Consider the following 120,506-nt stretch of genomic DNA (forward strand, 5'->3'; position numbering starts at 1 on the left):
TTTTCTCTCTGTCCACACTGAGTTTTGAATTACTGGCCATCAAACTGGGACCTGCTGGACTTTTATGCATGTGATCTCTTTCCCTCTCCTTCCCAATCAGCTGTGGACTGATAGCTGGTTGTTTTTTTTTTTTTTCTCAGTTTTACTATACCCATCCTTCCTATACCCATCCAATGTGAATTCTTCCACTGTGATAAGATGAGCTACTAAAAATGAAGCTCAAACAGACTGAAATGGCTGGTAATTTCTCACTTGTGGGAATCGACTTCCAAATAAGCCCTACGCTTGTACTCCATTCAATGGTGGAAAAGCGAACCTGAAGAATTAATAGTAATTTTTTTTAAAAAAAGCAATTAAAAACCCCCAAAAAACCACCCCAAAACAAAACAAACAACAAACAAACACACAAAAAAACCCAAAAACCAACCAAACAAAAAACCAACAAAACAACCCCACCCCAAAAAACCTAATCAAAAAAGCAAACAAAACCCCATAAAAACTACACATTCACACACAACAAAGCCCAGCTATTTATTGTACAGTGTATTCTAAAGGCAGGAAAAAAATATACAAATGTCTTATTAAAAGGTATTCTGTATTTCAGAGGCAACACAAACAGCTATAAGATGTAGTAGTTTCTATAGTGACTACTTGCTTTCCTTTGAAAGTTTGCTAAGCAATCAGACAAAACCAGAGCAACTGGCTGGGCTGCTGTGTAATTATTTCCCCTCACCACCCCCCCAAAAAATACTGAATAACACAGCTTTTCAAACCTTGAATTGGAAATGCCCCTCCCTTATAAAATACCCTTTGTTGCATGGGAGAAAAGGAGGGGGAGGCGTCAGAAGCAGCTCAGTGGTGCTGAGGAGAGTAGGGAAAATTATTCATGTTGCTGGTGGTGTGGCATCTGTCTGGGACCCTGGGTAGGAGTGCTGCCTGTCAGGGATGCCCGCCAGGAATGCCATCCCTTCCCAGCCAGCCATCCCAGCCGTCCGAGGAGCATTACCGAGCTGATTAATGTAAAAATCACCATCAGAAGCGCTGTGTTACACTCGGGCTTCCTAAAAAAACCTGCAGGCTGTGCAGAGCATCACGCTTACAGACCTTGAGAAAGATGTACGTTATGGTAGTTTCAAGGGGGAAATGAAGAATGATGGGGGTTTCGTTATGGTTTTTTTGTTGTTGTTTGTTTGTTTTGTTTGTTTTTGATTTTTTGTGTGTGTGTGTATTTTTTTCCCCTGTTTGTTTTTTTTTTTTTTTCCTTGGGTTTTTTTTTCCCCTTGTTTTTGTGTGGGTTTTTTTTGTCTTTTTTTTCCTCCTTTTTTTTTTTTTTTTTTTTGGGGGGGGGGGGATGTTGTTCGTTGGGGGGTTTTTTGGGTTGTTTTTTTTTTGTTTTGTTTTGTTTTTTTCTTTGTTTCCCTAAGCCCTTTGTTCTCCTCCAGCGTGTTTGCCCTACTTTAATTTGAGAGGCGTGTAACAGCAACACTTCTCTGCTTTGAGATACGAGCACTCCTAGGGCAGAGCACTGAGTGAAATCACATTCCTGACTCCTGTTAAGTTTTCAGCTGACTTTTATGAATGCCTGGTTGTGCACTAATTCCTAGAGAACGGAGAGTCAGAGCCAGGCAGAAGTTTAATTCTTTTTCCCCCCCAGTGGCTGCTCCTTTATTAGTAGAGCTCCCCTTGACGTTGTCACTCTTACACTTCAAGACCCACCAGACAATTCCCTGTGGCTGGCTGACAAGAAGAGAATATAAGCACTTTAGTCATCAGGAAAAAAAAAACCCAAACTGCTTGGTCTCCAAAGAAAAATGACTCACCTGACAGGCTGCAGTAGCATTGAGTTTAAGCTCCCTTCTAAAGCAATACTGTTCCAAATATGTCCTGTGTAGTAGAGTAAATAATTCAGCAGTGCATGATTTATTTTTTTCAGTGCTCCTGCTTCTTCCAGAGTGGTAGTGAGACAATCCTTATTTCCTATCCTTGAGCTTCTCAGTAAAATTTCCCCCTTCCTCCTGAATTCTGGATTTATGGCAAACATTTTGAGAATTCAGTGCTTAAGACTGAGACCTGTTGACTAAACCATCAATTGTATGACCCTGTTTTCTTGTGTTTAGGGCTTCATGGATTTTCTGGATGAATATAATTTGTAATTAAAAGCTTGGGAGATGGATTTCATTTGGAGAAGGGTGCTTTGGGTATTAATCTGTGAATTTGACACTTGTTCTCTTCAAGTACCATAAAAAAAAGTGAAATTGCACCAAAAATCACAGAAAATTAACACAAAGGTGAAGAGTGTACTCCAAAGAACAGTCAGAGAAAAACATCTGTATACCTTTGCTAGTGGTACTTTAAAAAAATAAGTTGGCACACTGACTGTGAACTGTTCTTGTGATAATTAGTTTTGGTTTTGCTGAATAATGTTCTGGTACTGAAATGGAGTACAGTTATGCTGTGACTTTGGAAGGACAATCACGGTTCTGATGTATTAAAATTCTAGTACTGAGTAAAATAAAAGCTTTGCAAAGGAAAAAGAGTTATTGCAGGATGAGTTTTGGCAAGAGAAATATAATCCAAATTGTTGTTCTTAACATACACTGAACTTAGCCAATGTTTTAATTAAAAGAAAAAACGTGTGTTAGCAAAGGAGACCTTAACTGCCTTTAAGGTGAGGAGATTGAGTTTGTGAATGAGATCATGTAATCAGGGAATCAGAAATTCATCTTCAGTCTGATGTGATATTTTGCTTCTGCACCTGTGACAAATCCAGTTGTTCTAGACACACCTCATAAAGAAACACCATAAATTAACACCATTATTTATGGTGTCCACACACAAATACTGAAGAATCAGTGACAGGCTGATAGGAATAGTGGTTGCAGCAGTGCTCCAGAAATTAGGAAAACCAACTTTAATATCTCTCTCTGCTATGGACTGTCTCTGAGACCTTGAACAGATCCTTTAAGCAGGGTCAATATGAAATGATCTGTGGTACATGGTCTGAGCTGCAACACTCTCACTGATGTAGCCATCCACAAGGCAAGGTCCAGAGTTAGTCTGGCATAAAGTAATTTATATTTGTATTGCTTATTGCCTTCTCAGTGAGGACGGTACCTTGTGGGTAAGAACAATAGTGTTCATGGCTGAGATTCTCAGTATTTGTCAAAGATGACCTCATTTCCTTCTGTGGGATCAGAGTCAAGGTAATGCAAGCTGGCTTTGAAAGTCTAGCTTTAAAATGTCCTTTGAACATTACTGCTAGCATCAACTGGTTTGTTGGCAACAGCAACAGTAAATGCCATCCACATTATTTCTGTGATTTCTATATTGTTGTTGTAAGAATGTTGGGAGAATAGAGATAAATAATTTCATAGATATGTTTATTGATTTACTACCTGGCAGGATTTGTTTACAGATTGTAAGTGGATATGCTGAAGAAGAAGTCAGCCATGTGACTTATTGAAAAGTTTATTACCTCAGCTGACTCCACCTGAGCACAGATGTGTTTCTGAGATTTACATGCAGGGTGGAGAGGAGCTTGGAGAAATCTTGGGGTGTTGGGGTTTTTTTTGCTTGGTTGGTTTTTCTGGTTGGTTGTTTAGTTGTTTGTTTGTTTTGTTTTTTGTTTGTGTTTTTGTTTGGTTGGTTGGTTGGTTGGTTGTGAGTTTTTTTTGGTGCACAGGCAGGGTTTTATGTGAAACAGCATGTTTGTTTCAGAGATTCCCTTCCTGATACATATCCAGTCTTCTCAGGAGACAAGAGCAGTGACAGACCTTGCTGCTGTGACTCATGTGACAGCTCTGTTACTCCATGCTCTCCACAACCTGGGGGTGAGCTGTCACTGCAGCATTTTCTGGGCTTTCCAGGAGTTGGGTTTCCTGGCTTCTTTCCTCCCAAGTCACAGCCTGAGTCCCTCTCATGTAGTGCAGTGCTGTCACCTACTAGTCCCAGGCAAATGGTGGGTGGAATTAGTTTTTTCTCTTGCTATCTCATCCTGCCTGTGCTGATTATAAATGCATCTAGTTACTTCTAACACACATCAGGGTGAAGTGTCTCCCAGGGTCAAGGGTCTGCTTACTTCCACCCCAGGGTAATGACTCTCCCATTGCATTTTCAAGTCTTTCATGCTTCATTTTGCACATACAAGTGCTCACTTTCAGATGACACCTATATTATTTATATTTTTGACCCATTTCTTCCCTGCTGTAGAATCGAATTTTAAATTGCCTGCAAGATCCTTTCATCATCCGAAATCAGAAGAAAGAAAAACTATAACAGTGTTTTCAACCTATTAAATACACCTCTGCATGTCACCCAGTGCAAATATGGCCTTTCACCAGGGGCAATAAGTTTGCAGTGACCTTACCAGAAGATCAGATGGGATGCAAAACAGGCAGTGCTTGTTTCAGGCAGGGCAGATGAAGGTTATATACACTCTCTTGACTGATTTATATCTGGCAGTGGGAAGGAGGATTCATTATAGAAGTGCTTTCCTGAGATGAAGGTGAGCTGTTGGGACCCCTCTGAGGTAATTGCTGTACCATGTTGGATGTCAGTAGAAGAAACCTGAGGGCTGAGAGTCATCAAATGATAATCTGATAAGAGATAGGAGGTACTGTCACTGCTATGAATGTGTAGGTTGTAGGATATGGGGCCAGTACCCAAAGGTATCTTGTCCCAAAGCTCTCCTTTCTGAAGTATCACAAGAAAATCTGATATTGAAAGAAGACATATAAGAAAATATAAGAAAACCTGTTATTAAAGAGACTCCCAAGATTATAAGATATTCTGGTTGCAATGACATTTTCCTCATGCAAGTGGTTAAAATGCCCCATCCAGAAAACAAATTAATTCTTAGCATCAGAAAACAGGAAAGCAGTAGTAATTTTCTTAGATTAGATGGAAAGATACAACTGAAAATATTCTGGTAAAAGAAGAAGAAGTTCCCAGTAAGAAGTTCTCTTAATGAGACATTATTTGTCTCAGATAATAACACTGGCAAAAATTGTTAACATACTGAATTAGCAAGAGTATTTTATAGCTAACTGTTGCTCACTGTTGATACTTAGGATTTTCTTAACAGTGATGCCATATTGTTAGGTGTTGTTGGAAATATTAAAAGTTCACCTAGACATGGTCCAGGAAAACCTACTGCCTTGACCCTGCTGGGATCAGGACTAGAGGACCTCCAGAGGTGCCAGCCAGTCCATAGAATTTTGTGATTCCTTTTGCCTAGTGCTAAAGCTGCTATTAACTACTCCTGTTCCCCTCCTTTTCTTGTCCCTCCCTTCCCAAAATAAACAGATTTGATAGTCACATCTATCTCCTGGGTTTAGTGAGCAATTATAAATTAAATAGAAATTTTGAAGAGGGATAAATAACATTTTAAACTTTAAAATACAGGGTGTGGAGAGAAAACCAAGGCTGAAAACAGTAGGTTAAAGCAAAAAAAGACTCAAAATGAGATTACTTATTCATTGAAAAATGCATCAGAACATTTGAACGCTAAGTCAGGGGAAAATGAGACAGCCCAAGATGGGCCCACTTGGTAAAGCTGAGGCCAGAGGTTTGGGCTTTTTAAAGGAAGGCAATGTTCCCAGGTAGACAGGGGGCATCCCACTCAGCCCCAGCCATCTGTTTTGTTTGTTTGAGATACTGACCTAACGCTTTGTTCTTATGATACCTCAGGAAGGCTGACCTGAAACAGATACAGGACAGAACTAGAGAATAAAGTAGGTATTTATTCAAAGGCCTCCAGGAGACACCTTGGGCAGGACAAGAGCCTGACCAGGGCTACATCCAAGGTGGACTAAAATTGGTCACAAAATGCCTGACCAGTCATGAGGTCTGACACTTTTATAAATTTTGGCCCATTTGTATATTGGGGTTTAATTGTCCAATTACAGCTTCTGGTTGTGAGGTCTCATCCTTCTTGTTCCTCCCTTCAGCCACCCTTGTTTGTGCTTTTGGGCCTGAAAGTTGTCCTTGGTCTTCAGCAGGAAAAGGATTTGTTTTGTCTCCCTGCTCTGTGAAGAGCTGACCAGCACTTAATGTGAGGCTCAGAACTGCACCCCTGGGCAGCACAGAATCTGAAAAACATGAAGGCTAAAACTTAAGGCATCACTTTCTCATCAACTTGTCAGACTGGTCACATCCAGGGATGGGGAAAAACCCTGATGGCATCAGGGATCTGGGGCAGGTTGACCTGATTGGTCCTTGAATCCACTGAATCCCCTGGTCTTCCGTCCAGTAAAGGCATCACTGGCATGGCTGGAGAAGGAAAGGATGAGTCCCACCACACCATCCATTAATGTGAATTAATTGCATTGCTGCCAATGCTCAGTTAGGGTTTGTTGCAATTGTATTGTGCCAGATCTTAAGCCAGGTGATGAAAGCAACCAAAAGTAAGATCAAACATTGCCTTTAATTCAGCATTTTCAGCTGTAAAAAAAAAAGAAAAAAAAGAAAAAAAAAAGGCATGTTTCCTCATGGGTGGGTGCTGGTTGTAGAACTTGCAAAGGAACAGATTGCAAAGGATTTCTAAGGAATTTCCTGATTGCTAGAGAGGCAAATTCTCATGGAACCACTTCTGAAGTTACTGGAACAAGGGAGCTGGGGTTAAATATTTAACTTCTTGCTGATGTACTGGTAGTATGTGAGATTTGCTGTCTTCCTTGTGCTAAGAATAAAATACAAGTGGCTTTAACAGTCTTAATTAAAATACCACCCTGAAGCAAGTTCAAACACTTGAATTTGTGATTTCTCCCTGTCCAATCTCTCTGAAAGGCCACTTGTTATTTTATCATTTCTCAGTTTTCCGGGATATTTTGGCTGTGTTGGCCAAATGAGAAATGACTTTGCATGAATCTTCTGTATACTGAAAAGAGGAAGAACTGAAGTAGCTGTAGTAACTGTAGGAAAACTTCATCTCCACTCATTGGAAATAGGTCCATGACTTGGAATAAATGATGCACAGAACAAAATTTGTGTGATAAGCTGTCAACAGCAAAACAGCCTAATGTGGGAGCATTCCTTGCAATGAGATTTTGTTGTGACCGGATGTCCATGACAGTGATTTTACAATGAAGAATATGCAGGAAGAGGACAAAAATCAAAATGGCATTCTGTTGTTCTTTATATTTACAAGACATTTGCAAGGAAAAATTATTTGTGGGAATTGAAATAGGAAACACTGAAATGCATCATTAAAATTTAAAAATCAACGCTAATAAATAGAGGAATGCTAAAAGGGATCATGCAAGTGATTGATGCAGGCCTGGCTGGCACACCTCAATTCTATTAATACACCAAGATGACTGGTAGACCTGAAACACTCTGCCAACACTTTAATTAACTTGCCAAATCCAGCCCTTCTCTTGCTCTGGCATCTGGGCTTAGTCCAGTAGCCAGAGAGTGGCTTCCCATGCTGCTGCCATGGGAAGAACAATGCTGGAGGGAACTGTGAGGACTTGGTTTGTGAACATTTCTCCTGCACAGCAAAATGTCCTGCTTCCCTCTGAAGAGCTGGCTGGAAAGTGAAGGGGGTGCAGTGGAAACCCTCCTCTGTTCTGATAGCAAGATTTATTGATTCTTGAGAATATTGCATTGTACAGTGATCTGCCTTTTCCAGTTAATGCAACTTGAACCTGGAAACCTTTTTTAGATCGATACAAGCCTGCCCAGAAGTACATCATTTACATAATAACCAAAAAATGGAGAAAATACAACTTAGGTATTTCAGCTTCAGAGCAAGGAATGATAAATATGCTTTGGAGATGAAGCCTGATTTTGCTGTGGAGTGATCCAGCTGTTTGAGACATCAAGAAGAGATCACAAAATATACTATGCTACACTACAAGCAATTGTGTGTGACTGCAGACAAAAATTTTGAATGAGAACAACACTGAAAAAACGCTCTTAAAAAAAAAACAACTACATTGTTCCTAAGACAAGCATTGTTCCTAATAGCACAGCTGACTTCTGAGAAAGAAATTTCCACATAAACATAAAATTTTACACATAAAACATATCAGAAATCCTGTCCTCTACTTACACCTTAATCATTCTTTGCCAGTGAGCCCACATTGGTCACTTGCCTGGTCTCTATCATTCCTCCCTTCATATTCAAGGTTGTAGCTCAGGATATGAGAGGTAAGGATACTGTGAGGTTTTTATCTTCTTTTCTTCATGTTAGAGCCAGACTTAATACATGGGAGTCACAGTTTTGTGCTCAGACTCAGTGTTTAATAATTCTTATCTATATTACAGCCTCACAAGTCATGAGCTCTAACCAGCAAGGTAGAAAATGGAGGTGCCTCTAACTCTTTTCAAGGTTATTTAAGCATAAACTATCCAATAGCAAGATGACACCTTATTATTTATATTTTAACCCAATAATTGACCCCACAAAGTCCACAATGTGGGCCTTTTTCACCCAATTAGAAAAAAACACCCGGAACCAAGAAGAAGAAGAAGGTGGAGAAGGACTTAGACATCACCTTAAATCTTCCATCTTGCCTCATATATATTACTATATACTAAACCCTTAAATCCTAAGTTTTTCACCCTGTGAGATCACACAATGCTATTCAAACTACACATCCACAATCCTAGTTCTATCACTCAATTTTGGAAGCCTGTTCCACAGCCTCAGGTCAAATGCAGTGCTTGCCTGAGGGTCAATGCCTGTCAGCACAGAAAGCCTGAAATCCTCAGTTTCCAGAATTCCAACAGACACCTGTCCCTTCAAGGCAAGTTATATCATAATTGTCTGTTATGTTTTGTGGTGTTTTCTTTTTTTTAGGGAGCAGGGTTTAGAGGAGAGCATTGCCTGAGATGTCCTGCAGGTTGTGTGCAGTGTTAGACACCACAATAGAAGAAAGACATTAAGCTGTTAGAGCATCCAAAGGAGTGTCATGATAATCGTGAAGGACCTTGAGGTGAACTTGTATCAGGAGCAGCTGAGGTAATTTGGCTTTTTCAGCCTGGAGGACACTGAGGGGAGAGCTCAGTGCAGTTACAGCTCCCTTGTGAGGGGAGGAGCAGGGGCAGGCACTGATCTCTGCTCTGTGGTGACAGAGACAGCACCTGAGGGAAGGGACTGAGGCTGTGTCAGGACAGGTTTAGGTTGGGTATCAGGAAAAGGTTCTTCACTCATAGGGTGGCTGAGCACTGGAACAGGGTCCCCAGGGAAGTGGTCACAGCACCAAACTTGACAGAATTCAAGAAGAATTTGGACAACACTCCCAGGCACATGGTGTGATTCTTAGGGATGGTGCTGTGCAGAACCAGGGCTTGACAATCCTTGTCAGTTCCTTCCAATTCAGCATAATATGTGATTCTCTGAAGAATTGTGTAGATTCAACCCTTCAGGACCTAAAATGGTTTTATAAAAAAGATGGAGAGACTTTTTAACATGGGAGATAGTGATAAGACAAAGAGGAATTATTTTAAACTAAAATAATGGAGATTTTGGATTAGATGTTAGCAGGAAATTCTTTACTGAATTGAATATGGTGAAGCTATGGTAATAGGTTGCCCAGAGACATTATCAATGCTGTATCCCTGGCAGTGTTGAAGGCCAGGCTGGATGGAGCTCTGAGCACTCTGATCTACTGCAAGGTGACTCTGCCTGTTGCAGGGATATTGAAACTTGATGATCTTTGAGGTCCATTCTAACCCAAACCATTCTAAAAATCTCAAGGGCTCCATACTTTCCTTTGAGTTCAATTCTTTTGTTTCAGCAGGGTTTCGTCTGTTTCCCCACCCCTGCTTAACCTTGATCAGCTGGGTTGCTCAGGGCCTCTAGTAAACTCTGGTAATTGTTAGGATTTATATATACATATATATTATGTATCGTATACGATTTATGTTTTCTTATGGTGCCAGCTTAACTCTGAGCTATATGGATGACACATAAATGCCACTGTCACTTCCTTCCCTGTGGTTCTTGATATTTTTTTTCTCCAGAAATGTGTTCCAAATATACTGTCAAGCTCTCAAAGCCCTCTAACTTCATGTTATCAACAAAGATGCTGCTGTTCTGACCAGTGCCAAGATCATTAGAACTTGTATGAGTTGCCAGTAATTGGCAGCTAGCAGGACAACCTAAGTACCAGTTCAGTATATTCAGAATACTCAGCCAGGTATGTAAAATAACACCTGTGCCACTGACTTTTGGCCCATTTTTTGTGTTTCAGCCCTTTGCCAGTCCTGAAAGGTGTATCCATGTAGGGGAAGGCACCACAAGGTTCCCATTCTGCTGCACTCAGAGGAGTGAAGATATCCATCTGTGATAGGGAAACTGCACATGACCTTGTCACTGCACACTTGCAGAGCATTACCAGTGGGGTAGTGGGTAGAAGATCTGCTTAACTGTGGTTGCCTTCCACAAATCACTTAATCCAGTTCCAGGTTCCACCTAAGACCCTGAAAAGCTGTGAAGTCCCCTGAGTGGTGCTCTCAGGTAGAACTTCCTTAGATCCAAGCCTGGGTGAAAAGAAGCCCTCTTAGAAATATCTGCATCAATATCTGCAGCAACAGCATACAAGCAGTCTCATTTTCACCCCATCCTCCCCCTGATAAATCTTTCCCTTTGTCAGAGGCACTGGTGCAAAGCTCATCCTGCTCCTTTCTGCACACAAGACACATGCATTTTTCAGACTAGTATTCTTCAGGCTGCTGGTAAACAATGCAGATGTAAGATCCTGCTTGGCTGGCATTTAATGAATTTTGAAATGAAAGCAAAATGGGGTTTTGCCTCTGTTTTGTAACATGCCATGTCCCAGCACTGCAGTGTGGACCTTGCTGCCAAACACTGCTGAGTTCTGGAACTCACCCAGTCCCCATCTGGCTTCTGAAGCACTTCATGCAAGTAGCTAGAGCCCACTGAAGAGAACTGTGAGATACTGAGAGCAGTAAAGATGTGACAAAAATTACAGAAATGCTTAAAAAGAGACAACCAAAAAAAAAAAAAAAAAAGGTATTAGGGAAAGCATTACAAGAGTCATTCCTAACAGGCCTTTTTAAAAAAAAATTTGGTGAGTGAAATGTGCTTGCCAATCTAAAGGCAAGTTAGAGTCCTCCAGAATAAACTTCTAATCTCAGGCATTTTATAGTTTTCCATCACTACTTTCCCAATACAGCTGCAATGGATTGCAAAGCATTTCACAGATGCCAAGCTCCTGTGATTCAATCCTTTCTCCTGACATTCTGCAAACAAATGGTTCATTTTCAATAAAGGTCATAAGTTAAAGAGAAGCAGGAGAGCTATAAAATGAAAATGTATGCTGTCTGAAACACTGTGACAGAAGCAATACAGAGCAGATATTGGTAATGCAATGTAAACATTGCATACAGGTCCAGTAACAAAGCTGGAAAAACACCATTTCAGCCAGAAAAATCCTGAAAGAAGAACTGGAAGTCTGAAAAAAAAAAAGGGGTTTAAGCTTGTCAGCCTCTGTTTTGCCCCAATGGTCTGAAATTGCAGCAGCAGGGGTTCTTGTTTACAAAGGACATCTTTCATCTCCATGCTGCCAGAGATAGTGAAAGGCACCACACACTCATTTTCTGTCATGAACACTCTGAACAGTGAGGCAAATCAGAAAGGAAGGTGTAGCAAGGCCTTTGTGAAAGTAAGGGTGAAATGCTATGGGATAATACGTAGTGAGCTGAAAATGAGCTTGCAGGCCACTCTCTACAGAGCCAGACCTGCTGCATTTGTTGCTGCTTTGTGATGGAGTGGCATTTCCCCAGGGAATATCACATGTATGTGTGTGTGTGTGCACTTGCTTTTCTTATCCAGTTTTCTCAGGAGCAGCCCACAAATGACAGCTGCAAGGCCCTGGTGAAGATCCTGATTAGTGTCCCAATTTTAATAAGACATGCTCACTTGCCAAGGCTAGAGTTTATTTAAAATTTGATTGGGAGGTTACTTGCTGTTTATTAGAAGTTATTTGCTGTTTTTTAAAGGTTAGACACTATGAAGTGTGTGTTTAGACTAGGCTGAAAAAGTTTAGTGTAGAATTATTAGTTGTCCTTGGTTTGTGAAAGAATGTTGGCAAATCTTCAGTGTAACTTCTCCAAATGAATGGTAATTGTGTTTGCTGCATTTCAGCTGGGATTAGCAACACTTTGTGTTTTCATCCCAAATCAATCTGAATTAGCTTCATTCTCTCAGTGATTAAACAATTGCCCCATTTCAATAGTGTCACTTATTGCTTACATATTGGATGAAAACACAGACTCCCTCCCATCTTATTTTTGCACATTTCTGCCTCTGAGTCTGAGCTGATGAGTGGAAAATGTCAAAATGCCAGCGAGATTCAAACTGGTGTTTGAGTTCACACGTGCATTTGCTGCACCTTCCTTTATATTTGCTTTCAGAATTAGCAATTTCTGTACATATGCAAAGGCCAACTAGGAAGTTTCTGACGATGAATGCATGAATTTGAATGAATGAAAGAATACCCACTTAAATGCAAAAACCACGTCTGTATGTTGTTTCACATAGTTTTAGAGGCAGGAGTTTAAAAAATGGTAGTGAAAATAAAATCTTAAAGTAGGCAGAAGTAGCAAGAGGATGGAGACAACCTAATGTGATGATTAAAAAGAACTGCAGAGCTGTCATGAAACAATATCCATGGTACCAAAGCTGACTTGCATCAGGGTGAGTGATAGCAAAATTACCATGGGTGGTTCAGTGCGTAATGAATTTCAGCTTTTTAATGCTGCATCAGTGATGGAGTATATTATTACATGGCCAAAGGGGGTTGATATGAACACTTATTAAGTCTTATGACCCTTCAAGAAAATTCAGTATTAGAGCTGCAACCTGCCAAACCTGTCACTGAGTGTTCTGCTAATCTCCCACTGATTTTTGTGGCAGTTTCCCTTTCAAAGTGATGGCAAAAGGCCAAGGGCTCTGAGGAAGGTGGCAATGCCCCCAAAAAACAATGTAAATGGAAAAATAGGAAAATTTTGTTATCAATGAACTTTAGGCATGTTGGGATTCAAACTGTTCTGCTTTTAATGTGTCTTTGTGAGGCAAACCCTTGGAAATACTCCAGTTGTTAGACCATCCCTCCAACAATGGAAAGTGAGCAAATCAAAGATTCTGGGAGATGACACAAAATATATTGATGGGCAAAAAAAATAGGACACCAAAAATTGAGTACAGTGCTTCTGAAATGAGGGAGAGGAGCATCTGACAAAACTTTAGAGGAATAGGGCAGGAAATAGGAATCATTCTCTTGTTGCTGCACGAATGAAAGGCACTGAATGAAAACTGCCTGGGCAGTCTCTGCTCTGAACTTTTACAGCAAAAATCCCTTGCCTTGGAAAATGCTGCAGCGTGAGGCTTAAGATCCTCCCTTTTCAATATTTTGGTTTTGAAGCTTGTCCTGAGGTAGAAATTATCTATTGGTTTTGTTTTATGCAAGTGGGACCTCCCTTGCCTTGATGAGTTGATTCAGGAGAGCTCAGGTGCTCCTCTCACGCTGTTCCATCACAGATCCACCAGGACTTGCAGTCAGTTTCCTATTTTCTTCCATTGCTTCTGAGGGTGTAGATGATTATTTAAGTGCCCTCTTATTAGCAAACGTTCTCTTGTGTTAAGCAAACAGACATTGGCTTTATTAAATATAAATTGCTCTATAAATTTTGGTAATTAGAAAGCCATTAGAAAGCATAGACAGAAGAAAAGCATGTTAAAAAGCTCATTTAGCAAAATGGGAATATTATAAGAGTCATTACAAAATGAAGAGAAGAGGTTTGATCAATTCTGAAAGTCTCTGATTGACTGAAAACTGATGTTTTTGTGCTCACATTCTCCCTAGAGTAAACATGCAAAGAAATAAGGCAGTGGCTGGAAATTATGGTGAAGACACTTAAAAGCATCTAGTTAGGAAAGAGAACAGAGGGAATAGAGGAAAATGCTGCTGAGAGGATATGAAAGATGCATTGAACAAAATTTAAAAATCAAACACCAACCAGAAGAAAATCAACCCAGTCAGAAGAAAACAGCAGAGATGAGGAAGGTGGCACTTATAAAACCTATAAAACTTGTAAAATCAGAGGCTTTCCTGCAGGCAGAGACCTTCTAGGAGGCTGCTGGGGCAGAGGGGGTGGTCCCTGCAATACATCACAGAGATCACTTAGTTATTTACATGCAAGTGGTGAATTCTGCTCCTCTCTGTTGTTAAGTGATGAACAAGGTGACAAGATTACTCACCTGAAATCTACATAGGCCTGTGCCTATGTAGATATTGTGTCTCCTGTAGTCTTTCAGATATTAATATTTTTCCCACCCATGATTTTAAATTAGATTTTTTTTAACATTTGGAGGAATACCTTAGGGAGTGAATAAGTGAATAGTGTCAAGGGTAGAACACCTTTGATTGCTTCTAACAGAAAAACTGAAAGCACTATCTTTGTGACCTTATATTTTGTAGGACCTTTGTGTAGCCAAAAGGGTTCTTGTGGAATATAAATTAGCAGTGAAACATATAGATGGGGCAATTTCTGAAATGTAATAAAAATAGGAGGCCTGAATTATTCAGCTCGGTGTTTTGCTTTTGAAGCTCATTGCAAAGCATCACGTTTGCTTACAAAAACCCTAAAGGTATGAAAATGCAAATGGGGAGCTGGGATACCACATGCTCTTGAGGGCAATTCACTTCCACTGCTGATCAGCCCATGCAGCTGGAAACAAATCTGGGCTACCAAGTGTGGTTATCTGCAGGACTGAGAGACCATAACAAGCTTGTGCTCCTTCCAGCTCATTAATGTTTTAAAGTTTAGAGGATGCTTCTCTCTATAGCCTTTATAAAAGCTTGTTGGGAGATGTGGGTTGGCAGAGGGCAAAATGTTGAGAGTAGGACAAGTCCTTTCCTCTGGAAGCCAGATGTCCAAGAAGCCAAGAGGGCCTAGATCCTCCTGGGAGAGCAGTGTGAGTCCAGTTCTGAAGTCTGAAAACAGGAGCTGTAGCAATAAGAGGAAAAAATGGCATAATCTGTTACATTTTTAGTCACCATTTTATTTTAAGCAGCTGCTGGCAAATATAATTTGAGGGGTTAGTCAATGTATTTGTTTTGTTCTAGTACAAAGCCAAATGGGTAACTCATACATTAAATACATTAAGACTTAAATTTTCCATTAATCCTGTGAAAAATTCTATTTTCCCTACGGACAAGCTGTTTATTATAATAAACAACAAACGTGCTGAAACCTGACCTTGGATTTCTATTACTCCCTTTCTCATGAATATCCAGATATACGCTTTTAATACACCTCTCAAATACTGTTATTCCTATGAAGCTTTTACATGCAGATGGACACATTTAGAAAAATGTGATGTGTGTTTGTATACTTCCTGTGCACACACATAGAGATAGCACATGCATACAGACATTTTAGTTTCTCTACATAGCAGATTATTTTTAAAAGTACACAAAGAACCCCAGTGCAAGTGTACAGTGTTTATTTTTAGCATGGCTAAAACAAAGGCACCCTGATGGGACAGAAAGAGAACCATGAACAAGCTACTGTACAGGAAGCAGCAATTTCATCCACATGCATCAGGCAAATTCTCACTCATTTGTGAAACACATTTGCTGGCTTGAACAAGCAGGTTAGGAGGAGGCAGATGGTGAGTTAAAGTGAGATTAAACACAGCTAATCTACATGAACACCCTCTCAGGTTACCCTTGCTTTCTTCTCTTCCTCCTGAATCTATTTGTTTGGGGAAATTGTTTGATTCTATTATTAGTGGAAATATGTTGGCCTTGAATATACTGCACAGCTCATGCTTCTGTAGGAAGAGCCGAGACTGAGCCAGAGAAGGACGTTTTCATCTGTGTGAAGTAGTCACTGATGTCTTTCAGATTTCTGCCACATCCACCACCAGATTGTTCACCCTGGAAGTGAGCTAGTGAGTAATGAAACAATACAAATGAATAATGATAGTAATCATAAAGTACACCTGAGTGTAAATGAAGCAAAACGGAATAATTCAAAAAAGAACATATTTTTTTCCCAGGGAAGCTACATGCTTCTAGCCAGGTGGAAAGTATACAAAGGCTTGTGAGTGCTGCATGAGAGTTTCCCTGCTCTATATAGCACAATGTGCTTGTTTCTTACATTACTAAACCACATTTTCTTTATCCTGGCAGACTTTCTTGAAGACTGGGAAATTAAGAGGTTTATGATTTTTGTGTGGCTATGAACATAGGCTGAATTTCACAAGAATTTTTTATTCCCTGTTCTTTTGCAATAGATATAGTCTCTGAACTCTCCCAGATCATGGGCTGGGCAGCATCCCCACAAACACACACATTTGACTGGGAACTGGCCTCATTCCCTCAAAAAAAAAAACAAAAAAAAACCCCAGAAAATGCTGCCTGGAAGTGTTTGACTTCCAAATTCCCACTGACCCCTGGGAGTCTGCAATATATGATGCATCAGGCATCACCCCATGTCATGCCTGGCCCTCTGTTTTCCACACTGTTGGAGCTTTAGCATGGGTCATGGTAGGGGGGGGGAAAGGCTGTTGTCCATCCTGGCTGCAGCTGCAGGATGATAAAAGGGGAGTGGACAGGGGGCTGCACAGCCACTGGGGTCTCCTGTGCTCCCATCTGTGTATGGATCTGTAGTAATAACACAGACCAGGTTTCCACACCTTCCCCTCCTCAGTCTGTACAACAAAGGACAAGCCTCACTTCAGACACAGAGCAGCTCAGAGGGTGGGGGAAAAGGGATAATCTTGAAAGGCTGCAGAGTAAAAAGTGTCTAATGCAGAAGATGCAGTGGGGAAAAAAGTTAATATATGATTGCTATTTTTCTTACCTTTAGAATCACACTGGAACTATTAGAATTATGCATACTGTGTGTAAGATTCAGGCAAATTATCTCAGTTCTGAAGAAGGTTTTTGTTTGTTTGGGTTGGGTTTGTTTTTTTGCAAATGACATGGCTTCTGTGCTATAGAAGCCCCTTTGAAGTTAATCAAACTGTATATGAAAGGCTGGCACACATGTCATTTTAATATGTTATGCTGTTCTACATTTACAGCACTTCCCATAAAGCAGGCAGGATGCTGATCCCTTCTCTATCTGCACACCCCCAGAATAACTCCACCAGCTTTGATGCCAACACATGGCAATGGCTATCTGACAGTGTGCTCATTTATTTACCATTAGCAGCCATCACCTACTAATCACTGGATGCTTCTAAAATACTGTTTAGCCTTAAGAGCAGCCAGCCTAGCCAATTCTGTGTCCTTGAGCCCAGGCTTTGCATGTGTACAATGCTGTACACAGGCTGCACACCCCTGATGGGAGGAGCTCTGTGCCTACACAGAGCTGCTCTGCACCTCCTCAGCAAGGGCTGCTCCTGGGTACCACCTCAGCCTGAGCTGCTCTGCCCACACCAGACTCACTGCTCCTGCCTCCTCTGGGAGATGCAACCACCATCAAAGCAAAAACTAAGCACCTGCTGTAGTTGCAACTTCCAGACTGTTGGGTGGGTTTTTTTTTTTTTTTTTGGAAGGGTGTGTATGCATGGAAATAAGATGGCACTGAGTAGAAGAGGCTCTTTACCAAAGAAGAAGAGATTTTAACATAGGAGACACTTAAAGGTATGTTATCTTGTTCAAAAGGCCATTATTGTCTGAAGCCCCTAAATTCTGAAAAGCAGGGATCGGTCAGCTCTTCAGAAAAATCAGAATCAGTTATGAGCCTGCAAGACCCTCTTTTCAAAAATTCTGGCAGATGGATTTTCTCTGCCCTATATCCTAGATTTTTCTGAACCTCTTCTGGCAGCTCGGTGTAGTCTCAGAATAGCATCACAAAGTGGAAACTCAGCACTGTTTCTTCTTTCATGAATAAAGATTTGACAAGTGATGTAGATATTAAGATCAAATCCACTCTCATCATGATTCTTTCATGAATTTTCTGACCCGACTGCTACTAAACTTTGTCTGAGTATGCAATTAAATAATGCCTGCTCAAGGGATGGGATTAGTAAATAAGTATATGTCAGTGCAAAGTCTTTTGAAAGCAGTGCCCAGTCTCACACTGATGTGATTGGCTGTGGACAATAAGACAGTGGCAGTGGGGTTTTTTCTGACAGAAGAAAGACTTCTCTGTAAATTGGTTTCATTCTAGTGCATCCAAAAGCTCCCTGCCTCCTCTTGCATCCACTGAAAAGCAAGTTCTTTTACATAACTGAATAAATAAAAGATCTGGCCAGTATTTTGGAATCCAAACATTTCATTTATTTTCTATTACTTTAATCCAAACACATGTCACAGAAGCTGTAGTTGCTGTGAATCAGTGTGTTACTACTGAGATATGAAGCATATGCGCCTATGCTTTGAAAGAAAGCACCACTCCTTTGTAGATGTTTTCTTTCCATGAGCTGAAGCGTTTTAAAAAAAATAATACATTAAATCTAACAGGTAAACACCATTTATTAGTAAAATATGAACATCCATTTTGACAGCCAAGTGATATCTTGCATTTATAGGAAGATCACTGTGTGCATCCAACTTAGTTTTTTATTATTACATTTCCAGAATTGCCAGCTGAGGCAGGAATGTGAAACCCAGGGAAATGAAGACCTCTGGGTTTTGGCAAACTACATAAAAGACTTTACTACATTGGTACTGAATACCGAGTCATACCACTGAAGAGTCTATTAATGGGCTCCTTTTCAGTGAAAGAGAACAAGTCCATAAGATAGTGATTAAAGAAATAAGAAAAAAGGACAAACACTATGGTACCATCATAGTTCAAATTTATAATGAAAAATGAACAAATAGCCTGTTTTCTTTCTTAAAAGGAAAGGAAAAAAGGTACCCATAAAAGCAGGAGTATGAAAATGTTCCTTTCCAGGACCTCAGCTTGCAAGAGAATGACTGCTGGGTATAAAAATCAAAATTGCAAAGAGTGTTATGCCACAAACAAGAAATTCCATCATCAGCCTCTTGGGATATCATTACACTGATGGAGGACAAAATCAAAATGGTCTGGATAGTTTTTTGAGTTGTACTCATGGCATCCATCCAAGAACTCCAGCATTACCCAGGAAGCAAATTAAAGGGGAGCTGTCAAATATCTTATGGAATCTTAAATCATTGTTTTGTGTTAAAAGTCTATAACTATACAAAGTAAATTGTATGTCACTTTACTCTTTTGAAATGTTGAATACTGTTGTACACATATATGAAGCATGCAGAGAACCTTAAATCACATTTTAGCTAACTCATTCATCAATAGGTTGTGGGTTTTTTGCGGGGAGGAGGGTTGGTTCTGTTGAAAAGAAGGAATAATAATTATGAAAGGCTTACGTGAAAGCAAAATTATCTCCCTGGCATATGCCCATTGTTTGTAACAAAAGAAGGAACAGAATATTTCTGCTATATTTATATTGCTGCTGTAACACAAATTCTATATTCTGCTCTGTAAATGCATCAACAACAGAAAGAGGGCTAAGGAGAATTTCCACCCTTTTTTGGGCATGGGGGGAAAGAGTTACAGCTTGAATCCTGTGTTCAGTTTTGGGCCACTGACTGGAAGAAAAGAGGTTCTGGAACATGTCCAGAGAAGGGCAATGAAACTGGGAAAAGGTCTGGAGCACAAGTTCTGTGAGGAGCAGCTGAGGGAGCTGGGGGTGTTTATTGAGGAAGAGGAGGGTCAGGGTTGGGGTGTGAAATGTGATTTACCACGCTCTGGCCCAAAAGGAGGTTGCAGGGACATGAGGCTCAGTCTCTTCTCCTAAGTAACAAGGGATAGGACAAGAAGAAATGGTGCCAAATTTCACCAGGGGAGGTTTAGATTTTATACCAGGAAAAATTTCTGGACTGAAAGGGCCATGAAGCTTTGGAACAGGCTACCCAGGGCAGTGGATGAGTCACCATCCCTGGAGGCATTTAAGGTGTGTAAATGTGGCCCTTAGAAAGGGATTTTGGTTTAGCTGAGAACTTCCCAGCATTGGATTTAATAATCCTAAAGGTCTTTCTCAACCTAACTTTCTATGATCATTCTATGTATTTTCCAGCTTCAGGTGTATTTTTCAGCAATCAGATGTAGACTACTAAATTGCAATCCTGTACACCATGTGTGTGTCCTGATTACCAAATACTCTGCTTGGACATATGCTTGGAATATAAATTTACTGGATTACAGATTACACTGGAAAATACAAGTGAGCAAACATGCATTTAAAACAATATAGGAACCATCTTCACCATTTATCTAATAAAAAAAACCCAAAACATTTCAGTTAATGTCCCCTTGCAATGTCCCTGCCAAACCATTTCCATCTGAAGCAAAATAATTGCATTGATCACCATGGCATCACTCTTTTTCTCTAATGGACCTGGAAATAGCTCTGGTCCTCATCTACAGATGTGCTTACCCAAGCCTGCAGGAACTGTTTCAGAAACTCAGATCTGTTACTTCACCAAAGCTGATTCTTTGTTGAAAGTTAATTTATGAAAGAAATTGCTGTGCTTTGATCAGGAAAAAATAATACCCAGTAACTGAAATAATCCAGGATAAGAGATCAGAGTTAGAGATATTATTCCTTCTCCTCTGGGGATGAAAGAGTCCATGACAATACAAAACAAAGGAGGTGTATGGCTCTTACTTTCTTTATGTGTTGTGTCTTTTTCCTGATCATTTTGGGGGAATTTGGAATGTAGTTATCTTATAAATTCAAGATACTGTAAGAACATTACCAAAAAGAGATATATTATAAGAGATATATATTTTATATATATATAATATATATAAAAGATTATATATTATTATATTATTATATTATTATAATTATTTAATATTTATTTATTATTTATATAGTATATTATTTAATATTTATACTTATTAATTTATATATTATCTTATGTAAATATTATAATATTTATTTAATATTTATAATTATTATAATATTTAATATTTATATATTGTTTATAATATATAATTATTATGTATTATTATATTATTGTATTATATATTATTTTATATATTTATATAATATATATAATATATATATAAGAGATATATATAATACAAACAGAGTATTTCCAAGTGAAGGTCTGAGGCTTTGTGCACTTATTTTTTGGATGGGAGTGCACAGATTTGACATTTTTCTAGCATGTTGGGGGGATGTGAGGGACACATCCTGTTGTGGGGCTGTTCCATTCCAAGAACAATTATATTGATGTGTGCATTGTACAGGCTGTGTGCTCCATCTTCAAGGAGATGTTGTAATGGTTCTTTTTGTTCCAGCTGCAGTAATCCAAATAAAAGCATTCAGTCTAAAAGTGTGTGTGAGGTGTGAAGATGCATGATATTGGGTTTCAGGGAGTAATATAACAGTGTTGGGCTAAAATTTCTAATGTAACTGGGGAGTGTTGAAAATTAGAGAGTAAACTATTGTCAGTGTTCAGTAAATTACCAGAACTGTTCTAGCTACAGAGAAAACAAGGAACAAACTCTACTATCAAGTTCTGTGAATGTTCTTTGTCTCTGTGAATGTTCTTTGTCTCTGTGAATGTTCTTTGTCAAAACTCATGGTTTTAATTACCAGCCATGCCTCTTTTTATGGTGACCTTGATGTCAGGATTGCTTTGATTTTTCTCAGGTGTTGACATAAAAAGATAATATTCCTTTCTGTTAGTAACTACAAGGAAGCTCTTAGTTCCTTGTATCAGGCTTCTCAAAAATCCCTTTGTCCAAGTTCTGCCACAGAAAGATGACACTGAATTAAAAACAAAACAAAACAAAACAAAACAAAACAACCCACATTATTCCAATTTGGTAATCTTTACTCTTTCTTGAAAAATTATGCTAATTATTTTCCTTTTGTTGTTTCTGCATCACTCTGAATAGAGTATTTCTGTTCTCAGGTTATTGGTGACCTTACCCTTAGTCTGACTTCTATTTTGCCAGCTTGACCCTGCAGTGTTCAAAAGTAACTGGGGGCTACTGTCCAATTTCAGATCAATACTCTGGTCGAGGCAATAAAATTTACCACTGTTGTAGCACTTCTAGGAGGTTTTTTAAACCAATGCTGAATTCAACTAATAGCAGAGAAAAGTTATGACATTTGAAAAATCCAAGGGAAATTGCTAAAGAAATTTGCTCTTGCAGGAGAAAATCTGTAACTCGTGGCAAAGTCTTTTTGTCATCCAAAGTATAGGATAATAGGATTTAATATATCACCTAGGGTACACCTAGCAGTTCATTTCACAGGGGTGGATATATGATCTTTGTATGGACACCAATTTTAAGTTGGTTTCTGTGTGAAAAATACAGTGCAGCAAAAGGAGCTGGGAGACAATGACAATTTGTAGTTCATCAAACATTTATATTTTTCAAAAACTGCAAAACCACTGATTCACCCTATGGTGCATCAGGGAAGAGCTGGGGCTTGGCTTGTCACACCTTCCAGGCAGCAAGTGGATGCAGACAGTAATCGGCAGTCGGGGGGGAGCTGCTGAGCATGGCTGGTGCAGAGGCTTTTTGTTTTCAAAGCCCAGTTTCTATCTTGAGAGAAGGAGGGGAGCTGAGTTGTGCTGCATCACTCTCCTTTGCAATCTGTTCTGGCACAGCTCCCTGTGCCGTGTGAGGGAGTTCAGCCATCCCCCAGCATTGCCTTCAGAGAAGAGACAGGACTAATGGAGCCTGAGGACTCAAAGCAGGAAAAAAAAGTGAAAATATTGATGAGTTTTCGGAAAGTGATGAAATGGAATTTTGTAATAGATAGTGTTCTGGTTTTTGTACAAGACTGATGCTGGAATGCAATACTAACCTATTTTCATAACAAGGTATGCATTAGAAGTCTCAAGGCCCCCCATTTCTCTGGTCCAGATAAAATGCAAGAAAAACAAACAATGCAAAGGAAATCTTGAATGCTGCTGTTTGAGAAAAGCAATTTTCCTGACACACATCAAAGAGACTACTCTCTCAGTCTAACTGAGCTGATTGTTAGCTTTGCCTTATCATCACTGCTGAGCCTTCAATTGGATGGGGTCCTAGTGCTAAAAGCCTGAAACTTCCAGAGAAGGAGCACATTTGGCAGCAGTTACTGATGGTATAGCACCTTTCAAGACAACTTGCTTATAAGCAATCAAAGTGGAAATTTCTTCAGAGCCAGGTGGTACAGACTGTGCTTGTCTTCTGCAGTCACCTGCAGAGCTCTGACTTTAAACCAGCTTTTAAGCCCACCACATCACCAAGGAGAGTATCACAGCAGGAACATCTTCATTTCTCTTTTTTTTTTTTTTTTGTTTGTGGGTGGTTTTTTTGTTTTGTTTTGGTTTTGGTTTTGTTTTGGGGGGTTTTTTTGTTTGTTTTGTTTTGTTTTTGTTTTTGTTTTTGTTTCCCAACCCATTCTCATAATATGTTTCATGGAAAACTTCATGGATAGCATTTTCCCTTAGGGTTACTACAGCAAATTAAAATTTAAAGCAGGGGGTTTTGTCTGTGCTCTCCAGTGTTACACATTGTGGCAAACATTTTGATAACAAAGAGAAGTCAGGTTGGGCTGGCAACAGTGGAGTCACAGGCTGCATTTCTTTTAAGCTGTCAGGGAAGCAAGAAGCAGCATAGCTATTCATGACAGGTCTAAAGCTAAGAAAAGGAGAGTTATGATAGCTCCACTTATCTTGTCCAGCTCTGCTCTTGGAAACACAGTTCATAAGCCTCTGGTGATGGTGTTTCTATAGAGGTGATGCCCTTTGCCATTTGCCCTTTCACTTTGCTGTCAGCAACTTCCATAAATGAAGTTTGCCCAAAGCTTTCTGGTAAGTGTTTTCTCTAAGATGGAGAGTTTATACAGTCTTTAAATATACATTCAGACATTCTCCTTACTAATCATTGAATGGAGTTTTCTAGGCTTATGATTTCCCAAACATCTTCTGTAAGTTTTTCTCTCACACAACTGATTTAAATGACAGGTAAATACTGTACACCTCCAACCTGTATACTGGCTCACAACCCCTATGCCTGCAGCACGTACCTATTATTTTTCTTGCAGCTCAGATATTGATTGGTTATCCCATTTTATTATTATTATTATTATTATTATTATTTATTTTATGACAGATCCTATGGTCACAGGTGAGAAATCAAATGGCATCTTCTGTCACCACGTGGTCCCTCTGCTGTAATCCACCAGACCAAGGCTTGTGCAAGAGCAACCCATTGTCAGACAGCACCTAAACTGGCCTACAGTGAGCCAGGCAAATGAAATTACCACTGCACGTTACAAATTCCCTTTTGTGTTACAGAAAATGGCAGAGACTTGTGGAATGTGAGCTCTCTTTCCAGATGGGTTTCAAAGAATGTGGGACTGTCATGATCACACTGTCTGAATTTTGTGTTAATACATTTTCTGAATTTGCATTCTGAAATGTTGATTATGTGCTACAGAATGATATTCCAGAGGCCACACTCGAGGCAAAACTGCTTAAAGGCCCTTCACTTACTAAACACAGAAAATCAATTTTCCTTCAAACGCCTCATTGGACAGTTAAGTTCAGATGAAACTCAGCAATAAAACCACTGAACAAGTGACAAAGTGTTCATGCTCCTCAGTTCAGTTACTGTCTTAGTTCCAGCCAGGACAGGGTTAATTTTTGTAGTAGCCAGGAGGTGCTTCAGGAGGGCTGACCTGAAACAGAGACAGGAGAGAGCTAGAGAATAAAGTAGGTATTTATTGAAAGGCCTCTAGGAGACACCTTGGGCAGGACAAGAGCCTGACCAGGGCTACACCCAAGGTGGACTAAAAATGGTCACAAAATGCCTGACTAGTCATGAGGTCTGACACTTTTCTAAGTTTTAGTCCATTTGTATATTGGGGTTTAATTGTCCAATTACAGCTTCTGGTTGTGAGGTCTCATCCTTCTTGTTCCTCCCTTCAGCCCACCCTTGTTTGTGCTTTTGGGCCTGAAAGTTGTCCTTGACCTTCAGCAGGAAAAGGATTTGTTTTGTCTCCCTGCTCTGTGAAGAGCTGACCAGCACTTAATGTGAGGCTCAGAACTGCATCCCTGGGCAGCACAGAATCTGAAAAACAAGGAAGCTAAAATTTAAGGCATCGCTAAGACTTGGGGATTATTCTAGATCACATCATTGCTGGGGGTGGGGGAAAGGGACTCTCTCCTGAGGAGAAGGGGCTCTTTCCTGTGGAGGAAGCAGGACGGAGGAACAGTGGGGTAATGCTGGCTCTGAGCCACAGGGAGAGGCTGAGGGGCATCGGTGGAGTTGGATGGAACAGCCAAGGTGGTGTGGCTGGGGCAGGTCAAGCTCTGCAGTGAGCATTTTGCAAGTGAATCACTCTTCTCTTTTCTACACTTTTATTAATGATATTGTTGCTGTCAATGTTTGCTTTCTTATCTCATTGCTGTTTCCAGTAAATTGTTTTCATTTCAACCCTTTACCTTTTGTTGTCTCCAATTCTCCTCTCCATCCAGTGCAGGAGAGGGGGAGGAGGAAGGGGAGCAAGCAAGAAGCAACATGGTTTGGAGAGTCTTAGTGAAAGCACGAAACTGGGGAGTACCATTCTTAACTCATGACATGCACCAGCGATACTCAGCATCTTCTAAGAAACAATGAGTTGTCATCAGCTGAGCAACCAAAACTACTTCAGCCTTCATGCAAAACTAGTAACTCTAAACTTTCCATATACAACACAAAATTTAATATGATAAGTTTAAATTATTTTTTTCAAGTAACTTTTTTTTTTCTGATCTCTAATTTAATGTCCTGAATAGTTCAACATCCTCTCTTCCCTCTATAACAAGCAGAGGAAAAAAGATGCTGCTGTACTGTGCTTCTCACATAATAATTCCTAATTAGGAAGGAATTATTAGGGTATATAAAATTTTTTCCTTCCTAATTAGAAACCCAGATTTACTACCTTTCTTAGAGAACACAACTACTCTCAATACTCATGGTGCACTTTCAAAGTTAACTTGTTTTGGCTGTTGTTGGGAAATTCTGATGTGTTTGTTATCTAATGTACATGTATGTGATGTTAAGTAGCAATAAAAAAGGACTGATCATTGTGTTCTCAAGGTTGCAATGAAGACAAGAAATTAAGTTATTGTGGTCTAGACTAGAGAAATACTACAAATTTTAACCCGGCAGCACCCAGTAAAACAATTGTGATTTTTCACTATGACTTCATCATGCCCTGGGTCAGTCCCAGTGTGAGCAAGGACTTGGAAAGGTACACAAATAAAATATGAAAATCAAGACAATAATTTATTAAACTGGACATCAGAGGATGAAGCATCCAGACTGAGGATATATTTTCTGGAAATGTAACCTTTTAATATAGTTTAAGTCATTTGACTGAAATTTTTTTTTAAAAAAAAAAGACTAAAAGCTACTCAGATAAATTTACACGTATTCACAGCCATGAAATGTTAAGGACATTTACAACATGTGGCTCATGCACACCTTATTCCTTAGGCATATCCTATGCCTATACAAAGATGCTGCTTTTTTCTTCCCCTTCCTCCTGAAACCTGAAACACCTGCAGGCAGTCTGAGCTTGATAACAACACCCACAGCTGCATTTGGGGCTCTGCCTGCTGACTAAGGGCCTGTTGTGAAGCCTTGGGCCATGTGTTTAGCTCCATCAGTCATTAAGGCAGAAGCAATATTCACCCCTGGTCATTATCACTTAACTCAATATCAGTCTAGTTACTCAGGAGATGAAATCCTACCAGGGTGATTAGTGTGTGATAACCGCAGACCTGCGAGCCCATAGCATCATTCCCGAACACTATCCATGATAGGTGTAAAAATAATTCTTCCAGGTGGTTCAAAGCAGTTGGCTGTGTGCCTAACAACTCACTGAGGCATTGTGGGATCGCATAATAAACTACTACTTGTCACGTAGTATTTTAATTATTGTTATCAGCTTCCAGGATTTCAGTAAACTGGGCGTGCTGCATAATGACTTTGTTCTAAGCCAGAGGCATTGTATCACAAGTAAAAAGAGAGCTGTGCTGCTATATTTTACTGGATATACTATTACACCAGCAGAGTAAACTTTTTACTCTCTCAGGAAAACATAAAAAAACTCTTGAGTTTAAGGCAGGCTTTTCTTCAGCATGGCTGGATCTTAAATACTTTGCAAATGATAAACTATAAATATGATAAACTCATTCTCTGAACATTATCACAGCCTGCTTAGAATTTATCTGGATAGAAAATAAGGTGACCCCTGAGGTTAGGAGACTGCAAAAGAGATCATCCTCTCATGTTACATAATTTCACCTTCACTCCTTTGCATATGGACATCTCCCTGCTTTTTCAATCAATGACAGCAAGAGCATAAATGCTTAAGGTAAAATCTCTCAAACAACTGAGTAACACTAGCAAAAAATTTTTTAAAATTAAAATATACGTGTAAGAAATTGAGGAGAAGAAAATTAATGTAAACAAAAACCCAGAGAAGAAACACTTCTTACTTTGCTGTTCTTGAAGAATTTATATCCAGCTTTTCGAACAGCTTTCCAAAGCCAAGAAAATTTGTGATTTATAAATGAGAATACAGAAGAACAATGAAGGCCAAATATATGATTTAATATAAATAAATCTTCGTGACAGAGGTAAAATACATAGTTTCCCTTGGCAGGTGGGCTCCTTTCACTCTTTGAGAATTATTCAAGCTTACACTGCACACTAAAATAATATTTTATTAATTTTTACTGCCAATAACAGCAGAGGACAAATTCATTTCTTGGAAGATCAGCAGGTTTTATTCTGGTTTATTTATCATAAAGGCAACTGTTAACTAAATAGTCAGTGCAAAATATCACTATAGACGCATCAACCCAAAATAGCCTAGGTTGGGTTTCAGTATTTATTAGATTCCGATGTATGTTTTCCTGCTCATAAAAAAAAAAAAAAAAAAAAAAAAAAAAAAGGCAACAAGCCAACCAAAACAAACAAATCCCCAAAATCACCAAAACACAACCAATGAACCAACCAACAACAAAAAACCCAAGCAAAACAGAACAAAAGCCCTAGGAGAAACCTGTAAGTGAGAATTTATGCTGAAGACACTGAAAGACAATGCTCATGGAATGAAAGTGGTCAGACATCAAGGCAGCAGCAATTTGGAGATCTGTTAGACAACTGTCATTAGTCCTTCTGCACTTGCTGCTGCAATAGTGGATGTACAGGCTAAGCCACCAACAGCACAAGGCAGACATGAAGGGAGGCAGGGGCCTGCAAGCAATTTTGAGAAATTTCTTCCCAAAGATGTGCAATTCATGAAGATCACAGTGCACTCAGTCCAGAAGTGCTTACTCACAAGAGCAGTCCCATTAGTTTTTGGCCCTGGACCCAGAGCATGCTGGCACTGCTCGAGGAGAAGCTGATGGGCAGCAGGCTGTACAGCAATCCATGATGCTGTGCCCTTGTTTTGGACAACCAGTTCTTTGGTTACAGCAGGGACTTCTGTGTCCTTTGCAGGTGCATGGGAATCTTTGGGTGCTCTCTCAGTGCTGGTTCCATGTGCCTTGCTCCATGGGGAACACAGGCAACCTTGGCTGCAAGAAATCATTATGCTTGTGTTGTGGTTTGAAAGCAAAACCAGTGAGAGGCTCCAAGTCAGAAATACAATTTAATAAGAAGAAAGGTAAAAAAGGTAAAATAAAATAAAATAAATGCAATAATACAAAAGACCACTGACAGAGTCAGAATACAACCTGAGCAGGATGGTGGAAGCAGTCCAGGTGAAGTGCTCTTCCTGAAGCAGTGATCCTGTAGAAAGGTCTGGGAGCTCTGCTCCTCTGGGAATCCAGTGGGTAAGGGCTGTTTGTACTGTCCCAAATCCCAGCTTATATCCAGGTTAGAATGCTTGGCTCCTCCCCCTGGGTGGAGCATCTCACAATGGGATGATGAGTTGTGAAGTGGGTCCTTGATGGCCCATTAAACAGAGATAACCCCTGAAGGGAGTTACCTGTGACTCATGGGCCAGGCATTGATGGGCCATGAGCAGAAGAGCCCAAAGGAAGGGGCTTGGAAAAACACTGCTCCACCTGGTTCCAACAGTTCATGAAGATAGTGATAGATAAATGCTTTGTGTACATCCTACACTACAACCCAGGACATAATTATTGGAGGGGATGCCAGTGCACAGCCTGACTTACCCTTTGTGCCACACCCTGGGTCTTGCAGGACTGAAGGGGAATTGTGCCAGAACCAACATTCTTCCTTTTCTTCCCCAAATGATCAATTCTTACGCTGGTACTTGCAATAAGAATGCACAGGAAGAGAGGTGATGATATATAATGTTTGTTCCAATACCTACTGTATCTGTCCAAGTCTCTTCCTACATCGTCTCGTTCTTTATTTTTTCCAATTTAATTTGACAATATCATGGCCCTCTTGCTAGTCACCTCTTTGCTCTTACTGTACTTTTCCTCCAGTGCTGACAGCCTGAATGGAGGTACTAATATGTGTTTTAACGTTAGGTTGCACAGCATCTGGGGCATCTTTTTCAGCCAAAATAAATGTGACTTTTTCTTAATTTCATGTTGTTCTTATTCTGAATTTTTTTTTCCTAAAAATATTTTGCAGCCTTGATCTTTACCTCTTTTATGTGCTAGATGCAAGCAGAACATGGGCTTTGCCTGCCAGCAATTCCATTTGGAGCCAGACTCCCAGGCTACCCTCCAAACTAGCAAAGCCAATGCAAAAAAATCTTACCATCAACCTTGATCATACTTTAAAAATCTCATCAAAAATCCATGGGCATAAAACCAAAACCTGGACTTCAGAAAATATTAGGAGGAAGAAAATAACTCCCTGTCCATTTTATTGTAACTTCATCAGTGTTCTTTGCACTCCATCTCTGCCAAGTTTCACCTAAGCTGGCAACAAAGCCCCACACAACTGCTCAATCACTCTCTCACCAGCCTGATGGGGGAGAGAACTGGAAAGGTAAAGGCAAGAAAACTTGTGCATTGATGTCCTGGGTTGCAGTGTAGGATGTACACAAAGTATTTATTCTATCACCATCTTCATGAACTGTTGAAACCAGGTGGGCTAGTGTTTTCCCAAGGGTGTCTTCTGCTAATGGCCTTTGGGGTGTCTTCTTCTAATGGCCCATCAACGCCTGGCCCATGAGTCACAGGTAACTCCCTTCAGGGGTTATCTCTGTTTAATGGGCCATCAAGGACCCACTTCACAACTCATCATCCTATTGTGAGATGCTCCACCCAGGGGGAGGAGCCAAGCATTCTCACCTGGATATAAGCTGGGATTTGGGACAGTGCAAGTGACACTTACCCACTGGATTCCCAGAGGACCAGAGCTCCCAGACCTTTCTACAGGATCACTGCTTCAGGAAGAGCACCTCACCTGGACTGCTTCCACCATCCTGCTCAGGTTGTATTCTGACTCTGTCAGTGATCCTTTGTGTTATTGCATTTATTTTATTTTGTTTTTTACCTTTTTACCTTTCTTCTTATTAAATTATATCTCTGACTTGGAGCCTCTCACTCGTTTTGCTTTCAAACCACAACAATTGAGATAAAGATATTTAATAGGTAAAGCAAAAGCCTCATGAAGAAGCACAGCAAACCAAGACATTAATTCACTGTTTCCCATGGTCATGCTGTCTTCAAGAAAAGCAGGGCTTCATCATGCATAACAGTGACTTGGGAAGACAAATGTCATGATTTTGAATGTACTCCCATTTCTTAGTCTTCCCTCAGCTTAATATCCTGAGCATGATGCCATATGGCCTGGGATATCCCTGTGGTCAGCTGGGGTCAGCTATTCCAGCTGTGTCCCTTCCCAACCCCTTGAACACCCCAGACCCCTCAAACACCCCAGACCCCTCACCGGTGGAGCCATGTGAGGAGCAGAAAAGGCTTTGGCAGGAAGCACTGCTCAACAATAATGAAAATATCTCTACACTTTCAACACCTTTTGCAGCACAAATCCAAAACACAGCCCCATGGCACCCACTGTGAAAAAAAATTTACTCTATCCCTGCCAAAACCAGCACAGTCTCCCAGTCTTTTCTTCCATTAACTCCTCCTCTCAGTACTTTGCACCATAAGGTGGCTTTAGCAGTTTTCTTCTAGATGGGAGATTTACTGGTCCTTCTACCACAGCTTTAATTTAGTTTTCTATAAAAGTGGCTATGGACAGCTGCTTCATGCTCTCTACTGAGTATGTTACTATCAAATCAGATTGAGGCATTAACTGAAGCCAAGGAAAATGATGTGATGGAGTTGGAAGACTGAGCCTATAGCTTGAGATGTCAAAAAGCAAGAGATAATCAGAGACAGCTCTGGAGACAAGCAAATATTTTCATTGAATGAATCATCTATAATGACTTAAATGCTGTTAAAAATACAATGTATAAATGCAGGAATATAGCAATGAACAATTTTATGACCCATAGGTTATAGGGATTTGTTTGAGTGCTTTCTCTCAGTGATGACAAAACCTACTGTGACTGAACCTACTCAACACAAATCCTCCAAAGAAAACATACAGTGCTTGTGGTAAGGACATCCAGATAAATAAAACTGTTCCCTCAATTTATTAGTAAATGTATTTCCTATTACAGAGTTGACACACTGTGGTTTGTGGAACTGGGATTTTCTCAGGGAAATACGAAAAAACAGTTCTGACCATTTATTGCCAAAATATAGTGCCTTTGTTTTCCTCAAATATGGAGATTACATTCTATCTAAGTAATTTATACCCATGACTTTGCTTGGAAAGGATATATTCATTCATGCCTTTTCACAAAACTGAGTGCAATGGCATTTTGTGTTATCCCAGAAAGAGCAACACAGCAACTGTGCTGCTGTGGAAGAAGACATTCCTGCATGTAAAAAGTAGTATTTCCAGTATTACTGGGAGGAGAAAGAGTGTACACAAGTGTATACCATTGTTCCACATAATGACAATATAATAGCTGCTATCTCAAAAGTATGCCTGCAGGGTGACTGCAGTAAAATAAGTCAAACCTTGCCTTCCTTGAGCTTTGAAGAATACTGAATATCCTTTCAAATTTGGAATTCAAAATAGTTTTGGAACCAGCATAAGGAAAAGTTGGGGGGAAAAACCCCCACAATTAAAGAAATTCAAGCTATCTTAGGGAAAAATTAATGGAATATTTAATAAAATCATAGGATAACATAACTTGGAAAGGATCTACAAGAATCACTGAATCCAACTCCTGACCTGCACAGGACAACCCCAAAACCCAGATTACGAATATTTGGAAAAGACCATTTGAAAAAATGCTTCTTCTCTGTATTTTGTAATGTACTTGGTCATGGATTTATTGGATTGGAAATCATACTTTTTAGCAATGGCTCTAACACTGTTGCTTGACTTCCTTTGCAAATAATGAGAAAGAACAAAAATTCTCTGCATTTCAGATATACAACACCACTCTAGAATCACCCAAAGAGGTTGTAATGCAACTGCTGGCAAGAAAGTTGCATTATAACCTGACAAAAAATCAGGACAATTTTTAGGAGGAAACCATGGCAGACCCTGTCTATCCCATAGCAAGGTTCCAGCTCCACAAGGACACTTGGGGCACTGCCACGGCAGGACTAAAAGGCACAACAAACACTGATGGTGGACCCTTATATCAGAATGACCCTTAAATACCCCCTGACCAGAAAAAGGGGCCCTTTAGCAAAATGCTCAGCTTACTGAGCTCTCTGGGCACCCCTGCTGCACATCCTCCACTCAGACTTTTCAGTAAATTCTGCAGTGCAACTCTTAGTCAGCACATCCCAACCTACTGCAAAATACCAATGGCTAGGAATGACTTTTTAATTTGAAGAGCTCCCCTAAATCATCTTTACTTTGTGTCAGCCTATTAGAGTGCCTTGGGCAGAAAAAGGAATAAAAATAGAAAAAAAAGGGAATCAAACAAACAAACAAACAAAAAAAAAAACCAAACAAAAGGACCAAAAATGATGCTGCAAAATTGTACAAATAGTAATGTTGCTGTTAAGCCAAAATAATAAAGGGCACAAAAGGGGAAAGGAACCAGATGGTCAATCATGTAGGTGGTCTGAGTGAACAACACTGGAATTTGTTTTGAGACACATATAAAATTAAGTTAACCATTTCTACCATTTATGCTGTTCAAGTATCAAGTTCCATTGAAAAAAAAAAGTCAGGCTTTGTGGTAGCTGAAACACTTAAAGGATGGGATGATTGCAACAGTAAGACCAAAGGCTACATCAGTAGAATTGCTAAGCACTCTTTAGGCAGTAACAGAGTCACAAACTATTCTTTGAAGAATAGGACTCATTGTAACTTTCGACATAGAGAGCTAGAATGAAAGGTTGCATCAAGATCTTTGTGTGCATAAAAACTCCGAGGCAAGGGTGCAAAATGATGCACTACTCTGGCTGCAGCTATGCAATACATGAAATTGCTACAGCCTTGAAGAGCTGTGATGCCTCCAGTGTAGGACCAGGGTCTGTGGGACCTTTCCAGTAGGAAGGTGGAGTAGTTCCCCAGATTATGTATTTAGAAGTCTGTCAGTGCACTGTGTGAAATGATGCTTGCTCAGGTTTTTTGCTTCCTATTCTCTATGCAGCAGCAATTTGTCATTTCTATTGTAGTGTGCTTGAGAGAACAGGACTCTAGCAAAAAAAATAATAATAAGCAATTCTAAATCCTACAGAGCAAGCAGAGCTAGCAGGCAACCTCTGAAAAGCATTGTAAGGCATGTCTTAAGACTACATGAAAATATTAAGTAAAGCATCTGCTTGCTGTTTGGCTCCCAGAGGCAGCCTTAGACAATTCAGCCTGGAGAGAAAACAACCCAGAAAACAGCAACAGCAACAACAACAAAACCCAACCAAAAAAAACCAAACCAAACAAAAAACCCCACAAAGAACCCCAACAAAAACATACAAACAAACCCAAACAAACAAAAAAACCCACAAAAAACCAAACCAAACCAAATCAAAAACCAAAAAAAAACCCACCAAAAAACCCCCTAAAAACCCCCCAAAAACCCAAAACAAACAAAAAAAAAACAACCCAAAACCAAAAAAAAAACCCAAAACCCCTGAAAAACCCAAAAAAACCCACAAAAAAACCCAAAAACCCCACAACCCCCCCCCAAAAAAAACCCCAAAAAACCAACCAAACAAACAAAAAAAACCCAAAACCAAACCAAAACAAAAAAATCACACCAAAAAAGCCCCCCCAAAACCAACCCACACTTTTCTTCAGAGCATCTTCACATGCTTTTGCCACCTGACTATCTAGGATGGAGCAGCACATGGCCAGTGGCCCATTGACATTTTTCTCCTTTGTGCCTGTAGCGAGTCAAGGGACTCCTTGGCCACCTTGGCTGATGGTCCTCCAGCATGGACAAGCTGTGCTGCCAGGGCAGGCAGGTTTTGGGCAGCCTGTGGCCAGGCTGAACATGGATTTTTGGCAGCCAACAACCCAGTGCAGGAGCTCTCAGATTCCAGCTTCCCCCACACCAGGCAGATGATAGTGCACATACAGGCATCCTAAACCCATGGCTCGATTTGTGTCCCTTCCTAAGTCGAGACTGAGCTCTAAAACTGCCTTGAAAGGAAGCACATGTGGACTATAGGGTTCTTCAGGTTGGTGTGATTGGAGATAAACTGTATTTCACCCCTAGCAATGGGTGAAATTTCCCAATAAAATTCTGTAACTTGCAGTCCTTCAATAAGAATTAAAACCCTGACAAACTCATCTCCTGAAACCCTAACTATATCCCACATCAACAGACCGTTCTCTTTCGTGTTCAGAAGGGTTGACTACTGAGCCCTGAGCGCAAAGGGTGCTCCAAACTACTTCCTGATGTCAATTACTTTGTCTTACCATTGTTTTTGCAGCTGATGATGTTTTAATTATCCATCCAGCTCTGTGGTACAATGGGTACCATTGACTTCAATATTTTTATTATCATTTATTGCTGAATTTTAAGTATTGTGCTAATTAGTATACATGATCTAATTACTTTAAACTGCTGTATTTTCCCTCCAACAGTGGAGAAGCAATCATTTTATTTTCAAGAAAAGCTACATGTTCTTTTCATAGCAAATGTCAGGATAAAATTATGCAAAATAATTATTTTTGAATTTGTCTTTTTAATAGTCCAGTGGAAAATCCTTTTCTTTTCATTTAATTCTCATTGCAGTTAAATAAAATACTTTTTACTTTTAATTTTTTCCATAAAGAAAAAGAGGGAAATTACTCTGATAAAAAATATTTTTTTTTCCACTGGGAACTAAGGCAAAATGTTGCTTGGTGTTATTTTTCTCTCACTTCAAGACAGAAAGCTAAAAGTGAGAGAAAATGTTATTTTTAAAAGCAATAGTGTTGCTTTCTTGCTTTCTTCACTTTTTTTTTTTTTTTTTTTAATATCTAACTTCTCCTTTTCTGTGGAGAAAGTGGAAGGAGTGGAAAACAGATGAAATACCACTCACCATAAGCAAATAAAAGCTTTTCTCTCCTTTGTAGTTTAAAAAGTAATCATTGAAAATGAAGTAATACATTTAAAATACCTGAAATGAATGGTGGTCAAGTAATTTTTATTTTCCATGCAGTTAAATATAAATCCTAAAACATGTAGCATGTCCTGAGAGTCCAAGTCTGTCTGCTCATGCAGTACAGCTCTCTCTGGTGACCCTGGGTATTGCCACATCACTGCTGCAGGAAGAGCTCCTCTGGCAGCTTGAGGATGCCAGAAATGAAGACGCCTCCCTGCCTAAAAAGTGGGGGAAGGCAGGAGGAGTTGTCTTCATGAACCACACACCCAGGTGTTGGCAGGGAAGAGCTCATGCCTAATTACACCATGGCCAGCAGCTGCAGGGGGACATTACTGCTCTGCTGGGGTCAGAGTGACATGGTGGCTGTCCCTCTGCACCTGTGCTGCTGCTGCTGCATGCTCTGCTGAGCTGCCCTAAAGAAAGAATGCAGTGAGGAGACTCTGGGAGGTGAAGGCTGGACCACATGGGGATGGATGGCAGAGCTTCTGCTTGCAGGAAATGAGGGGTGAGATGAACTAGGGGTATTGAGAATGATGGTCACACTGAGGAGGCATCAAGTGAGGTACGAAATCATACAAATATTATCTACTATAATTGCATATTAATAATTATACCATTAATACAATAGTATATTGTAAATCTAGTATTGGTTGCATATTCTTGACTTCACCATGCATCAGCAGTAGCCCACAATGGTGGTGGTTTACATCCACAAAGATTTTCAAACCCCACTGAACACAGTTCTCAGAAACCCACTCTAGGTGGCTCTGCTTGAGCAGGGGAATTAAACAAAATTACCTTTAGAGGCCCCTTCCAAACAGCCATTCTGTGAATCTGTCACCTCATGGCTAGGCTGAGCAGACCAAGTGACCTCAGCTGCTCCTCAAACAGCTTCTCCTCAAGGCCCTTCCCCATCCTTGTGGCTCCTTTGGACACTCTGTGTCCTCCCCTTGGGCTGTTGTGGACCCCAGAGCTGCCCCCAGCCCTGGAGGTGAGGCTGCCCCAGAGCAGAGCAGGGCAGGACAATCCCCTGCCTTGCCCAGCTGATGCTGTCCCTGGACAAGGGTGCCCCTCCAGGGCACTGCTGGCTCAAATGCAACCCCAGGTCCCTCCCTAGTGCTGTTCTCTTGCTCTCCAGCCTGTATGTCAATTGGTTTGAATACATGGATATGTATTTCTTTATGCTAGGGACAACACTTGACCTGAGACAATGAGCCAGCCTAAAGCCTCGCATATCACTGAAACTCAATTTAAAATTTGAAGTTTGGACTTGAATGAAACTTGAATATTAGTGGATAACAAATGGCATTTAAAAAATACAGCATCTAAAACTTACAGTTCTACATATAACATTTGACCATATCCAACTGTGGGACCCCAACTGGGTATTGAACATAATAAAACAATAAAATCGAATCAAAACAATCAAAAGCCAGATAGGTGCAGGTCTCAATCCCTGTCTCTTTGAAACAGCAAGATATATTCCATAGTCCATGAATGTTCCTGTTTCTTCTACCGAAGGGGCATATCTACGTGATTTAGCTGAAGGTAGGCAGGTAGTACCACTCTCAAATAGTATGGGTCACAGAATACTAACTCAGCTTTATGCAGCAGATCTCCACATTTTACTCAGCAGTGGACCTGGTGCTCCATATTGTAGAATATAAATTAATTTCCAGATAGGGGAAGATGATGACAAACAAATCTACCTGACTGAAATACTGGCAGGGCAAGTGACAGTGCGAACAGTGTCTATGGAGCTGGGACCCTGCAGCTTCCTCAGAGATATGTTCAGGACGATAAAGCACCTTTCTTGTCTACCTTCCATCTCAGATGATGCAACATATGCTTGTGAATGAACAAGGCCAGAGGTTGGCATCCTTTAAAGAGCTTAATTCAAGACTGTTTATTTCCAAAGACAACCTCTTGTCCTTAGGGTTTTAATGTGTGACACATCTCCCATCACAGGTCAGTCTGACTGCAACAGTTCATCTTTTACCATACCATGTTCTAATTGCATGTCAATTTACAGTATAAAATGGAGGACTACCTGAGCAGGCTATTTCAAATGTAACTCTATTACCTACCTGCATGCAAGCATTTTATTCTTTGATAAAATGCATTCTTTTCAGCTCTTACTTTTCAAATTCACAGGCATCTTTCCAGCTATGGATGTTTCCACTTCTCCTTAAAACAAGAAAATGCTTAACAGCACAAACAGTGACTTTTGAGTACTGGTGTGCATTTCTCTGACTATCACATTTAACCTAATGTGGTTGTCAGGCAAGTAATTGTTTCACCTTTACGTCCAGGAACCTGTATTTGTCTGTTCTGCAACCAGTTGGAAAGTCCTTGGAAAGCCTCTTCCATGCTTGAGAATCTAGCTGCTCTTGTTGGTGATCAAAATAAAGGCACATCTCAAAACTACAGATTGCAGTGATGGAAGCCTGAAGCTGGCTTTGTCCAGTGGGCACCACTTGGCAAGTCTTGAAAGTATCTATAATTATAATAAATTAGTAGGAAGGGGGTCATGGAGGAAGAAGCCACAGGTGATGGAGATTACTGCTAAGTAGGCATCCCATGGAAACTGACAGGATTAGCAAGGAAGCAGCAAAGTCACAGTGGGGCCCAGATGAACAGGGGTATCCAAAGGGCAACACACTGCACCTTTGAGTATCTTGCAAACCTCAAAACTGCTGCTAGTTCTTCTGAGTCTGTGGGATTGTATTTGTTCTATCAGCAGTGTCAGTTCCAGTGAAGACTGAGCACTGCTGCTCTTTTACCACTCAGCCACCTTACACGGCTGTGAAACCACGTGTCAGCACTCTACAACCTCCAGAAAGTTCAGAGAAAAGTCTACTTTGAGTGCACCACCCAGACACACCACAAACAAGACTCTGAGCACTGTATGCAGAGGAACTACTCATATCAAAACCACTAGGTGATATAGACAGATGCCACTTGAAATGACCCTGTTCTAAACTTTGTGGGCTGAAAATTCAGCTTTTTTTTGTAGAAAAAAACCCAAAAACCTAGCAGTGACAATCTGAAATGCATGTAAATTAGTCCACTGTGCCCTGGAACAAAATACAAAGTACATCCAGGGTTCATCCAGGCAAGCACTCTGTTCCTGAGCATTATCCCAGCACTGTAAGAAGCTGCAAACAGAGGAAAGTGTCTTCTCAGTCAAGGACAAGAAGTTATCTTAAAAAACAAGCTGTAAAAGTTTGTATCTTTTCCTATGTCACAGTGAAATTTATCCCACATCACTTGAGCCATACAAACAAGAGGCTTAGTACAAAGGAGTGGCTTGCTTATGTCAGTAAGGTGAGAGGAACATCTCAGATTTGACTTCTCTATCCCACATTAGGAGAGAGTGGTTATCACTTTTCAGAGGTGGGTGATCTAAGAATTGGTAGATACCAATATCTATGTAGTAGTATTAGTATTAGTAGATAATATCTATGAGAAATGAAACCTTTTGTTCTGTCACTGTGTAAGTTTCCTGCTTTCATTGCTATCTGGAGTTGCTTGAGCCTGGTTAACACCACTTTCCAAAGCCCTTTTGAACTTCTAGAACTTTGAATAAGCTAAGGTTTCACCACGCTGTCCAAAACCACTGCTCTGCTGCCCTACATCCACAGACACTTAATATGTGCAGAAAAGGCCTTGTGTGAACTATCTTACCAAACGAAATGCTTTCAAATTAAAAATCTTAGCAAGAACATTCAGATTGCTGGGTGCGGGTGTGTGTGTTTTAATCATGACTCAAATTTTGCTGCAGTGCTACAGCAAGGAGGAGAGGAGAGGAGAGGAGAGGAGAGGAGAGGAGAGGAGAGGAGAGGAGAGGAGAGGAGAGGAGAGGAGAGGAGAGGAGAGGAGAGGAGAGGAGAGGAGAGGAGAGGAGAGGAGAGGAGAGGAGAGGAGAGGAGAGGAGAGGAGAGGAGAGGAGAGGAGAGGAGAGGAGAGGAGAGGAGAGGAGAGGAGAGGAGAGGAGAGGAGAGGAGAGGAGAGGAGAGGAGAGGAGAGGAGAGGAGAGGAGAGGAGAGGAGAGGAGAACGGGCTTTGGGCAGCGGCACCGCTTTTTCAGGCGCGTCTGGAGCGCTGCCGGAGTCCCGCTGCCGGCTCTCCCATCACCTGCGGCTCCTCACCGCCCTTGTTTCTGGGCTGGCACCCGGGATGGGCCTGGGGGTGACGGTCCCCGGCCGGGGTGACGCCCCGAGGGGGGTCGGGAGGGCGGCGGGAGGGCGGGGGTCGCACGGCCGGGCCGGGAACCGAGAGCCGGGCACGGGGCGACCCCCTGGGCGTCCCCTCGGGGCGTTGTTCGCCCCCCGCGTCCTTCCTGCTTCCGGGGGCCGCCGCGGGGAGGATTTGCCGCAGATGACATCAGCCGTGGATGCTGGAAAGGCGGCGGCAGCGGCGGCGGCGGCGGCGCGGAGGATGCGCCGGCTCCCCCCCTTCCTCCTCCTCCTCCTCGCCAGGTCCCTGCCCTGCACCGTCTCCGTATAAAAGCGCCGCCGCCTCCCCACCCGCCCTCACTCCCTCCTTTGCTGCCTGCGGAGCCGCCGCCGAGCGCTCAGAGCTCCCCCCGGAGCCCGCGGGGCGGAGGCGATGGCCACCGTGGTGGTGGAAGTGGACTCGGAGCCCTCCTGCAGCATCATCCCCAACCCCGCCGCCTCCACCTCGCCCAGCCTCTCGCACCGCTTCCTCGACAGCAAGTTCTACCTGCTGGTGGTCGTCGGCGAGCTGGTGACCGAGGAGCACCTGCGGAGGGCCATCGCCAACATCGAGCGAGGTGAGGGGCGGCGGGAGCCGGGGCGCCCATCAAGGCAGCGCCCGCGACATCTCCCCGCCGGCATCCTGCCCCTCCCTGGAGCCGCGATCGCACCCCCGAACACCCACCCACCCATCCACCCATCCCGCCGGCTCTTTATTCCCGTGGGGTGGTGGTGGTGGGGGGGAGAACACCGCCGCAATGCCCCGCGCATCCCTTTTCCCGGGCGGTGCGGGGATGCGGGAGGAGCGGCGAGCCCCCTGCCCGCCACGGCGGGGCGGAGGGGCCGGGCCGGGCTGGGAGCGCCACCGAGCCCGTTCTGCCCGGAGACACCGGCGGGTGGGCGTGGCACGGTCCGCAGTGCGGTCCCCACGGCAGCCCCGGGGCGGACAAAGGGCGGCCGGGGATGCGGTGGATGGGTTGGGTTGGGTTGGGTTGGGGATGCGGGGCGGGTGCTGTCCGCAGTGTGTCTATTCCCCCGAGCCTGGAGGGGGGATCGGGGCGTTTTCCCCTCTCGGGAGCGCAGCCGCGCCTTTGTGTCTTTAACTTTGGGCGCTGGGACTTTTCTGGAGGGTTTTTTTTGTGGCTTTTTTTTTATTATTTTTTTTTCCTCTATATACGCCTATAGGTATTGCAATAAAGAAAAGCCGTATGAGTAAACGAGGATGTTAACCCCAGGGCTCAGCCTCGTTATTGTCCGACTGCAGGCTGCCCTGACTCGGCGTTTATTTGTCCTTTTCTTAAAGACGGGTGGTGTTGCAAGTGAAATGACAGTTTTATAAGTTTTCGTTGTGGTTTTTGATACAATAGATTGCAGTATATATGCGGAAAGGGGAAAAAAAAGCCCCCAACAAGCTGTTGCGGTATTAGTGGAATAAAGCACAAAGAAAATTATTGCCGGACCTTACAGTTAGTTAAACTCAGTTGATACCTGATTTTATAAGGTGTATTTTTTTTGTTGTTGTTGTTGTTCTGGGCTGGTGAAAACAAAGATTTCAGGAACTGCCATTGTTAAGAGTGGAGAAGAGATCCCGGAACGGGGAATTGGTAGCAGCCTTGTCATGTAGGTGTGGTTCAGCAGTCCAGCTAGGACTTCTTCTGTCTCTATTGTTGCTCTCTCAACCATTGTTGCTTCAGTTGGTTATTTCTCTGAATTCTTTTCCATTGCTGTTTGAGGTTAAAGGCATCCTCATCTCAGCTAACCAGTTCCATCATAACCTGTTCATCTTTATTGCTACCATTGTCTCTTGGGGAGAGCTACTGAGGCAGGTGCTTTGTCATTCAGACCTTCTTCAGCATCGCACTTCCTCAACTCTATCTAATTTTCAGTTGTGTTAGAAGAGATACTGGCTGCATTTTAATTAAATTGTCAAAGATGATAAAGCAAATTGGTGAAATTTCTTCCCTCAAGACAGCTAATACCATTCCTCTGAAGAAATGCTCTTCAGTCTCTTCTTGAGTCTCCTATTGTACAGTTGCTGCTGCATAGCTCAGTTGCTGCTATCTCCTGCCACTAAGCACAACACCCACTTACAGGTTTAGGTGTTCAGAGGGAATGTTTTGGCCTTTTAATTCATCATTTTGGATTAGAAGCCACCTTGCTGCTGCTAGTATCAGACCGTCTGGTTGACATTTTTGCCTGCTAAGAAAACTCCTCAGTGAAATTTTAAGGTACATTGTTCTGGATGAAAACAGTGGGAGTCTGACTGTTCTATCTATGTGAGGAAATTGTGGGTTCAGGTAATATTTTTCCCTTGGGAAAGTCTGCTGTAGTCTGGAAAAAAACCCACTTCTCGCTGCCTTTATTCTCAATAGAGCTTTAGATGCCTTTTGGCTCTTGATAACTCTGCCTCAGTGTCTTCTCTGGTACATCTCCTGAGTCCCATCACTGAAAAAAAAACTGTGGATTCATGCGCCAAGCTGCAGAGCAACGTGTCAAAGAAAACATCTGCTGATAGCACATCAGTGGCGTGATGCTACGCAACCTGGTGGAATGCAGAGTCATTTCTTAATGTATCGTGGGGAGGGAATGGTGTGGCCAGACGCATTTCCAGTAATTATATTTTTGGATGTGACTTTGCTAAAGGGGGCAATCCTCCCAACCCACCGTCCACCAAAAGAGAAGAGGGGAAGCGAAGAGGAAGCGTCAAGATTTCCCCACTGATTTAGCAGATGCTTCTGGGTGTGCCCTGCCTGCTGTCTGATTAGTCCTGTGTCTAATGGCATTGCACTCCTAAGACTGCAGGAAGAAAGAAATAGCTCCAGTTCAGCCATGTTTACAGCAGTTATGTCCACACTGCTGATCCATCATTGGATTGACCTTGGATTTTCATCTCCATGTTCACCTTTGTTCCGCCCAAAGTCTGATTTAGTGGTATCATTCATTTAATACATTTTGCTGCTCTATAATACACATGCATAATTTTTGCATCCAGATTGCTGAATCATGCAGTTGTAAATTTTGGATAGTCCACCCAAATTCCACCTTCAGCTTCTAGGACTGCTGTGTGGATAGGGCATGCAGGCTTTTTAGCCTTTTTTTTTTTTTTTCCTATTTATTTCGTGTTGAGTTCCGTATTTTTGAGCATTGCCTGGCTCAATCAGGCAATGATGGAGCAATCTTGACTACATCTAATGAGAATTTTATCTCTATAGCAAATTAGGATTTCATCTAAAGCATCTAGGGGTGGTGGACAAGTCCTACATTAGTCCTACATTGATGAATCATAGTCCATGTTGTTTAACTCACCTCCAGAAAGCACTGTAGTTTCTCTGCCCAAGCTTGGTGTCATAGGCCAGGGAGCTGTTTATCTTCAAGCTTCTTGAAGTTCAGCACTCATTCATTCAGTGTCCTTCAGCCTTCTGATGAATGTCAATTTAACAGTTATTGTTTTCATATGTGCTCTATGTGTATGGTATTATATCATCTTGGTGTTCCATCTCTCAAATATTCCAACACCTGGAAGATATTAAAGCCTGTTTAGATGTATTTGCCTGCCAAAACTTGTCCCAAAAATGTACCATATGGCCAAGAGCTTTCTGAGAAGACAAAGTAAGGAGACTTGCAGAAGAGTCTTGCTGCTCATCCCCCTGAACAATGATGCGTCAGTTGGGAAGTGGAGGTGGCTGGTTGGAGCTCAGTTATTTTTCCTCAAGTGGTTATGGAACACACAGGCAATCCTGTATTTTCAATTTTTTCTAGAGATTCAAATGGCAGCTGCCTAACTGTTGGTAGCTGGTTACAGTAAGCTTGCTACTACTACCTTTGGATGCTGACAAGGAAAAGCCCTGGATGCATTCTTCTTGCAGAGGCTTCAGGCTTTTGAAATGCAGATGTTCATATTTGCATGGAGAACCTCCTCAGAGCTGCAATGGGAGACAGGCACTGCAGATCTGGTTTCTCTGCTATTCACTCTTTTCTCCTCTTGCTTCATCCCTGCAACATGGCTTCTGCCAGTCTTAAGTTCTGACGTTTCTGCTGCCTTGAAACAGAACATACATATAGTATGGGAAGTGGCATTGACAGTAACATCCACAGCCTGAGACCCTGAAAGAGTAACCAGCAGTGTTAATTCTAGATTCATTCTAAGGGGTTGGACACACCTCTTGAGCCATCTTGTTGTCAAACCCCAATAATTCCATGCAAAGGCATGGTCGTGTGGGTGGGGCTACCAGACACTTCCTCTCCAGCAATTCATTTTTTATGTTTGCCAGTTCATTTGTGTAGATGAACATCTACAGGACAAAAAAATGGGTGCAGTTTTGCTTTTCAAAATTGCAGCAGTGCCTGGATTTACTTGTAGTGTTACTGCCTGCTCATTATTTCAAAACTAGAAGATTTTTCAGAACAATTTCAAAACAAAATTATAGAAAAATCTGAAGTATGTTCTATTTTCCCCCCTCCAAATTATTAATCTAAATCTTACAGAAGAAAACCAGAAACTTGACTTTTGGCTGCAATGACCTTTCTTTTTCTTTTTTTCCTGGTCAAATTTCAGTCCTTAAAAATCTAATTTGGAATAATGCATTTTTTGGTCCTATAAGTGTCAAGTGTCTCACTCCTTAAGTAGCTGGGGGAAAAACAGTAGGGAACAGAGATGTGTGGTTTGGTTTAAAAAAAAAAAGATCAAGCACAGCATTTTCAAGTCTCAAAACTAGAGTTCTGACACTTCATAAATAAAAGATTACTTAAATTTTAATTTAAAATATGGTATGCTTCAAAGATACTGAATGAAGAAGTCAGCAATTTAATACTTTGTATTTAAATATTAATTAGCAACATGCTAGGTAATGCTGTCTTTTTTTCTTCTCAAAAGGGCAACATGACTGAAGTGTCTCTGGGTGGTTCACTCTTCCATTTTTTTACACCTGTATATTGTGATTTTAAAGTTATATCGGGAACATTGGTAACTTAGTGTGAAGTGGCTACTACTGCAGTTCTAAAGCTGGGGCCTTGAAGAATGGTCACCCTTTGGAAAAGCAAATTATCTTTTTCTGATTCCTGTCAGAATCCTTCCTTCAGAATGCATTTTAAAAAATAGCTGTGTGCCCTGGAAGAAAGGAGGCTGGGCTTGGAATTCGGAAATATGCAAGGAGCTTGAATGCAAATAGAAAAATACTCAGTTAAAACTCCTTCCAGTGCTCATGTGTCAAGCTGGATGTGTCTTGTGTTTTGAATTTTAGGAATCCGGTCATGGGACACCAACTTGGTCGAATGCAACTTGGATCAAGAACTGAAACTTTTTGTGTCTCGCCATTCAGCTCGATTCTCTCCTGAAGTTAGAGGTGAGTTTAAGAGCAGAACTGCTAAATTACACTCTGAAGTTGCCTGGCCCATTACTTTTAGGGCCTTTTTAAAGTTAAGAAAACTCACTTTTTGATTGAACAGTTTCTTCATGTAGCAGCAGTCTGGTAGTCCAGTGATGGAAGCCTGTTGTGGTAGGTAGAGTCCATACAAAACAATAACTGGAAAGGTTTGCTCTGTAGTGTGACAGAGCCAGAACTGATGTCACAGCTGTTGTACAACTGCAGATCAAGCCCTGTGTTTCTTCCCAAAGGACTTGCACTGAGTTGTCTTTCTTGGTATGAGAAGATGGGTTGTGGTGAGTCTGCCTTCACTCTCTTTGGCTTGTATGAGGAAATCAGAAATGTACAGGGCTAATAAGACTAAATCTCTTTGCTGCCTTTTTTTCCAAGCCTGTTCTTCCTTAAGAGGATTCATTCAATAAAGTGAAACATTTATTTACCAGTTTTGTGAAGTGTAAAATTTGGTTTTTTTCTGGTTTCTAGAGAATCAAGTGTTTGGTAAGTCTTCCAAGATCTTATTACCCTTGATACTATTGCTGAATAAGTATGGATGAATTTAATCAGGTGAATATATATGACTTTTTCAAAGTAGCAGAGGTTTCTGCCATTGGTAAAATCATTGCGGCCTTGTGCATGTTGAGTGCTGTTGTACAGTTACAGCCTGGTACTGACAAGTGTTAAAAATTCCAGCTTCTGGAACATCTCTCAAGTGTGGTGAAAAAGGGCTATGAAATTTCATGTATCATGCTACTAAATCACCTTCCTGAGGTCAGTTGCTATACTTTGTTGACAAAGAGACCCTGATGCCTTGCTAGCATGACAGCACTGACCTGATGGTTTTGAATAATGTACAAAAATATCTTGTGTAACTAATTTTTTTCTTCTTGCAGCATATGTTAAAGCAGTTTTAGCTGTATCTCACCATATCTAGAGAGAGTAAAGCAATGCCAGAGTTAAGAAAAAATTATGTATTTCTATGATTCTTCCTCTAGTTTCAAAACCAACATAACTAACAAAACAATACACAGCATGAGGATTTTTGAGTAAAGACATGCATCCCCTTATTTATGTGGGTGTAAACTGTGGCCTAGAATACTTGTTTTTCATTTTATTTTAAATGTCATTAAGCCTATTCAACTTCTCAGTGACATTTGTTGCTTTGCTTTACAGAGAAGGAGTTTATCTTCAAGAAATGCAAAATGCAGTTTTTATCCCGTTTTTGACATATGTGTTTTAGTTTAAAACTTAAAGATCCTATGTTGTTCCTGTAGCAAAAATGACTAGTATTTAACTGCCTCTTTTAGATGATTCTAATACCACTGTGTGAATTAAAATAAAACAAATACTCTACTTTCATGTAATAAGACTGTGCACCCCTTTTGCAGCAGAAAGAATGTAGAATTGTTTAGGATTTTTTTTCTGTGGGAATTGTATTTTTGATTGATTTTTTCCCCCTTGTTTGTCTAGACTTCACTGTTTAATCTGTCATTGTGTTGAATTCCAGCTTAATTGCATGTGACTGGAATTCATCAACATCTCTGACAAGCAGAAATGAATGTGTTTTTCACTACTGCTCAATCTTTAAACAATAAACTGCCAACATCTGTGTTTAAGGAGCATTAAGGGAGCCTTAAAACTTGAATAAAGGCAATATCAGGAGATAAAGCTATCTGTTTGGACCAACTTAGTGTCTAAAATTCTGTGGAGGAGCACATGTGCACCTCCAGAATCCCACTGTACAGATCAGAGAATTATTTTAGTCTCTTTCTGCTGTTCTCTGATGCTGAATTCTGCATGAGGCTCCTTTGTATGGTCTCTGCTGTTTGGCAGAGAGAAGGCTTTTTTGTTGCCTCATTCTAATAAGATTTCAGAATGTCTAATTTCTGTTACAGCACCCAAATATTAAATTTCAGGTGTTCAACCATTGAAACGGTCGACTTTGATACTAAAGAGATGATTGTAAGGATGCATTTATTCCTTTATGGTCCCAAGTTCAGAAAGGGAATTTAGGTAACTAGGTGACATTTTGTCCAAGGGAAGTATTTATCCAAGGTGATGGGGTTGCCTGTGGAATGTAATTAAACAACCCTTTTTTTTTTTTTCAGCCCTTTGAGTCTGAAGTCTCTGTGCAGCTCACACACAGAGACAATTTGCACTTGAGGAAGGCTCCTGTTTTTGTCAGGTCTGACTGCTGGCTGACTGAAGCCTGTTTGATTATCCTGTTTAATTATGGTAATTGCAATGGTGGCTCAGTCTATGCTTGTGTGCTTCTCAGAGCAGCTTGAGGATGTGGACAGCAGCAATGTGAAAGGGTGGGAATCTTTCTGCAAAAGGAAGCTTGGAGGAAATGGGGACAATCCTGTCCCTGTGCCATTACATCTGTGATGTCAAAGGAAAGATGTGCAAGAGATTGACAGACAAAGTATTTGTGTGTTTTCACTGAAAGAATTTAAGGTCTGATCCTCCTCCCTGTGCAGTGAATAGCAGTGTACATACATGCTGGTACTGCAGGGAGCATGATTAGATCCCAAGGCTTCCTTTGTGTTCTTTTCAAGGGGATGGCTTGTCACAGTGGTATTTGAGCACGTTGCATTCAGCTGTTGGGCAATTTGTGAGTGTTTTATGATTCCTGAAAAATAGAATGGAAATGCCAGCAAATCTTTTCTGCTACCTTGTAAAGCAGCTGAGTTAGCAGACTGCTCCATAATAACAGATCTTGGAGAGGTGATGTTGCCAGGTGCTGGTGAAAAATGAGTAACACAACTAATTAAGTGGTTGCCATGACAACGGGCTGCATGACTTTAAAGGGGTACTCCAGTGGTGCCTCTGTTTCCTTTGTCATGCACTGATAACTTCCATCTTATGGTAATATGAAAAGGACAAAAAGATGCAAACAAGTGTACAGGCTGGAAAAGGAAATGTGCATCTGGTAGTGAGGCAGAACAAGTGGAGAGTCTTGGAAAGAGCTCATTTGAAATTGCAGCTGTACCTACCAATCTTTGCTTAATTAACAAGAAAGTTTCAGCTGCATAAAGCAGCATCACAAAAGACCATGTTTTTGGATGGGGGAGGGTGTAGCCATTGAGAGCCCTTCTATAAGACTTGTACACTCATTTTATTCCTCAGTTTCCATCTGGGGACACTTAACTGTTGCATTGGTGCATATTCAAGCCCTTGTCTAGATAAAATCTGTTTTATTTAAATAAAGCTGTTCACCCCCAAACTTCTAATAAATCCTGCTCAAGCTATGCAATATGGCTACTTTGTCCTGTGGTTATCAAGAACATATATATGTATTCACTATCTGAATAGGACCAGGAGGCCTCCTGTTGCCCATTAGCCAGTGCAGACACCAACTGCTGACTCACTTGAGTCCTTCCTTATCTGTGCTCAAGAGTTTTTTATTGCCAGCCTGCCTGCAGCCAGAGGGGATCTTGGCAAAGTGCAAGACATGTTTTATTTCCTCTTGGCAGCCACCTGCAGCAGTGGGCTTGCCTCCTTCATGCTTCCTAAAAAGTCTGCTCTGTGATACTGTCATTATTCCATAAAACCTTAACAACTTCCCTTCTTACAGTTACCATTTCAAAAGTTACTGTTTAGGACTGCTCATAACCTGTGGAGAATTTTTGGATCTGGGAATTTCAGTCGTCAATGTGCACAGCTCCATACTTTGACCAAGTGGTGTATAGTCCCATTTCCTTTGTCAAAGCAGATCTAAAACCAGTTAGCATCACACCTAGTAGCTTGCCCTGTGAGCTTGTGGAGTCACTAATAAAATCCTAAACAGCATGGCTTTTGTGCTGATTTACTTGAAAACTGCAGTTCATCAAAATTCCCTAAGTGAGGACATAGGTACTTGAGCTAAACCTATCATTTGAAATGAAAGAAAGGGAAAAGAGACAAGAAGTCAAGACCAGATTTTTCGGGTGCTCTCAGAGTGCCATAACTGCATAGGAATTAATTTTGCTTAAGATCTCAGGTAGCCTGGTATGTACATTTGGGGACATGCCACAAATATGATTCCTCAGGTATTTGAAGGCTCTGATGACAGCTGGAGTAGCTGTTGAGTGGAATCTTTTTAGCTTGTTGTGTGTTTGGAGAACTCAGTTTTAGTTTGCTACTAGACTTGCTTTGTGTCTCAAAAAGTATTTGCGCATTGAGGGAAAGAAAATGGAGGCAGACTGGGAAAGGTAATTGAGCTGACTCACGCTGCAGTGGCTGTGAGTGGTGGTGTCCCTGCAGGGTGACCTGCAGCTGCCAGGGCTGCAGCACAAAGCCAGGAGCCCCTGGGTCCTGCTAGAGGATGTTGGTGGGAGCATCTCCACTGGACTGCACCTGAGCTTTTTGTGCAGAGATGCTGAAGGTTTTGGTGGAGAGGATTTACAGTGTGATAGCCTGTGTGTTTGGGTATAAGAATTGTCAAAGCCTTCTTTTCTTAGTGCGGTTTAAAATTCCAGAGATGGGCTAATAAGTCTCTTTATCATCTTTTTTTTTTTACACCTTTTAAGGTGTTGCGCTTATGTGACAATCATTTTGGCATTGACTTCCATTTCTGCTTTTTTTAGGAAAGACCTCAGAAAAAATTAGCATGAATTTGCATTGCTGCCAAAACACCGGTACCTGCTGATGCTAAGCTGTTAGTGTGAATCAGCAAAATTAGTGAAAGGTTATTTTTAAATGCCTTGTATCAAAATTAAATACAGTAAGTTTAATCATCTTAGAACAGCCTGTGTGTTTTATGGGAACAGGTTTTGGCTTGTGTGAGGCAGCTACCAGAGGCACAGGATTAAGTTAGTTATGAATAATGATAGAATTTAAACTGAATTATTTAATAGAATTATGAAATTTGAATCTCCATTCTCCTTTATTAGAATGGAGATAAGCATACCTAATGGTATGTTCACAAAGGTTACTTTGTTAAGGGTTATCTGATGGAATTACAATTCTTAATATGTTGGTTGTGATATTCCTCAATCTTTTTCATAATATTTTTTCTGTGTGGGATTTCTGAAACTGAAAACTTCAACAATATATTATCTCTGATGTCTGCCCAGTATCATTTACAGATGACTTACCTCTGATCTCTTCCATCATGGATTTATGATAAAGGTGTAACAAGAATATCATTGACATTTTTAAAATCTGATTCCTTTTTGTCATGTGCAACATTTTTGTCAGATGTCTGTTTTTCTTAATTTCCTTAAGACTTATGTACTTCACTTTTGTGGAATTTGTTACTTTCGCATCTAATGCATCAGTTACTTGGGAGAAACATTAAAGGTTGTAATTGGACTTTATAATGAGAAGAGACTTGATCCAAAGGCCTCTGAAATAATTGGACAGGATTTTGCACTAGAGAAAGTACTATCTAGTGTTTTGAAGTTAGAACAAAGACAAAAAAACCCCCATAACTAGAAAAAAAAAAAAAAAAAAAAAAAGTGAACATTTTATCTTCTTTCTTGAAGATACCTTCCTACCACTATATTCAGAACTAGAACCAAAGTAAGAAGAGTTGAGACACTCCCTGTCTCCAGACTGGGTGGGATGGGGAGCTCGTGTTTATTCCCACTGCCATCTGTAGAATGAGAATTGCTGCTGTGGCTGCTGATATCAAATTTGCAAGAGCATGGCATGGTCCAGTTGTCATTTGCCTTGTAGAGAGAGGTACAAGAGGTGCAAATCCCTGTGATCCTGACTGCCAGGAGTATCTCTCAGTACCTCACAGTCCCAGCGAGTACTGGAGTTAAGCACTGTAGTCAGTAATAGTCTCAAATAGAAAGCCAGATAGTTCTGTAACAAAGGTCCATAGTTTTGCATCAACTCCCCCGAGATGGTCCCACCAACAAGACAAGATGGTTGGTTTGGGGTTGTAGTTGCTGGTGGTAATCTGTTCCTAGAGCTGAGAAGAAAAGCAGACCTGGATTTGCAGGTTTTAATCTGTTTATGATTCAAAACCAGTTGGTGATATAATAAAAAAAATTAAGTGTAAAAAATTGTGTTAATAACCAGTTCACAAACAAACTTGTTTGAACTTCAGTATTGTTTTGGTGTTGCAATTTTACGTATTTCAGCACTTGAGAACTTGTTTGTAATGGTGAGATGAGTCACTGTCCTGTGTTCCTCTGCCCCTGTCTCCTGCATAGCTGAGTGTGGGATACTATGCCCATCTGTAACTCTGGCAAGTTGGGTTTTTTTCCAAACAAGCCATCAACTCCACAAAAAACAAAAAACAAAAAAACAAAAAAACAAAACAAAACAAAAAAAAAAACCAAACAAAAAAAAAACCCACCCAAAGCAAAACAACAACAAAGAAAACCTCTTGCAAAAGATTAGCCATATTTTTAGGCTGCATAATCTCTGAGTGATTCTAAGGAGCTGTGCAGACTTTCACCTGGAAGTCAACTCCCCACTGTCAAAGGCTGCCTTTGGAAGCTGGACCAGTTTTATGGCAGTAGTAGCTCTTCTGGAATAAAGATTCATCCCAGCTTTGGCTCCCATGCCCTGAGTCATGAATAAGTTTTCCTGGGTCTTGTGGGCTCTTCCTGATGGATTGAGTATCTCCCCCACATCTTTACTTAGCAAAAGTGAGAAAACTCATGGGTCCAGATAAAGCTGAATTAATAGGTGAAGGCAAAACCAAAGAAACAACCAAAACCATCAAAATCAGCACAGTGAAGGAGATTGCTCAGCACCTCACACAGGCAAAATAATGCCCAGCTCAGCCCCTACCTTAGTAACTAAAACCCTCACCTTCCTCCTCTACTCTAATTTTTGTTGCTGAGCATGATGTTGCACACAGGTATTTGTGTTCTGGTCAGATTTTTTTTTGCTGACACCATTGTTGAGCTTCTCAAAGTAAAGGGATTGAAGTTTGACAGAGCCCTTAGAGAGTCCAACTACAGGAGTCTTGTGTCTGATCTTAAGGCTTGGAAACAGCACACATCCTGTCATGGGCATTATGGCTCTCAGCTTTCTTAGCCTCAAACTGTGCCCTGTAGTTTTCCTGCTCTTCTAGAACTTGCACAGCGCTTAGGCAAATTTAAAAAAATTATTTTATATGTGGCCAGTACTTTAAATAGATGTAGAAAGTAAGCCTTCAAGAGTATCTTGGGATAGGATTTAATGCTTGTCACAAACTAAATAATTTAATGGCATTGCGCATAATAATTTATATAGTGCTATTGATTTTTTCAAACCTATCTACTAGCTGCAAAGCTCAAATTCCAAAAGGTCATTAGACATGGAAGATTTAAATATTTTTCAATACTAATTAGGCTTTTGTACATTTACCATTTCCAAGCAACTTTACATATTTTAATCTGCTATTTAATATGTTGGAGTTGACATCTGGCACTTCCAACTTTTTTTTAATTGCTCTTGCTTTTGAGCAGATGGACATCTGTCAGTGATTGTTAACTTAGTCTGAGCAATAATCAAATCATATTTAGACCAAAGTCTTTGCTGAACCCCATCAAATCTTACTCCCATGTACTGTCCCATGTTTCTGACTGGCTTGCAAAGATGGGGCACTCTCAGAAAACACTAGGGCAATGTTACGCCAGTTGTTTTTTGTTAGATAGTTTAGGTAACTTGGTTGGTTGTTGCCTGTGGACACTTCATCAATAATTACTGAGGGGAAAAAAAGAGAAAGAAAATATGTTTTCAAACCAGCAGAGACAGTTCTGAAACCAGCAGAGACATGGCTTCTGTGGGTCTGCCTTGCTGTAGTCCTGTAGCAGCCATTGTTCTTGAAAGTGGAGTTACCAAACAGGTATTGTCCACTATTTCTGTTCAAATCACAAACTGGCTGCAGAAAGCTTGGAATCACAGTTGCTCTAAGTGATGGCACAATAACAAACAGATTCACTGCTGAGTTTGATTTTTTTTTTTTTTTTTTTCAGTTTTACTGTAGAGATTTAAGCTTTCAATGTTCTCACCAAGTAGTTAATAAAATCTTGAGAATTACTTTTGAGATCCTGTGAAACAGGAGAATCATGGAATCACAAAACCTGATGAGTTGGAAGGGAGCTACAAGGATCACTGAGTCCAGCTCCTGGCCCTGCACAGGACACCCAGGGAATCACACATACCATGTGTGATGTGGGAGCATCATCCAAACACTTTTTGAGCTCTGTGACGCTGGTGCTGTGACCATTTCCTTGGGGAGCCTGTGCCATTGCTCATTCTCCCTCTGTGTGGAAAACCTTTTCCTCACATCCAGCCTCAACCTCCCCTGTCTCAGCTTCATGTCTTGAGTCCTGTCACTGGTCATGAGAGTGCAGAGATCAGTGCCTGCCCCTCTGCTTCTCTGTCACAAGGATGTTGAAGACCACAGTGAGGTCTCCCCTCAGTCTCACCTTTTCCAGGCTGAACAGCCAAGTGTCCTCAGCTGCTCCTCCTGCGGCTTCCCCTCCAGAAGAACAAGAAAGTGCAAGCAATCTCTGTCTTTCAGCTCTCTTTGTGTTTTCTTGTTATGTATGATGTCCTTTAAATTGTTACTATTTGTGAAAGTCAGTCTTTTCCAGTGCAAAATAAAGGTATATTACTTTTCTTCTGGTTCAAAATCCATTCCCACCAAAGTTTCTACGTAAAATCCATCATGTCATGCAGGTAAAGCTACTTCATTAAAAGAAACTTCAAATTAGCAGTTAAAAAAAGAAAAACCAAAACCAAACAAACCCAAACCAAACAACTGACAATTATTATTGTCAGTATATTAATATCCTCATTATATTTAATCTTTCCCACTTTTGGAAGTTGCCTTACAAGGAGTTGTGCTCCCTCATGCTGCTTTTACCAGCAGATGGCATTCTCAATGACCATGCTCACTGCTGTGCAGTGAAATGATCACATTCTAAAGTCAGTATGAATACTTCTGTAATGTTTTTAGGTCTTAGCTGCTAATGTGAGACATATGTTTCTATTTTTCTCTGAGATCTTGCTTGGAGTTTAAACTTCAGAGACTTCAGCTCTGTTGACTGTGAAAGATAAACCCCTCAATGTGAAATGAGCTCAGCAAACTTCAGATCTCTCATTGTCCATAAAGGAGAAGCTCATTCAGGTCAAGAACTTTCTCAGGTTGAAGACCACAGATGGTGATCATTTTATGAAAATGCATAACATTAACTGTGAAGAGCTAGTAGGGAAAAAACCCAAGATCATTACCCACAGCTAGATTTGTACATAAATTAACACATCTCTAGATACAGATAAGAAAACCAGCCTGACAGGTCATGTATTCTCTGTATTTTCTGGATATCTCCAATTGGCCTGAGCTTCTCCTGTTTAGAAGCTGCAATTTAAACCACAGTCAGACCTGGAGTACTGCCTCTCTCTCTCTCTTTCTCTCTCTCTCTCTCTCTCTCTCTCTCTCTCTCAGAGCACAGCATGGAATAAAAGACCTGAGACCTAAGCAAGTAGAGTCTGACTCACTTGTCAAGTTTAGTGTATGTCAGGTTTTTTCCCTGTCTCAGTCTGTGCTGTGACTGTCTGTTAGGAATATAGGAGTACAGTAGCAGGTAGTTTAACAAAGCAAATCAGCATTGTCTGTCTAAAAATACTTGTGTTAGTACAAGTCAAGTCCCAGTGAGGCATTTTTTCTTTCTCAGAGATGGAAAAAAAAAAAAATCACAGCTTTCTAAGTGACTGTAGAACACATGGTATATCATAAACCAAGAGACCTCAAGTTTACTTCTCAATTTTGCCTCTGAACTATGTAAAGACTGACTGTGGCAGTCATACTCAGATGCTGTGGACAACCCATGGTTTGGATTATTCAATTGCAGTAATGTAATGACATTTAATTCTTTTTGTCTTGCTTCAGCTCTCCATCAAGGCCAAGTGTGCCAGTAGGGAATCTGGTATCAGTGATTCATGCAGTGTGGTCTTCATTAAAATTCAAAATGAGGCCACCAACTTTCTTCAAGTAAGATAGTAAAGTACTAACCAGATGTTAATGTAAACACTAAAGGCATAATTCAAATTGATTTGAAAATAACAGTAATAGAGGTGAAAAGCTGAGGTTAGCCATTTGTTAAATCATGTAACTCCCTCAGATTTCTGAGTTGTATTTAAAAAAGAACACAAGGACCTTTTTAATAAACAGCACCTGCATACATCTGCATAGGCAAAATCTCTTCATATATGCAAATACTGGTAAATGGACAATCAAATACTTTTCATCTCATTTAATTGTGGTGGAGTAGCAGGGCTCTTGATGCTTTCTGAAAACAGCTCTTTGTTACCACTCATTAAAAAAAAAACAAACCGAAAACACAACCCAAACAACTAAAAACCAGAAAATGCCCAAAACCATAAACAGCACTTTGTCTTATTGTGATCACTAAAACACTTGGACAAATTCAGCTTGGAACGAGTGTAAATTAAGAGGAATTCTACTGAGACAGGTCTCTCCAAATCTACCCTGTTAAATGTTAAGGCAGCTGTTGAATTACTAGATTTATAGATCCCATCTTTAGAGAGTTTTAGGGAAATGGCTGTGGGAACCTATGGCTTGTAACAGATTTTTACATATGGTAACATGCAACACTGCTGGGTTCCTTGTGACACCATTTAAAATAAAATATAGCAGTTCTTTTCTATGGTATCCTTGCACCTCTGCATGGTGCTGGAGCTGGCAATAAACTGACTTCTGTTGGACTTAAATCTCTGTAGGAAGCTGAGTGTCTCTCCAAAAAGTGTGAGCCAAGCTGGTGAAATACTGCCTGCCATCTTTAACAAAGCTGCTTGTCAAGTGGGAGGGAAATGGTTTTAAGTGCTGCCACGTGGCTCTGGAAGTGTGTGTTTCTGTGATGGCTAAAACATTTTTGCCAGTCCTAGATCCAGGAATGCTTATAAGGTAAAAGTTAAAATGTCATGGGGAAATTAAGTAAATGACATTTCGATTACCCCATTTTGAGTTTGGCTTAATGATTGACACAGCCTTCAAATCCCGAGGAAAGGGAAGTGGCAAGGAGTTGTCTTTTTTTTGCCTTTTGTCACCTCTGTTGAGCCATCCCCCCACTCTACATGCCTGCTTATCTCATGGCTGCGGGTTAATTAGAAGAATTTGAGGCTGAGGATGTGGAAGGGAATTTAAATTGCATTTGTATGGATTAGGATCTGGTGGAGCTCATTAGCATGCAGGGCACAGCTCCTGTGCCTTTCTGCCTCCCTGCCCAGAGCTTGCAACTTCCAGGCATTTCCACACATTCTCTCAGATCTGGTGTGCCTTATGGGCCTGGCCTGCATTTTCATATTAGCACAGTTTTAATTAGGCAAGGAGAGATTGCTCCAGAATGATCTGTGGATATGATAGATCAATATTTATTACAGAGATTTTTTTTTTTCCAAATAAATGTCTGCTCTGTTGGACAGGTTTGCTCGTTCAGAGAGGCCCTAGAGCCATTTAAGAAACAATTAAATCCTCTCTGGTGTGAAGTAGAATATTAAAAAGGATTAACACTGACTGACCATGTATTCTCACTAGTTTCATCTGCATTCCTCTGGTTTGCTGTTCTCATCTGATACATGGGTTTTATGGGTTTTATTGGGTTCAGGGGCTGCTGCCCTTCCCTTGCAGCAGTGCAGAGCCTGGTGGGAGGATGTCAAATGGGTCAGGGCATTGGCTAAACACTGTCAAGCCCAAATGTAAATGTGTAGCTGTAGAGTGATTTGCAAGCACTGTGCTGAGAAGAAGCTTCTATAGCATAATTCCATTAAATTTATTACGATTATCCAGGTTTGATGTGAAAGGTGAGTGTGACATAGTCAACACTTCTGTGAGTGGCTGGATGTACAGAGACCATCCAATAAATGCCAGATGAGGGGAGCTTGCATGGCCATGTCATTGTTCATTTTCTTTTCATGACTTTCCTCCTCAAATTAATTTTAGTATTTTCTACAAGGGAAGCAGTTTTCCCTTTTGGGAGCATGTTGGAACAATATGCAAATTCTGCTCATTTATGAACGTTCACAAAGATCTAGGTCTTGAAACACAAGCCGTAAATCAAAACCTTTTAGCAAAAAAAGTCAAATTGAAAGACTTAAAGTTTAGTGCATTTTCCTTATGTATGGGTTTATTTAATGTACGTTTGTAATGCTCTGTATTAGAAATATTTCTGTTTTTTAATTTGCATTTCTCAGGTTAATGAGTTATGAACTACACAGTAATGTAACTCTGTGGAAGTGTAGCCGTTTCCAAAGAATACAGTAAAGATCATAAAGTTAAAAAGTATGCTCAAACTTACAGATACTTCTGATTTGACTAGTACAGCATACATGAATCTCTCTTTTCTTTGAAATATAAACTGAATTTGTAGTAAATCTTGTGTGTAAAATTTTTCCTTTTGGAAATCAGTCAAATTTGTATTTGATCTCAGTGAAGGCAAGGTCAACCCTTCCACTGTTTATTTCTCTTCTCCATAGGTAAGTACTTTTGTCTTAAGCTAAGAAAGAATACTTGTGCACCTCTACAACTTAAAACTATCATCAGTCATAGGTCGATTAATTGACATTTAGTAAGAGTTCTCATTTTAGTGTAACTCCCTTAGAAAATTAAGTGTGCCAAACTTAAAATGTACCATGGTTCCTATGGAAAAAAATTAAAACACTACAACTCTGCCTATAGTACAGAGAACCTGAAGGTTCCAATGGAAATCTAATGGCAACTTCTAAAAGTGTACTTGAATTGTGTTCATTTAATCCTGGGAACGTTAAATGTCTCACCAGTGCCAACACTTTGTCGCTGTAAAATGAAGTACAGTTCACAAGTGCCTGTAATTACACAGCCTGTGTGCAATCAGCAGGATTTCTAAAGAGAGTCTATCACATCTAAAATAAAACTTTCTTCATCACACAGTCTTAATTCCACCTGACATTTTGCCAGCCGTGGCACAAACTTCCTGCAGAAAGCAAGGCAGTATCCCCGGTCTCCTTTAGACTAAAGAAGGTGGAAAATTTAAGTTATTATAAATCTGCTTTTAATTATGTTAACAAATTATTACATCATGTAGATGAACCTGCTGTAGATCTTAGATATTTCTTTTATTGTTTTAGCAATTTGCTCTATTTGTTATGCATGAAAAATGTTTTTGATAACCCGTGTTGATCATACTTGCTAATGAACCAACGCCTACAATTATTGCACTTAAGCATATATCTTCAGAATATACAATGTTAGAGGGTTGTTAATGAGCTCAACAGTAGTTGAAGACACTAATTAATTTAATCAGGGTTATTTTGCCTGCCAAAGTATAGGAGGATGGATGCTGCCACTGGAAAATGCTGGAACATTTAACCTGTGGCTGTGTATTTAAGGAAAAAATTGTTTGTCAGTCTGTTTCAGAAACACTGGTAATGCAAAATGTTTTCTCAGTTACAAAGGCAGTAGATATTTAGTACCTGACTCAGATCAATTTATTATGAAGCAGCATTACACTTTGTGCTGTGAATCTTAATAGTGCCCAGAGGCCTTCACATGAAAATTGCTCATTTAATTTTCACTGGATTACTTTTTTCATTTAAACAACAATAAAATAATGTGAAGTTAAGTGCAGAGCTCAAATAACTTACAAGGGTCCTTTCCCAATATTCTTAACCTAATTTTGAAACATTAATCTTTTTCAAATGCAGCTTCATGTGTCAAAGATAAATTTAATTTTATTTTTTGTGGACCTTATTTGGAAAGCTGATTGTTATTAAATCTCTTAGTCCAGCCAGAGCAGTGTCCTTACCATTAAATCATGTAGGATATTTTTTAAAAGAAAACTTCTGTCAATCCATCAGCTTGAAAGAAAGAGGGCAACAAACACAACTTGCACTATGTCAGTGATTTCCAATGTCAAAAAAAAAAAAAAAAAAAAAAAAAAAAAAAAAAAAAAAAAAGGGATCCAGAATAAGACTGGTTGGAAACCAGACACGTAAAAGATGTACTTTGTCATTGAGATGGATATTGCTAATGGAATTGCCTGTGAGAGCCTTGTCTGCCAGGAAATGAATAGATCAGCTCCAGCACAGCCTCTCAGGCAGAGCAGGAGTGATGTGTTACTGACAGCAGTTCTCAGGGGAGGAACCATAGAGGCTGAGGAATCTATCAAGGGGGAGATCAGTGGTAAACAGACAGACTAGATGGCTTTTACTCACCTTCCATGCAATCTCTGGGTGTCCCCCCTGGCTATAAAAGAATAAAATGGCAGAAATTTACTGTCATATCATTCGCTTCTATATGGGCTGAAAAAATGTCCTTGAGTTCCTTGAGGTTTAATTATGTGCAGTTTTTGTGGCTGCTGCTGGAAGAGGCCCTGCAGAGGGGAGAGAGGCTGTTTTTATTTTTTCCCTTTTTTTCCCCCTTCATTTTCTGCCCATTAGTGTGCTCTTTCCATCAAAATGCACTCAGGCATGGGGCTGGAGCTGAGGTATGCTCAGACCTCTACCTGCCCATACTTTCTGACAGGGTCTCATTGAAGGAGATCCCATCCCCTAAGATGGGGGTGGCCAGAGACCCCCCTCAAGTTTTCACAGCTGCCAGCTGCTTTCTTGCTCTCTCAGAAAACAGAAGCCAAAGTAGACAGAGGCATTAAAATAAGAGCCAGGTTTGCCCACTATTCTTCTGTGTTTTCTGATGGATAATCATCAAGGTAATGCTGCAAGGAAAGAATCACTGAAAAGAGTCGCTCCAGAATCACTGTGGATGTTGCAAAAAAGGCTTGGATTTGTTTCCTGCGCAACTTTGTTTTGAGATGGCTTTTAAAACAAGACCACCCCAAAGTGCTGGGCTTGGTACATTCATCCGTCCTTCATCCAGCCCTAGAAGAGGGTGGGTCTAATGTTGACTGAGAGGAGGAGACCCAGGTGATATGGGAGACTTCACCTAAAAAGATAGAGGAGACTTTCTTTTCCCTGGTGTTGCTCAAAGGCTCACTGAGTTGGCTTTATTCATTACTAGCAAAAATGTTTTTTTGATTATATCAAAGTGCTGTGTGACTAGTAATGCCTTGATTTTACTTTTTTTTTTCTTTTTAAGCCCAGTAAAAAAATTCAATTCAGACTCATTCAAAAATCATTCTAGATTCAATCAAAGCCTGTTATTTTCTTATATCAGCCCAAAGGAAGTCTTGCTATCTCCAAATTAATATATTTTTCCCCTGCAGACAATTCTTGTTAATAGCCTATGCTGAAATTGAGACTAGGAAATAGCTTTTGTGTTCCCATGAAAAGAAAAAAATGCATTGTATACTTCATGTTACACCTGCGCTTCAAACATAATTTTGAGGTTAATCAGTACTAATGGAGAATTCTTGCAAATCTTGAACCTTTAAAATTTTACCAGGTTAGTGGCTCTTCACAAGTCAGACAACCTGTTCAGATCAGTCATCAGCATAAAAATATTTGAGGATGGAGAGAGGTTCATCATTATTGTGTTATTTTATAGTTGGGTTTATGGGGTTTTTTTGTTGCCTTGTTCCTTTGTTAACAGCTCCCTTCTACAGTATGTACTTGATTACTGGGGATAAATTGCAGCAAATCATGACATGGTCACATACTTCAGAACATTAAATTGTCTGTTTAATTAAAAATGTATCTGCATTTGTTAACAAAGTAATGAAATGCACAAATGTGGAATCTGTCCCCACGTGGGAGACCATATGTGCACAGGAATGCTTAGTTAGCAGTTTATATGTGTATGTATAATTTGCATAAGTGATATAGAGGCCAAAGCTGACACAAGACCATTGTGAAAAATTATTTTAGTATGAAATTCTCTTCTTCTTTAATGAAACATAGGAGATGGGAAGCCACACCTTTGTAAATTTTATTAACAGATTTCCACTCTGAATTTCTGTAGAAAGAAAGCTGAGAAAATTTTAATTAATATCAGAGGGATTCTGATGTATATAGTCCATGTATTATCAAATATGAGTAGTTATTGCTGCTGGAAGCCATTGCATCTAAACGTAATTCTGCTGCTGCCACGTTGGTTTTATGGCCCATATGGTGGTGTGGACCACAGTGCAGTGCACAGCAACAGGAATGAAGGCAGAGACAAGAGCTGGCCTCCCCCATGGAGCATCCTGTTGTTTCACGTATCTGTCTCTCAGGCCAGCCCAGCGTTTGGCTGGACCACCCTGCTAGCTCTGATACGCCTCAACAGTACCTTTGCGTGGGTCTTGGCTCCACAGCACCTTTACCTTCGCTGTCACGGCCGTGGTTCGAAAGAGGGGACACTCTTAAGGCTCAGGAAGAAAGTTTTATTCGGGGATCACAGGGGCAGTCCCTGGTCCCAGGCCTGTGCCTCAGGAGAGTGGCCCAGGACCTGGCCTGCAGGGGGTTTTTGTTCAACAGAAGTCTCAGGGGTGGGTACAAGTTGTAAACTAATGAAACAAAGCAAGGTGACTAATGCCAACTGCAATACACAAACATCAACAAATCAGGTAAATTGGGGTGGGATCCCTGGGGAATCCACCAACCACTGTCCGACACCTCTCAGAATGTCTTGGGCCTGGGAGATTGATGGACAGGAGGGGGGAGAAGATACATTGGGATGGGGAAAAGACAATGGGAAGACCAGTCTCCAGGCAGAGACTTAGGTTGTCTTGGAAACTCTTATCAACTTCTGATAAGAACATACCAAGACAGGGGCCCTTACCAAGCTGGGGCCAAACTCCAAGCCATACCAAACTTATAACTAAAAACCTATAAAACAATTCCAGCATCCCCACAGCTTCCAGGTGTGCCCTTGTTCTGGATGGGTCAGGGAGTCAAAGAGCCCCTGGTGTATGTTTGACCTGTTAGAAACCCTTGTTTCCTTTGTCACACTTGCTTGGACTTGCTCGTTCTGATGTTACTCCACATCTTTTGAAGGTTTCCCATCTAGTTGCACTCTAAGCCCATCAGCATAGGAAATATGTAATTGTCATAAAAGACTGCTGGATTACTGTAAAGGCCAGAACTAGATGAGTCACAGGAGAGTTTTAAGCTGAGAGGGGTAATTTAAATGAGACTTTATGTTCTATTGTATTTATAGAAGAAACAAAAGCAATTTGTGCACTAGAAATGTAACTGAAAACCAATTTTTTTTGTGAACCTTATTTATTCATTTCTAAATAGTGCTATAGACATTTAATTTCCCATATATTTTCCTAATGGAAGCAAATTACTGTAGTCAAATGATAAAACACTCTGAACAAGCTTACAAATAAAAACCCTGAAAAAGTCTTATTTGTGTCTGAACTCCTGGGCCATTTCATATGGGTATGACCTAGCTTTGACAGGTATGCTACAAATGATCTTGAAATGTCAGATGAATTCTGATTAGAAATATAGCTGGTTCCCAGGAGGAAATAAAAGAAAACAAAAGGAATTTTTGTTATATTTGTATCCATTCTGTTGATTTCCTTTGCTAGACCACTTCACGTACATCACCACGGATCCAGAGGTTGTCTTATACTTGTTCCTGCTCCACACAGAAAACAGAGATGGCCTACATGCAAGCCTTACTTAAACTGTTTAATGTATTGTTATAGAAGGTAGCCAGAAGTTTTTTAGAACAATTGTGCAGAAATATGATACTGAGTGAAAGTAAGACAACAATGTAAGAAACTCAGTTACTTCTCATCAGACTTGAGCTCCAAACCTTCCACCACCTCTGTTGCCCTTCCCTGGAGCTGCTCCAGCAACTCAGTGTCTTTTTTATAGTGAAGGGTCCAGATCTCAACACAGGATTTGAGGTGCAGCCTCACCAGTGCCCAGCACAGGGGACAATCCCTGCCCTGCTCCTGCTGCCCACACCATTGCTGCTACAGCCCAGGATGCCATTGGCCTTCTTGGCCACCTGGGCACTGCTGGCTCCTGTTCAGTCACTGTCACCAGCACCCCCAGGTCTTTTTCCTGTCATTCTGTCCCAGCCTGTAGAACTTCTTGGGGTTGTTGTGACTAAAAAAGCGTACCTGGCAATTTGTCATGCTCAGCCTCACAGCATTGGCTTCAGCACATCAATCCAGACGTCCAGATATCAAGCCAGTTTCCAGATATCTTTGTAGAGCTTTTGCACCCTGCAGTGGAGCAAAACTTCCATCCAGCCTGGTGCCATCCACAAACTGACTGAGGGCATGGTCCATCCCCTTGTCCAGATCAGTTACAAGGATATCAAACAGGACTGGCCCCAGTACTGAGCTCTGGGGAGCATCACTGGTGACTCACCAGCTGGATGTCACCCCATGCAGCACCACTCCCCGGGCCTGGCCATACAGCTGGTTCTTTTCCCAGGGAACAGTGCACCCATCCAAGCCATGAGCAGACAGTTTCTCCAGAAATTTCTGTGGTATGGACAACTGGGAGAGAGACAGGAAGTCTGATTTGGTGATCAGAATTAATTTTTACTGAGATTTCCAAATGGTTATATACTCTTCTAGGAAGACTAGTAATTTTTTTTACTACAATGATTAGTTAAACATCACACAGACAAAGCTCATACGTTTTACAACATATCTTGCTTGCAGAAGCTGATTCAATCTTCTTTTCCCATAACCAGACTTAATCCAATCTTCCTATAATCTTCAAAGCTCTGTTTGTTCTTGCCAAGGCATCTTGTTATCAAACTGACTATGCTAATTAAATCTGTAGTGCTCCCTGTCCTGTGTACCCCAATACTGTGGGAAATGATGTCAGAAGATTTGCTGAAGTCCAGGTAGAAAAGATCCATGGCCTTTCCCTCATCCACCAAGTGGGACACTTTGGAAGGAGATCAGGTTAGACAAGCACATTCCTTGGGGCACCTTCCTTGGTTTACTCCCTCACCAGCTGTGCCAGGATATTATCTTCCACACACTCCAGGGACTTCCTAGGCTGTTTTGTCTCTGTTGTGTTTCATTTCCATCAGACATCCATTATCTGATGTTCCCCACAAGAACAAGGGTCAGTGGTTCTCCTAGCTGCTTGTAGAATATTTCATCTGCTTCTTAATCCTGGCTGGGTGATCTATAACAGACCATATCCTGGTCTATAACCAGGATATTTACTGTGTTGGCCTTCCCCCTGATTCTTACCCATAAATGCTGAACTCTATTGTGACCATCATTCAGCTCAAGATAATCAAAACACTTGCTAACTTCCAGGGTTACCTAAAAGCCTCTCCTTCCTTGCCCATCCCTTCTGAAGTGTTTATAGCCATCCATTGCAGCTTTCCAGTTTTGCAAGTTGATTTTAAGGTAATCTGTAGGACTTGTTGCCTTTTTTTTTTTTCTATTGACCCTCAAGGTGTCTGAGAACCAGACTAATCACTGGTTGCCAGCAGCACTTGAGAGGGTATTGCAAGAACTTGAGAGATGTCAGAAGCAAGAGGGCTCACCCTCAGGGATAAGACTAGAAGTCTGACCAGGCAGCTTCTTTATATTTAGCAAATCCCTTTGTCTGGTCTTGTAAAATATTTGTTATACATTTATTTTTGTGTCAGTTGATAAGCTCTGTGTGGTACAAAAGGAGATCACAGAAGACAGGCATGAATAAAATCAGACATGCTTGGAGGTAAGAGAGGGAAGTGAAGTAACTTTCCTTTTCATCTTTCACTTGTCCTTAAGTCGTCACTGGATAAGTATCTGATATGATTGGATTTGTCTTCAACAGCAGAGGAGAGCACAAACTAGAAGGTTGTGTTTGTGGGCCAAAGAAGGGTGCAAATCTGGGTTCTGGTTTGCACATACACTTAGAGAAATAAGCTGTTAGAATTTTAAGTGTTTTAATATAATTAGCACCTTCACAAACATTTTTCCTTAAACTGCCTTTTCAACATTAACCTAAGGCACAATAAAAAGCTAATACGTGGGATGAATAGACACAAAATCAAGAGATTGTCTTCTGAAATTTTTATAACTTTAGTATTATAAAAATTATAACTATAACTTGAGTAAAGTTCTACTACTACATGGTTGGGTCTACTTCTGAACTTCTTACTAAGTAACTCATTCCATGCTTGTAGAAATTCGGCTGGATCCTGTCATTCAAAGATGTAAACACTTGTATTTTCATGTTTAGGGTTGTTTTTTGTTTTTGTTTTTTCAGAGATATTAAAAATAGCTCTTTTAAGTGTACAGTTTTTTACATTTTCTCTCTGTCTTCCAGTTTGTCTTCTTACTCTGTTTTTGTCGAGAAGAACTTAAATGAGATGGTTAAAAAGGACATACACCTCAGCAGGTGGCTGGACCTAAATTAGTAGAATTAGACCTAGGGCCTTTAATTTAATTTGGCTTTAAGCATTCCATTGAAATACTGTTTCTTCTTTCAACTGTTTGCAACAGCTCTTAAATCCATCTGGTAATATAATCAGAGAGTTTATGCTGGGACCACTGCTGGACACACAGGTTCCACATAGGTTGTAGAACTCAGTCCACAGGAGCTGTTAGTTGCTAAAGACATTCTCAAGCAGAATTTTTTGGGCCTCTTCTAAGTGCAGGCTAAACACAGGATGTGAGCCTACTGCTGCTGTGCCAACTTACATGAGATGAATCTGTGCCACAAGGACAATTTCCATGTAACTTGCAGTGGGATATAGAAGTATATGAGAGAGGATGAATAATTTATGTCTGAATTCACAATATTCCAACAATCCAATCACAATTAACTTACTCTTGAAGTCAAAAGAAAATTCACATTGTAGTGCACAGTGAATAAATATATTAATTCATTTAAAATCTGTCAACATTAAGTTTGTTTGGGCTTGCTAATGAGCAAGTTAAAATACTTTTGGCGGTGTGAAAAATCCTTTATTTAAGACATTTTCTAGATTTTTTTTTAATTAATCCAGTGAGTTTCTTCACTTCACTGAAGTCAGTGAAGAAAATGTCTAAAAGCCAGTTGGATCTGCCTTTATTCTGCAACATAGGATGTTTCTTTGGCTTCCAGCATGTGATAGATGGTCCATGAGAAATGTACACAGTCAAATTATTTCTGTATAATTATTGAAGGAGGAGATTCTGCCCCTCTACTCCATCCAGGTGAGATCCCATGCGGAGTACTGCACCCAGCTCTGAGATCCTTAGCAAAAGAAGGGCATTTCTTAGAATTTTTATTGGAACAGCCTTTTGGAAGCAAGTCCAGAGGAGGTCATCAAGACAACCAAAGGAATAGAAAACCTCCCTTGAGAGAATTGGGTTTGTTCAGCCTGGAAAAGAGAAGGCTTCAGGATGACCTAATTGAGGCCTCTGAGTACCTGCAAGGAAGATGGAGAGGGACTTTTAACAAGAGCACGCAAGAAGGAATGCCAGGAACTTTTCACAAAGAATGCAAGAGCACATGAAAATGGGGAATGGATTCAATATAAGAGAGAGTAGGTTTAGATTAAATATTGGCAGGAGGTTCTTTGTTGTGAGAGTGGAACAGGTTGCAGAGAAGTTGTGGATGCCCCATCCTTGGAGGTGGTTGAGGCTGGACTGGATGGAGCCCTGAGCACCTGGTCTAGCAAAAAGTGTCCCTGCCCATGGCAGAGGGATTGGGAAGAAGTGATCTCTAAGGTCCTTTCAACCCAAACCATTCTATGACTCTATAATCTGACATTCTTCTATGCTTCTATAATCTTCTCTAGTACTTTTGTTGTTTTATTGCAAATCATGTACAATGGCTATAACTGGAACAAAGATCCAGTTGCATACAAGTTATAAAATGCAATTATTTCCTAAATGCTCATTAAACAACTTTACAAGCAGAAATGTAAACAGTGAACAGACATTGCCTTATTTGAAGTGAAGCTGTTTGACAACTTTTTTCACAGCACACAGAAAATACAACAAAACCCAACAAATTATAGCCAGGGAGATTCTAAGTAGGCAGAAAACAAATTGCTTCTGGGTAGGAATTAATTTGTCATGGACAAACTATTCTGCAATATGTCAAGAGATGTTCTGTGGACAGAACCTGGATTTTGTGTCTGGCTGAGTCCAAGACACAGTTCCAAGTGCATCCAGACGTCTTTGTAAGAGATCTATAAAGAGATGAGTCCCTGTAGGATCTAGCAATCCTTGGAACTTTTGCTATCAAAGACTGGAAGGTAAAATAATTACCTTGTTAGTGCCACTTTCTACAAAGCTTATTTATCTACCACTTGTCAGCTCTGTAGAGAGGAGAAAAAGGGAAGGAGTCAAGGGAAGGGCTAATGCTGAACTATTTGTACTCAGGGTGTGCTGAGGAACCCAGAGGTCCATTAAGAAACAAAGTACTCTTGCTATTAGTGCCCCAGCCATCAGCTTTAGAGGTCTGATGTCATACCCACAGGATCAGTGTGGCCAATTCACATCCCAGTGCTCCCTTACTGCCCTGCTCACCAGGGAATAGCTGTGGCTTGGGGATTTTTTTTGTCAGAAATGTTCTCTAGTATTTAGACATGATATATATCACTTGGAAGTACAGCAGGGCATGGATGACAGTGCTGCTTGGAAGCAGAGGAGAATGAACAGGATTAAATGTTAGACACTTGAGACTGTTATGGGGTGTTCCCTCTGACTTTCCTGCCTTTCCCATTTCCCTACAGATTTATATCTAGATTTATAACTGCCTGCAGTTTCTCTGCTGTGACACTGGCCTCCTAAGCAAGTTTTCAAAACTGTGGATCAATGCAAGTGAGAAATGACCTAAAGGATATGGCAATAGGGCTGAGATAGTTTTTAGTCTGGGAATCACAAATCAAAATTCCAGGCAGGAAATGCAGACTTTTATAGCATGTGAAACATAGAGCAGCATAAGGAATTGGGGAAAGAAAATGGAAAGAGTTATTTAGCCTCAATTTCTTTTATATTACACTATTTTTTTGAATAGTTCAAAGTATTTAAGCTAGGCTTTAATCACATAGGTGATTACCTGTTAAGAACTAGGTTACCAACAGCTGTAGAAGTTTTTAAATTACAATTTTTTGACAGATAAGTACTGTTGGTCTCACCTGGTATGGTACTCTGCATTAGGGACTGAAAACTTAGTCTTACCAAGTTTTCAGTCTTTCAGTATTCTGGCAGCTGATTCAGAATGAAAAAAAGGCATTAGTTTTCTCTGTAGAACTTCAGTTTGTTTTGTAGTTCATTGCTTCCATTGATCCTGTTTGAAATGCAAATAATGACAGAAAGGACTGGCCAGCAGCTGCAGCTGTGAGACACTCACTCCAAATGTAAATGTGGCACACACTGGGACTGGCCTCCTGTCCTTGTGGCCTGGAGGGGCTTTGTCAGAGATAAAGCAAGCAAGTGCTCCCAGGAGCTCAGGGAGTGAGCTGGAAGGCACACTTACTTGGAGGAAACCAGAAGTGTAATTTCGACCTTTGTTACTGAAAATAAAGATTGCAAAACTGCTCAAAGGTTTTAGCTAAACATATTTTAATTAAAAATGGTCTTTCAGTAGAATTCACATTTTGATAAAATGTCTTATTTTTTTTTTATGTGCAGGATTTTTCAGATGAAGGCAAGCCCGTTAAGATTTTACATGTCTTTTTTGTCACCTGCCCTCTCCCCCCAATTTCCAAATTCAAATGGTGTAAAAAAAAAATTCAATTTAAAAGCTTTTTATTACCAGAAAAGCATTGTTTCCCATCTAATGTAAGACTGGTTTTGTCAGGTACATTTTCACAAACGTCTGCTTTCCCTTATTGTATTCTGGAATGGGATGAAAGGAAGAAGGTCTCCACAGCTGGGGCATGAACACTTACCCTGTCCACAGCTGTGGTCTGATGTGCTGATACTGCCCTTGTCCACTTCTCTGGGGGGCCTGAAGACACAAAATGTCCCAGATGTCTCCTTAGCCTCAGCACCCCTAGTGCAGGCTGGGCACGTGGGCAGCTCATGCTGCTTTTGTGTTATTTGTTTATATCACATGTTTGTGTCAGCTCACTTATCTCCCATGTGAGCTCCTGCCCCTGGAAATTACAGTTTGGACAGAAAGGAGGCAAAGATCAAGAAGAGGAAGGAATGAGCAAAGAAGTGAGGGCAGTTCTGTAATTAATCACCACAAACATATTATTTGCATTTTGTGATGCAAAGGAGGTAAAATTCCATGGTGTGAAGTGGGATGGGATGTCTCATCCTCATCATAAGGTCAGAGAGCCAATCCTTCCCAGGAGATCTGCTTTCCTATTTCCCTCCTTTCCCTGTAGTTCCACCACTGATGTATCCAGCAGTGGATTTGGCCAAGTGAAGACAGATCCTTGCCAGCCATCAGATTATACCTCAGTGGTGCAGTTTGTCTGGCCGGTGTTCACATCTTGGCTTTATGAACAGGAAAGATTCAAACACTGGAATTAAGTTGCTCAGAGCCAGGATTAAGATCTTTTGTCATTCAGAAGGGTTTAGAATTCACTGCCACACAAACTGTGGAGTCGTACTACAATCCATAATTTAAATTTAGATGAGCCTATTGTTTAATATATTATCTGATGGTGAGATAAGAAAGGAATAATTTTCTTGGAGGTGAAAATAAGAGAAAAGAGGGCACTCTAGAAACTGTAAATATGCGTATGGATGAAGAATGGCACATAGAATAAGTCTGATATTGGTGGAGTAGGTAGTACTCAGATACTTGTAATGGGTAGGAAAAAATGTGAGCATATTAATGTTGGTGTAGATCAACATTGAGAGAAAATGAGAGTGAAGCACTGTCTCATAGGTATGTTAATACATAGGAATGTTAATACACAGAAGTCAAATAATGGAAAAGAGGACGGCATCAGTGTAATTAGAACTTAAGGTCAGACTTAAGTTGATTTTTTTGCTCATGAACATATCCTTCCCATGCACTTGGTGTGCATATACAATTCATATGACTTGAAAACTGACATAAGCTCTGAAGATATAAATGAGCCCTTAATATTTTAAGAACTCTCATCTGACTCAGTTGAATATTATAAGGTGTTTCTGAGAGTTTCTTGGATTAAATGAAACATTGCAATGCCAACTGAATTTCCAGTATCTCTGAGTAAATGAAAGCAATTAATAGAATTCAAAGGAGAGTTGCATGGGATATTTTATAAATATTTTGAAATAAGAGCAAACATATGTCTTGATGACATAAAGTGTAAGTCCTCATGCTTTCACCTCAGTGAGCAGCAGGGATTTGTTTAAAGTTGCAGATCAAGATCTAATACTCACAAACAGCAAATAGATTAAATCTATAAACAATGAGAGCTATGCCAAAGAACACGTGGTTTTGTTTTATAACAACCAGTCCAAGGACAGTTTGCAAATAAGTGTGCCAGTTTTCTGGAGATTCTTTCTTTTTTTAATATTCTTTGGCATATAAAAGAGGAACATTTCCCTCAGTTGTAAATATCATTATGAGGGTTTTATTGATGAACAAATCAAATATTATTGTCAGGGTCTAATACTCATGCCAGACATTATCTTTGCTTAGAATTTGATTGGACTCTACCACATACTTCATTGTCACCTAAATTAAAAACAAAAGCACAGGCACCCTCTTGCATTATTTGGAGAAAAGAGGCCAAAGAAGATCTGTTGGAAATCCAGCAATTGCTGAGACCTTCAAAGTGTGAATGAAGGGGTGCTAGGGAGGGGGTCAGAGGCACTGATTTGCAATCTAAATCTGATTTATTCCTACCATGTTAGTGATTTCCTAAAGCACTGGAAAGCATGAGTCTGGCCCACCAGGATTTTCCTGGAAGTGATGGGGAGGTAAATTCACCTCAGCAGATCTGCTGATTGTCACAGAGGATGGGTCCAAGGAATCCTCCTTGTGGATTCCTGATGTGAACTGTCCTGAGAGTACCAAAGCCCTCTTTTGTCTGGGTGGCACCTGCTCTGCTCAAGGGTGATCTTAATGTGTTTCTAAAATCCCCATGACATGCAGATGAGTAAATGGGTCTTTTGGCTCTGTGCTTTTAACTGGCTGTATACAAGCAGCTTTAGGATAAGCAATGCATGTTTCCAGCACTGCAGTCCTAGTGAAAGGATAAACATACACATTTTTTCATTTTATCTTTCTTAGCTGTGTGCAGTGAATATAAAAACCTCTTTAGGGAAATACACAATCTCCTACCCCATGCCTACCAGCAGTCATATTCAGTCTTAACTTTAGCCCTCATAAAAAAATGAATGAAATTTTGCCCAATGACCTATTAAAAACTGAGTAGCAGCATATGGGATTTAGCCACATGGCTGGGCTTATGTGGGGACAGCCACTGTAACCAATGGCTCTTTTTATAACCACTGGGGATTTGCTTTTTCTGGGTGTTTAAAAATCAGCTCTTTCAGTGCCAATTCTTTTGCAAATGAGGAAGGTTATCTGGGTTGGGTGAGGTTTTCATCAGCCTAGGTAGGACTGCACAGTAGTGAGGCCAGTGGGATATGGAGCACATCCTGTGGCAGAGTGTGAGCTATAAACTGAACAACAGAAATTTTATGTATAAAAAACAAAACCTGAATAAAAACCTGTACAGTGACTGTACTTTGGAGAAGAGGTCTCCAGAAATGGCCTTTAGGTTGAGGAATGCAGGCAGTACAGAATACTCAGGTAACACAGTGAAACCTCACCCTTTGAGCAAAGGTGATGTTTCCTTGCACTCTGGCACCCGTGCAGACCTAGTGCTTACTCTTCACTGTGAGACAGACAGAGCTTGAGGCACACTCATCCTGAATTTGTACAGTGCTTGACTGCCCTAATTCTTCTTTCAGACTTGACTTCCTTTGTTTACTGTGTATACATCTGTTCTTGGAAAATACACAGTAGTGCACCATCACATCTGAATCAGGAAAATGTTTTTCTCTTGCTTTTTCTAGAGGTCTTCTTCCAAGTATGTTGAAATACACCTCTTTTTGTGCATGCCTGTCCAAGGGCACACTATTATTAACAACTAAGCCTCTTAATATCCTCATGGAATCTTGCCAAATGCTACAAAATCCCCACTTCTGCCACTTTAGATTCTGCAGAATTTTTGAGAGGAAAGCCTGCAGGAATTATTGAGGCTTAGATAAATCAAAATGTAGATATTGGTTATTGATAGATAATTTGTACTTTAATTTTTTCCAAAAAAACTACCATTTATCTACCAAATTTACCACATTCCCTCATTCTCAACTATGTGGGAGCTGAGTGTTTTTTCAATGTTATCTGGATCTTCTCCTTTAAGAAACTTCCAAGACCTGTTCTATTTTGTGGCTCTTGTGTTCCCCATTTTTTTCTTTTTTTTTGTTGGGAAGGATACAGCATCAAGATAATTTCAACAGTATGACCTTTGGGGCTGCAGGTGAGAACTCCAGGAGCACACTTCCAGTCTGTGCACAGAGGCAAAGACAACGCCTGAATTTGCTGGGGAGAGGGGTCAAAACCCGTTCTAAATCATCTGATTTAAACAGAACCTTTGTATCTCCAGTATCCACTTTGTATTGCTCAAGAGATACCCCTTAAATAAATTGTCAGTGTCCCTAGGTGGAATATGGATACAAGACATCTTTTAAAACACACAAAATGAAAGAACTGTATTTTAATTGCAGTCCTCATTGCTGTATGCCTGTATTAGCACATCAGCTCTATTAAAAATACTCTCCTAACACATTTAGAGATTTCGGTTTTGACACTAGGAATGTGTCATCTTGGCAGTCCTTTGCTGGAGGCTACTTGGTATCAATTGCCAGATGCAATTAGAAATATGAAATTTGTTTAAAAGGTTGGTGATCACCATTCTTTGTGCTTTAACCCTAAGTTTTCTAGGTTTCAGATGCAGAACCATGAGTTGCCAGAGGTAATTTTTTTTCACAGCATGATGTGTCATCTGTATGATGGAGCCAGCTTTAATTATTCAGTTGGTGCCTGCAAACAGTTGCTTGGTGATTGTGTCCTTTCTGTTCAAATCTGCAGTGAGGCTCATTTGTGTGCTGGGTCACTGGCTGTTTCAAGTCAGCATGACACTGCTGATTGAATTGGTATACACTAAGAAAACCTAGTTGAAAATACCTTTTTAAATTTAATACTTATCTTCTATAATTACAGACAGGGCAATGCTGACCAATAAAAGAGACATCTTATGTGTTTTTCAGTATCCTAGTTTCTCTTCTGCAGATGTCTTTGTTTTCACTGGTGGTTCTCCTGAAGAGTACTTAAAATCAGCCCTGCAACAATTTCACTTTTGGAAAGGACTAGGTGAACCCTGATCATGTAATTATTTGGTAACTCAAGAAGACAAGCCCACGTGAAGTTTGCCCTGGAAAACATCACAATATATTAATACATAACTAAAAATCTTTGCATTTGAACCCACTATTCTTTAAAAAAATATATATTTTTTTTTTCCACAAGGCTCTGTCATTCACTTAAAAAAATATTCAAACTGAAAATAAAACCACATGTTGTTCTCAGTGGGAGAGAAAGTGTCAGGAGGCTGGAGCCATAGCAGCTTACAGATTAGTCTCCCAAGAAGAGCCTGGCCTGTGCATGTGTTGTGGAAGCAGCTTTCTAGTTACCAGGCACCAGGTGGTCACCTATGGTTGATCTAAGAAGCAAACACTGCCACAAATGCTATTAGTAGCATATAATGAGATTAACTCCCCATAGTATTTGCAATATCCTTGGGGGTTGGTTTGTTTGGGGTTTTTTTTCACTGAAGCAGCACAGGGCTGATAGCATCCCTTAGACAGTGAAAGAGTTTAATCTTTCATTGTTGTATGCACATAATTCTCATTGGCATTAACAGGAGTTAAGCATGCACAAAAAGGGAAGAATAAAACTTGGAAGTTTAAGCAATCATACCATCCAAGTGTTTCACAAAGGACCAGGCCAAAATTGTATGACTATTCCTACTGGGTAATAGGTACTTTCAGTGATAAGTGTTTTTGAGGCATAAAGGGTGATTAGGGTTACCAAAATAACAATGAAGATTTAGTAAAAGGTAAGAAGACTTAACTGCAAGAGACAGAAATTAAGGCAGAGCTCATATTTAATTAAATGTTCTGCTTTCTGTGACAGGGTGAGATTTTGCTTGCTTTCATTTTAAAGTGACTAGTTTTGGTGTGTGCTGAGCATTGCTGAGGGCTCTCTGGAAGTTTAGTGGATCTTTATCTGTTTAGAGAGGACCCATTTCTCCACAGCAGTTCTTGCATATACAGGAGTGAACTGTTGCACCAAGTGTGAGTTCTGTTTCCTCCTGTAAAAGCTGTGGCTGCTTAAGCAAAAAAAGGATCCTCTCATTACTGAAGGAGGAGTCATCTCCTCCTCACCTCAGAGGCTGCCTGAGCTATTTCTGGGGCATCTGCTTCTTCCTAAGAAGTAGATTTAACAAGTTAAACATTTAAAGATTAAAATGAGTGTTTTCAGAACTAGATCTGTTCCTCACTTATCCGAAGTTGGTATAGGGAGGGGATCCAGGACCAGTAAAGAAATAAAATCATCCAAACTGATGCTTGACTGGCCTCTGAAGTCACTCCACTTTGTCATTTAGAGGGCCAGTTGTTGCTGTCACACTTGCTGGTTCATTGATTTCTGGTTACCAAATCCTCTGGTCTCTGGTGGTGGTATTTTTTTTTCTTGTATCAGTGGATATGGATTAACACTGTTTCTAGTTTATGCATTGTTTTTTGTTGTTACAGTTCCAACCACTGATAAGGATAATTGGTTTGTGAAATTTTAGAGGTTAGGTGTTAGAAGACATTGCCTTTGCAACATAATTTTTGAATATGGGTTTGTATTTCCTGAAGATTCGTGCTGGCTTTCTCCCTGCTCTCTGTTTTTAATAATCTAATTAGAGGGTAGTATTGTCTTTTTCTGCTTTATAATATTGGTTGTACTTAAGCACATCATCCAACAATTAAAGGCCGAAGACTGGAGGGACTATTTTATGGCTTGTTTTAACTCCAGAAATGAAACCCAGAAGAATGTTCCCTTTGTGCTGAAACAGGTGTGCCTTCTCATTTTCTTCTCTGTAAAATCTAGCATTAATTAATAGTATTTTCCTGTCTTGCACACAGAGGCAATCAATTTCATATTACATTTGCAGTTTGTATGAAGCCATCACAGTGAAGAATTCCCCACATCCAGCAAAGAATCAGTGGAGGAAGGTGTTTTGAAGATTTTAAGAGCAATTTTCTCTCTTGTCTCTGCCTTGGGGTGGAACAATTGCTCTGTTCTTTCAGACCAAGGAAGCAGTTTCTGCTAGAAAGAGACAGTGAATTTAATCCAGAAATTGATTAGCAACACTGTTTATATGTAAAGCAGAATAAAAGCTTTGGGCAAGTTTTGCTATAGAGCCAGGAAGCTGAGCAATTGCCAGGGGAAAAGCTTATACCTGGTTCTCATTAGAGGCTTACAAACAGAGCATTTTGTTGTATTTTCTGTTGGTTGCAGAGACTCGGGGATATTCCACAGCTGGTGAATTTGTTGATAGTAATACCACATTCAGTAGAATCCTGGTTTCCCGAAGTGCACAAGAGTAAACACAATTATTTAAAAATACAGCTTTTGCACTGTAATACAGCTTTGGTGATTCTATGGTTTGTTCAGGGAATAGCAATAAAGCTGTGATGTTACTTGGGAAAGAAGAACTTCACAGCTCTTCAAAGAGCACCAGGAGGTAAATTATTTTTAAGGAGATATTTTGACAAACAGCATATGGGGTTTTCTGGTACAAAATAAACAATACAATACAGGGATTAGGGTGGATTATTAACTGTGGGGGTTTTTCACAAGAAAATACACCGATTCCCAGGCCATAGGAAGATTCAAACATCAGTAATTCTAAAATACTGCAAAGTAAAGTGTCTAATCTGCAGCGCAAGGCTCCTGGAACAGCCTTAGTGCTTGCAAACAGATCTGTCATTCATTATTCCTTATTATTCATTCTTCCAAGATAAGGAAATTCTCTCTGATTTGAACTAGGAGGAAGAATAAAAATTATATCTAAACTGAGAAACTTTAATAAATACATGGCAAAGAAAACGTGCTCTGGGGAAAGAACGGATTCCCTCTGTGTGAAGCCCTTATAGGTTGTATTGACTTGTCAGATTTTCAACAGGAATGGCAGATGAACTTAAAACTTAATTGCACGTAAGGTAATGATACCAAGACCAGAAATATCCTCCAGAGGATTTTAATTGGAGCTTTGGGTTTGGCTTCAGCTGCCGTAGTGATGAAAACCCATTAGTAAGAAGAAGGCTGCAGCAATTTAGGAACATTAACAGAAACCTTCTGAAGTGATCAAAATTCAGATACTTCTCCCTAAGGAGATATAGAAGACTGAAATTGTATTCAGGGGTAGGGATATCTGGGAAGAGAAAAGGCAAACTTCTGGAATTATTTTTTTCTGAAGTACTCATTTCAGTATTTATCCGTTTGCGACGCATTTTAAATTTACGTCATCACTTCCCTGATGCTGCTGTGCTCCATTTTCCTTATAAAAGTGGGAGTTGCAGTGAAGGGCAAGGAAGCATCTGCAGAGTGTGCTGCAGAGGAAAGGAGAAAAAAAAAATTCCCTCCCCTGGCAGTCAGGATGCTGTGGGCTGAACAGCACAGCCAGGCACTGCAGCAAAGGGAGGCAAAGTAAAAGGATGAAAAAAAAAAAAAAAAAAAAAAAAAGGTTTTAGCAATGGCAACATTTGAAATAAAATAAATTTAAATTTAACTGAGGTAGTTGGGTATTCTTTTGAAATACAGGAAGGGTCTTGGCTACTTGGTTAAATACCACTGAGGGAGAAACATAATTGCTGATGTTTCCTATCTTGATTTCAAAAGCAGATCTTTATAATCAAAGAATCTTTTCCATTCCTCATTGACCTCGGTGGCAATATTCCTGTGGAATATACTTGGATTTGAGGTAGATGCTAAGCTAATTAATGGAGATTGGCACTACTGTACTTTTTAAAAAGAAGTAATTAAGATAAATCTGATAGTTTGGTTGGTTGAGTTTGGTTTTTTCCCATTAAAAGCAGCCCTTGGAAAAAGTGCCAAAAATACACAAAAATCAGCTTAGCATCTTTTAACAGCCCAGTAAACAGTGTTGTCTGTAATGTGAATATACTGGTCACCTGGTATAACAAAAGAACACTTAAGCTTCTGGCCATTCCTGTGAATTATGAAATATGATGTGTTTGATAAACCATGAAGTATGAGATATGGGTATTGAGAAAGAAGTAGCATTTTTCCCAAATGAGATTTTATTTGGCTATTTGACAGTTGAGATATGAGAGATTCCTCTTCTGAACAACTGACCAAAGTTAAAATATCACATTGCAGGGACTATTTTAAATAAATTATACTGGGAAGTAATCTGCTCTGCTCAAGATTATTTTAACTCCTGGGTCCAAGATGTTTTCCAGAAGTAAAAGAAGAAATTTTCTTTCTTTCTAGACAAAGAGGGTTATGGAAGAAGTCTGATGTTGTGCAGCTCTCCTTCTCCCCCTGGTTTGTAACCCTCCCAAATGCAGTTTCAGCTGAGGAGTTTTACTGACCTTCAGGACTCATGAGTCAGCTCTGCATTACTGCAGTCTCCCATCCTGGTGTGTGTTGGCTGCCAGTTTCTCTGCAGCACCAGGGCACTGTGCTGTGCTGCTGAAAAATAAATCTCCAGCTCTACAGACCAGTTCTGCAGTGCATCCTAGAGCAAAGCTATTTTCTGTGCCATTAGGATTTAAGGGTAGGAGGGAGATTTATGAGAGACAATGAAAACACCTAAAAATGTAGAGCTGGCTGTGGTATATATTTGCCATTAATTTACTGTCTTGCTCTTAAGAGCATCTTAAGATTATTAATTCTGTGATCTAGAGGTATGTAATCCAAGGCAAATGCTTACAGAGAACCTCACATTTACCTACCTGCCTGCCTCAATTTTGCAGAATCTGCACAGAAAAGATGCAGAGGAAAAGATGAATTTTCTTGGCTTTTGCCTAGGTAGTCCCAGACAAATTCCTCACCAAGCTCACTGGATGCTGTTTTCTGTTGCTGCTTGAAGCCAGGGTTTCAAGCTCTGCAGTGATAACATTGTTAGTGTTAAATAATATAAATATCTGAGCAGTCAGAGAAGTAGTTTATGGAAGAATTTCAGCTCTTGGAAGTAGCTAACGGGGTCCATTAGAAAAAAAAATCCATTGTGCATAGCTTAGCTTTGTAAGTATTCAGTATTCTCTAAAACACAAAATTGTGATGTACTTGCAGAACCAAAAGGATTTTCTAGCTGCAGCACTCTAGTTGGCTTCTAAAGGTTCATGTTTCTTTTTCCATATGACCTTGGAAATTGTTTCCCTGTATGTATTTTATGGGTTTAAAAGTCTGTCACACTTATCAGATCTGTTCTAAAGATAAAATAAATGGTAAAAGCAGTTGTTTAGAGAACACAGTATCTGTAGAGTTCTATCTACAAAACCAGTATGTGGAAATATTCTACAACACAATTAAGATACATATTTCAGGAAGTCACTCTGAGACTCTGAATATTTTGGAGGAAGATCTTAAATTTTAATTATCTGGAACATTAATAAGTGCTATATGTTGCCTTGAAAATAATGGAAAATGCTATACAATCCATATAGAAAGGATCAAAGGGCAAACAAGTTGATGAATTGAGCAGTCCTCTAGCATCTCTGGCACTGTGTTTCAAGGTTGGAAGAGTGATTCATGAGGGAGATAATGGCTTCAGGTAAATGAATTGTTGATGAAAGCCCATGTCAGACACTTGAGCTGGGAAGAGATTCTCCTCAAAGCTGCACTGACTTACAGCCATGGTGTTGGTTAAGGCAGTTCTCATGACTTGGAACATTGCATAGCCCTCTAATAAATACTCATCACTCATTCTTCTCTTTCTGCCCTGATGTTAAACTACTCTGTTCTCTAAACTCTCCTTTTTTTCCTCTTTCTGAGCCACAGAAGATAATTTCTTGGAGTAGAATCATGCTCTCCTTTTGGAAAGCATAATTCCAGCTGTTCCAGTTCAGATTTATGTGCTGTGCTTGCCATCCTCTTGCTGAAATCACAGTGCCGCTAAATACTGGTGTACAAGGCTTCTGGGATTTAAGCTTTACTTTTCATGTAGATTGTAAATGGCACAGGACAATGGAAGAACAGAAATTACAGAATTCAGAGACAGCCATGCAAGGCTGTGGCATCATGTAAGAAAACAAAGACTATTGCCAGGGATCTGTTGTCTCTACAACTGGTTAGAATACTGTGTAGTTTCCCCAGAAAAAAAGAATTTTTATGTAGTGGGAATAATTGGTTGTCAAAGGATAGATCAGGAATGTTTGATTTCCTAATCCAAAAAGTACTCCAACAATCAGAGACTGTTGCTCATTTCACTGCAAAGAAAAGATTTTTTTTTTTGCACTGGTTGTGAATTTTAAAGCTTCATAGCAATAACTTGTAGCTGAACTCATTGAACAAATTGATGCTGTTGACTGACCATTGGAGATATTTTTTCTTAAGCAAAGTCAAGAGTGAACCCATTTATTGGGAGCACTGGTTTCCACTACTGTTTCAAGTTCAGCATATAAACAGCAAAGTGGGGGGTTGGGTGGTTTTGGGTGGTTTTTTTTTTTTTTTTTTTTTTTTTTTTTTTTTTTTTTTTACTCTGATTTCATTGAAGTCTTCAGAAGTTTTGGTTTTAAATTTCAGTTCTGTCCAGAGACTCAGTGAAATCAATGGTGATATCCCTAGGCTACTTGGTTCAGTTTTTGTAGCATATTCCCTCTTTTGGGAGACAGACCTATTTTAGTAGGCATTAAAATAATAATATGTAAACTTTCCTTGTTATTTTATTTTAGACTGATTGGCTTCAACTTTTCTTTTCAGGGTAGTTTTTGTTTTTTAATGCTTTATGAGTCCTTCTAGCATCTGAAATTGTAACGTATCAAGAATTAAGCGAGAAATACCATTTTCTGAAGGTGAGGAATGAGAGTTGAGAGTACTAATTTGCCCAACACTAACAGATGGGAGTGAAAGGGCAGCAGTTTGCTTCTACTTGATAAATGGCTGTATTTTGACAGCAGATTAGATGTCACACAAAGTTGGCCAGCATGCAAGAAATCAATATTTGGTGTGAAAAGATGATACAATTAGTCTGATTAGTTGATCAGCAGGGTGTGAAAAAGGTGATGTAATGTCTTGAATTAACTTCAGGAATATTTCAGGGTGAATGGTCACAGAGCAGTGAGGTCCCTGCAATCACTGAGAGTTCTTGCAACAGCTCCTAGCACAGCTGAGCTCATAAGTCTGGAAGTATTAGAGATTGAAGTTTGAGGCAGAACACATGAATCCAGCTCTGAAAATCGGTGCAAGCAGGTCCACTTGTCTAAGAGTCCTGGGCAAGGATTGGTGAGCTGGGTTTGTGTGCAACAACTGGAGAGTGAATCTTGCAATCTCTGTTCAGGCTGCATAATCATCTTGTGTCTAGCTTTCCACTTTCAGAGCTCTGTTATTATCTGGAGGTATAAACCCAAATGAGATCTGACAGATAAGGACTTACCCAAAAACAAAAATGAAATTGTATGCAACGGGCTTTATTTCATTAAATAAAGGTGAGCTTAAAAATGAAAAATTACAATACAGGAGGATGCAGGACATTGCCTCTCAGGACTTGTAGTTAATAAATTGTTTGAAATCAGATATGGTAGGAAAAATGTTTAACTATCACCAGGCTGCAGCTGAACCAAATAAAACTCAAATATCAATTCCATTTCTGCGAGGAGAGGGAGAAAATGAACTAGAGATTTATGCTTTCTGGAGGGTCACAACACAGTTCAGTATTCCAGCTGATCAGATGCAAGAAAGATTAGCTTAACTTTGCAGAGATAACACGTAATTCCCTATAAAAAGCATGAAACACTAGATATGAATCTGAACCTACCATCATGTCCAGAGCAAGCTGGTTTAAATGATGGCAAGGAAAATAGTCACACTTTGCAGTTAGTGGTGTCATTCTTCCAAACTTTTGTCTCCATCAGAGGACTCAGCAATGTTAACTCATTATTAGATTTGTTCACAGCTGTCACATCACCTTGGCATCCTAGCAGGATTTTATTTTCACCTAGAAATGTGTAAAATATTCTGATATTCGTACATATATAGGAGTTACTGCTGGAAAAAAAATTATACCTTCCTTGCAGACAGCCTTAATTTAAGAAGCCATTGGGCTGAATTGAGCCCTCGAGGCAGTGAATCCATCTTCTCTGGCATAAATGCAGTTATGCCTGTATTATGCACACCCCATTGTGTCAGCTAGTTACAAGACTGAATGTAGCAGTCTTGTCCCTGGCATCACCTGCAGGGCTTTCAGACCTTTCCTGGAAGGAGCTTTCTGAAGTCCTGTCCTTGTAGTACAATGCCTGGATATTAGACATTTCTCCATCAGGTCTGCAAATAATTGTCTTCTTGCTTGCAGATACAGAACCCTGGAGTTTTACAACATCAGAATTTGCTTTGGTGACTCTGTAAAATCACTGCCTTGCTCAGTGCTGGACACTATTTCTCCAGCCTGCACAAAGCTTAGCATGCTTTGATATCCCTTTCTCAACAAAGAAGGTGAAGAGGATGGAGTGCTCCACATCATTTATGCAAGATTTCATCACATAATTGATAGTCTGCTATAAAAGGGAATCTTGTTCCTTTCTCTATGGTCTGAAATGGTTGTTGCAATGCAGTGCCTCCAGGCAGACAGGATATTTGGGGCTGGTCACAATTACAGTATTATTTGATTATTTATACCCACTGATATTTGCATTGAAAACAAGGAAAAGTAGATTTGTTCAGTTAGTACAAGACATGGCAACCATCAGATGACAGTCCTCCAGACTCTGAGAACTCTGTTGATAATACAGAACAACCACAAAGACCCCAAAGTGAAACACCTGGTTTTAGAGGAAAAAATTTAGGTCCACACTAGAAATAGCAGATGAAATAGTGAGCAGTTTGAAGTTACTTAAAATGTATGAGTTATTAGATTACTGTTGGCTATGCAAAAAGCTCTTTTTTTTTTTTTCCCAAGGAATTTATTGCTTTTAATGTATCATGTGCAAGGGGTATAGCAACCTTCCAGCAACCTTTATCAGGCATGGTAAATCTGAAACAGATTGTAGTTGAGCTGATTCTTCAACATCAGTTATTGCTTCCCATCACTAGTGGCTGACAAGCTCCCATACTGTCTTTCAAGAGTCTAAGCATCCCTTAGAACTTTAGGGATGGATGTTTTATGGTTCATTTTTTGCAAGATTTCTCCCTCAGCATCTAAAAATTCCTCCACAAGTCTGGGGGCAGCTGGGGGGGGGAACCTGGGCATTGAAGCTGCTGACAAGTGCAGAGCACTGAGGGTTTCTAGCTGCAGGAGGTCATTGCATATTCATGGTATGTGGGAAGTTTCATTAGCCAGGCTTGCAAGCTGTGCCATCTGCAAATACCACCCAGCACGACGGCGGCTGACGCAACGCGGCCGTCACCTCTTCTGGCAGAGAAATGAGACTTTGTACTTCTTCACAATGAGAAATGAGAGATGTGTTTAAAGTTCCCAGAGGGGTGTGTGTGAATGCCAGGTCAGGTGTCAAGCAGCATTTTCAGGGAGAAGGCATACTTCCAGGGAGAATGTTCCTCTCATCCTTTCTGCTGAGAGTGACCACAAGGAAGGATTTGCTTTCTGTGTTTACTTTGTGTAGGAATTGTATTTATAGGGAGAAAGTGTTGATGTCTACCTGGAATATCAGGATGTTCTCTGGCATAAATGCAGTTTTGCCTGTGTTATGCACATTCCATTGTCTCAGCTAGTTACAAGAGTGAATGTAGCAGTTTTGTCCCTGGCATCACCTGCAGGGCTTTCAGACCTTTCCTGGAAGGAGCTTTCTGAAATCCTCTTCTTGTAGCCTGGGTATTAGACATTTCTCCCATCAGGTCTGCAAATCATTTTCTTCTTACTTGCAGATACAGATACCCCTCTATTGAGTAGCCAGTTAGAGCAGGCACACCTGTGGGCTGGGTTGCACAGGCATACCCAGGAAAAAGTGTGTCAGTAGTGATGCTTGGTTAAACAAAACTTAAATGAGGACTTGATTTCTTTCCCTTGCCATTCATCTGCATTTTATGCTTGCACAAATTTAACATATAGCCACTGTTAAAAGTGTCCCTTGTGTTCGTGCTACTTGATTGGCCTGAAAAATTGACTGTGTAAGTTAAGAAAACTATCACTTTTCTAGGAAACGTGACTGACACCATCCCCATCTCAATAATCACACAATAAATATCATTAGTATTTGGATGAGTAGGGAGGCATTAGGATCCTATGGCCATAGAAACTGGGTTGATGAGTGCAATTTTAAGCAATTTTCACGTGCTGTTTACTTCTCTGTTCTTGTTCTGAATCAAACAGCTGCCAGACTCTTTGTTCATATTAGGTTTTAATTTGAAGCTTTAATTAATAAAGTCAAAAGATGAGCAGATACTTGAATTTCTTCCAAACACAAATAACATTTATATATTAAAGTCTTGAGAAAGGGCTTTGACTTGCTCCCTAGGAACTATAAGCAGGTAAAATCTATCCACCCAACCACTTCCATGCAATGTGGAAGTTTCTTCCTTTCTTCCTCTGTCAAATCACAGAAATGATCTGTCACATGTAGAGAGAGGCTGCAAAAATCCAGTAAAGCAACTCCAGATGTACACAAGTCTCAGGTTCTCCCACTCCCATCTGTAATTTAGTAAGTCACAGTCTCTTGCCAGTTTATGAGGTGCTGTTGCTGCTTTCTGCTCCCACACTGTGATAGTTAATTTCTCTCTGATTAAACCGTTCCCATGGGAGACTTTCTTCATTCCAGTTGAGCATCTCAGGGATATCAATCTGGGCAGCAAGCCCGCGTTACTCTTAAAAAATTGCAAGTAGTTTTGTTTTTTTTTATTTCAAAGCCTTTCCTATTTCTCAAGCAGTGAGATGGGACCATGTTACTGACATCAGCAAGGAGCTGCAAACTTCCTGGGTGTTCCATGGGATGGGAGTGACTCACACCCTGCCAGTGCTGGGTCCCCACCCTGCGTGGTAATCAGTAACATGTTTGTGCTAAGGGATTGAAGAGGGAGGCAGTCACAGGTGCATCTCTCAGTGTGCACCATGTGCATGGTGCAGAGAACTTTGCCTCCCTCTGGAGATCACTCTCAGGGCCCAGGAACCCACACAACCACTGGGGCAGGGTGGTAGGATGCAAGTAACCACCACTGGTGCTGGTCTGCAGGAGTTTTGACTCCTCAGGTCAAATCCTTCCCAGACTTGGAGCAGCTTCAGTCCAGTCCAAAGCGTGTGCTTTGAGCCTGATGAAAGCTGTGCATCTTTGTCTTGTGGCTAATTGCATTTCTTTTTCTGCCTCTGTTTAATGTGTTTATGTCTAATGATGGATGAGGTTTAGTCTAGCCTGAAGCAAAATATGTTGGTATCACCAACTATTAAGCAAGAAATTTCAGTGTCCACTAAAGGGTGATGGTTCCTTTCATTTCCTTAATGATAAGATTCAATAAAGTCTGCCTAAACTCTTAATTTAAGGGAAATCTGACAAAAACTAAAATATCAGATCAAAGAACAGCTTCTAAAGGAGTCTGTGGTAACAGAGCCATCTGGATTTTTATATGTACTGTAGTTTTATATGTGCATTTTTGATAGGCAAGGAAGCAAAATTTTAAAAATAAATGGAATTGCAAGTGGTAATATCAGAACTGGGTGTTGCAGAGGGAGTGAGACCTGCTCTCTTCTCCTTTTGTAATATAATTTGATCCTTCTTTCAAGGAAGTATAGCAGAAAGAATATATATTAAGAAAACTAGATTTCTTCAAACTAAGTAGATATTATCCGTAAGTTTCTAGGCACTGCTGTGCTCAAGAGAATAGACTACAACCCTATCTCACATTTTACTTGAGAACACTATTTTCCTCCTCCATCACTTTCTATCATTTGGTTGTGAGCTCACATGTTTATAAATGTAGAGATTCCCCATAGAAACAGCAGCAGAGGCAGCTCAGGGGGTCAGGAGGAGGAGGAAGAAGACAGGACTGGTGCAGGCTGGTCAGTGAGGAATGAAGAGAGCATCACTGGGGATGATGCCTTGGGAAGGCTCACCTGGAATGGAAACTGCACAGAACTAGAGAATAAAGCAGGGATTTATTCAAAGGCCTGCAGGATACACCTTGGGCAGGACAAGAGCCTGACCAGGGCTACACTCAAGATGGACAAAGAATGGTCACAAAATGACCGACTGATCACAAGGTCTCACACTTTTATAAGTTTTGGTTCTTTTGCATGTTGGGGTTTAATTGTACAATTACAGCTTCAGGTCCCATCCTTCTTGTTCCTCCCTTCAGTCCACTGTTGTTTGTGCTTTTTGGCCTGAAAGTTGTCCTTTGTCTCCAGCAGGAAAAGGATTTGTTTTGTCTCCCTGCTCTGTGAAGAGCTGACCAGCACTTAATGTGAGGCTCAGAACTGCACCCCTGGGCAGCACAGAATGTGAAATACATGAAAGCCAAAACTTAAGGCATCAGGGCAGGAAGGGCAGCTCTGAGCCTGCCCCAGGCAGGGACACTGTGGGAATGGCTGGCTGCCCTTCCTCTCACAGGATGCTCTCAGGCATGTGGAGCTCCTTTCAGCCTGACTCTCCTCAGCCTCGTTAATTTATGTTTCTTTACAGGGGAGGTTTTCCGAGTTGGCAAATAGGTCTCTGTCCCGTACTCCCTTTTAAGCCTAATTAATTATTTTAATTGATTAATATTGCGCCAAGCAGTTTGCTCAGAAGGGACAGCTCTTCTGGTTTTTTAGACTAATTACCAGTCTGGATTTCTAAATGACAATCCAATGCTAATTAATCTCACTGCAGTTCTCACAGAAAGAGACCCTGATAAGAACTTGCCAATTAACATAAGGGGGAAAAAAAATAAATCAACAGTCCTGTTTTGTTTTTCTGGCATTCACTCCCCGTCAGATGAATATCACTATTAAATACAGAGATAGACTAAGTATGAAAGCCAGTAGTGAAGCTGCTCCAAACTTGCCCAGACATTACTAATTCAGGATCTAGATGTTGTTTGTATGCCCTGTCACTCTTGTTGCTTGACATTGGTTGCTACAGCTTTTGTAAGCAGGAGTGAGATAAAGTAAGGCAGCATGGCTGGTGACTAACCATCCCCATAGGGAACTTTTTGCAGTGTCCCAGTGTTAATACCAGTGGAAGGGTGAAGGGAACATTTTGGCAGCGTGGGTTCTAGTTTCCACTTGGTTTGTCAGGGCCAGATGCTCAGCTGATGATGATTACTCCTTTTTGTGCCCCAGCTCTGTGAGACCAAGGTGAGTTATGGGCACTCCTTCAGCCAGAGGACTGTCACACACTGAGACACGCAGCAAACTCATGGAAAGTCCTGGTTTATACCCTGATGGTTGAATTTAATTTTTCTTTTTTTCCTCTCTGCAGGTCAGAAGATTCTTCACCACAGAAGTGATGTCTTAGAAACTGTAGTCCTCATCAATCCCTCAGATGAAGCAGTTAGCACTGAGGTAAGCAGGAAATACTTTGTTGGACATGTCATAAAAGCTCCATTAAGTGGACATGATAAGGGCACTGAAGCAGATGTACTTGAGGTGATTATGGAGCATCAGTCACTACCTGCCAGATTAGAGACTGACAAACTAAAATATTATTTTTCAAAGTCTTAGCAGACACTGAGAGCAGGTCCTGCCTGTGAATGAAAGGATATATTTGAAATAAATATAATTAAAAATGTCACCCATCCCTTGATCTTTTCCCTGGTTTCCCAGACTCCTGACAAATTGTCAGAAGCATAGGACAGAAACACATCTCTGATCCCATCATTTCTTTTCTCATAATGCATCAAACTTTCTTCCTGATGGATTGGAGGCAGCTGTGGTTAAGCTGCTTCTGCTTTTCTTTTGCTTTGCCATTGTTTGGTAACTCTAAATGCCTATTTTACTTATGAGGAAAGTGTCTGAAGGTGCCCAGGGACAAATTTGGCTCTGAGAAGAATTACCAGCTCTGTGGTGGTGACTCTAGGTTGATCTGTCTGTCCTTCAAAAAGCATGTGACATGATTAGTGAACCGTGGAGAGTGCCCATAAGAGGACTGCCAATTCCTTATGAACTCAGTGGAGTCAAAGAACTGATTGTGTTGCTCAAAGACAAAATTGGTTTATTTAGCTAGTGAGACCGAAGGTTGAAATAATAGGGATAATTGCATTGCTGCTCTGTGCTGGGAAGGACTGCCACAGTCTCATTTCTTATGGGAGATAAAAAGGGTTCTGCTGGTGGTCACTGGTGAAAAAAACTATTTTGCTGTCAGTTGTTAAATGATGTTGAACACAAGCAGAAGAAAAGACTCCAAAACAAATGAAATTTCTGAACCTGTAGAAGTCTAAAAGCCACCTTAGTCAATGGGAACTTACTTACTAAAATACCATGCATGAAAATCTCATTACAAGCCATTAGATGTGTTTGGTAAGGACAAGGGGATCATCAGGACAGCAACTCTGTTCATTCATTCTGAGTAAAAAGCCATCAAGTGTGTGCATGTGGGAGAGATGGAAAACTGACAAATGCAGGGAAATTCTATTTCTGTTACTCATCATTCCTTTGATGGATGACTGCATGGAAGAACATGATCTGACACCCATTAATGGTTTCTGAACCCTGGGCTTACTGCTTTGGCTCTGGAAGATGTTTGGCTAAGTTACTGTAAATTTTATCTCACAAGACTGTGGGAGGCAATCTTGACTTTGCTTTCATCCTGCCAGACTGGTCACAGTCAGACAGATGAGATTTAACTTGGCTGGCTAAGGAAGGCTCTGAATAGACACAATTCAGAAAGAGACTATCAGAAAGAGGTGGTATAACTAAATCAGAGGCTGGAGTAGACATTCTTAGTTCATTATGGCAAATAGAGAACTCAATTTCATATATCAGAGATTTCCAGGGTGCATCTGGGATCACCCTGCAGAGATACACCATGAAGAGCTCTGACTTCACCAGAAGAGGAACTGGAATCTGTTTACTCAGGAAAAAAACAAAATGCACAAAGAAACAAAAAACAAACCAAAGTAAAACAGCAGAAAACAAACAAACAAACAAAACAAAACAAAAACAAAAAAACCAAAAACAAAAAAACAAACAAACAAACAAAAAAAACCCCAACCAAACAAAAAACAGAAGGAAATACAATGTACCTGGTAACCTGGCTGTTAATAGCCTTACTTGGTGGTAGTCCACCCACGATTGTGCCCAAAGCTCCTGTCATGTTTTGTCAAATGCCAAACACTTCCCATGACAAAGAGGCCTAAAGGGGGAGAGATTGTTATTTCCTGAAGAAAACCCCAATGAACATTTACTTCCTTCTTAGATAGACCCCACTCCATTGCTTTACTGTTCTTCTGACTGTACTGTAGGTTTGGGAAACCACTGATGTGCTGATCTCTGTTCACACTCCATCTTAAACTCTGTTTTGACTGAGCCTACATCTTGCTGTGCACTTCCTTCAACCAATTTTAAACTTTAACCAACAATTAAATTGAATGGAATCATCACCTTGCAGTATTTTTTCTAAAACTGAGTGGTCTTGAAATCAGGAGACAAATTTCTGGTAGTCCTTCAAAAAACCTTATTTGTACCCAGACACAGAATTTATGTTTCTCTTAATGTCTTCCATATGTACACATTATGATGTGTAATCTGCAAATATTTATTTACTTACTTTCTTGGCATAGTTTGCTAACTCTACAGAATGTACTTTATTGTCAATTAATAAAATAGATTGAAGGGGAATTAAATGACGGTCACATGTCAGTGATTCACAAGTGATTCACAAGTTCAGGAAGTAGTTTTAATGTTGGAAAACCTGATGAGTTTACACAAAAGTTGTCAGAGTGATAAACACTGCTGGCAGCAACAAAGGAAAACTTAGAAGAGGAAGCCAATTCTGATATGGTTTTAATAGAGTGAAAACAGAGAAGATCTGAGTAATGCAAATCAGACAAATGTTTGCGCTTTTCTGTATTTTTGTCTGAAATAAAAATAGATGCACTTCATACATGATATTTAAGAATTCATAATTATTTAGTGCAATTACTGGCAGACCAGCATTAGTCCTACATTTAATTAAAGGAACTTTCTGCGGTTCAATATCAGGGTCATTTATTTAATAAAATAACAGTGAAGACATGGTAGAGTTGGGATCTTCTTTGAGGCACATACTCTCCAGTGTGTGTTTTCTACTTGTAGTGGAAACGTGAGTTGTTCAGCAGAGATTCAGGTTAAGCCTTCCTGGCTCAGCCTCCTGGCATTCACAAGAGTTATTTAGAAAAATTGATTGCTTAACAATCAATATAACCCTTGGAAACAATATCTTGCTAGGAGAGCTGAGTTGATTGTGTCATCTCCATGGAGATGGAGCTTGGGTGCAATATTGTGTGGAGTTGTCCCAGATGGACTCTGCTCATCTGCTCAATTAGTTTAATATGTGGATAGCCTTGTTCTGGGATCACTGTTCTGGTTTGATTTAATTCTTCCTTAATAGAGGAATTAGTGCATTTGAAATTCATAGCTTACCATAGACTGAATTGGTTTTTCAGTGTTGGGTAAGATTTCTGAAGTATTTACAAAGCATTGACTCAACAATATAGAATCTTATACAGGTTTTGTTTAGTTTTGTTCCTAAATTTAGAATATATGGCTTTCTCTTAACATGCATGTGAATCTCCCCCTTGGGAGTGGTAAACAAGAATATTTAGTAGCTGTTATGAGGGTCAAGTAAAGTAACAAGCATCTGCTCTTAAATAGTTTACCAAAGTTGTCCTGATACAATTCTGTAAAAGTACACCAGGAACTATACTATGAATAAGTTTGTTGTTAAAAAAATGATTTCTTCATTCAAGTTGTATTCTATTCTGCTTCTCTCTGTTTTTTCCACATAATGTGGTTTATTCTTCAGATCTTCTTTCTAATTGTATCTTATCCCTTGGTTTTTTTCTCATGTTTTCCCCTTTCTCATTGTCTTTTGTAAACAGCACTATAACTCCAGGATGCCTTGGGAGTCTTGTTCCAGAGACTGGTTTTAAATTAGGAGAGATAACCTTGTATTGAAACACATTGTCACTCCCACTATTGATGTGCTTTTCTTCATTTTAGGTGCGTTTGATGATCACAGATGCTGCAAGGCACAAGCTGCTTGTTCTAACTGGACAGTGCTTTGAAAACACAGGAGAACTCATTCTTCAGTCAGGATCCTTCTCCTTCCAGAACTTTATTGAGATCTTCACAGATCAGGAGGTATGTTCAGAAAAGTGTTTTCCATGCTGGCAGAGATGCCTAGAAGACTAAAAGTGGCTCTCTGTCTTGTTAGAGTTACCAGAGGCAGCCTGGTGCTGCTGGTCTTTACTCTTCATTATAGGCTTTCTTGCAGAAACATTTATTTATTTCACTTTAGGTTTCACATAAATTGCCTAACAAAATAATTAAATAATGATTTGGGAAATTGAATTACAGCTTTCAGGAAGAGAAAATCAAAGAGCCCTTGACAATGGAAGGAGATGGTGCTGTGTTTAAAATACACAGGTTGTTCATCTGAGGTGCACATACAAAGCCATCAAATTGAATTTGACACCGTGTTCTTGTCTGTTGCTAATTAGCAAGTGGCATTAATAAGACAGAGGGTGGCTGTTAGAATAACTACTTTTTACACCATCTACCTGCTTAACTTTTTAATGGTAGTTTCTAAAATACAGCCAGTGAATCTGTAAAGCTTGTAGGTTTTACATACAAGAAAGATAAGCATGAAACATACCAGTATTTAATGCCATTTGTTTCATGACTTGTTACTTTGCTCTCTTCCTTAATATGCTGTGTCTGAAAGCTCCCATAGGGCAGAAATCCATAGTAAACAAGCTGTCATACTTAATTTGGCTGCCATGTAAAGTATATATTTAAATAAACTGTATGGCTGCATCCATACAAATTTAGTTTCCACTGTTAATTGGGAGCATGTCAGTAGACTGAGATAGGAAAGTTCAGCACTGAAATGGCATAGTTTGTGTGAGCTCTAGTTTGACCTTATTGTATCCATATGATCTGTCCTCAAAGCCTCTTTGTTCAGCAAATGGTTGGGGAAGGATCTGCATTCCCTCTCTCTGAGACAGTCCTGGCACTTAAAGTTCACTGGAACTTCTCAGAGTTACTTTTCTATGAAATTACAAACTCAAGTTCCTTATGTCTCTGCCTAATTAGCAACACATGATTACTTTATGACTGCATGCAGAACTAGGGGCAAATGCTACCCATTACCATTAGGAAACAAAATTATTGCTTGGAAAGTGGAAGGATGGGGCTTGGCCAGGAGCTGCAGGTGCTGTGGGATTGCTGCAGTAGTGGGTGCTGAGGGTGTTCACAGCCCCATGGGCTGTGAGTAAGGCTCATTTGGCTCATCTCTGTGGCTGGCAGTGTGGTCACCAGCCAGCTGGCATGGCTGTCAGCAAGGGTTGGCTTCCAGCCTGTTGTCTCTGAAGCCTCAGGGTCTCAGTGTGTCTGCAAGTTTTCACACAACCAAGGGAAGATCATGCTTGCCATGCTGCAGTTTGTGTGTGCAGCATTTTTTAAAAAAATTGAAAAAAAAATCAGGGAAAAAAAAAAAGATCTAGAGAAAGTGGTTAGTGGTTTTCTGTTGGAACCCTGGAGGCTGAAAATTTCAGGCTTTCTGTGCTAAAAGGTGCTGAGCCTCAGGCAAGCACCACATTTGACTTGAAGCCATGGAACAGGCTCCCAAGATTGAGTGATAGCACAGGGCTGTGGGTGTGTAGTTTGAATAGTATTGTGTGATCTCACAGGGTGAAAAACTTAGAGTTAAGATTTTAGTATATAGTAAAACATGTGAGTCAAGATGGAGGATTTTGGGTGTTGTCCGAGTCCTTCTTCTTCACCTCCTTCTCCCTTCTTCTTCATGGGTTTGAGTGTTTTTCTGTAATTGGGTGAAAAATGTCCACATTACAGGCCTTGGGTGGTCATTACTGGGCCAGAAACATAAATAATATAGGTGTTATCACCTCATTATTCGGTAATTAGCACTTAAATAACCTTTTATTTAAGAGTCAGAGGTACTTCATTTCACCTCGTTTCTCTAACTTGCTAGTTAGAGCTCACGGCTGGTGAGTCTGTAAATAGATAAGAAAAAATAAACATCCACGTCTGAACTTGAAACCTGTGTTTCCCATGTATTAATCCCGACCTTGGCAAAGAAAAAAAAAAAAAGCCAGAACCTTCACAGTTTTCTGTGTGGTGATGAGATGAAAGAATTACTGTGCTGTCCTGATCCTAGTGGACTTGGCAGTGCCAGATTTACAATTGGACTCAATGATCTTAAGGGTGTTTGGCGACCTAAACAGCTCTATGATTCCATAACCATGTAGGGTGGGAGTAAGTGTTTCTGGCCTCTGCCCACTTTTACTTCACTGGGCCAAACATGAAGTAAGGTCAAGAAATGTGCTTGCAAATAAACTTTGGGAAATACCTGTATAAAGTCTAATTCAGAAATCTGTCTCTAGCATGCAGAACTCTCTTCAGGCAATGCCTGAAAGCAGGATTTTCAATTTCTCCTGTGTGGGAAGGTGTAAAATGTCCCATTATCCTGCTTCTGCAACAACAGCTGGAACAGGAGAATCTTTTTTTTTTGCAGCTTTGTGATTCAGGGTAGGAAGTAATAACTGTGTTTTCTCTGAGCAGCCAACTTACCATTTGTCTTCAGTAGCTGTGACACCTTTAAAACTTAAGCATTCCTCAACAAGGCTTAAGACATTCAGATTTACAGGTATATTTCTTTGCTCACATGATGGTTTTGAATTTGGAGAAGAGAAGGAGTGGCTTCATCTTTGTGTTGTGATGCTGTCTATCCCCAGTGTCACCATTTGAAATTCAAATCCATTGATATTTTTGCTGAGGTGTGACTGAACTTGCTATTCCTAACAGTTAAAATCTGTGCCTGGAATAAACTTTGTTTAATTTTTCATTAGCCCGGGTTTCCAGTGGCTTAACACTGTCTGCATTATGCATGCCAACTTTAAGGAGCAAAAAAAGTCAGAATTTGGAAGTATGAAGCAGTAATCCAAATATGGTATAATAGAAACTGGAGAGGACTCAGCCCAAACCTTGACACAGTATTATCATTAGCCCACTATGTTACCATGTGATTTTTTTTTAATCTGGACAGAAAATCAGCTCTTTATGAGAAACAGTCTGTACTCCAGTTTTATTTCCTTATGTATGCAACAGATTTGGATTTATTTATTCAGAGGAAATTATTTTTTATTACATTTGGCTTTTCCTAATAATGTGTTTTCAACTCTGATCAAAGACATATCATGAGGAGTACTCTTGAGAGTCTAAATCCATTTCAAAGCTGTCATCCCTGCTGCCCCTCTTTTCCTAATTCTGCAGTAAACAACAGCACTGGTTCTTCTATTGTCCTTATCTTTCAGCCTTTTCTCCATTTATTCTTTCTGCTTAGTTTTTTCATTTTCTGTCGTTCAGACAGAGCCATGTCTGACATATGGATGAGATTTATTTATACTCCTGTCAAATGGTTTAGATACTCACTAACAATGATACAGGAAGGTAGAAGATATTTATTTTGGGCTTTATTTATCTCTTGGTTGGACTGGTTTGTTTTGGTTTGTTTTTTATAACAGCCACTGCATCTTTCTTGAGTTCTATGTTTGGTAAATGCTAAAAATAAGTTACATAACATGAAGAAAAAAACAAGACCTACACACAGAGAGGCCCAAAGAGATCTAACACAATCAAACATCATTAATCTTTTATACATTCATTTCCTCTGTTGATACAGCTTGTGGTCCAAGAATTTCCAATTATTCAGCTGTAGTGTTATCTATATCATCCTTATGAAAACTGTTCTTAAAGCTTGAACTGACAACTAACTGAGTCTCTGCAAAAGAGGTTATGGTATTTTGCATGATGATGTGCTGGCATGTTTTCCACTGACATTTTACATCTGAATTACTTCTTTATAGAAGTTTGGTGGTCTCTTTGTTAAGGGGCAAATAGAACAGAAATGAGCCACGTTTAACTGAATTGTCAGTTAAAAAAGTCAAATGAAAGTATCTGTGAAACTGAGATAAGGTAAAATATGTCATACTTTTTCATGTTTGTCTACTTATGTGGGACTATGAAATACTGTTTCCTAGTTCAGAACTCTGGAATAGAAAACACTTCTTCATAATGTGGCATGGAAATCCATATTTTCTGTGCCTTTATTGCTGTAGTTGGTTTTGGTACTAGAATGTTAACTAATACTGTCAAAGTGAATGGAATTACTCTAGATTTCAAATATTGTGGTCCAAGAATTTTAAATCAAACTAGTGACAAGAGCATTTTTAACCCTATGTAATTTTTTCTTGATCTTTCTTTGGCTCTGGAATGTGGAATCTCAGAAGTAGAAAACTTAGAATGACAGTTTCATAGAATTGTTAAGGTTGGACAAGACAAATTTACAGAATTGCTTGGGTTGGAAAGGATCTCAAGGGTCATCAAGTCCAACATTGCCAAATTCAACACCAAACTGTGCCCCAAGCACCACCACATCTACACACCTTAAACACCTGCAGGGATGGTGACTCGACCACTTCCCTGGGCAGCCTAGTTCTGTGTTTGACAACATGTTTGGGGAAGAAATTTTCCCTCAATCTGAACTTCCTCTGGTGCAATTTGAGACCATTTCTTGTCATCCTTTCATTTGTTACTTGTGAGAAGAGACCAAGCCCCCAGCTGGCTACAGCCTCCTTTCAGGCAGTTGCAGAGAGCCATAAGATCCCCTTGAGCCTCCTTTTTTCCAGACTGAAAAACCTCAGCCCCTCCTTGTCAGACCTGTGCTTCAGGCACTTCACCAGCTCTGCTGCCTTTCTCTTGACATGCTCAAGCACCTCAGTGCCTTCTTTGGAGAGAGGAGCCCAAAAACTTACAGCCTATTCCATTTCTGAAGTATTAATTTGTTTCTTAATCACAGATCCACAGGACCATCAGGGTTAGAAGAGATGTCTGGAGATTATCCAGTCCAAACCCCTTGACAGAGCAGGGTCACCCAGAGCAGTTGACACAGGAACAGGTCCAAGTGGTTTTTGAATATCTGGGCAGCCTGTTCCAGTGCTCTGCCATCCTCAACATAAAGAAATTATTCCTCATTTTGAAGTGGAACTTGTGTTTTTAGCTTATGGCCATTGGTCTCTGTCCTGTCACTGGCCACCACTGCCAGAGTCTGGCAGTCAAGAGCCTGGCACCATCTTCTTGACACCTGCCTTTGAGATATTTAATATATATTGACAAGATCCCTTCTTAATCTTCTCTAGACTGGCCCAGCTCTCACATTCTCATCTCCTAAGAGAGATGTTCCAGCCCCCTCACCATCTCTGTGGCTTCTCCTGGACCCTCTGTAGCTCTTTGTCTGTCCTGGTCTGTGCAGACCAGAACTGAACACAGCACCCCAGATGTGGTTTCACTAAGGCTGAGTAGAGAACATCTCCCTCAGCCTGCTGGCTGTACTCTTCCTGGTGGAAGGAATGGTGCTGGCTTTTCAGGAATGGTATCCCCTAGGGATACAACTGACCTTCTTGCCCACGGGGCCACATTGCTGGTGTATAATCAACTTGTCATCCACCCAGATTCTCAGGTTCTCTGCAGAGCTGCTTCCCAGCAGTTCAGCCCCCAGCCTGTTACTGGTACAGGGGGTTGCACCTCCCCAGGTGCAGAACCCTGTATTTGTCTTTGTTGAACTTCATTCTCTACACCCAGTTCTCCAGCTTTTCAAGGTCATGCTGAATGGCAGCCCAGCCTCCAGGGGTATCAGCCACAGCAAACTTGCTCAGGGTCCATTCCATCCCCTCATTCAGGTTGTTGATAAGCAGTTTGAACATGACTGGATTCTCCTCTGCTGATAACAACTCTGAGCTCTACCATCAGTCCTTGATCCACCTCACTGTCTGTTCCCATAATCCACATCTCCTGAGCTTACTTCTGAGGATGTTATGGGAGATGGTGTCCAAAGCCTTGCTGAAGTGGAGGCAGACAACATCCACTGCTCTTCCCTCAATGACCCATAGAAGGCTATGTTGCTAAGGCACTCTTTGAAAAATCATGGAGAAAAGGAGAGGTGGATGATGACTGATGACTGCAGAAAAGTCAGTGTTACTGACAGTGTTACTCCTGTCTTCAAAAAGGGCAAGAAAAAGGATGCAGGAAACTACTGGTCAGTCAGCCTCACTTCTACCCCTCGAAAGGTGATGGAACAGATCATTCTGGAGGTCATCACCAAGCAAATAAAAGAAAAGATCACCAGGAGCAGTCAGCAAGGGCTCCCCTAGGGGAAATCATGACAGCTGCCCATGGGAGGATGCTGACCTCCTCTGCTGCAGTTGCTCTCTGCCTGTTAAGAGCTTTTACTTTGTCCTTTAGATACTTGGCTGTCTCTTCTGGATGGACTGGGCCAGCAGGGAAACTCGTGGTAGTCATAGAGTGGCAGCTCAGGCTGCATTATCCCCACAGCCCTCATACCCTCTCAGTATAATAGTTAGTACCACCTTTCTATAAAGTATGGAGGGGGGAAGAGGGAACCTTGTATCCTGTTATCCTTTGGGTAGTGCTGACCAGACATAAGAAAAATAAAAAACACCTTTGTATTTTGAAAAATATGGCAGTAAACTAATTGTGATGCCAGGTTACTATAGCATCTAGGATGGGGACTCACCAGTGGAGAACTGAATGAAAAAGGTTTTGTCTATCTGATCAGGAAATACTACATGTTGACATTAATTATCATTTTAAATAATGAATTTGTGTGCATCTTCTTGTGGTTTTATTTTATAACTCCAGATTGGTGAATTGTTGAGCACCACACACCCTGCCAACAAAGCCAGCCTAACTCTCTTCTGCCCTGAAGAAGGGGACTGGAAAAATTCCAACCTTGACAGACACAACCTTCAAGACTTTATTAACATTAAACTCAACTCAGCTTCCATACTGCCCGAGATGGAAGGACTCTCTGAATTCACAGAATATCTGTCAGAATCAGTAGAAGTGCCATCACCTTTTGACATTTTGGAACCTCCAACCTCAGGAGGTTTCTTGAAGCTCTCCAAGCCCTGCTGTTACATTTTCCCAGGGGGAAGAGGAGACTCTGCCTTGTTTGCAGTGAATGGATTCAATATGCTCATCAATGGAGGATCTGAAAGGAAATCCTGTTTTTGGAAACTCATCCGGCACTTGGACAGGGTGGATTCCATCCTGCTCACTCACATTGGAGATGACAATCTGCCAGGAATCAATAGCATGCTTCAGAGAAAGATAGCTGAACTAGAAGAGGAACAGTCTCAAGGGTCTACTACCAACAGTGACTGGATGAAAAACCTGATCTCACCTGATTTAGGAGTTGTGTTCCTTAATGTACCTGAGAACCTGAAGAACCTGGATCCTAATTTTAGAGTAAAAAGGAGTGTAGAAGAAGCTTGTTTTACTCTCCAGTATTTAAATAAATTGTCTATGAAACCAGAACCTCTCTTCAGAAATACAGGAAATACCATTGACCCTATCATTTTATTTCAGAAAATGGGAGTTGGCAAACTTGAGATGTATGTGCTTAATCCTGTCAAAAGTAGCAAAGAGATGCAATATTTTATGCAGCAGTGGAGTGGTACTAACAGAGACAAAGCCGAATTCCTGCTACCAAATGGACAAGAACTAGACATTCCATTATCCTACTTCACCTCTGTCTCATCCCTGATTGTGTGGCATCCAGCTAATCCTGCAGAAAAAATAATCCGAGTTCTCTTTCCTGGAAACAGCACCCAGTACAACATTCTGGAGGGGCTAGAAAAACTCAAACACTTGGACTTCCTTAAACAACCGATGGTTACACAAAAAGACCTGACTGGGAACATTGCTAGTCCAGCTGTGAAACAAACAAAATTGAAACAACGGACAGACAGCAAGGAGAGTCTGAAGCCTGCTGCCAAGACACCACCAAGTAAGCCTGTCAGAAAGGAATCTAAAGAAGAAACACCAGAGCCTGTGAAGCCCAGCCCAGTACCAGAAAAGCCTCAGAAGCTGGAAAGCAAAGAAAAAGTTCCAGTTAAAAAAGAAAAACCAGCGAAAGTAGAGACCAAACCAACAGTGGTGGAAAAAGATGTAGTAAATAAGGAAGAACAACCAGCGAAATCTGAAGTTGCTGAAAAACAAGGTACAGATGTAAAACCGAAACTGTCAAAGGAGAAGACAGTGAAAAAGGAAGTCAAAGCGAAACCTGAAGAAAAGAAAGAGGACAAAGAAAAGCCAAAGAAAGAGGTTTCTAAAAGAGAGGAGAAAACACCCATCAAAAAAGAGGAAAAACCAAAAAAAGAAGAGATCAAGAAAGAGGTTAAAAAGGAGGTGAAAAAGGAAGAGAAAAAGGAAACTAAGAAGGAAATCAAGAAAGAAGCTTCAACAAAAGAAGCTAAAAAAGAAGTTAAAAAGGAAGATAAGAAGGAAATCAAGAAGGAAGACAAAGAAGCCAAAAAGGACATCAAGAAAGTTCCTAAAGAAACAAAGAAGACAGCTACTCCTTCAAATGAAGCCAAAAAGCCAGCAGCAAAGCCTAAACCACAAAAGAAGGAGGAACCTGCTAAAAAAGAAGCAGTACCTGCTGGAAAGCCAAAGGAAAAAGCAAAAGTTAAAAGTGTGAAGAAGGACCTCAAGGTCAGTGGAGCACCAGCTGCCCTTGCAGCAGTTGGAGCTGCAACTGTGGCAGCTGCAGAAATTACAGCTGGTGGAAAGGAGCTTGAGGCAGAGAGATCCCTTATGTCTTCACCAGAGGACTTAACAAAGGATTTTGAGGAGTTGAAAGCTGAAGAAGTGGAGACAATTAAAGAAACAAAATCTCCAGTTGCACTTATAAAGGATGATCTGAAACTCACCGGCACAGTACAAAAAGACGCCTTTGAAGTACAAAAAGAGAAATTGGATAATGAAGGACCTGCTGAGTCTTCTGATGAAGGCATAACTACCACTGAGGCTGAGGGTGAGTGTGAGCAGACCCCTGAAGAATTGGAACCTGTGGAGAAACACAAGGTTGATGACAATGAAAAGTTTGAAGATGAGGGAACTGGCTTGGAAGAATCATCTGAAGCAGATTATGAAGAAAAGGCAGAGACAGAAGAAGCTGAAGAACGAGATGAAATAGAAAAAACACGACTGGACGCCACAAAACCATATATGGAAGAATCAAGAAAAATGGCAGAAAAAGTAATGGCTCAAGTAGATGCCAACATTAAAGATGAAAAGTATATTGAAAAGGCAGATTATGAGGCATCTGATGAAAGAGCTGAAGAAGACAGGGAAGAAGCAATAGAAAAGGCAGAAACTGAAGAGACTGAAGAAGATGAGGAAGACAAAGCAGAAGACATCAGAGATGAGGAGGAAACTGAAAAAACAGAAGCCGAGGAAGACTATGTGATGGCTGTAGTAGACAAAGCTGCAGAGTCTGGTGAAGCTGAGGATAAGTATGGCTTACTCATAATTACACCAACTAAACGCTCAGAGTCTCAGTCTCCAGTGATTGAACCAGCTTCTTCTATCCACGACGAGACACTGCCTGGTGGTTCAGAAAGTGAAGCCACTGTTTCTGATGAAGAAAACAGAGAAGATCAACCTGAGGAGTTCACTGCTACTTCAGGTTACACACAGTCCACCATTGAAATATCCAGTGAACCCACTCCAATGGATGAAATGTCAACACCCCGAGATGTCATGAGTGATGAAACCAACAATGAGGAAAGCGAGTCACCCTCTCAGGAGTATGTGAACATTACTAAGTATGAGACGTCACTGTACTCTCAGGAGTTCAGCAGAGCTAAACTTTCTCCACTCCCAGATGCTTTTAATGGAGTATCTGAAGGATCCAAAACAGAGGCCACGGAAGGTAAGGATTATAATGCCTCAGCTTCCACCATCTCACCACCTTCTTCATTAGAGGAAGACAAATTCTGCAAATCTGCATTTCAAGATGTGTACCGGCAAAGAGAAAGTGAAATCCAAGGCACTGACAAACTAGAAATCAAAGAACCCTATCAAGAAGATGGTGGAAAACATAGTCCAGCAAAGAGCCCAGTTGACAGTTTGTCCCCTCCATCTCCTGTTGCCAAAACACCACTGGGTGAACGCAGTGTGAACTTTTCACTCACTCCCAATGAGATCAAGGTTCCTTCTGAGTCTGTCCCTGCTGCTAAATTGCCTGATGTACCCCAAGAAGTTGCTGAAGAGCACTGTGCAAGCCCTGAAGATAAAACATTAGAGGTAGCATCTCCCTCACAGTCTGCTGCTGGTAGTGCTGGCCACACACCTTATTATCAGTCTCCCACTGATGAAAAGTCCAGTCAGCTTCCCTCTGAAACCAGTGAAAAGTCAGAAGCTCCCGTTAGCTTTGAGTTCAGTGAAGTCAAAGATGAGTCTGCAAAGTGCAGAATAAGCCCCATGGATGAGCCTGTGCCAGATTCAGAATCTCCTATTGAAAAGGTTCTCTCACCTCTGCGGAGTCCACCACTGATAGGTTCAGAGACCTCTTATGATACGTTTTTGAGTGCTGATTTAAAGTCTCCCACCAGAGATTATGGAAGTCCTTCTGAAGGGAAACCTGAAAAAGACAAATCACCTGTTCAGATGAGCCCAGGTTCTGAAGCCAGCTCTGTGGGCCTCTTCCAGGAAAAACAAGATGAAAAAAGCATGGAATTTATGGCAATTAAGGAAGGCTTCAGCCTGGAAAGGAAAATGGAGGACACAGAACCCAGCAGCTCCCAGTCTTCACTGGTCTTGGATGAGCGGAAGTTAGCAGGAGATCTCTCACCTACTCAAGTAGATATCAGTCAGTTTGGTTCTTTGAAAGAAGATACCAAAATGTCAATTTCTGAAGGCACTGTCTCTGACAAGTCTGCAACTCCTGTTGATGAGGTTGTTGCAGAAGACACCTATTCCCATATAGAAGGAGTAGCTTCTGTCTCTACAGCATCTGTTGCCACTAGTTCATTCCCAGAACCAACTACTGATGATGTATCTCCTTCTTTGCATGCTGAGGTTGGTTCTCCCCACTCTACTGAAGTTGACGATTCCCTTTCAGTGTCAGTTGTACAAACACCAACAACTTTTCAGGAAACAGAAATGTCTCCATCTAAAGAAGAGTGCCCAAGGCCTATGTCAATTTCTCCACCGGATTTCTCACCTAAAACTGCAAAATCAAGAACACCAGTGCTGGATCACAGATCTCCTGAGCAGTCAGCTATGTCAGTGGAATATGGTCGGGAGTCACCTGAGCAGTCTTTAGCCATGGATTTTAGCAGGCAGTCTCCAGAATATCCTGCTATAGGCAGTAGTATACACCATATATCTGAAAATGGACCAACAGAAGTGGATTACAGCCCTTCAGATATACAGGAGTCTCCTTTTGCACGGAAGATTTCACCTGTGGAACAGTCATCTTACTCTCAAGAGAAAGACATTTCAGAAATTATTTCAGTTTCTCAGATCGAAGCTTCATCGTCGACTTCATCAGCTCATACACCTTCCCAGGTAGCTTCACCACTGCCAGACGAAACTTTTTCAGGTGGTGTTCCACCCAGAGAGATGTCACTGCATTCTTCTTTTACCTCAGAAAAGGTCCAGAGCCTAGGAGAAAAGCTGTCACCAAAATCTGACCTGTCTCCATTAACTCCAAGGGAATCTTCTCCCCTGTATTCTCCTACTTTTCCAGATTCACCTCCTGCAATGACAGAAGCAGTGTCAGCTAGTCACTCACCTTTGTTGTCACAACGAGTGTCTTCTGTCAAAGCCTTTGGTTATCAGGAACCTCTATCAAAGCACAGTCCAGAACCTTTACTCAGCCCAGATAAAGAAGATTCAGAGAAAAGCAGCAGGTCACCAGAAGAACTTAGTTATTCATATGAGGCCAGAGAGAAATCTACTAGGTCACCAGACAGTATCAGCTATTCCTATGACGCAGCTGGAAAATCTACTAGATCACCTCAAGCCATGGATTTTTCCTATGAGACAAGCAGAAAAACTACTAGGTCTCCTGAGACCACAGATTATTCCTATGAGATAACCAGGAGCACCACTAGGTCACCCGAGGGCACAGACTATTCGTATGAGATAATTGCAAAAAATATGGGTTCATCTGAGATCACAGATTATTCTTACCAGATAACAGGGAAAACCACCAGCTCACCAGGGACCACAGATTATTCCTATGAAACAGCTGGGAAAACCACCAAATCGCCTGAAGCCACAGATTATTCCTATGAGTTAACTGGGAAAGCCACCAGATCACCCGATACTATGGATTACTCCTATGAGACAACAAGGAAAAGCTCTAAGTCACCAGAAGCTGTTGGCTACTGCTATGAGACAATTGGGAGGACCACCAGGACATCAGAAGCCATGAGTTACTCTTATGAGACAACTGGGAAAGACTCCAGTTCACCTGAAGCCACAGATTACTCATTTGAGACAACTGGGAGAACCACCCCTGGGAGGTCACCCGAAGCTGCCAGCTATTCTTATGAAGCAAGTGCACATTTTACTCCAAATAAATCATTAGCAGAATCCCGCCAGGATGTTGACTTATGCCTTGTGTCCTCTTGCGAGTATAAACATCCCAAAACTGAGCTTTCACCTTCGTTTATCAACCCAAATCCTCTCGAGTGGTTTGCAAGTGAAGAACAGTCTCAGGATCAAGAGAAGCCGCTGACTCAGTCCGGGGGAGCTCAGCCTCCTTCCGGGGGAAAGCAGCAAGGGCGGCAGTGTGATGAAACCCCTCCCACCTCTGTGAGTGAGTCTGCCCCATCCCAGACCGATTCAGATGTTCCCCCAGAGACTGAGGAATGCCCTTCCATCACTGCAGATGCTAACATCGACTCGGAAGATGAGTCAGAAACCATTCCAACAGACAAGACGATTACCTACAAACACATTGACCCGCCGCCTGTCCCGATGCAGGATCGCAGCCCTTCCCCCAGGCACCCTGATGTCACCATGGTTGATCCAGAGGCTCTGCCAGTTGAACAGAACTTGGGTAAGCCTTTGAAGAAGGACCTCAAAGAGAAGACGAAGACAAAAAAGCAGGGTACGAAGACCAAGTCGTCTTCTCCTGTTAAGAAAAGCGATGGTAAATCGAAACAAGTGGCTTCACCAAAACCAGCTACAAAGGAATCTTTAGACAAAATCTCCAGAACGGCTTCTCCAAAAAAGAAGGAATCTGTGGAGAAGGCAACCAAAAACATCTCTAATCCAGAGGTAAAGTCCAGAGTGGAAGAGAAAGATAAGGATACCAAGAATGCAGCAAATACAACATCCAAGTCGGCAAAGACTGCAACCACAGGTAAAGACAAATAGAATGCCCTAGTGTTAAGATTTTCTTAGTTCTTGCAGTGTAGTTAGTTTGCCATTACATCAGCTGAGAGTGTAGCTTGTGGCATATCCTCAAAGAAAGTTCAGGTTTTAAGTGTAAATCCAGCATGTAAATGCCACATTTAAATGCATGAAATGCACTAGTTTTACTTCTGTAGTCTGAGATAATTGATGTCAGTTTGCCCAGAGAGTACATAAAATAGAAATAATTTAATACAAGCTGTCTAAACAGTTAACCACCTTATAAAATTGAAAGTACCACTTTTGTAGGTGAAGTAAAATCAGCGGCAAAGTGAACTCCTTTATTCATTGTGAGAAGTAAGTAGATAAATTCTCTTTAACATAAATTAATACAATTTAATATTGCGGGAGGCCAAGTCACTGTCTCTCTTTGGATGTTCTTACTACTTCGCTGGATTGGTTTTAAAAGCAGCATTTAAAAATATTTAACATTAGTAAAAGCATTTTGAGTGAACTAAGCATGTACATCAGATAATCCGGTCTTATGCCGTCAGTGATGACTAAACATACAGAAAGTTAATGTAATTTTGAATGTCTGCTGTATGTTCTAAGTAGCAATAAAATATGAATTAGATTACTTAAGGAGGTATTGTGCTAATCTGTAGTTTCCTGCAGACCTTGTTAAGGACTATTTGGGGGATACTTTGATTTCTCTGCTGTGAGGACTGGTGTTTTGCTGAAAGCTTCTTTACAAGGAGCAGTTCTAGGATTTGGCACAAACAAATCAGCATTCAACTGACCTTAGCTTCCCCGTTTTTGGTAGTCCACTGTTTCTTTCTCAGACCACCATTTGCATCTCTCAGTTAAAAGATGCATTTCAAAGCAGCAATGTAGTTATTTGTGCTGTGCATTTCTGCAGCACTCCAGCTGTGCATTAAAGTCATTAGGCACACTTCTCAGGTATGTGCTGGAATAATTAGTAATGATGTAAAATTGTAAAAATGTAGCAACAAGTATCTTAATCAGAGTTGGTGTGCACAATTAAAAAAAGACTTCAGATTTTTTTTTATCATCAAAGATGAGAAACAAAATTTTGTAACAAAAACAATAGCAGAAACTCTCTAAATCAGGAAAAGTTATCACTTCATTTGGCATTTTGCCCTTTGGTGGGTGCCAGGAGATCATAGACAGCTGTAAGGGAGTTTGCTGCCCTTACACTGGTTGACCTTAAATTGATTGTATTGCTCAGATAATTGTTTACCAAGCTTAATAAACTTGAGAAAGCTAAAAAACCATAAATGTTGATCATCTGGGTTAAATTACTATCTCAAGCCAGATTTTTAGTTTATATCATGATTCATTTTAGAGCAAAAGATGCACATTTTTGTGTAATATTTTAATGTGTTTACATTTTGCACTTCATTTGGACTGAAACTCTTCTTCTTAGAACAAGTACTATATATATGATGTACAGCAGCAAAGAAATGCTTCCCCCTACTTTTTGCAATAAGTAGCTAATTTATGTATGCAAATAAGGACGCAGCAGGAGGACAAATACTTGACTCTGTTCCCTGAATTTCTTTCCAACTTTCTCCTTCCAAGTTCCTCATTGACCCTCTTTGTGCTCACATGTAGTAGCTTCGTGATGCATCTGTAAGGCAGCCTGAGCATATCAATTGCTATCATGTCTTGCTACGTACCTCAGATTTCAGGACTCTTTAAATTTTCATAGCTTCCTGTGTGATACTAGATTTTATAATCATTTATACCCTAGACTTTCGAGAGCTGCACTTCCTCATCAGGAAAATAATACCACCATTTACTGAATGGTAATTCAGTAAACACAGCCCTACATAGTAATTGTTGGATAATAGTAATATATTACTGGAAAAGGTTCAGCCAAATTTTTGTTACATGGGAGTGATTTTTTATTGTATTACATAGTTCCAGTTTTCAAGTTTTTCCTCCCATTACAATCATAATTAGGGTACAACAAAGCTGTAACATGTCATTATATGTAGGAGGGTAATTCCATAATTGGATACATCTCACCTCAGAGGTTATAACAGTAATTAATAAATGCATGTTTTTAACCAGCCTGTGATATATTCTTTTTTTGTTTGGTTTCCAAAGGACCTGGGAATACTAAGGTGGCAAAATCTACAGCAGTGCCTCCAGGACCTCCAGTGTATTTGGATCTGGTGTACATTCCCAACCACAGCAATAGCAAGAATGTTGATGTTGAGTTTTTCAAGAGGGTGCGGTCATCCTACTATGTGGTGAGCGGGAATGATGCTGCCGCCGAGGAACCAAGCAGGGCTGTTCTGGATTCCCTGCTGGAGGGCAAGGCGCAGTGGGAGAGTAACATGCAGGTAGGCTGTACACTCCTATCTCAACCCAGAAATCTAAACTTTCTCAGCTGTGAGAAACTAGAGCACCTCTGGAGTGGATGGTGGCTGCCAGAGAATGGGACCCTGTCTTGGTTTGAAAGACACGTGTCTGCCAAGGAAGGCAGGAACCTCCATTGGAATGGAGAATATGACACACCCCCCGCCAAATTATTATAACTTTGAAATTAAGGTGATTTCAGGCGAATATATACGGAAAGGAAAAACAGTTCTTTATTAGTATGTATAACAAGGCAAACAAACAATGGGAACAACAACAAACAAAAGTAAAAAACCCCAGAAAATCCAATGAGCAATCTCTTCCCTGCTCTTTAAGCACTTTCCCCTTGGTGCAGTCCCGCTTATGACCAGCAGGGGCGCTGGTGGCTCCCAGGGGGCGGGGCATGTGCGATGATTCCCCCAAAGCTGCAGGGGGCGCTGTGGGGCGGGCTCGGGGAGCACCTGGTAATGGTGGCTGGACCCAGATGGGAACGGATGGAGGAGAAGTTTTGCTTCACAAACGCTCTGGGGCAGCCTGCAAAAAAACGAGGTTCATTTCCTTGGTAAAATTTAAAAAAATTAATAAAAAAGACAATTTGGAGACAGAAAAGCCAAATATGGCCGGGTGCTTGGCATTAAGCCAAGAGCGCAGGGCTAACTCAGAAAACATTTCTTTATATGCATCAGCATGTTGCATATTCATAAACCCTCATGCATTATTCAAACATTCTTTTGAGTTTAGATGTTCTCTTGGTTTCACCCCCCTCCCTCCAACCTGCCCTCATTCTATCTTGCAGATCAACATTTTTATTTCTCCTTGTGCCTCCATCCTGCAGATTAAATCTCCTTGTGGCTCCATTCTGTTGTCCCAGTCCCTGATAACAGAGGATCAATAAATTCTGCTTTTGGGGTTCTGGGGTCTGTAACCATTATCTTCATTCAGATAGGATAATCCGAGAATGTGGGGGATTTCCTGATTATCTGTACAGTTCTCTGTGTTAGCTACATGAACAAAAAAGCATTCTACAAATCATGCTATAGCTCAAGAAATATACATATACTTATATATATATATATCTCACACTACTATTTCTAAGTTTTGTTAATAGCAGAAATAGAAGAAACTACATTCATACAGCAAAGTTTCCTAGCATTATACATATAGCATTCATTTTAACATTTGTGAAAAGCCAATAATATAATGTGTGTACTGCAGCCTCTCTCCCATCCAAATGATGAGAGGAAAGAGAAAGTTACTACCTGTGCCCAACACCTTTTCCCCAGACCAATTCTCCCTGTATCTCTGCCCTTCCCAAAGAGTCCCCAGGTAAAAAGAGAGACTAACTAGCTGCATTCCTCCCCTGAGGTGTGGCAGCTTCTTTTGCCTCTCTAAAGCACTCGATCTTTATTTGTCTCCTAGCAACATATATGGGAGAAAATTCCCTGAGAGAAAGAAACAAAAGGAATAATACTAAACCCCAGCAGGCCCCCAGGCTGGACACCAGTGAAACCATTGATGATGTGTGAAGCACAGAGCTGCACTGCATTCAGCTGCTCCCACATCTCTGGCCCTTCAGACCAGTTCCAGGTTTTTAAAACAGTTGAGAACTGGCTTATAGGATTATTTGGCTGTTTCATAATTTTACTACACCACATATATGATCTGAGTTTGGCATTGTTGGAGTTTCAAGTAGGGAAGAAATGTTTCACACTTTATAGTCACATGCATTTGGAAATTTAATGTGCCTTTTCATCATGATTCATAAGTAAACAAGATATTTGTATATCATCTGAAGAGTTACCAGTGCAGATTACAACCTGATACTTCTCTTGAAAGCTGCATCTCAGCACCTTACAAAACCAACATTTTATTTTTATAAACCACTTATTTGCATTCTACCTTACCTATGTGCTGATTGCTGATTTCCTTTTATCTATCAATTTATTCAAGTATTTATTGCATAAAAATCCACTTTTTCCAAAAGGAAAGCATACCTCTTGTCTGGGACTTCTTGAAAAGACATTTTTCCTATCAATTTTTTCTGTGGTCCATTCAACAGGACTTTCGTTTTGTCTTGCAGGTGACTTTAATCCCAACCCATGACTCAGAAGTGATGAGGGAATGGTACCAGGAGACCCATGAGAAACAGCAGGATCTCAACATCATGGTTTTGGCAAGCAGCAGCACTGTTGTTATGCAAGATGAGTCTTTTCCTGCATGCAAGATTGAACTGTAAGAAGAAGAAGAAGAAGACCGCGCATCACAAGATTAAACTTTGTTTCCAGAAATTCTTCAGTTTGAAAACACCTTTTCTGAAAAGTCAACTCATCTATTTCAACTGCTGAACTATATATCTGCCAAATGCTATACTGTGTCACAGTGATGCAAGTCACTAATATTTTTCAGTCTTTGTTGGTTGCTAAGGGAAATAACAGTCTTCCCATAGTAGAGTACGAATTACTGCGAAAATACAGATCCAGTTGCATCTCCACTGAACATTTTGAAACCATGCACTAGCAACCCCCAACTGACTTTTGCCAGGTAGAGGCATTTTCCCTCTAAAGAAACAAAAAAAAGAGAAAGAGAGAGAGGGGTAGGAGGAGAAAGTAGTAAATTATTAGGTCTGCATTAGTCTCATGGCAATAGATGTATCGCTTACTACAGTCTGCTTATGTTCTCTCATAAGAAGAAAGTTTTAAATTTTTATCAATATGAGCTATCACTATGGGGATCCTTTTTTTAAAGAATTAAGTTAGCTCAAAAAAAAAAATAAAAAAAAAGAAAGAGAACATGGCTAGGAAGGGATGTATGACCTAATCACTCATCAGCAGCTTTCCACTTTAATTTGAGCTCTGCATACTGACACACCGTAACAATCGTAGGCCAAATATGCATGTAGTCTGCAGCCCATCCAGAAGTCTAAAACCTTTCTTACAACATGCAGAATTGTTGGTCTAAGGCATGCTTCCAGCGAAAGCCCACTCACTCCAGCCAGAACTGACCAGTCCACATGCTTGAACACCCATGTCCACTGTCGATTTAACTGAAGCAAAATACCAAAGCAGTCGGGAGTACATACAGTAGACAATTTGCCTTAGAAAGTGACTTGAATGTACAAAGAAACTTGATGCACTTATTTTTTAATGCTGAGACAGCAAATTTATAAAACATCTGTGTAGGATCATAGTTACACCAGTAAAGAAGCGTGAGTGTGCATGTGTGGTATTAGGAACTTATCTGACTGGTCAAATGGTTTGGTGCTATGAATTACAAATATTAGTTATGTGAACACTTCATTGATGCACCTGGACAGCTCAACAAGGCAAGATGAGCTTTTTTTTTGAAGGCTCCTTTCGTACTGTGGAAGCAAGATTGAAGTGGTGTCCAGTATCAGAGTTACAAAACCTAGTGAAAACATTCAGAATGATGGAAAAGGTTACCTGTGAGCCTGTACAGTATTCAACCTTCCTTTGTCTTACTTGATTTTATTTGTTTAATTTAAGAGTGAACCTGGGAACAAATGTACAGAAGCCTTTCTTTTTAGTGCTGCGTGAACTTTTAATACATGATTTGTAACAAACATTTTCATTTACAGGTAAATGCAAAGAAAACTTTTTCAGGTGAAGGCATTCTTTTTAGTAGTTTTGTAAGATAAATGAGTAGTGTTGTTTAAGATTCTAGTGAGAATGGATATTGAGGTAAAATTTATTGAAAACAGTCAACTGTCAACACCTTTTTGGGGAGAGGGGTATGGAAGGATACCCTCATTGTAAAATTATTCTGTTGATGATGACAGAAAACAGGATTTGAGAAGTTGATTGCCCAATACTTACAAGGTTGTAACCTACGTTCTCAACCCTCACAAGGTCTTGAAAAAGAATAGAACAAGCAATAACCTAAAATAAGTCCCTTTTCCTTTTCCTTTTCCTTTTCCTTTTCCTTTTCCTTTTCCTTTTCCTTTTCCTTTTCCTTTTCCTTTCTCTTTCCCTTTCCCTTTCCCTTTCCCTTTCCCTGTCCCTTTCCCTTTTCCTTTTCCTTTCCTTCTCTAGACTGCTTGCAGAGGAACAGCACCACTGCTCTGTGGTTTTAAGACAGTTTGGATTTTTTAGTCTCAGAAGTTTTACCCCAATTAAAAAAATCTTGTTGCATTACAGGTCTGTAAATCTGAATTTAAGAAGGTGTCAAGGCCTCCAGCACAGAGTTATGTGCTGGTTGTATGGATCACTATTATGGCTGGTATGAAGTTTTACAATGTAGTGAACTATGACCTCATTTTATTTTCTCTACTTATAATTTATTTCAATATTACATTGTTAGGATATTTTTGTTTAATAGGTCTATGTTTGCACTCCAAATTTTTATGAGGGTTCTATAATACTGGTTTAGGGTCTTGTAAATGTGGGCTTCTCATGCCCATTTAATGCTGTGAATTACTGTTTGTCAGTGGTTGAGTTTTTGATTTTTCTTTTTAATGTCTTCTATTTTCTTTTAGGTTTCTCTAGCAATGCAGTTTTATTTATTGCTATACCTTCTAAGTAGTTAAGAATAACTCCGAGTGACTATGGCACAAAAGGCAGATGGAAATGTATTGTGAAAACAAGCATGTTTGCTGGGCTCATGTCATACACTTAAAAATGCTTTTGTAATACATAGTCTACAAAGAGATGGGCAAAATTTTTGGCAGAATAGTTGTACTATTTCTACAGTTCTTTCTGATTTGTCTACTTTATTGTATAGGTCAGAATTCAAACCTTTTGAGTGTGTGGGAACAGATTTTCTGATTTTCTTGCAACACCTGAAATGGTTTGTATCTCTGCTTTGGTAGAAAATTGTTTTAAGTACAGCAGTGGTCTTGTGACTAATCTCACTGATGCCACTTACTCTTGTGAATCAGGAACAATTTCACTACTGTCAGGGAAGTTACAGTCATCTGATCCTACTGTAAATTAAATTGGAACCAAGCCTTAAATATGCCCAAGCAAGTTTATGATGGCTGAAGCATTTGTTTTACTTCTGAAATAATACCGATAATTAGACAGTTGCAGTTAACCTCAACATGTACATTTGCTTTTTTTTTTTTTTTTTTTTTTTTTTTTTTTTTTTTTTTTTTTTTTTCTGCTACAAGAATATTAAAACCCTGGTCTGGCTATTCTGAGGTATTGTAATGCCTGTTCCATCCACTCCCTTCCAAATGGCAAATGGCACCTAGACTCAACACTGCGATGAGCTCCTCCATTGGCTCCTCTTGCCCTTAATGACTTTCCTGCCTGTGGAACTAATCTACCTGTGCTAATCCTAGTACTACACAACTAGCTTAGTGTAACAGTCATCAAAATGTACTGTGTACATTAACGATGAGTGCTGTTGATCAGCATAGATTTCTAGGAGCATGGTTTGTTATTGATTACTCTAATTGTAAAGATTCAATATCTGAGTGCAAAGAACACTCCATTTCAATGATGGTATTTACCCATAACAGCATTCCCAATCATGATCTTAATGCTATTAATATAATGCTTCATATAATTAAATGAAGAATTAACTTTGGGGATCCCATCCCACTCTTGAACTTGGACAGGGCCTCTCTTGCATGCCTTTTCAAAGTCCTGAGGTGGGCCTGACTCATTGACCTCTATTTTCACCCCATCTTTCATAGAAATCACTTTTGATTTTTTTTTTTACTTATTTTACATAATGTGGTGAATGGAGATAACTGTGTATATGAATGTTGGGGTTTTTTTAATTGTCTATGATAGCTTATGCATTTTAGGAGAGTTCTGGTACTCTTTTACTAAGATTTAATAAATTTGTTAATTGAATTTTCAATCCCTCCCAACACAAGCAAATGCGCTCCAAAGAGCACTTGCTGTGCATTTGGAACATTTCTGTCATGCGCTTCTCTTTGTTCATCTGTCGCCAGAGGTTCTTGCTCAGTAATAATGTTTTTGAGAGAAATAGTAATTTTCTTGGTCTGGATTTACTAGAATATGAAGAAATATAATGTTTACACTTGAAAGAAAAGCTTTCATCTTTTCACTTAATAATTGAACAAAATACTAAAATCAGCTAGGGGTAAGCATTTCTTAGAATGCAATTATATTATTCGCCTGGTTTAAAAATGTTTGCTACTTAAAATTTAAAAGAAAAAAACTCGTTTGTTGTGACTTTACAAAAAAAAATCTAAAAAAAAAGATGAGTAACTAAATAAAACAATGGCATAAAATATAGAAATAAAAAAAAAAAATTAAAAAGCAGTTTCTCTCTACTAGGCTAAGAGCTCCAGATGGCAGGAGCTACCTCTTCAAGACTGGGCTGTAATCTCAATGTAAAAGACAAAATCTGAAATATGCTTTCACGCATTTGCATGCAGCCATTATCTTCCAAACTATGGAAAGAAAGTCTTGTGGCTGGCTGAGAAGCACCTCACACACCTCCTCTCTCTTGTTCTGAATGGTGTTTGTGTCAGTCTGCAGCTGTGTATGGTATTATGTCTTATAATCCTGCATCACTTCTATTCTATCCAGTCATATCTAATGTAGAAAATTAGTTTCCAGTGAAAGTAATATGTAGTGCTTTTATGATATTTGTGTGCAATATCCCCTCTTCCATTGAGGATATTTGATGTAAAGGAATCAATCTCAGTTCCACAATAAAATACAAAAGTGATAAAGTGGTGTTGACATGTTTCTTGTCTTTGTGCATGTATGTATTTTTAAGTTCTCTCTTTCTCTTAGTCATGATTACCTAATATGTGGGGGTTTTTTTCTGAAGGTCAGTGATTATTTGAATGCCAGACAAACCCCAATCTCTCTTTAGAAATTGGAAAATAAATGTGGGAGGATACTTCTATCTTGTGGTGTAGAACATCACCATGATGTACCATGACATGGCTACTCCTTGCCGTTCTCATTTCTGTATTCCTCAGCAGAATAAGAAAGTAAGTGCACAGTCCCTGATGTTGCCAAATGAAGTTACATCAAGCAGCCCACCCTGAGGTCTTGTAGCAGTTCAGCAAGAGTGTGCAGCTTGTCTCCACACAGGAGACCCTTCTTGGACCATCACTGCCCATTCACTGGTTAGAGGGGACAGAGCATTTGGGGAAGCTGAGCCCTCAGTTCAGTTTCTTACTCTATAAATGTTAAAATTCCTCTACTGCTGCTGAGGGATGCTGTAAGGTCAGGCTTTCTGCATTCGTAGTTGCTGCTGTACTGAGGTGCAGCAGTCAGTGGTGGTGGCATGAAGGCAGGTAAAGGCTGGGGCAGCAGAATGAAAGGGGGCTCACACCCAGGAGAAGGAAAGGTCCTGTGGGATTTCCTTCATCATCAGACAGCAGTCTTCTTTTGCAGGCCCTTATTTATCTCCCAAGTCCAAGGGTTTATTTGTAGCTTCTAATGGCAATAAGAAGTGCTGTACTTGGCTTGAATTGGGCTGAGCATGGTGAAATAGAGAGAAATTATGTCTAGAGGAGGGCAGTCAAGTGCTGCAAATCTTATATCCTAAGTATAATTCTACATATATGTACATCAAGGTTTTCTAAGCTATTGTGGTGGAGTAACTGATGCTACTTAAAATATATTAAAATGATTGTGCAAAGGAGACTAGGTCAAGCTTCAATCCCATTTACTTGCAGCTGCATAGCAAAATTCTGGATTTGCATAGGTGTAACAGGGGCCAGGCCAGCCTGGTGTGTGGTGTTTGACTTGCTACTTCTAGATGTCACATGGAAGCTCCTTTCTTCAACACAGCTTAATGGATTCAATCAGCTTATGAGGTATTTCAGATTCCGTGGGAACATGATGGTTCCTCAGATCTTTTCAGTCTGTCAAAAATGGGGGATCTGTCTTGTGGCATCCTAGACCTGTTTTGATTTCTAGTGTTCTGTGGATGGGAGGAAATTTTAGCTTTTCATTGTTCCCAGGATGTGGCAAAAAAGAGATGCTGAGGGGTCTCTGATTAACAGCTACAGTGACATGCCATAGATCCAGCTTGTGCCCAGTGTTGCAACAGGACTCCTTGGCTTTCTAAAGCATCTCTAGACCCATAAGTATTGCCCATGTCCTTCATTAAGCAGTTTTTGACCACTGACTGCTGTTGTAGTCACTACTCATCTTCCACAGACGTGACTGGTCTGCACTAGCCTGTAGCATCCTCTTGTGCTATGTGTGCCACCTTTGACACCAAATCCCACAGCACACTCCTGGAAAAGCTGGCAGCCTGCAGCCTGGACAGGTGCACCCTTTGCTGGGTTAGGAACTGGCTGGAAGCCAGGCCCAGAGAGTGGTGGTGAATGGTGCTGCATCCAGTTGTGCTCTAGTGGTGTCCCACAGGGATCAATGTTAGGACCAGTTGTGTTTAGTATTTTTATTGATGAGGAGACCAAGTCTACCATGATCAAATTTGCAGATGATACCAAGATGGGAGTGAGTTGGACGGTAGGAGGGCTTCCCTCCAATCAGTTGGAGGGTAGAAGAGCTCTGCAGAAGAACCTGGGCAAGCTGGATTCATGGGCAAAAGCCAATAATATGAGGTTCAACAAGACCAAATTCTGGGTCCTGCCCTTGGCTCACAACAAGCCCAGGAGTGCCACAGGCTGGGGCAGAGGGGCTGGAAAGCTGCCCACAGGAAAAGGCCCTGGGGGTGCTGGTGACAGTGACTGAACAGGAGCCAGCAGTGCCCAGGTGGCCAAGAAGGCCAATGGCATCCTGGGCTGTAGCAGCAATGGTGTGGGCAGCAGGAGCAGGGCAGGGATTGTCCCCCTGTCCTGGGCACGGGTGAGGCCACACCTCAAATCCTGTGTCCAGTTCTGGTCCCCTCAGTTTAGGAAGGACATTGAGGTGCTGGAGCATGTCTAGAGAAGGTCAACAAGGCTGGTGAAGTGTCTGGAGCACAAGTCCTGTAAGAAGCAGCTGAGGGAGCTGGGGTTGTTTAGCCTGGAGGAGGGTCAGGGGTGACCTGATCCCTCTCTACAACTCCCTGAAAGGAAAGTGCAGCCAAGTGGGGGGTTGGGCTCTTTTCCCAGGCAACCAGAGGCAGGGCAAGAGGACACAGTCCTAAGCTCCATCAGAGGAGGTTTAGGTTGGACATTTAAAGACATTTCTTCACACAAAGGGTGATTGGAATGCCTGGGGAGATGGTAGAATCACTGTCCCTGGAGGTGTTTAAAAAAAGACTGGATGTGGCATACAGTGCCACTGTCTAGTGGACAAGGTGGTGTTAGGTCATCTTTTGACTTGTTAATCTCAAAAGCCTATTTCTCAAATCTTTTCCAACCTAGTTAGTTCTGTGATTCTGTGATTCTGTGGTTTTGTGACTCTGTGACTCAGATTCAGCCTAAAACTACCAGAGGCTGTACATGATGCTGACTGCCCTCATGATAGCAGATCTGCTCATTTTTGACTGTTGAACACAACATTTCTACCAGATAAGAAATCCAGAGGAAAACTACATCAGCAGGCACTGTAGTCTGCACAAGCATTTTTTGCTCACAGATCCTTACCACCTGATGCAGCTGATTCTCTGCACTTCAACAATTCCAGCATTGCCAACCCCAGTATGAATTGCTGACAAGGCGGAGGTTGACTGTACATCTGATGCCAGCTTCACTGCCAAAACAATTGCATGCCATGATTTACACATACTGCAGATTGGTCCATCACCTATGCTTGTGAATCACACAGAAAAGATGATTGAAATGTCTGGAGTTTATGCCCTAATACAGACAAAGCTAAACACACATAACAATGCCTATATGCATTAGAGTTGCATCCTCTCTATACCTGTTAAGGTCCAGAAAATAATTTTGATTGAGCTTTTAGAAACCTCATGTTATTTTACCTCACCTCACTTCTGTTACTTTCTTAACAGCTGAAGGTAAACTGAACCACTGAACCAATTAATACTTAATATGAACCCTCCTCAAGAGTGCAAGTCAGTATACCCAGTTTACAGTTTCCAAAGATGAAATTTTACCAGCAGTTACCATGTGTAAGGATCAGAACAAGTTTGAAAATTTCTTTGCCAAATCACTCAAGGGAGGGATTGTCAAGATTTGCAATGAACAAGATATATTGAAAGCTGAATTTTGTCCTGTGCTTGTCATTGGGGCTCTAATTCTGAAGTTATTTCTGTGCCTGAGACATTTGCAATTTGGAATGGGTAGAGTGGATCTGAGTTCACCAGGAAGATTTAAGAATAGCAAGACTCAGTACTATGCAATTGCTAGCTGAATTCAGTGACAACTTTGATTTCTGTGGGGACACTGATCTAAAGTAGCTGGCAGTTTTCTACCACATTTAGCATCTAAAGTTACTTTTGAATTAAAGTTTTGTCACTGATTTTTGACCTATACTTCATCCTCCATGGTTGTATTTTGAAAGAGTCACTGTCCCAAGTTCAGGTTTTCAGCAGTAGTTTCTCTTCTACAGTTGAAAATCCTTCTCCTCATCTTTTCCTCGTCTCAACAGTTCATATTATTGAATTTCTGGAAAGGTAAATTTAACATTACTCTCCACAGATGTGCTCAAATATTCAAATATGCTTTGCAGGGCTGAATTGTAGTTTGTACATAAACTGACCCAGGAACCTCAGCCAAAGTGGATGCTGTTCATCTTGCATCCATCTAAATCAGTGGTGCAACTCCCTCTTGTAACTGCTGACTTCAGCTTCCTGAGGAGGCAGGGGAAAAGAGGACACTTGTGTCCCCAGGCTGTCTCCTGTCTGTCTCAACAGCACAGTTACGACTGCTCAGGTCAGAAATCCCCTTGTACCAGCCAACCTTCACCCAAAGCTGCCAAGTGTCATAATCCTAGTCCTACGGTTTAAGGGTGACCAGAGAAGATTGGGATGGGCAGACAAGCAGCTGGGACAGGCCATTTAGGGAGGGAACAGGTGCTTGACACCAGCACTGTGTGTAGGACACAGCATATGACCAGATCTGAAAGCATCTTGTAACCTTATCTTGGTAAGGTCAGGTGTTACCATAAATAGGGCCCATCTGTGCGAGGCTTCTGGCAACATTTATTTGAGCTGCAAGGGTATAAATATGTAATTTTCTTCTTGTGAATAATGGATAATGACCTTCAGTGCTTTGCTGGAACTGTTCTGCCAGTAACACTCAAGGGAGGAAGAGTTGCATTTTTGCTTGCCTCAGCAGCAGCATATTTGGTGTCTGCCATGGGTATGAATTGAGATGCTGCTTTTTTTTCCTATTAAGAGCAGTCTAATTCTTACCAACATACCAAGCAGGCTTTGCCTTTATACTGGCCTCTGTTTTTTTTGGCTAATATTGTTGAAGGGTCTCTTCCACACTTGGGAAAACATGGGAGGAGAGCTGTTAACACTGTATGGCATGTACAAGTCTGGGGATGCTGTACCCATTCACACTACCACAGTCAGGTATTATTTGGGCTGCTCATCACAGCTCAGTGACTGTGCATGCCAATATACTACTGCTTACACCAATGGGAGACTTTCTCCTGCCTTTAGCTATAAAAACACCAGGAGAATGAGTAGGGAAATTATTCAAAAACTTTCACGAAGAAAAGATGCACTCCTGTGATTTAGAAATATACTGACAAGGGAGAAGCTGCAATAGCTTTAATCCTAATCACAGCTGTAGTCAAACAAAAACAGGATGTGAAGGAACATTTCTAGGAGAGGTGTTCCAAAAATATGAGCTAGTGTTACTACTAAGAAAGAATTTCGTCTGTCCCCTCCAGGAAATATTTAGCCAGTCCTAATCACATATAGAAAGGTCTAGACAGCTGTCTGAAGCAGGACAACAAGAACTAGAAATGCTTCAAAAAGCTTGATAGCATACTAGGGAGAAAGTGCTCACCGGGTTGTGAGCTTGCATCAAACATCAAATCAAGTACCAGGGAGCAGGGCTGCCTGAACTCAGAGCTTTTTGTGCTTCTATATACACATATATATATATATACACATCCACATTCTTCCCTTAGCATGAGCTCTCATTTAAGCAGCAGCAGAGCAAAAGTGGCTGTATGACTTCCCTTCCCCTCCTCCTTCTAAGTGTGGACAGCTGCATCACAGCAGGTGATGGCAAACACAGCAGAGCACACATGGCTGCAGGCATCTGGGCAGAAGGGCTTTTGACTGCTCGAGGCCCAGTTTCACTCCTAGGTGCTGCTTCAAACTTCTTTTTTCAGAGAGATTCAGCAAGCAGGTAAAAAACAGGTTCTGTGTGCAACATGATTTGTGCAAGGGGGGCAAATAATCAAGTCTTAGATTTCCAGGAGTGGGGAGAGAAAAGCAGGAAAGTTAAGCCAAGTTAGTTGACATTCTGTTGATTTTTCATGCTGCTGCATTTGGTACAGAGCTAATGCGTCTTCCTGGGGGAGACAAGCATATGCCTGGACAGCACTGGTCTCTGAATTAGCCTGTCTCACAAACTGTCTGTCTTACTGTTGACCTAGCTCAAAGCCAGCAGGTAGGAGAGAGCACCAAAGAGGACAGTACCTTCCTCCTCTCCCTCAAGCTTCATTTGGTAATACATGTTCTGAGCATTTTGAGATTCAGCTGTATCCATGGTCCTCAAACCTCAGGCCCAAGCTGCTTGCACCACTGAGATGTGGATGCAGGGCAGAGACATGCCTGGCCTCCCTGGAGAAGGAGAATGAATAAACATGAGATGATACACAGGAGGACCTTGAAGGTGAGATCAAAAAGGAAGCAGCAATGAGGATTGCTGGAGAAATCAGGAGGGTGCAGGTACATGTATTGGACATGTAGGGATTTGCTAGGTGTGAAAAGTTTGGCTAGACAAAACATTAGAAAATGGTTGCTATTTGGGGAAACTTATGGTGGGAAGCAGCAGGACAGTATCCACTGGACCATGGAGAAATACTTAGCTGGGGTCTAAGTGGAAGAAGGTCCCTGGTGGGCAGTTGGTCCAGCTGTTTGAAGTGTCAAAAGTGGCTTCTCACTCAGGGTGATACTGAGGGGCCAGACAAATGAGAAGGCTTTGCTTTTGGTTTGTCACCAATAATCTGGATCCTCTGCTGCAGGTCTTGGATGTGGTGTCCTTCATCTGGCTCCATGAATCTGATTTGCTGCCTGCAAAGCATTTTGCAAAGAAACCCCCTTCTCCCAAGGGCTGAGGGGGATATGGGAGGAGACTGGGGAAAAGGCAGACAAAGGTTCTTCTACTGGTTTAAGTTAATGCTTTGAACTGCAGTCAGAGGATTCCAACCCATATGCCTGGAACAAAACAAAGAGGCAACCTATAATATTCATTAGCAGGCTACTCAGAGCTCACAGGAGGATTTTCTTTTCCTCCTGTAATAGTTAAGTCTAAATAAATGGAAAGGAGGGGGAGTTGTGGGGGAAGGGAAGGCAACCCTGTGAAGACAGCGGGGACACAGCAGCTGGCAGCTTGCTGGAGCTCAATTAGCATTAGCAGCCTGGTGTATCTACCAGCAGGCTGAGGGAGGGAGGGTGGAGGCCCAGAAACAGGCTCCTCGTGCTGCCAAGAGGCCAAACAATAACCAAGGAGAAATGTGTAAAATATTGTAGTGTAGTGAAGATCCCAAGAGCTGATGCCTGTAGAGAGAAGCTCATACAGGAATCTGGATGCAGGAGTGATTGCAAAACCTTTGGAGCTACAGTTCATGTTCTGAAACTAAAGAACTGAAATGTGTGGTATGGGAAGGGACACATTCTCTTGTACCTCCATCAGGAGTGACTATGACCACTTTAAAGCCACCAGTTTTAAGGGAATTATTCTTAACAGTGTATTTGGCCTTCTACTCTTCCTTAAGGCTCCCTAACTTCCCCTAGTAATCAGAAAGCATTTAGACCAAGAAAGAGAAAAAAAATTTAGGAGACTTTTCTCAAAAGTTTTCCAGGAAACTCCACTGCTAGAAAAGCCACAAAATCATCCACTTATCTGGCTGGAAACAGCTCTCTCTTACTGCTCTATGGGGAAAATTATGGGATTTGTTGACAGGATGGGGTTTAAGGACCTTAATATCAAGTTTCTTGGACACAGAAGAGCAAATCAGGCTTTGAGTTCATTTGCTGGGAAATCTAAGAAAGGTATCTGGTGAATTTCATGTATGCTTCCCTACACTTAAAACAAGTTCATAGGTCTACAGCACGTTCTCACTGGATTTTCAGTGAGTTTGTGGTGTGAGTTTTATCACTGCAAAACTAGACAGATGCACAATAAAACTCGAAATGCTTATTTAGACCCTGTGGTAAAGCAGAGTGAGACAACAGTGCTGTTGCCTTAACAAACTGCGAGGCTGTTGTTCAGGTCTTGCTGTTTTAAAGGACCTTGTCCCACTATGCACTCCAAAAAGTTGGATGCTGGCTGCAGCTGACAAGATTCAGTGGGAATGTATGAAGGGATGGATGCTGATGCAACACAACCACAATAAATGCATTATGATTCTTCCCTCCCTTGCCATTTCCTTGTGCTCTTGTGAACAGCTACATTGTTTTACTGATCTGAAGAATGGGGCATGGGACCGTGAAGGGAATTAGGTCAAAAAACTCATGAAGCAGTGCCCAGAATATAAAAGGAAAGTGCACTGCAGCATGAGGCTCCTTGGTGTGTGCTGAGGTGATTGCATGTTTCTCTAGTGACTAGAAATGGAGCAAAGCAGCACCAGTA

At 40.7% G+C, this 120,506-nt stretch overlaps 1 protein-coding gene across 1 annotated transcript; it reads left to right on the forward strand.

The window, feature by feature from the left end:
• Positions 1 to 40,163: 40,163 nt before the first annotated feature.
• Positions 40,164 to 112,122, forward strand: MAP1B (microtubule associated protein 1B; the record flags this gene model as incomplete). The annotated part of the gene is made up of 7 exons (XM_083884153.1): positions 40,164 to 40,347; positions 45,010 to 45,111; positions 86,511 to 86,593; positions 90,230 to 90,370; positions 96,968 to 103,493; positions 105,617 to 105,855; positions 107,952 to 112,122. The coding sequence occupies 7 exons, from the start codon at positions 40,164 to 40,166 to the stop codon at positions 108,105 to 108,107; spliced, it is 7,431 nt and encodes a 2,476-aa protein (XP_083740279.1). The 3' UTR covers positions 108,108 to 112,122.
• Between the last annotated feature and the right edge of the window lie 8,384 nt (positions 112,123 to 120,506).

This window comes from Zosterops lateralis (genome assembly GCF_965231275.1).
Source record: "Zosterops lateralis genome assembly, chromosome: Z".
NCBI lineage: Eukaryota > Metazoa > Chordata > Aves > Passeriformes > Zosteropidae > Zosterops > Zosterops lateralis.